This window comes from Phascolarctos cinereus, unplaced genomic scaffold (assembly GCF_003287225.1).
Source record: "Phascolarctos cinereus isolate Bilbo 61053 unplaced genomic scaffold, phaCin_HiC Scaffold_1;HRSCAF=81, whole genome shotgun sequence".
Lineage (NCBI taxonomy): Eukaryota > Metazoa > Chordata > Mammalia > Diprotodontia > Phascolarctidae > Phascolarctos > Phascolarctos cinereus.
This window is the reverse complement of record NW_027555514.1, coordinates 128,149,097-128,293,275: the sequence shown is the minus strand read 5'-3', so window position 1 is coordinate 128,293,275 and position 144,179 is coordinate 128,149,097. Positions and strand designations below refer to the sequence as shown.

Here is a 144,179-nt window from a genome sequence, read left to right as displayed (position 1 = left end):
GGGGGAAGGGGAGAAGATATTGAGCAAATAAGCATAATGGACCAGTGCAAAGGATTGTGAGTAGTTAAAAAACAAAGAGATGGCTGGCCTGGGCGACCTCCTTCCACGGAGATTTTTGGGAGGAGTTCACCTCTCCACCCTCCAATCAGAGGGGCAGAGGGCAAATACCAAGGCTAATGTAGTGCAGGATGATGAGGATTCAGAGGATAAAGTTCCTTGGGGAATAATGGTGAAGTCCAAATGAGTGTAGACATAAGTGCGCTATACAGTACAGGGGGAAAGAGGATCTAAGCAAGAGAAGAGGGATTGGAAACCTACCCAGGTATGGACCACTGAATATGCTGGCAGACAGAAGTCTCAGTGTTGGTTTGTTTTGCTTAATTACCGTATTTCACTGCATAATTGCTGCAGATTTTACGCCAAAGTTTTTGCAAAAATGTGGAGTGTGACCATGTAAAAGCTTCATATATGAAGCTTTTAAAAATTGTGCTGGTGTTACTTAAAAATCATTTATTACTAAACTGTCTTTGGTGCAAAATTAGGATGCACGGAATACTCGTGAACACATGTTAAAATTGGGAAGATGCAAGTCTTACCATGTCATGTGACTTACTCATGGCAGTTTCTCCTCCCCCTCCCCCACCCCCACTTTGCACTTACAGCTCTTCATTGGGTTAAGTGACAATACAAACCATGCAAGTTTTCTTTCAGAAATATACTGACAATGCGCATGTGCTGAGAATTCTAGCCTCAAGGCTAACAATGCATATCCATATGCCACTGGTGAATACATGGTTACTCTGTTTACCTTTAAAGCAGTGTGAGGAACAGAATTATACCATGTGACTATTATATGATGAAAGAACAGAAACCATTTTTGACTTTGGGCAAAAAAACAATCAGAGTACAATGATGATTATGCAGTGAAATACGATATTTTTCCTTTGCTTCAAGGGAATATGGAGGGGGAGAGAGTTTGGTGAGGAAAGATATTAAGAAATGACAGTGATATAAAATAAAAGAACCTCAATAAAGTATTTTCAAAAGAAAGAAAATATAACCATAGCATAAACTCGACAGAGAGTCAGAAATACCATCTATAAAATCAAGGGGGGGGGCAGGTAGGTGGCACAGTGGATAGAGCACCAGTCCTGGAGTCAGGAGGACCTAAGTTCAAATCTGACCTCAGACACATAACACTTACTAGCTGTGTGACTCTGGGCAAGTCACTTAACCCCAATTGCCTTGCAAATAAATAAATAAACAAACAAACAAGCAAACAAATAAATAAGTAGATAAGTCAATAAATAAATAAATAAAGGGACAGCATAGTATTACAATCAACTAATGCACCAACTTTCCCCTAATTTCTATTATCCATACCATCACAACCTGCATGCCTCTGCTGCTGTGATCCTTTTGCATCCAAGATGAATTCTATGGTTAAGAGTATCATAGAATACTAGGGCTGGAAGCAACCTTAAACATTATCTAGTCTGTAATCCTTTCATTTTGATAGGCAAGGCTAGCTTACCCAAGGTCATACTGGTAATTAGTGGCAGAAATGGTATGAAAACAGAGATCTGGGACTAAACTGGGTTATAATCCTGGCTCTGACACTACCTAATTGTGTGATCTTAGGCAAGTTACCTCAAGTTTTTATGCTTTCTCCTCCAGGAAAGAAGCTGTCTCGCTTTATTTTAGTCTTATATTGCTGTAAGTTTATATGCTTCCCTGCTCTCTTACAGAATTAAGACTATCATAACTATCATATATCTTCCTCATTGGGTGACATTGTTTTCTTGAGCAATTCTATGGTCGACTTCCTTTAGAGCTTATTCTGTTCCATTGCTATCTCTTTTTGGTCTGTTCCCATTTTTCACAGTTCAAATTGTTTGTTAAGTCACTGCTCTTATATCTGCCTCAATTTGTCCTCATTATCTGCAGGGACACAATAACTTCTAGACTTTTTCAAAAAAAAGACACAACCTGCAGAATTTCTCTCTCTCTCTCTCTCTCTCTCTCTCTCTCTCTCTCTCTCTCTCTCTCTCTCTCTCTTCTTTCTCTCTCTCTCTCTCTCTCTCATAAAGCTACACTCAACCATTCCAGGGACACCAAATAAGATGATTATTAAAACAGAGCTTTGAATCTAAAGTGGGAAATAGATTCCCATATACCCAAATGTATTATATTTTGTAGCTCAAACATCTATGTGACAAAACGAATTAATCACTTTTCATTGCATGTTATAGTGAGGAATGTATAGGGATTTCTTATAGGAAAGGAATTTTCAAGTGACTGTCTATGACAGAAAAATCTTTCTTTCTTTGAGCTAAGTATATTTAGACAGAAGTCCAAACTTCTTTCATAGTTTTAAATGAAAAGAGTTGGGAGAGGGTGTGGGAGTGTGCACAGGGGGAGGGCAGAACAACCAAAAAACCTCTGGCCATAGAATCACAGAGCTGGAAGAGAAATCCCAAGTTAATTTTCTCCAGCACTGTGTTTTCAGCCAAGTTAATATCTCAGCAATAAAGGTGAGATGGCTGTCTTCTGTCTTCTTGAATACTGATGGGAACAGAGATTTATCCATCTTTCTCAATGAGTTTTTCCAATGTTTTTTATTCCCCTGACCATCAAGAAGTCCTTCTGTATCAATCAATCAATTGATCAACAAGCATTGATTAAGTGCCTACTACACTAGGAACTATTGTAGGCCCTAGAGATACAAGTATAAAAATGAGTCAGTCCTCGTTCTCAGGCAGTTTACATTCTATCAAGAGGAAATAACATAAGTATAGTATATATACAAATAAATATATAGTCATTTGGGAATGAAGGGACTTACAAATTCAAACAAAATCAAGAACAGTCTCTTGAAAAAGGAGTCACTTGAGCTGATTCCTGAAAGGAACTAAGGGTTCCAAGAGTCAGAGTGAGGAGGGAGAGCATTCTAAGCATACAATGGCCAATGTAGGGAGAGTTGCAAAGGAAGCCAGTTTGGCTGGGGTGTAGAGTAAGTAAGGAGCAATATATAACCATCCATGCTTACGGGACATCCAATAGAGATGTCAAGCAGATGTGAAGCTTGAACTTGGGGAAAAACTAACATCTCATTTGCTTTAATTTAAAATCTTTTCCTTTTATTTAACCTGGTGGAGAGAGTAAGTAATCAACATTCTCTTCATTGGTTCTCTTTGTATAGAGTAATTACCACCCTTTTTTAGGTCAAAATAATCACAATAACTTTAACTCTTTTCAGACTTCAAACATCTACCATTCACATGATCATTTCTGGAATAACTTGTCTTCAAAGGTTGCTTGGAAATCACAAATGCATATTTAATGGGGGCTTGCTTTGCAAAGGCCTAAATTGTTTACAATTGAGTCACCATGATTCTCTGCTGTTCTTTTGCCATGTGGGTGGGAATAGCCTCTTTCAGATGGCTATTGACTGCATAGCCAAAACAGATTGCTTCTTTCTAACTGCCAGACTGGGACAGTCTGTGTGCTCTTTTTCCTGTGTGCTCTTTTCTGCTTCATCCAAACAGTCAAGATCACATACAGTTTGTTCAAGGCTCATGGTACCATAAGAAGGGAAGGGATATCTGCCCCATCTTCTCTCCTTTTAGGCCTTGTGGCTTGGGATGTTTCTGTTTCTGTTCTGTTTCATTTATCTTCTTCATTTCAGATTTAAGTGGTAATCCCACTGGAACCAAGAGATAGAGCTATGGCAACCCTGGATTGAGTATTCCAAGTGAGATGCTGCAAGCAGCCAGTCCCCACAGGGAAGACTTGACAAGCCAGGGTGCCTAGGACTCCAGAATCAGTGTTCATTCCACTGTACCAGGCTGACACAACAGCCTATATCACAATCAGGCTCTCTGGAAAAAAAAATCACACCTATCTACCATATGACTTTGTTCACAAAGATTTCCATTTTATTCCTTTTTACTGATAAAAATACTCAGGGAAATGGAGCCTAAGCTCTCCTTTCTTTCTTTCTTTTTTCCTCTACTTGTTTTCTGATTAGTCCTATCAAGGCTCTGCCATTTCCAGAAGGACCAAGCATTTCCACCAAGTCCTTGCCTTTTTCCTTCTATTCCCCCAAAGGCAAAAAGCCTCATACAATTTCTTCTGTAGGTCTCAAATCAATCAAACATCATTTACTGAGAATAAATGCACAGGGGAATAAAACATTTAAAAGATGAGCTAATATTTCTAAATAGCTTGGGCTAATATTTCTAAAAGAACCTGCCAAGCCTCAGCCTTGGATCACTCCCACCATCTACCATCTTAACTCCTACACACATGCTGCCGAATGAAGTTAGAGAAAACTCATACAACCACTCTAATTTGGTCCAGTACAAATTTAGGTTATACAATCTCAATTAGGATTTCACTGCTGCCAGGAAATCCTTTCAAACCTCCCTTATCAACTCTCTATCCCACTCTCCACAGGAGCTCTTCCAAACTTTCATCCTTCTTCAAACTTCCCTTTCTCCCTTTCCCCTCTTGGTTGAAAATCTTGCTCATATTTTACAGAGAAAATCATCTCATATCACTCTAATGCCTTCTGCCATTATCTCCTCCTTCACCCATCTCACCCAATGAAGTGGCCTTACTATTTACCAAGGCTATCCCCTCTACCTGTTGAAGTGATTCCATTCCAACCTGTGTTCTCCAAAAGATTTCCCCCTCTGCCATTCCTACTCTATCACTTATTTCTAATCTCTCCCTTTCTACTCATTCATTTCCTTCTGCCTATAAACCTGTTCATGTCTCTCCCATCCTGAAAAAACCTTCACTTTTATCCCTGCTATCATCCTGTATTTCTTTTGCCTTCTTGTGGCTAAATTTGAAAAAGTCATCTACAAAAAGTGCCTCAACTCTCTCTCCTCTAATTTTCTTCTTAATCCTTTTTACAAGATAGCTTCTGATATCATTATTCTACCAAAAACTGCTCTTTCCAAAGTTACCAATGATCTCTTAACTACCAAACTTGAGAGCCTTTTCTCAGGTCCTCATTTTCCACTACTTCTTTGCAACTTTAATACTATTGATCACTCTGTGATGTTCTTTTCTCTCTAAGTTTTCTGAACATGACCTTCCCCTGTTTCTCTTCCTACTTATTTGATTGCTCTTTCTCAATCTCCTTTCCTGGAGTCTCATTCAGATCAAATCCTCTCACCTGAGATGTCCCACAGAGTTCTGTCCTGGGCTCCTAATCTTTCCCTCTATACTACATTATTTGGTGAAGCTCCTGTGGATTTAATTACCACCTCTATGCTGATGAGTTTCAAATCTATCTAGCCTACCTTTACCTCTCTGCTGACCTCCAATCTCACATCTTCAACTATCTTTCAGACATCATGAACTGGATGTCTAATAGAGATCTTAAACTAAACACGTCCAAAAGAGAACTCATGATATTTCCCCCCTAAACCTTCCCTTCCTCCTAACTTCTCTGTTACTGTAGGGACTTCTAGTCCCTCAGGATCACAAGTTAGGTATCATCCTCACTCCTCATTATCTCTCATCCCTTAGATCTAATCTGTTGCCAAGACCTGATGATTTTACCTTTGTAGCATCTCTCAAATACATCCCCTTCTCTCCTCTGACGCTGTCACTACTCTAATGCAAGCCCTCATCAACTCAAGCCTTGAGTATTGCAGTAGCCTGCTATTGGGTCTGCCTGCTTAAAATTTTCCCATATCCAATCCATTCTCCATTCATCCACCAAATTGATTTTCCTCAAGTGCAGGTTCAACCATGTCACCTAGCTATTCAATAAACTCCAGTGGCTCCCTCTTGCCTCCAGGATCAAATACAAAATCCTTTGTTGGGTGTTCAAAGTCCTTCATAACCTAGCCCTCTCCTACCTTTCTAGACTACTTGTGCCTTATTACCTGCCATGTAATCTTTGATCCAGTGACACTGTCATCTTTGCTGTTTCACAAACAAGACACTCCAAGTCTCGGCTCCCAGCATTTTCCCTGGCTGTCCCCAATGCCTGGAATGCTCTCTCTCCTTATCTCTACTTTCTAGTTTCCTTTAAGTCCCATATTCTATAGCAAGATGTTCCCAACCTCTCTTAATTCAAGTGTCTTCCCTCTCAATTATTTCCTATTTATCCAGTCTATTGCTCACTTGTACATACTTCTTTGCTTGTTTCCCCTAATAAGACTGTGAACTACTTGAGGTGAAGATCTGCCTTATGCCTCTTTTTGTGTTCTCAGTGCTTTTAGCACAGTGCCTGGTACAGAGCAGTGCTTAATAAATATTTACTGACTGACCCTAACTCTTTTCTTAATTAAGTTATAACTTCCATTTAGAAGTAGCACACTCATTGGTTTTAAATGTTGTGCTCTTTTGAATTTGTACCTCAAAAATCCATACATGTGCTTCTCTATTGGTTTGACTAAATGGTTCCTGTATTCTTGATGGTGCTTTTAGACGGTGGGTGGGGATGGAAATGAGAGTTGGGGAGATGTATTATATGACTATATGGCAGCAAGACTGATGTTTAAAGAGAACTTATTTATCTAAATGCCTGTTGTCCTTTCATCTCAGTGCCTGCCACATAATGCGTACTTAAATGCTACCATTGCTCAAAACATTTTAGAACTTCTCTTTTGGAAACTTTATACCCTGAAGCTCATTCTTCAAAACATCCTTGGTTGTGGCAAGTCTTTGTACATTGTAGGCAGACTTGATTTTTGGAAACATCTCCAAATCACCTGGATCTGAGTCTTCTGAATAAGGTGGCTGATTAATCTAGGTAATACCAACTAGCTAAAAAACAAGGGGAGAAGATACTATAATAAAACTGATTTTCTGGTGATTCATAAACTGGTTTTGAAAGCAGTTTGGAAAAAAGAGCCCCCAAAATTTTGTGTGTGATCACAGGAACACTGGGATGGGAAAGCAGGGGCCTCTGAGAACAGATTTGTGCCCATAATTGGGAAATATACATGCCATGATCAGTCTTGGATTTTTTAAACTAACTTTTTCAGAGACACTAAAGGTGACAATTTAATATTACCTATCATTTCATCAAAGAAGACTAAATTAAGATGGAAATAAAAGGTGGGTGGAGAGAGAAGAATCAGGCTCACTATGAGTGAAATCTGCTGAGCCTTTGAGTTATATAAATAATCGTGCCAAATTTCAAGTTTTCTCTTATTTTTCCTCCATAAAAGTTGGGAGTTAATAGCAAGAATCCAGATGTCAAGATTAAGAAATATCTGAATTAGATTTTTGTTTGGTTTGTTTCCTTGACATTCTGATGATTAGTAGGGCTTAGATTCATGCATTTGGGGGTTTACATTTCTAGTTTAACTTTTCATATGTCTATCAACCCTCAGATGTGGAAACCTGTTCATTCAAAGATTGTCATACTCATTTTCAAGGGGACCGCATTTAAAGAGCAATTTAGGGTCACCCACATTTCACCAGTATTTTGAAAGATGACTGAGAATGAGGGTAATTTCTCATCTCTTATTTGAACTATTATTTGAAAGGGAACAAAAGTGTTAAAGAATTCATTAGGAAGTAATTTTAAGACATGTAAACTTTGAAAACTGCAATGATGACTTTGCAATGAACTTGAGCAGGGCCAATCAATATTTTGCTAATGAATACTCTGATGAAGAAGTGAAGTTTAAAATCTATTTTTCCTCCAGAAATCCTACCAGGTCTATGGTTTGTCTTTGGGGGTATTGATGGTCAGAGGGTGTTCTTTGACTGTTTATTTTTATCCTATCAGTCACAGAACTGCTTCTGCAAAACTGGATTTAACTCATCAGCAACTATAAAATTAAAAAAATATGCATTAGATTCATGAAGTTTTAGGAGCTGTCAAAAATGGAAAACAGCACTATAAAAATGACAGGCAAAAAAATTAGTATGGAATAAGAATAATCATATTCTGATGAAACTTTGGAGGTGATAAAAAGTTCAAAACTAGAAATGGACAATTCAGAGTATTAAATGTGTAGCTATAGGAATACTGAGAACAGAATGTCAGGACACCTACATACACCTGAGCTATTCTGACCCCATCAAACTCAGACTCCAATTTAAACAGGGTCAGGATACTAAGGGTCTTTTGAACTATCCCAAATTGTACTTTGATGTTTTTGTAGCTTATTGAAGGAAAGAGAACACATACCTTCTGAAATGAACTCTTTATTTCATAATCCAAACCCTAAATCATTGCTGAAGGAAATGAAAAGGGCTATAAAATCTTTATTTAACAGGAAAAGAAAAATTGGGAGTAGGGGAGAAGGAAAAAAGGAAGGAAGGAATTCCATTAACTTCGGCTCATGAACATAATACCTACCAGCCACTGGGGGAGAAAAGGAGCTAATCTACTAATTAGTTGTTTGCAAAAAGAAAAACCCAGTGACCAAGTGTTCCACTGACTTGACCAATTTACTTTTACAGAATTAACCAATTGCGTCCTTGTATAGATAGATACAGTTTTAATCATGTCTCTCTGAGCTAAATTTTCCTTTAGAATCATTGACAAAGATAGAGTTTCAATGAAACCTAAGTACTTCCCACCAGGTGGAGTTTTTGGTGTTTTTTTTTTAATGTTCTCTCCAGTCTCTGCATTTGTGCATGCTGCCTCCAGTGCCTAGACTGTACTTCCTCCCCATCTCTGGCCACTGAGATTTTTCTTTCCTTCAAGATCCAACTTAGGTGCTACCTCTTCCAGAAGTCTTCCCTAATCCTTCCAACCAGAAGTGATCATTCTTTTCTTCAATGTCATCTCTCTCTCTCACTAACCTCTCCCACAAACTTACCACAAATTACTTGTATATATTTCCTATCCTCCTCTTGGACTATAAGGTTCTTCAGGGCAAGGATGGTCTTGATTTTTTTCACTTTTGTAGCTCTAATGCCCTACACAAAATAGATGCTAAATATGTCTGGTAAGTTGAATTACATTATCTGATGCAGGTATGTGGCTAATAGGATGATTACATTCAATTCAATTTCACAAACATTAGCAGTCCAGTGGAAAGAGAACTGGATTTGGAGTCAGAGGAATCCTTGCTTCTGGTGCTTATTACCTATGTAATCTTGGACAACTCATTTAACTCCTCTGGGCTTCAATTTCCTTATCTATAAAATTAGGAGGTTGGATTAGCGAGACGCTAAGGTCCCTTTCATCTCTGAATCTGTGATTCTTTCATACTAAGATTCTAATTTGTGCGCTGGCAAGATGCCAGACAGAACGATGTTGGACTAAGTTCATGAGAGAAAACCACATATTAACATTATCTATATTTTATTGTATTTCTACTTATTTTATTAAATATTTCTCAATTACATTTTAATCTGGTTTGGGCCGTACTCAGGGGTGTTGAGGACTGCAGGCATGTTTTTGAAATTTCTCTACAACATTTTGGCTATAAAGCATCTTGTGAACCGGGAAAATAAGTTTTTTACTTTTCAAATTACTACTAGCTTTCATCTCCTTTGATCTTTTAGGTAATACTGTAAGATAGGTAAAGCAATTATCACTATTCCTATTTTAGAGATAAGGAAATTGAGATTCAATTAAGTGACTTGTCCAAAGCCCCACAGTAAGCTGCAAAGTCAAAGTCCCCCACACCAACTACATTGTTGTTTCTATTGTGCCACATATGCATTCAAGTCTCTGGCCCCAGAAAAATTAGATTACATATTTCTGAAGAAAATGATAGATGAATTTTCAGAGACACAGTTAACAGTCTTTAAGACAGTGGTTCTCAAACTTGCTGCAGTGACAGAATCCTACACTTAAACTTTCTTTTAACCTTTAGGGCAAAAACCATTTCATTGAATTTTTAAATTAAAGAAAAAAATTAAAAATATTAAAAATGTTTGACCGGCTCTCTAACCACCTTTTTGACTCAAAAATCCAGTATTTTAAGAGGCACCACTGTACCATTGTTCAGTGGAAAGAGGAATGTACTGGAAGTCATTATATTCTGCCCCTTCCTATCTGTGTGACTTTATTCTAGTCACTTAATCTTTCTGGGCCTCAGTTTATTTATTTTTAAATTATGGGGTTAGACAAGGACAAATAAGAAACTTTTCAGCTTTAAAAATATAATCCGAGGCAGCAAGGTAGCACAGTAGATAGAGCACTGGTCCTGGAGTCAGGAGGACCTGAGTTCAAATCTGACCTCAGACACATAATATCTCCTAGCTGTGTGACTCTGGGCAAGTCACTTAACCCCAACTGCCTCACTAATACATACATACATACATATACATATATATACATGTATACACACACACACTCACATACATACATACATATAAAATCCTAGGATTATATGTGCAGGAATTTTTAAAAATAACTGGATTTATCTTGTGTTCTCATGCCTTCTGTTCTTCTCTTATGAGAAAGCAATAAAACTCCTTTTTGCCCTTCTTAAGAAAAGTCTCTGACTGATTATTACAAGAGGGGCACAAACACCCCATACAGCGGAATAAATACAAAGGACAAGTCTAGGCAAAGTGGTGTGAGAAATTTGAGGAAAGATTCCTTTTATTTATTTACCTTAAAAAAAAAAGTAGAGATGACAACCTGGGATTATAAGGAATAGGTGCATACTCAGTGATGCTATTTGACAATGATAGGGCAAGTTAGAAGTTGAGATGGTTGAGATGGAAACTAGGAGATGAGAAGCTGGGTAAAGCCTTTATGAGTCTAATATCAACATAACTACACCAATTCAACTCAACAAAAATTTAAGCACTTGTTATGTACAATGCTATAATTAATGAGTTATCCTATGCTCATGAGAAAGGATGCATAGCCAATGCTAAATACAATTCTTGCTATTGCCTTGGAAGCAATAATGGATCAATTCTAGGTAATAGCTACAGAACACTTCATTCATATATTTAGAGGTAGAAGAGACAGAGTCCACATAGTCTAACCCTCTCATTTTACAGATGAGGAAACTGACATCAAAAGAGGTTAAGGAAACTTACTCAATGTCACACAAGTAGGAAGTTACAGAGATAAGATTTGAACTCAGGTCCCCTAATTTCAAAGTCAGCCCTGTTTCTACTGGGTAATACCTTTTAGGAAGAACTTTGACAAATTCAAGAGCAACCAAAAGATGAAGTTTGAGTCACCTAAAAAAGTAATTTGTAACAGGAATTTTCATGTAGCTGAGGATGAGGTGACAATAGTTAGAATCTAGAGATGGAGGGATGTCACTGTGTGCCTCTAGAGAAACTACCCAAGTTCTCCTGGCCCCTGATAAAGATGTTGGCTTTGAAGGCCTCTCCAGCTCTAAATCTGTGATCCTAAAGACGATGTTTCTAAGTCCGTATCTGCGTACGCAGAAACTGGTAAGGACAATAAGACATGTTTTTGGTGGGGGAACCAGATCTGTGATATCATTAGTGATTTCCCAGTGAGAAAACACCCTCTACCAATGCTGTCAGCAACTGTTCTGCTACCCTTTAACAGGGTGTAAGAAGTGCTCAGATCAAAATGAATGGAATTAGGGGACAGTTAGCCATTGGCTGGCCAAGAATCTGTCATTGGCCTGCTGGCCCTTTCAAAAGGTCACTGGCAAAGCAGGAGACTACTTGCAGGAGTATGACCTTTGGCAGAAGAAAAGAGAACCATTGGCTAGGTACTCTTTTTCGGGATGGTGGTGGTGAAGAACTTCTTTATACCTCCTAAGACAGTAAAAGAGGCAGGACGTTGCACTTCTGTTAATACCACAATGCCTTGTTATCTCTGTTATTGGATCCTAATTTTCTATGGTTTCTTTATCAGGGTTAGGGGAAATCAAATTGATCAGGACTTCTTTCTTTTTAATAAAACATTATTTCACACACACACACACACACACACACACACACACACACACACACACACCCCATGTCCCAAAAATCGTAGTGCAGTTTTAAACTATTAAAACTTTACATCACAGTAGGACTTTGGGGACACCCTATGTTATGGCAAATACTTTTACAATTGGAAAGATGGTGACAGCTTTATGGGTTTTTCAGTGGAGAGATTTTCTACATTTATGAACAAGGAGTCAGATTAAAAAAAATATAATGCCACCCAAAATTAACCTTGGACCCTTTGTGTTCTAAGTTCCCTGAGGGGAAAAAACATTATAACAAATTTCTTTCTTTAGTAATTCATCTGAGGATGTATCCTGGCACTATTAAGCTCTGGTGATTATCCAAGAATTAAAAGCAAACTTAAGTTCATAGACTTAGAATTGAAAGAGAACTTCTTCCCACCCAACTACCCCCACTTTGCAGAAAAGAAAACTGAGTCCCAGAGTGACTATGAGACTTGCCCAAGGTCACTCACCCAAGGTCACATAGGCAATGAGTGGCAAAACAGGGCCTTGAACACAGGTCTTCTAGCTATAAAATCCATGCTTTCTATGAGAATAGATGTGCTTTGGGGGAAAGTGGGAGCAAGTTGAAGAGGGAGTACTTATTAAGGAGGGGAAAGGGAGAATTGACCTAAATTTCTTTCTGAAATAAGAACTGTTATATTGCCTGCATTATCAGAATCAGCTGATGTCAAACCTCAGAATGACCAAAACAGTGGAAATCAATACATTTGGTTTGTGATTTAGTCCTTTGTATTATTTAGCCTTTTAGTCATCCATAATGGTGGAACTCGGGTGCATTACCTATTTCCAATTTCATTACCCACAAAGAAAAATGCACAGATGGTCAATTATTCCTGCAAATTCACTTCATGAAGTATAGATCAGATAGTCTGTTTAATACTGATATAAAAGTCAAGTGCAAGATTTGACATATATTAGAATATAAAAATAACCAACATTCACAATCTGTTCTTGGTTCACAAAATATTATAATTTGCTTTTGCAATATCTCCTGTTTACTGATTTATGAAGAGCATATGTACTTTAAACAAAGGCTTGTTCCTTTCCTGTCAATCTTTTCTCTTTAATTGATTGCGCAAGAAGCCAAAATGCTGATCTTGCCACCATCAGATTCAGGGTGTCAAATTGTGAGGTGTCAAACCCAGGATTAGAAATTCACGGCAGAATCAAACAGAAGGAGCAGCTGGGGGGGGGGGATAGATTTTGCTTCCAGAACAACTATCTGAGGTGGTACAGAAAGAACAAAGAAGGGGACAGGCCAAATAAAGAGCTCTGGGGACCAGTCTCCTCTTTTCAGTGTGTTCCAAACTGAAACTGTGGGAACAACTGCTGCTTTTTTCTTTAAAGCTAAATGAGAATAAAATGCAACTATCCACTTTAAGGACAGTTTGAATTCCTGTACACATATAATAATTCTTAGAAATCATTTTAGCAGACTAATTGGCTCAGATTATTGGGTACTGTCAATAAGAAAGATACCTGAGCATTCAGTTATAAAATCAAAGGATTTAGAGCTGAAAAGGACCTTAGAGGCCAACCCTCTCATTTGACAGTTGGGGAGACTAAGGCCTAGAAAAATGAAATGACTTATTCAGCATCACCTAAGTAGTAAGTGGTAAAATAAAACTTTAAACCCAGATTAAAAGCTCTCTCTACTCCATATATGTGCATGACTAAAATACTGGACAGTAGTATCTCTCTATCTTCTTTTACCCATGACATCTTCCCCCAAAACTCTCCCATGAAAACCTCTCAATTCCTAAGGATTGAAGAGAAGAGGAAAATTTCTATGTAACTTTACAATTCTTGATGTTCTTCATGATAATGGGGGTAGAAATCAAAGGAATATTACTCATTAGCACTTTGATCCAGGTAAATAGGAATGAACACATACAAAAGAATAACAGAAAACATATCACTAATTCCAAGTATAGTAATTCAGAATTTGGTAGAATTTCAGCTAGGATCAGGCTGAAGCAATCTTTATATCATCTATGGGATAGAGATTTGATGAGCAAATTAATGAAATAAACAAGATTATTGAACGTAGGCTTTTAGAGGCAGGAAAGTTTTATTCTGTCTTTCTAACTCCAGAACTGTTCCCGGTACAGGAACAGCAGACACTTAATAATAATAATGATCATAATGATAATACTAATAGGAAGCCTTTATATAGTGCTTTAAGGTTTGCAAGGTGCTTTACAAGTATCATCACATTTTAACCTTTGCAATGTAGGTACTTTATCCCCATTTTATAGATGAGGAAACTGAGGCAGACAGAAGTTGGGTTATTTGCCAAGCATCACACAGTCAGTAAGTGTTTGAAGCTGGATTTAAACTCAGGTCTTACTGACTTAGGGTCCACTTAGGGTATTCAATATACAACCCAGTTGCCCATTGTCGACTAAAAGAAGGAATTATTGGGGAATGGCTAAATAAGTTGTGGTATATGATAGTAATGGCATACTATTGTGCTATAAGAAATGATAAGCAGAAAAACCCTGGAAAGACTTACATGAATTGATGCTGAGTGAAGTGAGCAGAACCAGGGGAACATTATACATAGTAGCAGTAATGCTGTATAATGATCAACTATAAATGACTTAGCTATTCTCAGCAGTAAAATGATTTATGACAATTCCAAAGGCTTTATGATGAAAAATGCTATCCACCTCCAGCAGAAGAACTGATGGAGTCTGAATGCAGATTAAAGCATACTCTCTTTGACTTTTTTTTTGTGTTTTTTTTTTTCCCTTTTGGTCTGTTTCTTCTTTTACAACATGACTAATATGAAAACATGTTTTACATGATTGTACATATAAAACCTATATCAAATTACTTACCATTCTAGGGAGGGTGGGAAGGAGAAAATTTGCAACTCAAAACTTTAAAAAATGTTAATTGTCTTTACATGTAATTGTGAAAAAATAAAATATTATTTTAAAAAAGAAAATAAAAGAATGAATTGTAAAAAGAATATTTAAGCTATTTATTTTTTTAAATTTATTATCTTTGATCTTCCTATAGCTTTTTTTTACTTCTGTGGTTCAATTTGCACTATTAGAAGGAGAACCCATATCAATAAAATCATAGATGTGTTTGAATATTTGTCTATCCCCAAAACTGAGTGCAGCAATCTATACCAAGTAGGCACTCATTTATAATACATGTTTGTTAAGTTTGTTAAATTAAATCCACTCATTAAAACAGGTCTATGGTGTTCCAATAGGTAAAACATACTAGCAACACTTCATACATCAAAATGTATGAAATCAAAAGTGATAAAACTACATTTTTTAAAAAGAAGTTTCTAGTCTCTATTGCCTCTCCAGGATATGGTCCAAATCGGCAAGGTTGCATTATAGCTATGCTTATTTATGTACTGCTTAGCTAGAGTAAAAAGGACATCTTAGGAAGTCACTTAACTTCTGTTTGCCTTAGTTTCCTCATCTGTCAGATGTAGCAGTTGAATATTATCTCACTTGATCCCCACAACAATCCTGGGAGGTAGGTGCTTTTATTGTCCTTATTGTACAGTTGAGAAAAGTGAGGCAAATGGCAATTAAGTGATAAGTGTCTGAGGCCTGATTTGGACACAGTTTTCCTGACTGCAGGTCCAGTGCTCTATCCACTGCACCTAGTGAAATCAATGTCTAAATTAACTCCAAAGGAGCTATGAAGAAAGATACTATCTAAATTCCGAGAAAGAACTGATAAGCAGAAGTATGGATAAAATGATTTTACATACACACACACATACACACACACACACACGTATGTATATGTATATATATATTTGTATATATATGTATATATATATATACATATATGTAAAATCTAATGGTATCTATCTCCTGGGTTGAGGGGAGGGAAGAAAAAAAGGGGGGAAAAAGAAAGTTACATAATAACTTTCTTATATATTTAAAAGGAATAGCAAGTTGTAAATAACAGATCTGTAGTTTCACGTGCAGTCATCTTTTTCTAATTCTACTACGTTATTGAAATGCTTGTTTTATTTCATAAATTAAAAATAAAATAAATAAAATAATTTAAAAAGAAACATTGAAAACACTAAAAAAAAAAAAGAAGAAGAAATCCATGTCCACATAAACCCTGGTGGCACAATTTTAGCATAATATTTTATATTTGAAAAGGCCTAAAAAAGAGGCCATAGAAAGGTCACTACAAGATTGAACAGATCTTGTGTGAGTTAACTATGGAAATAAACTGTACAGGAGAACTAGAAAGTATGTATGACTTATGATCTGCATGGATGGAAGCAGCACACACCACTATGAGAACATGAATTTATTCAGGAATTAAAGTATTTTTACATCCTTTATATTATTATTATTATTTTTTTAAATAACTAGTCTCATTTTAAAAAATGAGTCTTTGAAATTTAAATTGGGCAGCTAGGTGGCACAGTAGATAGAGTATCAGGCCTGGATTCAGGGAGACTCATCTTCTTGAGTTCAAATCTGGCCTCAGACACTTACTAGATGTGTGACCCTGGGCAAGTCACTTAACCCTGTTTGCCTCAGCTACCTCATCTGTAAAATGAACTGGAGAAGGAAATGCCAAACCACTTCAGTATCTCTGCCAAGAAAATCCCAAAGGGGTCATGAAGAGTCAGACATGACTGAAAAAGACTAAACAAAAAAAATAAATAAATTAGCCTCAAGAGCCCTTACTGTTGTGGCAAAATAGGCACCAATCTTTGAATCTGGTGTCACTTAAAATAGGCCAGATTAGTTATATAACATGCGTGAAAACCAAAGTCACACCAGGCTAGTCTTTTCCTTTTGATTTTCTACTCAAGTCAGCAATGCCATAAGAAAGTATGGAGAGCTGCCATACTCCCCACATTTTCCTCTCCTGCTCTGTGTTAATTCTCTGAATCTGTGCCTGTGTGTTGCTAATGCAGATATTCATAAGAGTGACAGTAATGCACACTGAAATCAATCAGTGCTTATGGGATTCTAGCTGGCAGAGCAGAAAGTGAAGATTACACACTGACTGGGTAACAATTCCGATCTCCCACTGGTTCATCACTCAGTCAGAGGCAGAAAGCCAACAGCTTTCATTGCATTTTAGCCAGGTCTCCACAGCCAAAGCAAACCAGTCCTTTGGGGACAAATGCCACAATACTTTAGGTGAAAAATCTCCTCGCTTTGGCTGTGAAAACATGGCCTTAATCTGTTCAAAGTGTATATTGAAAGCTTTCCAAGTTAGAGTTGGGGGAACATAAAGAACCTTCAAGGACATCATTCTCATCTTTAGCCAATTCTTTGGAAGTGGAGAATAAATTTGAAACAACATAAAATAGAAAACCAAGAGACAATAGGGATTGTGCAGCTAAATTGCTGCTGGCACTAAAGTTTTATCATCGTTTTCCTGATCCTGACATTGTCTCCCCCTCCCTCTCTTATGATGTGAAAAAAAAATAAGGATTGAGAGGAGGGCTGAAAAAAATCTGTGTCTTGAACAATTTACAAACCTAATAAAAATGCAAATAAACACCCTCAGGCAAAATTTTGCAATTGGCCCAGCATTATTGCTGCAATCCTTAAAGAATCTATAATTTGTTCAGTGTAGATATTCCCTTTATCCATATAAACTGTTACCTTTGTATGGTCTTCATGGGTTGCCTTGGAAGAAAACATTAATCATTTGGTAAATTTCTGATAAGGCTCTCTAAACTGAGTAAGTCTGATCCTCAAACGACAATCACACCAACCACTGCCAGGCCTTCACTTGAAGTTTTTTCAGCCTGTTAGGGCTTGCCAAAGTTTGCCCTCTGCTGGCAAAATAGTTGAGAATTCAGGGTCATCTCTATGCTATGATGAGACCATGGAGGAGGTCTTTAGTGGAGACTGACTTAAATCACATCTCATATTCTGTTTAGTTACAGCATTGTATAAATTTTGTTGCAATTGAACAGGAAATTTGTAATGAACTGAAAATAGAATTTACTCATTAACTATAATATGTTCAGGGTCTTTTTAGAAGGAAATAAAAATTAGCAAAACAAACAAACAAAAAAACCCAACAACTACCTGTAAGGCCTTCTTTGTAGCAAAAATATTTTAACAGAATTACTCTTAGCATAAGCCTGTGCATTTTATTTTCTTTACTCCCGTTACATTCTGTTGAGAACTGAGCCTCTTATAGAGCTATGCTGGAGCCAGTTCTATGAACATTTGCCTTTTAGAAAGGGCTACATATCAGGACTTGATTTATTGCTTTTTTCATTGTCTGCCAGAGGTTCCCAAAGTGGGCAATACTGTCTCTTGGGGAGCACTGGAACAATTCAGTGGTAGTAGTCTGTGGTACAATTGGGGGAGGCATTGAATAAAAATAAGGGAGTGGTGGAAGCATAAGGAAAAAAGAAAGGATAAGAAAATTTTGAAAAGCCATTCATATATGTTTCATCTGTTGTGTAACAGAGTTAAAGTCATAGAGATTACATTATTTTCAAAATAAACACAGAAAATGCAAGTTATAACCAATCAGTGGTCAAGTCTGTTGACAGGTATTAACAAGCAAGTGTTGGCAGGCAAGCCCGTCCTGGACTATGAGGAAGTCCGGCATGCATTGGTAGGAATATGTGTGTATAATGACTTGTTTAGAGTACCATACTATATAGTTATATGATACAATATCACATCACCAAAATTTCAATGCAGGAAAAAATCACAAATTTATAATAAATTATTAAATTTAAGATGTGTCATTTAAAATACACACACACACACACACACACACACACACACATATATATATTTTAAATGACACAAATTTAAAAAAACCACTAACAGTTAAAGAAAGTACATTTCAGGGGAGGGTTGCTGACTAATTTTTTTTAAAGGGGGCAGTAGGCCAAATAAGTTTGGAAACCTCTGATCTACACTTAAGAAAGTGACAGAAAAAAATGTTAATAAAAGTGTGTTGTATATTTTTGGAGAGCCAGTTGTTAAGCATTTACCAGCATACTCCTGACTGCATGGCTCTATATTGGATTTTTTCTAGAGGTCAGAGCACTAGACTCCTGTTCTTACAAGGTTATTATCCTCAAACTAGTCATGCACTATTAGATTCCTAAGAAGGAACTTTGGAGATAATCTGGTCCAATTGTATCAAACTCAAATAGAAATGAGGGCCACTGAAAAGTCCATATAGGTTGCATATTTTTCTGTACATTGACATATTAACATTATCTATGTTTTTCATAGTTTTATTTATTTTGCTAAATATTGTTGTTATATTTCAATCACCTCTAATCTAGACTACCCATCTTATTTTATTATATTTACATTTTTATTGACACCTTTTTTTATACACTGATAATTTCCTCATATATCATCTCCTATTGAACTGAGCCTTAAAAAAGAAAAAAATGTCAAGCAAAACTGACCAAAAGACCATATCTGACAAAGTACACACCATGCTGTGCCCCTCATCCTCCACCAAAAGAAGGGAAATGTGTTTTTATCATAATGGCAGTTAGGTGGCACATTAGATAGAGAATAGGACCTAGAGTCAGGAAAAGCTGAGTTCAAATTTGGCCCAAGACACTTGCTTGCTACTTTGCGACCTTGGGCAATTCACTTAACCTCTGTATGCCTCAGTTTCCTTATCTGTACAATGGGGATAATAATAGTACCTACCTCCCAGGGTTATTGTGAGTACTGACCGATAATGATATTTGTAAAGCGCTCAGCCTGGCACATAGTAGTTACTAAATTGCTAGCTCTTATTATCCGCTCTCTGTGTCAAGATTGCTCATTGGACAATTTCCTTTTGATTTTCTACCCATGTCAGCAATGCCACGGGAAAGTATGTAGAGTTGTCATACTCCCCACATCTTCCTCTTTTGTTCTGTATACATCCTCTGAATCCATGTCTGTGGGTTGCTAATGCGGATATTCCTAAACTCAGCTGCCTTCCAGTGTTGTTTCTATTAACATCATGGCAGTCACTGCATATACTGTTATCCTAATTTTGCTTTCTTCACAATGTATCAGTTCAGGCAAGTCTTCCAATGTGTCTCTGAATTCTCATTTGTCGACTCATGGCACAATAATATTCCATTACATACATATTACCACGATTTTTTATTTGTTCTGTGATTTCCTAGTCAAGGGACAGCCACTTTGTTTCAGGTACTTTTTTTGGCCATAGTAAAAAGGCTCTGATGAAAATGATTTTTTTTTAACTGGGCCTGAGTTTAATTGATGGAAGGAGGTTTCAGTAAGGAACTTCCTTTACCACAGATCAGCACCTGCTCTGCAAGTTATTGTCTTAGAGAGTTGTCTGGGACACTGAGAGAATTAATCACTGCCCCAGGGTTACATACCAATATAAGTCAGACACAAATTGAACCCAAGTTATCTTAACTCTAAGACCAGCTCTACATTCACTATACTATGCTTCAATACATAACATGTAATTGCCTGTGGGTATGAGTCTATGTATTGGTGTGTATATATGTATATGTATGTGTGTATGGATACATATATACATATATGCATAGAAGTATACATATATGCATACACACACAAGTATATGTGTGCATGCATATATGTATGTATATATATTTGTTTTGACCACCTTTAAGAATATACCCTGTGAATAGATAATTGGTTCTAAGGGCGTAAACAGCTTAGTAAATTCTTTCACATCAATCCAAATTGTTCTCCAGAACAATCGGACTATTTTTATTTCCACTCACGATGTATTAGTGTACATGTCACAGGAGTGGGGAACCTGTTGTCTCCAGGCCACATGTGGCTTTCTAAGTCCTTGCATGTGGCCTTTTGACTGACTCCAACTTTTACAGAACAAATTCTTTTATTAAGGGGATTTGTTCTGTGAAGTTTGGATGCAATCAAAGGGCCACATTTGAGAACCTAAAGGACCCCATGCGATCTCAAGGCCGCAGGTTCCCCACTCCTGCTAGCCCCTCTAATACTGATTATTTCCATCTTTAATTATCCTTGTCAATTAGTTCTTTCCTTTATTTTATAAATATAGAGAAGTTAAGTAATTGTCCAATGTATAACAAATTGCACATAGCTGATATAGCAGAATTGGGAATCAAATTCAAGCCTTAGAGTACTTTGTTCAATCCTAGGCACCACAGTAGAGGGTTCAGAGGAGGCAAACGAGGATGGTAAAGGATCTTGAGCTCATTTCATATGAAGATTGGTTGAAAAAAACAGTACAGTTAGCCTGGAGAAGAGAAAACTCAAGGGACACATGAAAGCTATAATTATATTAGTATATATATATATATATATATATACGTACATATATATTTGTAAATTATATATATTATAAATCTAAATTGTAAATTATATATTATAAATCTAAATAATATAAACCTAAAATAATAATTATTTGAAGGGCTATTATGTGTAAGAAGGATTAGACTTATTTTGTTGGGGCCCAGAGGGCAGTACATTTAGGACCTTTATTTTGAAGTTGCAAAAATGGAAATTTTGTTTGCTGTCAGGGAAAATTTCCTAACAATTCTTAACAATTTCCTAACAAATTATCCAAAAATGAAATCCAAAAGCACTGCCTTAAGAGGTAGTGGAATTCCCCTTATTTTCAACTCTCAAATTCTGTGATTCTGTCCCCTGAAATCTAGTGCTCTTTTGACCACTCCAGGTTGCCTCAATAAAAGACACACACACACACACACACACACACACACACATACACACTCCTCACAAAACCATTCATTAATTCGGCATATGTACACAAGGAGTAGCAATCAGTTAATCTAGTTATTTGGGATCATGTAAATAAAACATTCAATTTACTGTTTGAATGTTTCATTTTTCAATCAGTTGCCCTTATAGTACATGGACAGTCCACATATTATTTGCTGTTCATTTTAAATTGATTTAAATCATCTCCAAGGTCAGCCTTACATGGTCACATATTTGTAGAGGGATATTATTATTCGAGGACTTGAATAATCTAGTTTGGCTACCTATACTGCCCAAATTTACTGGATAAATGCCAATTCATCCTTTCATTGAATTGTGTAGAAACAGCACCAGTGTATCAATTTCTTTCTTCTTTTCAAAATGGAGATAATAACATATGCAGGGTTCCTGGAATTTCCTGAATAACCCATAAGTGCCTGTGAAAAGATGGATAAAAGTCATGCTTTCTTTTAGGATCTCTGATTTCTTTGGTGTGGGTTCTTCTTCCATCAGTGTACACTACAACATCACTATGTCTTAATAGATTGTTTTCTTAAGTTGTTTTGGGAGAAATTTTTAAAAAATCAAATCACCTGGAAGCCAATGTCTCCAGTGTTTTTCAATGAGACTTGGATAGGGCAGTTATTGGACAGAGAGCATATTGACTATCATTGGGCCAGTATTTGAGATATTACCAATTTAGTAAGACCAACCAGAACTTGTATTCTGCTGGCAAAGCCTGTAAGAACCCACTGTCAACTCCACTTTGACATCAAGCATTGACAGAGATATTGGAGGAGGGAAAAGATATAAGGGTATTAAATTTCACCAAATGCTAAGTATCACTAGATTTGTAGTTGAGAAATACTAAGTTTGTTCCCATCAAAATATTTTGGTAATATTACTAATAGCAACTTAAGAGATGTCTACTTCACTACTTGTGCAAAACATGTAAGCACCATGTCAACTTTTGTAATAAGACAATGTCTCCACAGAGGCAGACCAACATTCAGTTTTGGATGGAACACTGTCAGCAATCCATAAGTAGTCATGTTGCTATACCTACATGTTTCAAGGGCCATTTAATAGGAATTTTTTTGAAAATTAAAAAAAAAAGCACCAACAACAGAAATTGTGTCTACTCACTCTAATGGATTTGGTTATTTTTTTTTTACTAGTTTAACCGGTCAAGACAATGCAGACAGTAAGAACAAATGAAATGAAGATTCATGAGGAATTCTTTTCTTCTGGAGATTAATAGCTAGCAGTCTTATGAAGATTACAGAGACTATCTGGTCACTACATAACAGAGAATGTACTTAATTTTAGTTAGATCATCATAACTAAACAGATTAGTTACACTTAAGGAATCTTTAGGAAATACATCTTTTGGACATCATGTTAAATAGTTTTATGAGCTATAGGAAAATTATTGACAACAAATAGCTTTTAAGTGATTTAGGACTTAGCATTTTAACTGTGATTGTAATCAGTGACAACACCAAATGAATTTTTGTATTACCTGCCCAACTGACATTACAGAACTTAATTTACTCACTTTACACTCTTTTATCATTTGATTTGGTCTACTCTCTCGTCTTCATCTCGCACTAAACCTCCACTAAATTTGATAAACTTTCTTGACTATATGTGTAGTACCTATCCAAGACAAGCATGAAAAATGATAGAAAGTGATAGGCTTTCCATGTACCATGTAACAATCCAGGAACAAACATATTTATTAATTTTGTGAGAATATGGGTCATAATGGAAAGGATATAGGACTCAACTATAGGTAATAGACAATGTGATCACAGGAAAATACTCTTTGTTAGAAGAAAGATAAAAATCAGTAGCACATTAAAGAATAAAAATGAGAAGATATTGAAGAACAATGTATCTGTTGTCCAACAACCAGACAAGCTAAATGCCTAGTATCTCCTGATTGGGTTGAATCAAGAATGATTTGGTCACAGAATCTCTGGTACTATGGAAAGATCACTAGATGTAAAGTCAGAGGACCCAGATTCAAATCTCTGTAACCTTGGGAAATCCACTTCACTTCTCAAGGCTTCAGGTTTTTTGCCTCTAAAATAAGGGCTTGGACTATATGACTTTGAGATCCCTTCTAACTTTAAGTTTATGACGGCCAAAAGCTACATTGGCATAGAAAAATGTTCCATTTGCAAATCCTTAAAGAGGAAGTTGGCAAAACATTATGAGCAACATTACCTTACAAAATGGTGGGAAGCAGTGGAGAGAAGACTGAGTTTATAGAACTCTTGGAAAGAAACTTTATTAAACCAGAGAATCCTGAGAACATTTAAAGGTAAAACTGGAAACAAGATAACAGACAAAAGAAGGGAAAAAATCTATCAAGATTTCTATAATAAACTATTTTTTCCAGTGATGACAGTGGAGGTACCACATTTGAATTTTAATATCATGTTTCCCAGTGAGCTTTCTGAGCAAAATAGAAATGACACTAAAGAAAAGAGAAGGTGAAATTTAGCTAAATTAAGTCAAGTATACTTTGACAAAAGCAGTCTGTGTTGGAGGCAATACAATTTTTGAGAATCTTCATGGATATATTCTTAAGATTTCTGGAAGTGGAGTAGTTACCAAATGATTAGAAAAAAATCATGGAAAATTTCACTTCTGAAAACATAATTGATATAATATTAATAATTGCTAATCTATATGTATACTTTTTCATTTCTATAAATTATTTGGGAAAATAATTTATAGATATATCAAGGGCATTCTTGATGAAGATAGAAGGAAACTCAAGGCATTCACAAATAATATTCTGCAGCAGACCCCATATTTAAAATCACTTAATTTACTGAAAGATGGAGAGAATACAAGATCTCACTGAGTTTATGATTCAGTATTTATGACAAAAAAATTGATTAATTAGAGTTAAATAACAACTTAAAAACTATACTCCTACAAGATTTTTCCCAAGAATACATTCAAATCATGTAAAATTTCTGGAAAGGTACAACAAAAGAGAGAATTGTGTTTAATGACCTCTCTGGTTATTAATATCACTTGAGGGAGATATATGCTTGCCAAAAGTGTTTGCCATTCTCAAGTAGCATATGCAGAGCAGAATCCAAATGAAAGAATTCTCTGTACAAATTGTGAAAATCCTCCAGATGCTTCTGTTTGTGGATGACATTGTACCTCTCACTGTAAGCTCTAAAACACTGCAAAGATTCCCATGGGACAGTTAGGCCTAACCACATGTTTTGGAAAACCAAAATATGTATCCGTGAATACTATCCAGACTATGACATGCAGTTGGATGAATAGCCCATAGAGCTTGTCCACCAGTATATAGGTCTTACCCTGAAATAACAGTTAGACAATAAACTAGATATAAGATAAACTATGAAGAAGAGAGTAGACAAGATTATATTTGGGAAATTGTACAGTGCTTTTAATGACCCTATCCTTTTCCCTGAAACAAACATCTATCTTTCAAACAATGTTTTTTTTCTGGTGAAGCTACATGGATATGAGTCAGGGAACACAAAGAATTAAAAAGTGAGGCAATGGAGAGATATATAATGGGAATAGACAGGCTGCAGCATATAATCAATAAAAAATTATGCACCAAAAGTAGAATGAAAGATATTATCAATGATATATATGGATGGACAAGGAGGTAGGCTGAATATAATGAGAGCGAGAGATAATAGATAGGCATACACTGAGTTCCATTCCCGCCCCCCACCCCATGTAATGGCAAGAGATACTGAGGAAAATCTCCAGGATGTTGAATGAACCTCTATGAGGAATTATGGGAGAATATGGAAAAGAATCACACAGGATAGGTTGTGGTCTGTACTGGTAGATCTACAAAGGCAGGTAGGTGGCAAGGTGTTAGACATGGAATTAAGAAGACCTGTGTTCAATCTGGTCTGACATTAGCTGAATGATGTGGGCAAGTCACTTAACCTCTGTCTGCCTTAGTTTCCTCATCTGTAAAATGCAGATGATAACAGCACCTACCTCCGAGGGTTGTTGTGAGCATTAAATGAGATAATATTTGTTAAGTGCTCTGCAAATTTATATTATTATTATTATTAATAAATACTAGCTATTTTTGTTGCTATTGGAGGGAATATCCACAATGTTTTGAGTACAGACCCATCAACATACTTAAGTAACTACCCCTTGACTCTAGCTAAAAGATGAAGAGATCGTTGATTAAAAAAAAAGATTTATAAGTAGAATAAAAGGAGATTTAAAGGTCTGTATTATCTCTGCAATACTAGATATAACTATACAGATTTTAAATCTTTTTAGATGCACTGAATAATGGAAAGGAGATGAGATCATAGCTTTACAATGACAAAATTTATCTCAATACTTGGACAATTTCCATGATGTCATCAATAATGGAGCTCCTTCTCCTGCTACAGATCTCAAACTCTTCTCATTCTATGTGATGCTGCTGTCAATGTCTTTCTGTAAATCCTCCAATATCTCAAAGATACTAAGTATTTTTTCCATTGTCCTTTGGCTTACTTGTTATCCAAGATACCCATATGTATGCATGCATGTATGTATGCATGTATACACACACATATATGTTCGAATAGGTTTTATTGTCTATAGTAGTAACTGTGTTCACACACAGCAAAATTGGGAGAATTTTGGTGTTAAAAAGGTATCAGTTTTTGTAACATCAAGCAGTTCATTGACAGCTATGGAGATCAGCTTAATCTTTTTCTTCCTTTCAATTTTAGGTCCAGCATATCCATCTACAGTACCTATCCAAGCCATCCATACATATCAGTGGAATAATTAAATGAATTGTCTATCCATTTTTATACAATATGGATTTCTTCTTTCACCGTTTTTTCCCCCTAAGGCACTGCTACATAATGGATAACTTGTTAAAATTGGAATTAGGAAGACCTGGGTTCAAACTCCGCTCTGACAATTTATTATTATTAGCTGAGTAATCATGATCATTATATAACCTCTCTGAGCGTTAAGCAACTCTCCAAGATTACAATTTATGAAAAGGCTATAATTACCCTGGTAGAGAGAATCTCCACACTAACTAACATAATGTTCTTCTAGTGTGGATAGTTAAGACCAGTCTTTTTTTTTTTTGTACTGCTGTGGATTTCATAGAGGAGAATTTTTTTTAATGTTCTGGGGCTGAAAAAAAACAAGTTGTACAGTGTCATCTATATAACAGGAGCATTTGCAGAGTTTTATCATCAATAGGTACTTCTTTTGTTTGGATTCAGCAAGATGTTATTTATGACACTGGTGAACACTTTAGATGGCAAAAATATTTGCCATAAATTTTAAAATATCTAGTCAGAACAATTACTTTCATAATTAAGAATCTTGAAATGCCTTAGAGTCATCATTCCAAACACTAATTTTCGTTCTACAATACAATAGCTATAGATGTGTTGGAGATTGGTCTGACTGTGTACTGACTATAGAACTCAGAGAAGTTTCTTTTTCCTTTTACTAAATTTGTGATAGCTTAATTTATGTCATTTGGTTCTTTCTTCTGAAAGTAGAGTACAGAAGAGAAAAAAAATCAATTGGCTAACTGAAGCTTCCTGTTAATTGAGGTTTTACTTGCATGTACCCAGTCTAATCTCTAACACACATACATGTGAGTATATGCAAATAAAGACTGAATTAACTAGAAACTACTTAGGTATATGTATTATATGGATGAATAGATAGATAGATGGATAGATAGATGACAGATGATAGACATTGTGCCTATAGATATATGCATGTAAGCATATGTTTTATGTATATATACATAGATTTGCATATATGCCAATATGGTTGGTTGTTGTCCTTCAATCTTGAAGAGGGCTAAAATGATATCACCACATCAGGGTCGAGGCATCACAACCAACTGTGGCTGATCAGACCAACATGAGCTCAGAAGATTCTACCACAGGTTAGGTACAAGTAGTCCGTATGCTATCAAATATATGTGTGTGTCTGTGTATGTATGTATGTATATGTATACATATGTAAAAATACATGCCACTCACGAATATTACCTGTACCCATAAAATGAGGTATATTTGCAAGGGAAAAAAGTATTAGTACACACTGAAAAATAACACCAATTGTAGGCTGCACCTAGTTTTTATGCAAGCTTTTAGAAACAAAAGTACGGGATATGTTCAGATGGATCAATGTAATGAGAACATATCTATCTATTAATCTATCAGTCTAATGGGGAAATATAGATGTTATTGATTCATGCTTTACAGTTTGAACAGTCTGTTCATGGGATCAACCAACATCATTGCAGGCACATTTGATTTGGATTTATGTCACATATCCACTGATGCTGGTAAGTGGCTCTTCATTGTATTTAGCCAGCTTGCCACACTTTCCATTCAGCTTTATTGAGGTAATGTATATAGCCCTGAAACCTAACCTATCATTTCTGAAAGGTAAAGCATGTTCCCAGAGCTTAGCAATGCAGGGAAGGAGGGCTGAGTACCAGTTCCCCACTGGTGCATGATTCTATTTGCCTATACTCCTTGAGAGGTGCTGGCTGAGAAGTATTTGTCTTATCAGGAAAAGCCTAATTACCTGGAGGGAAATTTTATAGTCTCCTGCGGTGACCTGGTAACCAAATTTTGAGCCTATATTACTTGGCATATTACATCTAAGACAATGTTGTTTAAGGTCAGCACATTAGAGAAAAGAGAGTGATGAGTATGATAGGAAGATATGTCAGAAGACACATGGACATGAGGGAAATGATACAAACCTTGAAGACAAGAGAAGAAATATGTGGTCAACTTGATCCAGCATATCCTGGCCAGTCAGTGGATAGATACAAGTAAGCTAATGTGGTCACAGTGGTAAGCAAATGAAGATTACCTTCACTGGGTCAATAGACATATGATTTTTTTAAAAAATCTGTCAGGGAAAAATTATATTCCACAGCATGTAGTAGACACTACTTGAATCTCCTTGCCAAAAACTTTCATCACCTGAGGTGACTTGTGGGTATGAGGCATCTGGATTAGATTCTTGGCATAACTCATCCAACCTTTCATGTTGTATTCATATTCCTTCCACCCCTCAACTCCCCTTCTCCTTATATTCCCATAGGCTTTGTCACAGAGAAGGCTCCCTTTCAAGTGAAAATGTAGCTGATGCCTCTTTAGAAAAGAGATGAGACTAATTGGTTAGCCTGGCAATTAATTAGTCCTGACTATAACAGGAGGGGATGATTATTGGCAGGAAAGAGAAGTAAGTGCTCAAACTCACAAGCTGCCAACTAGCAGATGCATGTTCAAACATGGGGGAAAGAACCTTCTGGAATAAAACTGAGAGTTCCATATATGTTGTCAATCTGCCTGTTTGTTTTTTGTTTTTGTTTTTTTGCCTGGGAGCAAAGGCTGGAGTTCATTTACCCTGAAACTCTTTGGGCTGTTCTGCCCACCCAGCTGCCCCAACCTCCAGTTTGGTGGTTTCTGAGAAAACTCCAGCATTGAAAGTGTGTCAGAGAAGCCCGTGGCTACAGATTCTAATTTCCATGTCCAGACATGCATGTGATTCTTTTGATGAAGAAGATTTCATTTGACAACATCAGATGCTTCCCGCCTGGAGAAACGATAATTGATTCAATTCAATTCAACAAGCATTTATTAAATCTCTCTTACATACAAGTTACTGGAATAAAAAAGCATTTGTTAAGTGTCTGCTATATGGAAAACACTGCATTAGGACCTAAAGATATAAATATGATAGTGAGTCCCAGTTAATGGCACGATAGCTACAGTACTAGACTTGGAGTCAGAAAGATTTAAGTTCAAAGCTTTCTTCATACACTTACTAGCTGTGTGACTTGGAAAGTTACTTAAACCTCATTCAACCTCAGTATCCTCATTTGTTAAGTATTCAGCCTCCATATCCATTGCAGCTCTAAGTCTATGATCCCATCCTAATTTAAAGCGAAAATACACATAGAAGAGTAGTAGCCATTGAAGGGAGTTTTAGTTTGAGGAGCCACAGGGACGATGAGTAGACCCATGGACCAGTCAATTATCATGTCTTTTCCAGTAACAATGGTAATAGGTAATATTGATTTGATTATTATTTCTAGAGCAAGAGAGGGAAAGAGAAAGTACACAGAGTGCATCAGGGCAGGTGGCAAGATGCATAGCTAGGACCCAGTTTCCTAGTTCCCTGGCAAATATCTGTATGGAATGTGAAACATCATCTAGGAACATATATATTATGTTATGTTATGTTATGTCATTTCATGTCATGTTACATTATATTAGATTGTATTGTATTATGTTATATCCCATAGTATATTAATTTTTATGTGCATATATGTGTGTGTATATATGTCTATGTGTATATTTGTATGTATACATACATACACATGCATACATACAGACACACATATATGAGCATGTGTTTCTGAACACACACATTCCCCCACCAATCAAGATAGCTCAAACCCTGGATGAAATTCCAAACTTGAGCAGATTAATTCTCCCACAGAAGGGGAGGGCATAGTCACTGGAGGTCCAGCTCAAAAGGTCCAAGTAGGAATAAGGGGGCCAAGCAGCAAAGTAAATAGCAAGATTCCCGAATAGAGCCTGGTTTCCTGGTGGATGAGATATTGTTCCAGGTGTTGGAGATATAAAAAGATAGACCCTTCTCTTAAGGAGAAGACACGGTACCCCAAGTGGGGAAAATGACATACACAAAAATAACTGTGTTAAGGTAGTATATAATAAGCACAAAGAAAAATTAGAAGTGAAGTACTATGAGAAATTTGAAGAGAGAGATCTCTTTCATCTGGGAAGGTGGGACAAGAGGGATAAAGGAAGTCATCTTTATGAAATAGCATCCAAATGGATCACTGAAAAAGAAGAGAGGCAGTAATTTCAAGTTCTGACTCTAACATACACTGGCTGTATGACTCTTGGCAAGTCAATTAATCTCTCAGTACCCATGGAAATTCTTGAAGACTATAAATTATATAGCTAGATATAGATAAAGTTGCATTATCTTTCATCTCACTGGCTATATTAGTGCACTTGCCTAAACACCTAAATGCTAGGCAAATTTTCTGGAGCAATACTGTCATGGATGTACCTCTGGCCCAGAACTTTAGAGTATAAATTGTGGATAAAGATAAATCCAAGAAACTGAAGGGCAACATTTTGAACAATGACATGAAGAGAAATGAAGGGGGAGGGGAGGAAATCAACATTTATATAGTACCTGCTATGTATTAGGCACTGTGCTAAGCACTTCATAAATATTATCTCATTCTAACCTTACAACAATCCAATGTAGTCGATGCTATTATTACCCCATTTTACAGTTGAGGAAACAGAAGCAGAGGTTAAGTGCATAGAGCAAGTACATGTTTGAAGTTGGATTTGAACTCAGGTCCTCCTTAATCCAAGCCCAGCATTCCATCCACTGCACCACCCCCTGCCTCTAACATTAAAATGCCAGTGTTATCAATAATTAGAGTACATAACTATTAGTCAAGTTGGGGGCATAGTCTATAATTGAGAACTTTTTCTTTTGCTTCTCAGACTATATCAAAGAGAAACCAAGGCTTTGGTCTTATGTCATCACAGGGATCCCTCTAATAGAATTCCTCAGGCCTCAGAGAAAGAGAGAAAACATATTCTGCCTCTTAGAGAAAGATTCATTCATTCACTAGTGTTCATTCATTTATTTATTCAATACGCATTTAATAAAGACATATCATGTGTTAGCTATTGAAGTAAGCTAGGTAGCTCAGTGAATAGGCACTGGGCCTGGAGTTAGGAAGACCTGAGTTCAAATCTGGCTCAAGTATGTACAAACTGTATGACCCTGGACAAGTTACTTAACCTCTGTTTGCCAATCCACTGGAGAAGGAAATGACAAAACCACTCTAGTATCTCTGCCAAGAAAATCTCATGGACAGTGTGGTCCAAGGGGTCTTGAAGAGTTGGACATAACTGAACAACAACAATTACACGCCAGGCACTGTGTTAGGCCCTGGGGATAGTAAGACAAAAAAAGGAAAACAGCCTTTGCCTTCAAGGACATTGCAGTCTATTGGAAAAAAACAACATGGACTCACCTTCCATGGCTTAAAACTACACTTTGGGGATGCCCAAACAGCTTGTACAGAGGCGCAAAGATGGGAGATAGAATGTCAAATTCTGGAAATAGGCCAGTCTGCTGGATTCAGGTCAGGATGGGCTTGAAAGGTTAAGCTAACATTTTATCCTATAGGCAAGAGGGATCCACTGAAACTTATGGAGCAGGAGAATGATGTAGGCAGAATCTTACTTGAGAGAGATTATTTTAGCACTTTGTGGATGATGAATTGGAGAAGAAAGAGACTTAACGCAGGGAGACTAATTAGGAGGCTATAACAATAGTCCAGAGGGGAGGTGACAAGCTCCTGAAATGAAGGGGTGCTGATGTGAATGGAGAGAAGAAGAAATATGTAAGGGATATCTTAGAAGGAGAACTGACAAAATTTGGCAATCTGTTTCCCGTAAGGAATGAAAGAGAGAATTGATTGACTCCAAGATTTCAAATTTGATTAACTGGAAAAAGAGTAGAACCCTTAACAGAAATAGCAAAGTTGGAGGAAGGGAAGGTTTGGTAAGGAAAGAAATTAGTTCTTTTTAGGTATTAGATTTAATTAATTAAATAGTAATTTAGGTATTAGATTTAATTAATTAAATAACAATTATAATTATTCTATATAATATAATAAATATAATTAATAATAAATGTAATTTATTTCATTAATATTAATTAATAGTTTAGGTATTAATTCTAGATACTTATAAGACATGTATATGCAATGTTATCAAGGAAGTAGTGATGCTAGACCTAAGTTAAGTATGGAGATCAGTGTTAGCCATATAGGTTTAGGATTCAACTGCAAATATATATGCTAACTGATCCATGGGAGCTAATTAAATCACCAAGGGAAAGGAGGGATGAAGAGAAGGAAGGGAAAGAGAAGGAGGGAAAGAGGGAGAGAGACAGACAGACAGAGTCAAGGACCAGGAAGGCTTTTGAGGACACATATCATTGGTGTGATATAGGTGATAATCCATCAAAGAAGACTGAGAAAAGGTAATATGATAAGTAAGAGGAAAACCAGGAAAAAACTGTCATGGAAATTGTAGAAGGAAAGAATACCTAGGAGGATGGAGTGGTCAACAACATCACAAGCTACAGAAAAGTAAAGGATGATGATTAAATAAAGCTATTGGAACCTTGGAGCAGGTAATCTCAGAGAAGGGAGATTCAGATTAGTAGTAGAGGGAAAGCACTGTGTGAAACTCTGGGGATACAAAGATGAATTCAACTCAGGCTTTGGCTTGAAGGGGTTTATAGTCTATTTGGGTAGAAAAGACATGTACTCAAGTATTACAGCAGACTAATGTAACCAGGGTGGAGGAGGTCTCTAAATAAAAGGACAAAAGATGAGTAGGAAGAATTTCTGGCCCCACTGAAACTGTCCTCTATTTAATCATAGTTAACCATCTTATTTCTAAAATCCAAGAGACTTTTTGTTTTTGAGGATTTACTTTGCCTGATGTCTGTAGCTTTTTATACTATTAACCATTCTTTTCTTTGATATTCTAATTCCTGGGCTTCAGGTTTGGGTTGTGGGTTTGGTTTTGGTTGTTTTTTGTTTGTTTGTTTGCATTATTTTTATTTAATATTTCTTCCAATTACATGTAAAAACAATTTTAACATTATTTTTTCAAATTTTTAGTTCCAAATTCTCTCCCTCTGCTCCAAGAAAAATGAAGAAAGTAAAGAAAAAGTAACTTTGATCTGCATTCAGGCTCCACCAGTTCTTTCTCTGGAGATGGACAGTACCTTTTATCATAAATCCTTTAGAAATGTCTTACTTCATCGTATTTCTGAGAATAGCTAAGTTATTCATAGCAAATCATCATACAACACTGCTGCGACTGTGTACAGTGTTCTTCTGGTCCTGCTCATTTCACTTTCATCAGTTCATGTAAGTCCTTCCGGGTTTTTATGAAAGCATCATGCTCATCATTTCTTTTTTTCATTCATTCATTCATTCATTCATTCATTCATTTTTTAGTTTTCAACATTCACTTCCACAAGATTTTGAGTTCTAAAGTTTCTCCCTGTCTCTCCCCTCTGCCCTCCCTAAGACAGAGTGCAATCTGATACAGCCTCTACAGATACATTCATATTAAACATATTTCCACATTAGTCATGTTGTAAGGAAGAATTAGAACCAATAGGAGAAACCATGAGAAAGAAGAAACAACAACAAAAAAAGAGATCAAATAGTATGCTTCTATCTGCATTCAGACTCTATAGCTCTTTTTCTGGATGTGGACAGCATTTTCCATCATGAGTCTTTGGAGTCATCTTAGATGCTTGCATTGCTGAGAAACTGCTCATCATTTCCTATAGCACGACAGTATTCCATCACAATCATATACAACAACTCGTTCAGTCATTCCCCAACTGATGGACATCCCCTCAATTTCTAATTCTTTGCCACCACTAAAAGAGCTGCTATAAATATTTTTGTATATAGACCCTTTTCCTTTTTTGTTTTTTATGTTGCTTGGTCAAAGGGTATGCATAGTTTTATAGCCCTTTGGTCAAAGTTCCAAAATGCTAGCCAGAATGGCTGAATTGGTATATACAACTCCACAAACAGTGCATTAGTGTTTTAATTTTCCCACATCCCCTCCAACATTTGTCATTTTCCTTTTCTGTTATATTAGTCAATCTGACAGGTGTGTGACGGTAGCTCAGACTTCTTTTAATTAGCATTTCTGTAATCAATAGTGATTTAGAGCATTTTTTCATTATCACCACAGATAGTTTTGCTTACCTTGTCTGTAAACTTCCTCTTCATATCCTTTGACCATTTATAAACTGAAGAATGGCTCTTATTTCTATAAATTTGACCAGTTTTCTATATATTTGAGAAATGAGGTCTTAACCAGAGAAACCTGCTATAAAATTTTTTTTTCACATCCTATTCACCCCTGCTCTCTCTCTTTTCTCCCTGTCCATTCTCAAAAGTGTTTTGCTTCTTCTGACTTTTACCTCCCCCAATCTGCCCTATCTTCTATCAGCTACACCCCTCTTCTTTTATCCCTTTCCTCTCCTACTTTTCTGTATGGTAAGATAGATTTCTACACTCAACTGAGTGTGTATGCTATTCTCTCTTTAAGCCAGTTCTGATGAGAGCACTACAATCTTTTAATTCTCTTCTCTAACAGCTACTTTGTCTCCATTTCTGGTGTTTGATCTTCTCAGCTTCTTAATGTGGGCAATCAATCGGTTAATCCATAGGCATTTATTAAGTACCTACTACGGGTACTTGTCTAGGAACTGAATATACAAAGACAAATATAAAATGCCCTGAAACAGCACATGCATATATAAGTCTGTACAAAACAAATATATGTGAAATAGTTCAGGAAGGGGGCACTAGTACCTGGTAAAGGGCAGGAACTCAGGAAAGGCTCCATTTAAAGAGTAGCATGTGAGCAGAGCTTCAAAGGAAACTAAGAATTCTTATCCCCTGAGGGTCTGTCCTTGGCCCTTTTCTCTTTCTGCTTTCCACTTTCTTTTGGCAAATCTTAGTAATTCCCACAGTTTCAGATACCATCTCTATATAGGTGACTGCTAAATCTGTCTGTCCCCCTAGTCAAGTCTCTTTTCTCAGCCACAAATCCAACTGCTTTCAGGACATTTGTTCAGTTGGTTTTGAGGCCTGTTGGACTCTTTGTGACCCCATTTGGGGTTTTTTTGCCAAAGATATTGGAGTAGCTTGCCATTTCCTTCTCTAGATCATTCTACCAATGAGGAAACTGAGGCAAACAAGGTTAAGTGACTTGCCGAGGGTCACACAGCTATTAAGTATCTGAGGCCAGATTCAAACTGAGGAAGATGAGTCTCTCTGACTCTAACCCGGCATTCTATTTACTTCACCAGCTGAATATCCCACTGGCATTTTAAACTCACTATGTTTAACATCAAGCCCATTCTCCTTCTGCCTAAATGTGCTCTTTTTTTTTCTGACTTCACTGTTTTTCTGTGGAACTATCATTCAATTGGTCTCCAGTGTTTGTAACCTTGGCATTGTCTTGGATTCTTTCCTTCCTTTCAGCTATTGCTACTGCCCATACACTTTAAGGGACACAGTCTGATTCAGTGGGAAGAACCTAGCTTTGTAAGCACAGGTCATGGATTCAAATCCCAACTCTAAAACTAGAAGACTGGAAAGATAGGAGGGGGCTAGGTCATGAATGGCTTTGAATGGTAAACAGTATTTTCTATTTGATTCCAGAGAAGACAGGGAGACACTGGAGTTTACTGAGTAGGGAAATATCATGGTCAGACCTGAACTTTAGGAAGATCACTTTCGTGGCTGAATGGAGCTTTTGGCACACAGTCAGCATTTATTAAATGTTTGTTGAATGACTAATTAGTAAGAGCTCTTTACTCAGGTAGACTGTAGATTCTATTGAAAAAAAAATGGAAACAGGTCAAACATTAAAGGGTTGATTGAAAAGTGGTTTTAGTCACTTGGGAGCCAATGGCTTCCTTTCCTCACTCCCTGCCTCCTCTCCACCTGCCTTTTAACGAATATTTTTTAGTCAGCCAAATGCTGAAGAGAACAACCGTGTCTCCACAAAAGGAGGAAGCTGTGCCTTCAGTTTACTGTACTATGAGATATTTATATCACATTTAAAGAAGACTTTTTGACAATAGCAAAATAGGGTTCTTTGAGAAGTAGTTATTTAAACCCTCCACTGAATGTATCCTGACAAAAATTAGAGAGTTTTATTAATTAGCTCGCCTGAGGAGAGAATTGAGCCCTAAGTCACCACTATGTGCTAAAATAAGTTTAAATCTTCAGACTTGGCCTTCTTCATCTAATGTCCTTTTAATTAGAGAATCCTTCTTGAGACAGCCAGCCAGTCACTACAAATGAAAAGGAAATTCTCTTATGGCATGAGAAGTCTATACAAATAATCACAGGGGGAAACTATTGCCCCCTAGTGTAATTCTCCCTCAGTTAAATCTCCAAGGCCTCAGGAAACTAATCAGAACTAACAGTTTTGAAAAACATGGATCTCTGACACAAATTTCTTGGTAGCTCCACTGAAGGATTCTTGCTACCACTGGATGTTGGGCAAAGGAAACCAAGTGCAACGGAACCACCCTTTCCAGAAGGGTAAAAAGTGTGGGACAAAGGATGGATGGGATATTCCCCCAAGCTCCTCCAGATGACATTCCTGCCCAGAAAGCATACCACAGCCCTGATGTATTTCATGACTGCAACGCACTTTAATTTCCTTTGAAATAAAAGATATCTGATCCTGTCACATATAAATTGAGTGCTCTGACATTTGAGATACATAAGATATTTTTCATTCCATTTGCATTTTAAAGGTCTGAGTAATTTTCCTCCCTGCTGCAGCTTAGCCCACATTTTCTTCATGCCCCACACACATACACATCCGAAACTTTGCAATCCTCATCAAAATTCCCTCTTAAGCTGTGACTTTCATGTGTCTTTTAGATGGCTCCACTTCCCCGAAGCTCCTGCCCTGCCTGTTTTCCCCAGAGCTCTCCTCCCACTTGGCAAGATGAAAGTCTTCTCCCCTCCAATAAGAATCCACCTCTGCTTTCATGCTAATGAAAAATAACTTAAGGACAGAAAAATGATTTTGTATCAAAACTTGTTCTTGGGCTGACACAATGCCCTTTCATCCATAACTTTTTTAGTTATCCAAGGAACTTCACTCTCATTTTTAAAAAGTCTATAGTTCATTTCTTTCATCAGTATTAGTCTTTCCATAAGTGTAGCTTCCACCAGTCAAAAATCCGATACACCCATTCTTTATGGCAGTATCGTCAATCCATATTTTTCCCTCCTCAGCTAGATAACAATGTTCTTCAGGGCAAGGGCAGGATCTTATATTTCTTTTATATCTTCCCTCCTTCTCAGGCATACAATTAAGCTTCAAAAAATGCTTGGCCATGGAAAGATGCTGTGAACTCTGCTATATCCAATTAGCATTTACCCAATTAGAGACAGAAAAACTTCACACTATATTGAAACTCTAAATAGAAATGAGGCATCCATTTCTTTACTGCTTAGGTTTACAAAGTATACAGAATATTGGTTATAGTGGTGGATTTCCAATGACAAGCAAGGATTGAATTATTTAAACAAGAAGCAAAAAAAGGGATTTAAATCATTCCCATGGGTGGGTGGGGGGAAGGAGGAAGGGTATGGCATTAATATCAACACTAAATGCCAATGGAGCTCCCATTACCAGCCACTGTGTTAGGCTTTGAGCCCACAAAAAACCCATAAGAGTGGGTCCATACCCTCAAAGCATTTTCAATGTGGTAGGAACTAGAGGACAGTTCCTACTACTTAGACAGATATGTGATCCTACTGATTTGAGCTCTCCCTCTAACAGTTTAGACTATAATCCATCCATACTTGCCCATGGCAACACAATATTACAAGATTACAGAGTCATAGAACTTAAACTAGAGGAACCTGAGAGGTCATGTAATCCAATTCAGTCATTTTTTACAGACAGGGAAATTGAGGCCAAGCATATTTAAGTGGCTTCCCCAAGGCTACACAGCATCAAGACAGGGATTTTAACCTAGGTTGTCTAGTTTCAGTCAATGCCCTTTTACTAAAACAGTACATAAAAATTGTTAAAACAGTGTATATTAAGCACAATCGATACATAGGATGATGTAATAATAGATCTAGGTTTACAGAATCTTAAGATTATAGGTCTTAGACATCAAAATCCATCTAGTCTAATCCTCTCATTTACAGATAAGGAAACTGAAGCTAAATGAGGTTAAGTGATTTACCCAAGGTCATACAAACCAGAGGCGGCATTTGAATCTAGGTCTTCTAACTCTGGAGACACGTCTTTCCCAGAAAGAAGACTTAAACAGCAATATATGGTAATATGTATGAAGTACAAGTGGTAAATGCTACCAATGTTCAGATTAAAGAGATGTCTGAAACCTGGGGCAGTTCAGGAAGCAATTTTTTTTTCTGTTCTGAAATTATTTATAAGTTCTCATTTCTTACAGCAGAATATTTTAAACAATTTAAACAATTTTGGGTTGCAAATGAAAGGAGGGAAATGGAATAACTTGTACTAGGGTGCCCCATTTTAAACTTATTCCCTTCAGGAATTAATTTCTTCAATATTTTAAAAATCTCTAACTTGATTGGTATAGATATTCTCTTCACCAATACAGTTTGCAATCTTTCTACAATTTCATAGATGGCCTTTGAGAATGGTTGTGGCCAAAAATATTCATCACCTTGTGGTCAACCTGAAGATAAGCCTCTCAGAACTTAGCTAGCTTGCTTCTTAGATCATAGTCCATCACTTAGTCACGTCACTCCAAGCCTTTCAACCTAGTAGGACCTAAGTTTGTGCTTGCTGACATAACCTTTTAGAACCTTGAGTCACCTCCATACCACAATAAGGTATTGGATTAAGACTTCAGGGCCCTGGAGTCAGGAATCACAACATTCACTAAATAACTGCCATTTGGTCATTATAACCTAGGATTCCAGTTCCACATATATTTTTTCAGCCATGTCCTACAATGGTTTTACCTTGTCACTGATTGTCTGGTGAATACAAGTTATATCTCTTACTTTTCACATAGTACCATTTGACCACAGAAAGAATATTAGCTTTAGAGTGGGAGGACCTGAGTTCAAATGCTGACTCTTCCTTTACTGTCTCTGAGATCTTAGGCAAGTCATTTCACTTCTTGGAGTCTCAGTTTCCTAATTTGTAAAATAAAGAGATTGGATCAGATAACCTCCAAAATCTCTTATAGCATTCAATCTCGTGATCCTGGTTTTATCTGGTTATTCAAAGGAAGGAATGGCAAGGATAAGAAAATGAAAGCCAAGAAATTCTGTACTGTGCCATACTAGTAGTCTATTGAATATAACTTTCAGTCTATAAGCACACCAAGGAAGATTTTGTGAGGGATGTTGCTCTTGTAGAGGAAGGCTCTCCAGCCACCGTACCACATTGCAGCTCACTATCCTAGCTAAACTGTCCCCCTACACACCCGCAATTTTGGTAAAATTAGCATTTGTTCCCAGAACATTTTTCTTTTGTTTCTTCAACTCACAGGCCATAACAAAATGATCAGAAGTCTTAACCCATTCCATTTTTCAGACATGGGCCAATTTGCCTCTCCTTGGGTAGACTGGACATTCTACTCTCAGGGGTTTACCATAATGGTGTTGGACTTACTGAGGACACCCAATTGGCTTTAGCCCTACCATAGCTCAGAATTGATGAACCTGGATTTAATCCAAGTTTTCAGATTTTCCTCACTCTAAATCTTATATTTTTACACTATTCCATGCTACCTCTCATGAAGTGAGAATCACAAATGAGGCTAGATTTTAAGAGGCAGAATTGAGAAGGAAGGGATTTCTAGACATACAGGGCAGCCTGTGCACAAGTATTGAAGACAGGAAGTGGAATTCAGTCTGAGGAAAAGCAAATATGCCAATTGAGTTGTTTCTGAAATACAAAAAGTAGTGATCTCTCATAATCCTATATATCATTAAGTGAAAATAGACACCACTGCCTCACTGTCACATGGACCTTATTGTTCTCTCATCTTTTTTTCTTTGGGGGAGGCAGTATAGAGCAAGGGATGCAAGGATACCAAATGCCAAATGAAAACACAGCTATCCCTTCCACATTGAGACTTTCCCCATCACAGTTTTGATATATCATAGGTCAGCATAAAAAATTAAATGGGAATTTTGGGGGAGTTTTGGGAAACTGCAGATGACATAGAAGTGTACAAACTCAGAAATACATAATACATATATACATATATGTATATAAACATATATACATACACACACAGCTAGAGAATACTGTATAACACCAATATGTTTCATCTTTTAATACCATAATAATTCAAACTTCTCTTGTATTAAGGGAGGGCAAACAATTTTAAGCAGATTTTCCAGATTGGGGGGGTGTTCTCCTAATGCCCTATAGTAGACTGTATTCTATTCTTAGAGCAACTGATTAAGGAGCTCCTATCTAGAGAACAGCTTGTGGAGTTCCTATATAGAGGTTGACATTGCCCTTCCCACCTAAACAAAAGAAAATTTGGTAGATGTATGTGTTGCCGTGGGCTACCTGGCTTCTTCTTAGTATCTATGCATGCTCAACTGACTTCTGGTTTCATTGCCTGCAGGGAGCTTTCCATTAATACCTTATCTCCCATTGTATGGCAGGAGGATAAATAAGCCATTCAGTTATTCTGATATGATGGAAAGACTATTGACTAGAAGTCATGAATCCTGAGCTCTAGCCCTGATTCTACCACTAAATTTCTGTTCTTGGACATACCCTCTTTGAACTTCAATTTTATTATCTTTAAAATAAGGGGCTTGAATTAGGTGATATATAAGATGCTCAGATACGTAGCATTTTTTCTTGCATGTTCTTAGGGGTTTTTAAATTGTTCCTCCCACCCCTACTCTACTCATTGTGAAGATTGGATCAAGTGAGATGATATATGTAAAGTGCTTTGCAAGCCTTAAAGTGTTATTAAAATAATAGTTATTATTTTCATTATGATTATTTGTAGTCAGAAGGGCTAGGTTTCCAATCCTAGTTCTTCTCTTTTTTTTTTTTTGTGAGGCAATTGGGGTTAAGTGACTTGCCCAGGGTCACACAGCTAGTGAGTATCATGGGTCTGAGGCCAGATTTGAACTAAGGTCCTACCGACTCCAAGGCCAGTGCTCTATTCACTGCACCACCTTGCTGCCCCAATCTTAGTTCTTCTAATTACTACTTGGATGACCCTGGACAAGTCACTTAACCTCTGCATAGAGTTTCCTTCTGTATATAAAGTGAGGGGTTTGGAAATGACTTTCAGCTCTAAATCTGTGATGGCTATATGATTATATAGATGGATAATATCTAAGGTCTTTTCCAGATCTAATTTCCATATTTCATTTATGGAGATTCCTCTTTGGCACACTAGCAATTTGACTGGTTAATTGAACAAAGGGATCATTTAAGGCTGTTTATTAAAAGTTTGCAATTGGCTTTAAGGAATAAAAGTGTCAAAGAAACAAGCTAAAACTCCATGTAATCAAAGATCCCTTATGGTAAAAACCTCTGAGAATTTAAAAGTCTGTGAGTGTATGTGTGTGTGTGTGTGTGTGTGTGTGTGTGTGTGTGTGTGTGTAAGAGAGAGAGAGAGAGAGAGAGAGAGAGAGAGAGAGAGAGAGAGAGAGAGGAGAGGAGGGAGGGAGGGAGAGGGAGGGAGGGAGAGAGGAGAGGGAGGGAGAGGAGGGAGGAGAGAGAGAGAGAGAGAGAGAGAGAGAGAGAGAGAGAGAGGAGAGAGAGAGAGAGAGAGAGAGAGAGAAGAGAGAGAGGAGAGAGAGGAGAGAGAGAGAGAGAGAGAGAGAGAGAGAGAGAGAGAAGAGAGAGAGAGAGAAAGAGAGAGAGAGGAGAGGAGAGAGAGAGAGAGAGAGAGAGAGAGAGAGAAAAGAGAGAGAGAGAGAGAGAGAGAGAGAGAGAGAGAGAGAGAGAGAAGAGAGAGAGAGAGAGAGAGAGAGAGAGGAGAGGGGAGAGAGAGAGAGAGAGAGAGAAAGAGGAGAGAGAGAGAGAGAGGAGAGGGAGAGGAGAGAAAGAGAGAGAGAGAGAGAAGAGAGAGAGAGAGAGAGAGAGAAGAGAGAGAGAGAGAGCGCGAGAGAGATTCTGTGTGTATGTGTGCGTTTTAGATAGTCTCCAGTAAGCAGCATCCAGGCAGTTATGGCCAAAAGCTATTGTTTGTACTTAGCCTTGTGCAGCTGGCTGATAAAACTTTTACATCGTTTCCTGGGTCTGTGAGTCCCAAAAGGCCAAAATGTTCCTTGGGCTTGGGATGATCTGGGGTAAGCACACCAGAAGGGGATGTGACAACAACAAAAATTATTCTAACAACCTGACATGAAGTACCAATGAGTTACGCCTCTGGACTAAATATTATAATCTCGTATCTTTCCAAAAGACTTATACACTTGCATCTGTTAGGCTGCTTTCCCTGACTTTTTTCTTTTTTCTCCAAACTATTATAGTAACTTTGAAAATTAAAGTCCAAGACTGAAAACGAGTGGGTTTTTTTTTTTCATTTTGGCACAGACAGTCCCCACATAAATAATGTGCTTTTGTTCAAATATTCATTTTTAAGTCAGTTATTTGGAAGTTATTTTCTCTTTGAAGAGATGTTAAGTACTGTGATCAAGTTCACAGGCTAGTCCACAAAATCCCATTTTGCTCATGATGTCACTGTGGACAACCAAACAACTGTGTATGACACAAGGGAAAACCAGTTCTAAGTTCCACCTTGGTATCTAGGTCCATAAGATATATAGCTTGAAGGGTTCTTAGAGATAACCTAGACAAATGTCTCCAATTTCTTTCCTTTCTTAAAAAAACCCATTTTTAATGCCACTATCATTTTCTGATCTACTATCCCTCCCCACAATGAACCCTCCTGAAGCAAAGTAAGCAAAACATACCAAACAAATTACTGCGTCCCGTGCAGCATTTTCTATGTTCTGTATCTTTGCAATTAATCTGAATTGGACTTTTAGAGTTGTTTTCATTTCCATTATTGTAATTACTGTGTACTGTTTTCCTTCCTTTGCTCTAGATGAGTTCCTATAAACCTCCCCATTTGTTTTTATAATTCATTGTTTCCTGTACCACTTTGCTATTCTGTTACATTCATATGCCATGTTGTTCTAACCATTTCTCAGTTAATGGGCATCTACTTGGTTTCCAGGTGGCTGTTGTTGTCACCATTATTGTTATTGTTTGTTTTGAAGTTTTAAAATCTTTTGCTACCACAAAAAGTTCTTCTATGAATATGCTGGTACTTATGGGGCCTTTTATTCTGTATTTGACCTTGTTGGGGTATGGGCCCAATAACAGGATCAAAGGGTATGAATGGCTTAGTGATTTTTCTCACATAGTTCCAAATTGTTTTCCAGAAGAACCCTGTCATTTTATAGATGGAAACTAAACTTTAGAGAGGCTAACTGACTTTTACAAGGTCATACTGATAGAAAGTAGCAGAGTCAGGATTCAAACCCAGCATGTCTTACTTAAGTGCTCTTTCCCCTCTCTTACACCCTGTCTCCCCATTTTCCCTACTTTCTGCATTGGAAATGGGAACTACATTCACTCCATCAATAATCAACACTAAATACTAAGTGCCTGCTATCTACCAGGCACTGTGCTGAGTGCTGGGGATATACAGAAAAAAGCCAGGCCTCAAAGAGCTTACATTCTAATGGGGGAAACAACACACATGCCTGTGATGTTGGGCATGCACATGTGTGCACACACAGTCCCATACATCCACACCCACAATTCATGCAAAACAAATACAAAATAACCTTCATGAGAAATACACTAGCAACTTGAGTGAGATGAGGAAAGACTGTGAAAAAAAGTGGTACTTAAGCTGGGCTTGAAGGAAATCAGGAATCATAAAAGGGGTATATGAGGAGAGAGTATATTTCAGGCATTGGGGCAAGATACTAAAAAGAGATGGTTAAGAGAGAGTCAAGTGTGAGGAACAGCAAGAAGATGAGATTAGCTGGATAGTAGAGAGCATTGACTGAAATTGTATGAACTAATAATGTAGAAAACGTAGGATGGGGCCAGTTTAATTAACAAACAGCAGAGTTTATATTTGGTCTAAGAGGTAATATGGAGCCCCAGGAATTTACTGACTTGATCAAGCCATGCTTTAGGAAAATCATTTTACCATCTGAGACATGGCAAAGTCTCTAACAAGTAGTAGCTTAAGGTAGGATCAGAACCAAGTGTTTGAAGGAGAGGTCTCAGTTTTGCGTGTTGGAATTCCAGTAGTGGCAGATTTTGTAGGGGTCACTCAAGTAGTTGGGGGAATAGTTCCAATGAAGGAGGAGCTTTAAGGGCAGAGAATTCCATGGGGGCTCTAGTGGGGAGTGGAAGCTTCACTAGGACAAGACAAAGAGGGTAGGGCTCTGTGAGCTCCCTGAGAGTAGAAATTGTCTTGCTTTTTCTGTTTGTATTTCCAGCACTTTGCACTGTGCTCAGCACATAGTAAGCACTTTTTTTCATTCATTATATACATGGCAGTTATTATTATTAAGAGAAATCAGTCTAGAGTAGTACTCAGCAATAAAACTAAGGTAGGAATACAACAGGACTATCATGAGTGTTTCAATAAAAAAAATTTTTTGATGCTATGTTACCAACTCAAGTCAATTTGTATCCTTATAGATTTGTCTAGCTATGTTAGCAAAAAGACAGAAATACAGTATTCAGTAACCTGAGGTGCAGGTGGTTTTTCTACTAACAATAAATATAAAACACATTTAGGTTATAGTGACTTGTTCTCCTCAGAATGTTTTCCTCCATATAGCAACATTAATTCTGGTAACAATTGACACAGGTTGTTTTTCTGTTCCTTGTCATACACTGCCCAGAATAAATCAAGTTGATCTACCAGTCATTGACCTTGGTAAACAAGCAAAGCAACCACTTCCTCACTTACACACCATCCATTTGAACAGTCTTCAGTATTAGGCCCATGGGGTCAGTAATGTTTAAGGCAGGGATAGTGAACCTGCGGCCTCAAGGCCACATGGGGCCCTCTAGGTTCTCAGGTGCAGCCCTTTGACTGAATCCAAACTTCACAGAACAAATCCTTTTATTAAGTGGATTTTTAAGGGAATATTAAGAGGCCACAAGTTCTCCACCCCTGAAGGTATAAATTCATAAATGTGACATAATTAAAAGTAACCACAATTTGTAAATTATTATTAGAAACATATTTTAAACAGACTGAGTAGATTTATGGAGTCACTGCTGTGAACAATGACATTATAATTGCCAAGTCTTCAAGTACAAGTGATTATGGTTTAATCCAGCAGGGAAATCTGTGGTCTTGAGGTCATACATAGCCTTTTAGGTCCTCAAGTGCAGCCCTTTGACTGAATCCAAACTTCACAGAACAAATCCCTTTAATAAAAGGATTTGTTGGGTAAAACTTGGACTCAGTCAAAAGGCTGCATCCAAGGACCTAAAAGGCCACATGTGGCCTCAAGGCCATAGGTTTCCCACCCCTCTTCACTGTGCACTTGGGCAAGTCACTTTATCTCTTGAATTTCCTAAGTCTTAGTTACGTTATCTGCAAAATAGAAATAATAATACTATGGGGGGTTTATGGAAATAAATGAACAAGAATTAGACTCAGTGAAGAAGCTTCAAGGGATTAGGGTCCTCACCAGAAGAGAAAGTACTCACATTAATAACATTCATGTAAGCACTGAAGTTATAGATACTTATGCCATTAATCTAACTTTGCTGTTTGTGAGATAGTGCATGAACCTTATAATTGAAAAGTACTTACATAAATGTTACTGTTAGTATTGTTTCCAAATAGCATGATGAGTTTTGAGTCATAATGGACAGAGATTTGCCCTCAGAGCCAGTGAAATTTGGGTTCAAGCCCTGCCTCTGACACACACTGACTTTCGGGAAATAACTTGACTTTTCAGTGGCCTAGACTCTAAGTTTTGTGGGGGTTTTACCCTCTCAGACTATAAATTTCAGAGAAGGTGCTGACCTGCATTGGTAGAAAGATAGTCCTCATCTGGGAATTCCCTATGTTAATGAAATCAGAAGTCTAAAATTAGTTTGTACTGACCTATTCGAGCTCTTTTACTCTGTCTCTCTTATGACACACACTTTACATTCGCTAAATGGCAATGCAATATTAGGGATATAGTGTGGTCTCAATCATGCAAAAAAAAAAGAAATGTATGTGTGTGTGTGTGTGTGTGTGTATACACACACTTTTTTTTGCAATCCCCATACAGTGCATATATATACATACAGATATGTATATATACGCATACATATGCATACATGCTCTATGGGGATTAAATCCTTGACTTTGGTTTAATTAATACTATGTTCTAACTCACCAAAGTAATAAGACACATACTATTTGAAAAAGTAAATAATGTGGGGAAAACAGTGACCGCTTTTGCTTTCAGTCCAGTTTAGAGATACAGCCTGGTACGGTGAAAAGAACCAGAGAGCCTAGGTTCATTCCCATCCAGTTCCCCTAGTCAGTAGCTGTGTGACAATGAATAAGGTATCTAAACTCTCAGAGCCTCAGTTTCCTGAGGGGTAATGATACTCACACTATCCACTTCATAGGACTGTTGTGGGAAAAGTATTTTGTAACCATAAAGTACCTAATAAATAATATGATTAAGTAAAGCCTTGATATTTCTCTCTCATGCTCCCTCTCCCTCAAAATGGAATATTTTAATATTGTGTGTGTTATCTTTCACTCCTGCCTACCATGGAGGTCAGAATGTTTCTTGTTTTAATCCTTTTTTGTTCCTTTTCTTAGCAGACTTTGAATTTTTATAGGAAGAAACTTGGTTTGTTTTTCTCTCTTTTGGCTCACACCATCAATGCACACACAGCACTTGTTCCCTTCACCTCCCTCCCACCCACTCCTCACTTGTGATTTCAGGAAGCCTGCTGCTGTCTTTATGTAAATTCAATCAAACCTTATTGAATTATTCCTAACTGCCCAGACAACAATAAGTAGTGAAATGCTTACTATCCAGGCCCTCAGAATCAATGGGCTCATTCTTCCAATCGAAATCTGCCTCTCAGCACATGTGGAGGTAGGCTCCGACTTTAAAGAGAGAGATGTGCAGAGATAAGGGAGAGAGTACAGTTCACTGAAGAAATACAAAGATGCAGGAGAGCAATTGGACCCATAGAAATGAAAATTATACCAACTTGTATAGGCTTAGCCTGTATTTCTTTAACAAGGATGGAATCTTGAAGGATCTCATATTCCTTTTTTTTTTTTAATCAAATGGCCCAGTTGTTTTGCTTAAAAAAAAAAGATGAAAGGAGGAGTAGGAGAAAAACAATGTGAGAAAGATTAAGAAAGCTGAAATGGAGACAGGGAAGCACAATTTCACATTGTGGTTATACTGAACCACCATAGTGTCCTAGGAATCATGAAACCTGGACTGTAGGCGCTGCTCAGCTATTATTTGGCTATTTGAATTTGGCCATGTCTTTCTGGGAATTGTGTAAAATGAGAGGGATGAATGAGAATGATAGATTCAAAGTTAAAAGTAATCTTCCCTAACCTATTGCTATCATTTTACAGATGAGGAAACTGAAGCCTAGAAAGATGAATGTACTTTGCCCGAGATCAGATAGCTCAAAAGTGTTAGAAGTAGAATTTTAATCTAGGACTTCTTACTCCAAATCCAGTGCTCCTTCTACTGTACCTCTCAACCAGACAGATGATCTCTCAGGTCCCTTTCAACTCTTGTAGTTTATAACTTTGCGCAGAGCCAATCTTGGCTAAAATTGCGAAATAGGTGAATTTTGTCTTCATCACCCCTGAATTCCCTTTTCTGCAGCCAGAGGGATACATGCTCACTCACTAGAAACTCCATTCCATGCTCTCTCTCTCTCCTCTGACAAAGTCAGATTCAGGAAAGGCTGTAATAAACTAATGTGGAGGTTTCTCTCTCTCTCTCTTCTCTCTCTCTCTCTCTCTCTCTCTCCCCTTTGAGGAGTTTCTCTGATTTCTGTTTGACTATAGAACTGGATAAATGGGAAATGGTATCTGGTGGGAGAAAAAAATCAACCTTGGGATATAAAGCTTGGGGTTCTGCTTCCCCCATCAATGAAATAGTGATTACAAGTTAATTTAAACCTGAAAACTACATATGCTAGACTAACAATATTTAGAGGATGAGATAGATATAATTATCTATCAGATAATTATCAGATGTATAGAGGAGACCCATGCTCAAACCAACACAATTTTGAGGATCTCAAGGGATGGATTCTCAGATTATCTACAAGAGAGAAAAGTAACAAAGGCATGGGGGAAAAAATCAGAATTTACAGAGGCAGCTAGGTTGTGCAGTTTATAGAATGACTGGAGTCAGGAAGACCTGAGTTCAAATCCAACCTCAGATGCTTACAAGTCACATAATCTCTTTCTCAATTTCCTCAACTATAAAAGGGGATAATAATAGCACCTACTTCCCAGAACTGTGAGAATCAAATGAGATATTTGTAAAGTGCTTACCACAGTGCCTGGCACATAGTAGGGTGCTTAATAAATGTTTGTTTCCTTCCTTCTTTCTTATTAATATCACTATAGACTCTACTACATTTTTACCATCATTCATTTGACTGAAATATATATAATATAGGATCTAGGATCTACTGTTTGTTGATAAGAAAAAAAAAGAAACATTTAATTGGGTAGAACAAAACACCACCTAAAGACTCTTCAACAAGATCTCTTCCATGTTTGTCAAAATTATACAAGGTATCTTGAAAGACATAAGAAAGTGAGGATGGCCCCTTGCATGTTAAGTGGACCCCTTATGGTAAGTTAAAGGGAGGCCATGGACAAGAGTCATGCAGGATGGACGGACTCCCTTATCACTGAAGAGAATACACATATGAGTGAGATCAGAGATCTGTGTGAGTATAAGTTACTCATACTCATCTTGTACCTTACAAAGTGTTTTGTGCCTGATAGCCTGATGGAGTAGGTACCATGAGTATTATGAAGTTCATTTTAGAAGCCAGGAAACTGACATTGAGAGAGTTAAAGAGGCTAGTCCAAGGTTATAATAAGTGTCAGAACTAGGACTCCTCAGAAGTGTCAGAACCAGAACTCTTGAGATTTCTGTTCTTTTCAGAATGGCACAGAAAACTTTCAAAGAAGAAATAATAGTGCTAACTTTGTCCTGCTCTGTACTAATCAGTTTTCAAGGATATGGTTTCATAATAATTTTATCAAACGCAGTTTCATGTACAAAATTGCAAGTGAATATCTTAACTGCATAATTTACTGAGTTTTTCTTTGCATAGATATTTACTTAAAATTAAAGTTTAAATCTGGTTTTCAATAATAAAAGCACTGGACATTTCCCTCCTTCCCCTGCTTTATTAACCACTTTGTCATCTTGATTTTTTTTTTGCCTTACAGGGAATATTTCTTTCACTGATTTCTAGTTGAAAGGAAAAATTGAAATAAACTATTTTCTCCCTTGTGGTTAATCTCACTTCTAGTTTCATCTATTGAGTATTTGTTGTTCTTGCTTATCCCTACCTTTGATGATTCTGGTGAGAAGGAAAGGGCATAGAAAAGCAACTTAGTGTTACCAATGGCCTCCTAACTTATATTATACATAGCTGCTCCCAGGGACATCTGACTCATAGGCAGGAGTCAGAGAGAACAGGTATTCAGAGAATAGCCTCAAAAGCAATGACAGGAAGAATAAGGGATGAAGTGGAGGGGCAAATTGCTATGAAAGCCCTCTTGAATTTCATAAGTCCTGGATTTGACACTTTTGCCAGAACTAGAAGTACTGACAGATTCATAAGTATCAATACTCTGATATTCACATTTTATATCCCAGCTTTCTCCTCCCCAAATAAGGCCATCCTCTAATAAGAGCTGTCACTGACCTTTTACTATTTTGGTGTGACATCTATAAGCAGGCATGTGTTATGATTGTCAAGACAACTAATTTTGTTTCATTATAAGTTGCATAGAACTTCAAAGTTGTTTGAAAGTTCAAAGATGTGCTGTCAGAAAGCAAATTACTGCTCCTTTTTTACTCTCTTGATCATTCATTAAATTAGGTTATAATCTTCAATAAGTACCAACACATGAGTCCAATTTTTTTATCTTTACAAAATCTATTTGAGAATGATTTGTGTATATGTCAAGAATATCATTAATGAAATTATTAGAAAAGAAGAGACAGACTTTTGCAAACAATGTTGTAGAGCAGAGCACATCTTTAACAGTTAAATACATTGTGATTTCTGCCAATGAAAAGAATGCCCACATAAATGAGGCCACACTGAAGTAATAAAACAATTGTCTCATAATTATAAATGCAACATCTCAACAATTATAAATCTAGATTGTAAAATCCAGAGCTCCTTTAGTGTGATTAATTGTCAAGAATGTTTTCTCCCTAAATATAGGAATCTAATTTTTATCACTGCATTAGTTGCCTGTGCTTAACTTAGTGTTTCAGTATCCACCATGGTCATACTACCTTTAAGAAAGTGGAAAATGTTGTTTCTCACTGTTCCCCCACTCCCAGTCTTCTTCTTTGTGAGCATCCTTAAGGATTCCAAACAAACATAGATGCCACTTTGTTCAGGCTTGCCTTGAGTGAAAGCTCTGTTGACTCACCCGGGCCCTAATAGGTAAACTGGAATGTAGGGGATTTGGAATTTGAGTTGACATAATGACATTAGCTCCATTTTTTGAAAAATATGATCATTAACCTAAAATCAGTGATATGAGTAGAGCACTCAATCATAGAGCATGAAGGATAATATCAATAAAATTTGGATTCTATTTTTGGCTCCTTCACTCACACTTCAAACAATATGAGCTAAATTTCCAATGGTGTGATCATTGTACCCTTCTCTAAAATGGGAATAATCATAGATTTATAGACTACAAAAGGTTAAAAGTACCTTAAAATCATCTATTCCAACCCATACCTGAGTAGCAATCCATTCTATGACATCTCTGTCAAATGGATGAATGAATAAAGCATTTATTAAAGGCTTACTTTGTATAAATCACTGTGATAATCACTGGGGCTACAAACAGAAAAGTAAGACAGTCTCTGCTCCCAAGGAGCTCACATTTTAACAAAGAGACAACACATATGGAAGGTTTCATCCGTGAGTCAGAAAGAAAGGTCCCATTGTCCTTAGGGTATAGCAACAATGCAGATGGTAATCCCTCTTCTTTAGTGCCATGTCAAGTGATAAAACCTCATCCATTTCTGATGATGAACCATTTGACAGTGTCAAAGACTCTGGTGTTAAGAACTTTCTTTTCTGGGTGTTTAGTAGCTGTGGCTATAACATCTGCAGGAGCAACTGCCACACTGAATCTCCACAGGAGTGACTTCCAAGAATGATGCTTGTGGGCAGTAGCCTGGAAGTTTTGCTATTCCAGAGCTCTTGGGTTCAAGGTCCTGAGCTGTCTCCATCAAGGTCTGAAGGAAAATGGTTAAAGTGGTGGTGGTTTGACTTCTCTGGCATATTCTGCCCCCTGGTGGCTAGTTGGCAATTGGTGGGGATGGATGATGCCTTCTCCACAGAAGTTGCTCCCTGAGATGATGGTTGTGAGGGTTGGGCTGGAGGCAGGACTACTGGTATGTGAGGTGCTGCCACTTTCTGGGTCCTTGTTCTTATCTGAGCTATTGGTGGGAGTTGGTCCACAGCTGTCCAGGAGGATTTCTCCTTTCAATGCTGGGTGTGGGAGCTAGATTAGAAACAGATCTAACCGTTTGGGAGAAGGGCATTGCTATTCCCAAAGCTCTTGGGTTCAAGTTCAAAGTCCTGGTATGTCTCCATTGGGTGTGAAGGGAAATTGTGGTCATTTAGCCTTGGCCTAAAGACCTCCAATGACAAGGAACTCATTACTTCTTAAGGAAGCCCAGTCCATGAAAGAGAAACTCTTCTTGTAAGGAAGTTCATCCTTATACTAAGCCAAAATTTTTCTCTCTGCAATTTATATTCAGTCTTTCTATTTTTCTCTTCTGAGGACAGATCAAATCCCTTTCCCATATGACAGAATTTAAATCTCTTGAAGAATGGTATCATGTTCCCATTAAATCTTCTGTTCTTTAAGCTAAACATTCCCAATTCATTCGAATATGCTACAGTTTCTGCTTTCCTCACCACCATCTCCTTTACATACTTCAGCTTGTCATTCATCTGTAGCTCTTCAATCAGTAAATCAAGAAACATTTAATAAATATCTTTTAGGTGTCAAATATTGTGCTGCATGCTGAAGAAAGACAAAATGAAACTGTTTTAGATCTCAGGAGCTTATATTATATTGGGGGAAGTAGCGCAAATACAAAATATCTATGAAATAAATGCAAAGTAATTTTGGTGGCTAATTTATGCAGTGAATAGAGTACTGGATGTGGAATCAGGAGGTCTTGAGTTAAAATTCAACTTCAGACACTTATCTCCTGGATGACCCTGGTCAAGTCACTTAACCTTGTTTGCTTCAGTTTCTTTATCTGTAAAAGGGAGAAAATTATAGCACCTTTCCCAGGGTGAGAACAAAATAAACTAATACTTGTATAAAGTGTTTTGCAAACTTTAAAGTGCTATATAAATGATAGCTATTATTGTTGTTGTTGCTGCTGCTATTATTGTTGTAGTAGTAACTGCATACGAGGGAACATTAGCAACTGGTAGAATCAGAAAAGGCCTCTAGCAAGAGGTGGCTCTTAAGCTGAACTTTGAAGATTACTAGCACTTCTCAGAGACAGAAGTGATAAGGGAGTACATTCTAAACATGGGAGATGGGAGGTGGAATGTCTTGCATGAGGAACGACAAGAAGGCTAATTTAGTTGGAATATAAGTGAAGGAGAATAATGAGTAATAAGATTAGAAAGGAAGGTTGGAGTCAGCTTGTGACGGGCTTCAAATTCTAAAGGAGTTTGTGTTTCATCCTAAAGGAATAATAGGCACTCATTGGAGCTTTTTGATCATAGGAGTGATGTGATGAGACAAGAAAGAAGTGATGAGTTTTTGCATTTTTATGGACAAGGCCCAATAGAGAGGCAACAGTGCTCAGAAAGGACACAATGGCTGGTGATATCTCGAAAGGAGCTCTGGTAACTCCAAGTAACTGTGTCAGGAATAAGCAGTTCAGGTTCATATCAATAGAGAGAGGTCAGGAACACAGGGATCTATGAAGGAGTGTAAGGGTAGCATGACTGATCAGACAAATCTTTAGTAAGATAAGAAGCCTATCAAAACTAAGTTGTGCTTAGCTGAAGCTGTTGCACCTAGAAATTACTGTTGATATACCAGGAATGCTTAATTAAAAAAAAGAGGGAACACACGAAGTTAAAGGAAAGCAAGCCCCTGTTCTGTTGGTAGGTATTTTGGTAGGTACAAAAATACCTTGCTAGGTATTTTCCCTCTCTTGAAATCCAAAATTGATTGGGTTAGGGAGAAATTTCTCTGTTACGCTGAGAATCCATTGACAAAGTCCTTTTATGTTCTTTTCTTTCTCTTTTTCCATTGGACTAACTTGGATATTTATAGAATCATAAAATTTGAATTGGAAGGAATTTCAGAGGTCATCTAGTCCATACCACAGTAAAGCAGGAACCACCTCAAAGACATTGCCCAACAAATAATCATGAAGCCTCCACTAGAAAACATCAGTGTTGGTGAACTCATGGACTTAAAAGAAGACAGAAATCTAATTTCATTTTATTTTATTTTTTAAATAACATTTTATTTCTCCCCCAATTACACATAAATTTTTTTTTAAAATTCGTCTTTTTTTAAGTTTTGAGTGCCAAATTCTATCCCTTTCTTCCTGTCCTCCCCCTCTCCCTGAAACCATAAGCAATCTGATACAGGTTATATATGTGCAATCATGTCATTTTTTGGAAGAAAGAAGAAAAAAAAAAGAAAGAAGAAAGAAAGAAAGAAAGAAAGAAAGAAAGAAAGAAAGAAAGAAAGAAAGAAAGAAAGAAAGAAAGAAAGAAAGAAAGAAAGAGAAAGAAAGAAAGAAAGAAAGAAAGAAAGAAGAAAGGAAGGAAGGAAGGAAGGAAGGAAGGAAGGAAGGAAGGAAGGAAGGAAGGAAGGAAGGAAGAGAGGAAGGAAGGAAGAGAGGAAGGAAGGAAGAGAGGAAAGAAAGAAAGAAAGAAAGAGAGAAAGGGAGAGAGAAAGGAAGAGAGAAAGAAAGAAAGAAAGAAAGAGAGAGAGAGAGAGAAAGAGAGAAAGAAAGAAAGAGAGAAAGAAAGAGAGAAAGAGAGAAAGAGAGAGAGAAAGAAAGAAAGAGAGAGAGAAAAAGAAAAGGAAGGAAGGAAGGAAGGAAAGAGAAAGAAGTGAGGAAGGAAGGAAAGAAGGAAGAAAAACAGTGTGTTTCAGTATGTATTCAGATGCCTTCTCTGGAAGCCAATAACATTTTTCATCATGAATCCTTTGGCATTGTCTTGAATCATCCACAGTTGTTCATTTTACAATATTGCTGTTACTGTGTACAACATTCTCCTGGTTCTATTCACTTCACTCTGTATCAGTTCATGTTAAGTTTTTCCAGGTTTTTTCTGAAAGCATCCTGCTTGTCATTTCATATAGCAAAATAATATTCCATTACATTCATATACCACAACTTGTTCATCCATTCCCTAATTGATGGGCATTCCTTCAATTTCCAATTCTTCACCACAAAAAGAGCTACTATACATATTTTTTGTACAAATAAGTTCTCCTCCCCATCCCTTTTTTATTTCTTTGGGATACAGAAATCTAATTTTAAAGTTTTCATTAACACTGAGCTAAAATCTGCTACTCTATACCTTTCTGCCCATTCTTCCTAGTTCTGTTCCTGTAGACACAATGAAGCAAATATAATGCCACCTTAAATACTTGAAAAAAGTTATCATGTCCTTCCTAAGTGTTCTCTTTTCTATGCTAAACATATCCAGCTCTTCCAACCAATTACAGCATAAAATATTTTCCCTTTAATCCAGCTGCCTCCTGGACATCTCCATTTAGATTTTCAGCAGGTAACTCAAACTTAATATAGGAACAAAGGTAGAACTGGCATGCTTATCAAACTTATAGATAATAAAAATCTGGAAAGAATAACTGAAACAAAGAATGGCAGAGTCTAAAAAGATCTACAGAGGTTTAGAACTAGGGGCCACATCTTTTATGATGAAAGTTAGCAGAGATAAACTTGAAGTCCTTCCTGGATTTAAAAAAAAAGCCAACATAAGTTTCATGAGTATAAGATGCATTGGTTATATTAGACAGCAGTGGCAAAAGATTATAGACTACAAGTTCAACATATGCCAATGAGGCAACATGAGAACCAAAAAACTACTACAGTCAATCATCAACTTTGGGGGAATGGGAGTGTAACATTTCTAGAAAACGGCATGAAAGTAAATGAACACAAATGCTGATACATTGAACCTATGAGAAATAGGAGGTTAGGTTCCTGTGAACACCCAAAACTGTAATATTTTGCTAAAGACTGCTGGAAACATACTTTTCTACATACAGTTCTTTATAACAAAACATTAATTCTGATGGTATGCTCTTTTCTAACAAAGCAATCATGAATAACCCATACTATGAAATACACAAAATAAAGTTGGTAACGTTTTTTAGAATTATGTGACCTTTTGCGCTAACATCTCAATAAAAAATCAATAGATTATTGATTTCAGACAATATTCACTTTTCATAACACATGCAATCTACAGTACCATAAATACCGTACAGCAAATAAATTCTTAAAACTAAAACTTTTTTAACTTTCCACTGTGGCAAATGGTGGTATGAAGGCATTGTATTGAATGTTGTACTATTGTAAACCTCTCTACCTTGGCTACCCTCTGAAAACTAAGGGAGAGGTTGCTGTGACTTTAGTCACTGCTGCTGGAAGACCCCAAGACTGGTAAAGTCTCAACATCACTTTAGAGCCCCAAGGCATTGCACTATGCTTTGGGCATAATTGTAACACAAAACTTGAGTTTTAAAGGCAACCATTGAAAATATGCAATGAATGTGTGGGGAGCTCTTTACAACAATAACGTGAACAAGATCAGTGAAGCACCTAGTAGGATACCAGCTGCTCCACAAACTTGCACCCAGCACACTTTTCACTTTTTTCTCTACTGTTTATTGCTGGGAACATGTGCACTTACCAACACAAAAGTGAAAATGAGGTTTTCATGAGAATATTTGAAAGTGTGAAAGTTAAACCCAGGAACGTTGAGGAATGACCATATCTGCATTTGTTTCAATTAGCAAACATTTATTTTCTGTCCTTTTCATCTGCCTATCCCATCCCTGAACATAAAGAAAAACAAAGCTATTATAAACAAATGTTTATGGTCAAGGGAAATAAATTCCTACATTGCCCATGTAAAAAAAAAAGTGCATTTCATTCTGCTAATTACCTCCATTACCTCTCCATCATGATGTGGGTAGCCTTCTTCATCATAAGTACCCCGGAATCATGGTTGATCATTGTGTTGATTAGAGTTCATATGTATTTCACTTAGAAATACACTTAGTTTTGGGTTTTGGTTTTTTTTTTACAATGTCGTTACAGTATGAATCATTTTTCTAAATCTGCTCACTTTCATTCTGCATCAGTTCATTGCCTTCCTAGGTTTCTCTGAAACTATCCACTTCATCATTTCTTTTAGCACAATATATGATATTACATTCAGGTATCATAATTTGCTCTACTATTCTCTAACTGATGGGTTCTCCCTTAGTTTCTAGTTCCATGCCATTTCACAAAGTGCAGTTATAAATATTTTTAAAAATATAGAGCCTTTTCCTCTTTCTGCTTAGTAGTGAAGTTCCTGGGCCAAAAGTTATACACAGTTTATTAACTTTGGGGGGCATAGATCCAAAATGCTTTCTAGAATGGTTGTAACAATTCATAGCAACAATAGTATATAGATATATATGCCTATTTTCCTGCAGAACCATCTAACATTTGTCATTTTTTTCCAATTTTACCAATCTAATAAGTATGAGGTGGAATCTTGGAATTGTTTTATTTTGAATTTCTCTAATTATTAGTGATTTTGACCATTTTTTCACCTAGTTCTAGGCAGCTTGTATTTTTTCCCCTGAGAACTGCCTATTCTATTGACCATTTATCAATTGGGTAATAGCTTTTATTCTTATAATTTTGAATTAATTCTTTTATATCTTGGAAATGCAACCCTCAACAAGACATCTTGCTGCAAAGGTTTTTCCCATTTATTTTTTAGAATATTTTGTCCAATTGCACGTAAAAATAATTTTTAACATTCAACTTTTTAAACTTTTGAGTCTCAAAATCTTTCTCACCTTCCCTTCCCCCCTTCATGATTTTTCCCCATTTAACTGTTTCCCTTCTAATATTAGCTGCACTAGATCTGTTTGTGCAAAAACTTTTCCCCAAAAAATTATATAAGCAAAATTGTCCATTTTATCTTCTGTGATTCTCTCCAACTCTTATTTGATCATGAACTGTTACCCTGTTCAAATTTCAAAGGCAATTTCTTTGTTGCTTCTTTAATATAACATGTATCCACTTAGAGCTTATTTTGGCATATGGTATGAAGTGTTGATCAATACTTAGCTTTTTTGTCAGACTTTTTTCCCACTTTTCCCAGCAGTTTTTATCAAATAGTAAGAGCTTACTCCAATAACTATGATCTTTGGGCTTTCTGAACAGTAGGCTACTAATTTAATTTGCTTCTGTTTGTTTATATATGTGTATGTGCTGGTATGTGCGTGTGTGTATACATATATATGTGCATGTATACACACACAGAAGATATATATCTATATCTATCTATATCTATCTATATCTATATAGATAGATATAGATATCTATATAGATATAGATAGATATAGATATATATATACACACACACAGAGAAGGATAATGTGTAATCTGTTCCACTGATAGACCGATTTCTATGCCAATCAGCACAAAATTCATTTTGATTGTAGTACAGTTTGAAATCTGATACTAGTAAACCTCCTTTTCATTATTTCCCTCGAGATTCTTGGCCTTTTGTTCCTCCAGATGAATTTTTAAATTTCTCTAGTTCTATATAGTAATCCTACAATTTGATTGGTATGGCCTTGAATTAGGCAGTCATCATTTTATTATACTGAATAAGCTTATTCATGAACAATTAATATTTTAAAAATCATATTTGTCTCTATTACCATAATTGTTGTTTTGTAGTTGTATTCATATACTTCCTCTGAGTAGCTTGGTAGGTGGTATCCCAAATATTTTACATATTTTAGAGTTATTTTAAATTGAATTTCTCTTTGAGTCTCTTCTTATTAGGTTTTGCTGGTAACATAGAAATGAAGATGATTTATGTAGATTTATTTTATATCCTGCAACATTGCTAAAGTTATTGCTTACATTATGATGTCATCTGCAAAAAAGATAATGTTGCTTCCTCTTCGCCTATGCTTACTCTTTAATTTTTTCTTATCTTATTGCTATAGCTAACATTTTTAGAACTATATTAAATAGCAGTGTTTACAATGTACTCTCATCCTTTACCCTAGATCTTACAGGAAAGAATTAACGTATATCCCCATTACATATAATACTGGCTCTTAGTTTAAACTGGTTTGGCTGTATCCTAGAATTTTTGGTATGTTGTCTTACTATTGTCATCATCTTTAAGGAAATTATCTATTGTTTCCATTTCTTCCTTGATCCATTAATTCTTTAGAATTCAGTTATTTAGTTTGCAGTAAATTTTTAATAATTTCCTTGGTAGACATTTAGTGAATAGAATTTTTACTGCATTGTAGTCAATAAAGGATATACTTCATATTTCTGCTTTTCTGTATTTGTTTGTGAGGTTTCCATGTCCTAATATATGACCAATTTTTGTAATGCTGCCATGCACAGCATGCTATTTCCATTCAATAATTACCAGTGAGCTATCATTTCTAATTTTCCTAAAATTCTATACTGGCTCTTAACTTACATCATTTATGTTTTAGTTAAATTTGTCTCTCTCTGAAAGGGATACATGTGGCATTCCACTTCTTGCAGTTTTACTATCTATTTCTCCTTATAACTCATTTAGCTTTTCCTTTAAGTGTCTGGATGCTATGCCATTTGGTGTACATATGTAAAACATTGAATTAATTCATTTCCAGTGGTAACTTTCAGCAAAATGTAGTTTCCTTGTTTATCTCTTGTCTATTTTTGCCGTTGCTTTGGCTGAGATCATGATTACTATATATAGTTCAATGTCTGAGGGACAAAAAAACCCTCTAACAATTAGAACTGTAAAAATAAAAATTGCTGCCTTTGGAATTAGTAGCTTAGCCACGCCTGGAAATCTACTAGCTAGACTTGTATGGATATTTGAAAAGGTTGCCATAGAGAGGTTAGATTAGATGATATTTGGTAACTCTGTGATTAGGTTATTTATTTATTTATTTATTAAATCCTTTCTAGATCTTACATTCTATGATTTGAGCAAGGAAAAAAAATTAGAATGGGAAAGACATGAGAATGTTTGTAGTCGAAGGGAAGGAGCCAATAGATAGAGGGAAATAAAGATGGGGGGGAATAATAATCAATGGATCACCTTCCTGTTTGTTTGTTTTGTTTTTTTGGCTAGGCAACGGGGTTAAGTAATGGATCACCTTCTTAAAGAAGATGGCAAGAGATGGTCACCTAATTTTCTAGACTGGAAGGAGGGAGTAGAGGGTATAATGCTATAAAAACTTTTGGAAAAGGCAGATAAGAGAGTTCATGACTGATGGTTTCAATCTCCTTAGTTAATGAAAATTATAAGATCATCTGAAGGGAGGGGGTTCAGGGATAGGTAGAAGACTGGAGAGAGGAAAATTTTGGAACAGCCACTATAGGAACAGTGAGAGTGAGACAATCAATGATCATTGTGCATTAGTGAGGGCTCACTCAGGTTAAATAGAACAAATTTGTAGTAGACTCAATGACTACTGTTTTGTGACTTCTTCCAGCACCACTTGGATGACTAAGATAGACCAGCTAAAGGAGCTTAACAATTTCTCCAGTATTCAGTGTCTCGTGCTGATTACCATTTCATAGAAAAACAGAAAAAAAGAATTGGAAAGGAGCCAATAAGTAATCTAATCCAAAAGATCAGAGATCCTTTCTATAATATCCCCACAAGAGGCCATCCAAACTTAATTTGAAGGACTTAGTGAAGGGGAATCCCTAAATACCAAGGTAGCCCATTCCACTTTTTAAAATAGTTCTAATCGTCAGGAAGATATTTTAACTAAGTGTTATTGGCCAGTGTGTAGTGGATAGGGAGGTAGTACATGAGAGCTCCTTAACTGTGTTCAATTTCTATTTTTCCCTCTGGTTCTAAAAGATCAGGGCAGTTTCCTTGATAATTTCTTGAAAGATGATGCCCTAGGCTCTTTTTTTGATTGTGGCTTTAAGATAGCCCGATAATTTTTAAATTCTCTCTCCTGGATCTATTTTCCAGGTCACTTGTTTTTCCAATGAGATATTTCACATTGTTTTCTATTTTTTCATTCTTTTGGATTTGTTTTACAGTGTCTTGATTTCTCATAAAGTCACTAGCTTCCAATTGCTCTATTCTAATTTTTAAGGAAATATTTTCTTCAGTAAGCTTTTGGACTTCCTTTTCCATTTGGCCAATTTTGCCTTTCAAGGCATTCTTCTACTCGTTGGTTTTTTGGACCTCTTTTGCCATTTGGGTTAGGCTATTTTTTAAGGTGTTATTTTCTTCAGTATTTTTTGGGGTCTCCTTTAGCAAGCTGTTGACTTGTTTTTCATGATGTTCTTGCATCACTCTCATTTCTCTTCCCAGTTTTTCCTCTGCTTCTCTTACTTGCTTCTCAAAATCGTTTTTGAGCTGTTCCATGGCCTGGGACCAATTCATATTTTTCTTGGAGGCTTTGGATGTAGGAGCTTTGACTTTGTTGTCTTCTTCTGGTTGTATGTTTTGATCTTCTCTGTCACCAAAGTAAGATTCTACTGTCTGATTTTTTTGGCAAGGTTTTGGTCATGATCCCAGCCAGTTACTTGAATTATAAACTCTTTGTGAAGGTAGGCTCTGCTTCCAGTGTGGAGAATGTACTGTTCCAAGATCCAGGGGTTTTGTGCAGTTATTTTCAGATACTTCTAGGGACTTGTAAATTTTCAGTTATTCCGAGGTGGTATGATAACAGGTGAGGTGTTTACTCCTTTCCTGGCCTGTGCTCTGGTCTAGGAGTGACCACAAGCACTCTTTTCTGCCTTGGAACTGTGAGGAGGATTTTCTCTATACCACCACTACAAACTCCACCACACCAGCGCTCCTCCTTGCCCCAGGACAGCCAACCAGAACTGTGACCCAGATCCAAGCATGGGCAAAGCAAGAGAATCTTTCCTCAGCCCCAGAAAAGAGATCCCTGCAATCCCCTCTTTCATCAGCCACTCAATTCCCCCTCAGTCTGTGGGTCAGAAGCTCCAGAAGTAGCCGCCGCCCCAGGGCTGTGCTTGGGGACTGGTGCTGGGACCAAGTTTCTCTCTCTCATGACAGTCACAGACTTTTCCCACTGACTTCTAAGTTGTCTTTGGAGTTTGTGGGTTAAGAAGTCTGGAAACTGCCACAGCTGCCCATGATTCAGTCCTCCGAAGCCTGCTCTAGGTTCACTGAAGCCTGGTTTGCCTGCATGCCCACTCCAAACTGTGCTCCTCTACCTGACTAGCACAATATACATTTCTGATCAACCATCCAGGTTGTCTTGGGCTGGAACTTTGTTTCACTCTGTCTTTTTGTGGGTTCTGCTGCTTCAGAATTTGTTTAGAGCCATTTTTAACAGGTATTTGGAGGGGTTTGGCGAGCTCCTTAAGTTTGGAAGACCTGGTTTCAATCCTACCTCTCATACATACTGGCTGTGTGGCCCAGGAAAAGTTATTTAATTTTCAGGTCTCTTAGCAACTAATATTATAGGTTGCAAAGAACCAATCTGCCTTGGCTTAGGGAATTTCCTCAGGGGGGAGTTCCGTATAACAATGAAATCACAGGTCCAACACCTATATTTGCTGTAAAACATTTTAAGTCACATCTACAACAGTTTCAAAGAAGATTTCAGTGTTACCATCCATGAAAATAATTTATTTCATATGGCCTCTTATTCTTGACAAATGAGTATGCCTGATTTGCTAACAACTGGAATGCTAACTGCTAATACTCTTCCACTAGACTTCTTGAGTGATAGTCATCAAAGCTGACCACATAGCTAGAAGAGAGACTTCAGAACAATTGAGTGAATATTTTTTTCATCTATTCATTTAAAATAAATGAATAAACTGCCTATTAAGATTCTTCCTCGGGGTGGAGCCAAGATGACAGAGGAAAGGCAAGGACTCTCCTGAGTTGTACCCAAACCCCTCCAAATACCTTTAAAAATTACTCTAAACAAATTCTAGAGCAGCAAAACCCACAAAAAGACAGAGTGAAACAAATTTCGAGCCACGATAACCAGGAAGGTCGACAAGAAAGGTCTGTTGCACCAGGCTGAGAGAGAGCGCAGTCCAGCGCAGGCTGTGCTAGTGTAGACTGAGACCCAGTAAACCCAGAGCAGGCCTCAGGGAACTGAATCACTGGCAGCAGTGGTGGTTTCCAAACTTCTCAGTCCACAGACACCAAAGACAATTTAGAAGGTTAGCAGGAAATGTTTGTCAGACCTGAGCGAGAGAGGAGCATAGTCCAGCACAGGCTGCACCAACACAGCCCTAGCCCCAGCAAACCAGCAGCAGGCCTTGGGAGTGACTGAATCAGCAGTGGTAATGGCTGCTTCTGGAGCTTTCAGCCCACAGATGTTAAGGGGATGGAACAACCGATCAGAAGGAGATTAAAGGGGTCTCTGTGCTAGCATTGAGGCAGGGCTCTGTTACTTTACCCATACTTGGATCTGGGTCTCAGTCCTGGGTGGCAGTCCTGGGGTAAGGAGGAGCACTAGCCTAGCAGAGCTTGTGGCAGCAGTGGACAGGGGACTCTCTTCACAGTTCCAGGGCAAAAAAGAGTGCTTGTGGTCATTCACAGAACAGAGCACAGGTCTGGAGAGGAGTAAACACCTCTCCTTAGATCATACCATCTTGGAAGAATTGAAAACTTACAGGTCCCTAGAAGTATCTCTGAAAACAGCTACACAAAACTCTGAAGCTTGGGATAGTTCACACTCCACACTGGAAACAGAGCCCTTATCTTAACAAAGAATTAAAAGTCAAGTAATTGGCTGGAAAAATAAGTAACCAATGGAAAAAACTCAAGACTACAGAGACTTACTTTGGTAACAAGGAAGATCAAAACACACACTCAGAAGAAGACAACAAAGTCAAAGCTCCTACATCCAAAGCCTCCAAGGAAAATATGAATTGGTCTCAATCAAGCCATGGAAGAGCTCAAAACGGATTTTGAAAATCAAGCAAGACAAGTAGAGGAAAAACTGGGAAGAAAAATGAGAGTGATAAGAGAAAATCATGAAAAATGAGTCAACAGCTTGGTAAAGGAGACCCCCCAAAATACTGAAGTATTACCTCTTAAAAAAATAGACTAGACCACATAGCAAAAGAGGTCCAAAAAGCCAATGAGAAGAATGTCTTAAAAAGCAGAACTGGCCAAATGGAAAAGGAAGTCCAAAACTTCACTAAAGAAAATAATTCCTTAAAAATTAGAATGGAGCAAATGGAAGCTAATGACTCTATAAGAAATCAAGAAATTATAAAACAAAACCAAAAGAATGGAAAAAAAAATGAAATGTGAAATATCTCATTGGAAAAAACAAGAGACCTGGAAAATAGATCCAGGAGAGATAATTTTAAAATTACTGGACTATCTGAAAGCCATGATCAAAAAAAGATCCTAGACATCATCTTTCAAGAAATTATCAAGGAATACTGCTCTAATATTCTAGAACCAGAGGGTAAAATAGAAATTGAATTACTTCCTAAAAGAGATACCAAAATGAAAACTGCCAGGAATATTATAGCCAAAATCTGGAGCTCCCAGGTCAAGGAGAAAATATTGCAAGCAGCCAGAAAGAAACAATTCAAGTATTGTGGAACCACAATCAAACTAGCACAAGATATAGCAGCTTCTACATTAAAGGATCAGAGGGCTTGGAATATGATATTCTGGAGCTAGGATTAAAATCAAGAATTACCTACCCAGTAAGAGTGAATTTAATCCATGAGGAGGGAAAATGCATTCATTGAGGTAGAGGAATTTAAAGCATCCTTGAGGAAAGACCAGAGCTAAATAGAAAATTTGATTTTCAAATACAAGACTCAAGAGTAGCATTAAAAGGTAAACAGAAAAGAGAAATAATGAGGACTTATTAAAGTTAAACTATTTATATTCCTACATGTAAAGATGATATTTGTAACTCATAAGACCTTTCTCATTATCAGGGTAGCTAGAAGGAGTATATATAAATAGAGGGCACAAGTGTGAATTGAATATGAAGGGATGCTATAAAGAAGCAAGAAAAAGTTTTCACAATGGAGGAGAAGAGGGGGGAGTTGAGAGGGAATGAGTGAACCTTACTCTCATCAGAATTGGCTTAAAGAGCGAATAACATACACACTTAATTGGGTATAGAAATCTTTTTTACCCTACAGGACAGTAGGGGGAAAGGGGTTGACAGAAGGGAAGGCAGATAGGGGGAAGAGGTAATCATAAGCAAACTCTTTTGAGGAGGCACAAGGTGAAAGGAGAGAATAGAATAAATAGGGAGTAGGATAGGATAGAGGGAAATACAGTTAATCTTTCATAACATGACTATTATGGAAATGTTTTGCTTGACTGCAGATGTATATAGCCTATGTCGAATTGCTTGCCATCTCAATGAGGAGGGGTAGGGAGGGAGGAAGAGAGAGATTTGGAACTCAGTTTTTAAAAATGAATGTTAAAAATTGTTTTTTACATGTAACTGGGGAAAAAAATATCAAATTTAAAAAATACAAAAAAAAAGAGTCTTCCTCATGAAAGCACTGTATTATGTGTGTACCTTGTTTAAGAGTCAAGTTAGGTATGCCTAGGAGGCATTATAACATTATGTAACATGAATACCAGTAACAATTTCTCTTTAAATGAAAAGGAAATATTTGGTTGTGGTTAGCCACTGTTAATATAATGCAAAGTAAGTTTCTTGAAACTAATGATGACTATAAGTATACTACTTGTATAAAATGATAGTGGTTTTTACATACCTATTAAAGGAATTTGCAGAATGTAAGAAAGTAAGAGAATGAACAGGGAGTAATAATGGAAACAACAAGCATTACAGTTACTGAGTTGTAGTGTAAAAATTGAAATCCTAACAATAGATTATGTCTAATGTTCTATTATTGTAGAAGTCAATGGGACATGAGAATCCTATGATAAGTGGAACCTTATTAGTGGAGTTAGGGGTACTGTCAGATAATATAGCAAACTTCCTAAGAAGCTTTAGAGTTGCTGTGAAGAAATAACTTTGTAATCTTTAATGCATTATATAAATTTGTGATATAGTAGAAAAAATGCTGGATATGGAGTCAAAAGGATTAATTAATTCAGGGAGTGGCAGGGAGATATATTCTCAGAAACATTGTTTACCACTATCATGTAGCAGTGAGAATTCTAGTGTACAGACCAAATGGTTAAGAGATTCCCTATAAATGTTCGAGCACTCCAGATGTTCTTTTTTATAGATACCATTGTGTTGATTGCATCAAGCTTCTAAACACAACAAAACCTCCTAAATGTGATCCACCACCAATACTTTGATTCAATGATTCTACAAAGGAAAAATCAAAAGAATAAAGAATGGCTATTATCCAGATCATACAGATTAGATGTGTGGTCAGATAGACAATTAATAGAGCTAGTTCATCAAGTACATGTATTTTGAACAGACAATATGAGTAAATAATAAACTGGGACCAAAATTGAAAAGAAGAGAAGTAGGATGGATTGCCACTGGGAATTTATTCAATTGCTTTTAATGGCTCTTGAAACAAAGGTCTACCTTTTGAACAATAATAAATAATAATAATATACATTTGGAAGTCATGAAATGCCAGTTTCCAAAGAATTGAGCTGAGATTCACTCAAGAGGCTATGGAGCGATTCAAGGTAAGTGTGAATAGGGTACACTACATTAATAATGGAGAATTACTTGGAAGAAGTGTCATGAAAGATGTTATCAGAAATGTATAAACCAAAAAAGAAAGCACATGTAGACTATGTAGCAGGGGTTTTGGAACCAAAATGATTCATGGAGGCTTTCCACCAACATCCACACAACATCGAGAAAACTAGAAGGCCTAACACATGTAGGATAGATCCTCATGTAGGTGATTTATGAGAAATATGAATAAGAGTTACATAGAATCAAAAGGCCTATATGGGTTGCAATTTGTACTGGTGGAAGGTTACCTAAGTTGATGCCTGGCACATAGTATTTAATAAAGACTTATTGATTGATTGATGAGATTAGAGATCCATTTAAGCATCAACATTTACATTATTGGTAAGTAATCTAGACATATTTGGGATTTAGAAAATATATCAAACTGACTTTCAACTAGTGAGGGTACAATAAAATCCCAGTATTTTTCTTGGCCAATGTCATCATCCTTAATTTTCAGCCATATGTGTTTTGAGGTATTATGGCATAGCAACTAAAGTACTGGATTTGGATTCAGCATAACTTGGATCCAGATCCCACCTCTGACGTTTGCTAGCCATATAACCCTAGACAAGTCACTTAACTTCTTTGGGTCTCAGTTTCCCTCATTTATTAAATAAAGGGGCTAGACTGTAGACCTCTAATGTTCTTTCCATTCTAAATCTATGATCCTATGATCTTATGTGGGAAATACAGTTCATGGTTTTCTAATTAATTTATACTTAAGTCAGGACAAAGCTATTTTACATCCAAAAACTTTGCTTATTGTAAGTGCATCTTAATGACAAGAAGCTGAGTTTGGCCAGTTACAAATGAATATTAGTCTCAGAAAATACAAATTTATCAAAATTCAGGAATGTAGCAGGTTTTAAACTTGTCAAAGACAGTTTCCTAGTCCTGATAGATATGATGGGTTTTCTGTAATTTTCCACTTTAAGACATTAATCTGATTGCAAAGCTCATCAAGCTTACCTAACTATAATTAAAGTTGTTGGAATTTTATTCAATTTTCTCACTTACTCAACCAAAATAGATAATGGATGTAGGTTTTAATAACATTATAGGAACTGGGATGAAGAAAAACAACAACACTGAATAAAAGCTGCCCAATTTCCTTTTAGATTTCAAGATTAACATATCAGCTTTTTGACACCAAATAGCCATAGTTACTCTTATAATGTTTCATTTATAACTTCTTTGCAATACAGTTTAAAAGCACTACTGTTTACAAAGAAAATTTTTGTGTTATTGCAGATTGCTTCTTTCTCCAGAAAGTAATAATTTAAAGAACTAAATGCCTCAAAGATAGGGTAGGGATATTTTACCCCTTTCAAACTGGATATATTTTATTAGTGAGTAAATATTGTTTCTATCTTATTTCATACAGTACATACTCACCACCCCCAAAACCTTCTCTCTAGCCTTATACCACACAAGATCAACTCTGGACAAAGGCAAACATAAGACAAAATTCTAATGATGAGTAACAGGTTTCCGCAAAGAACCCAAGTGAGGTTCACTTTACATCTGAGAAGAAACTCCAGACTGTCTGTCTCAGTCTGTGTCATCTTGTTTCAGAAAGGAAAGTCATTTTAGGTCATATCTTCACTATTTAAAGGTAGTTGCACTTTTTAAACTAAGCATCATAGTCCAAGGCAAACTCTGAGAAGGCCAAATGGAATTTAAGTCTGTGATCCCTAGAGTTTCAAACTAAATAAAAACATAAGACAGAAGGAAAAGGGATTCATTTATAAGAAGGCTCATTAGAAATCCAATGCAGAGTAAAGGCTAATCTACATACTCAAACAGTTTCAGTGCAAGGCTATAAATACAAGTTTAGGTGAAAATGTATGTCAATATAAACTTTAACACCTAGAATCCTCAATTCTGAATACTTTCTCAAACACAACACACTTATGGTCTTTCCTTCTTTATGGTACAGGTTTTTTTTTTTTTAATCTAAGGCTAGAAAAACTGAAAATAAAATTTCCTGAACCAGGGCAAAGTTTTTTTGTTTTGGATTTTTTAGTCCAAAGAGTCAAAGGCAGAGAGAGAGGTGGTGGGGGGGGAGGGTGTGGGGCCACATGAGCCACCTAATATATGAGTCCATCCTTTTTTCCACGACAAATCATTATTATCACCATTATCACCTTGTGTAAGTTTTTAAATAGCCATAATAATTTCTTATTTATCAGAAATCAAAATATGCACTGACAAATGTGGTTATAAAAAGATACAGAAATTTTCCTGTAAAGATGGTGGAATGAGAGATTTTAAGGGAGAAAAACTCCCATACCCCTTATATTAAAAAAATAGAAACACCAAAAGAAGAAAAACAACTAAAAAACATATAAGATAACACACATCTACTGAAAAAGATACTAAAAATGATTGGGAGGAAATAATTGGGGGAAAAGATCATATGGAATATAAAATTTTAAACCTGGGGGAAAATAATAGAAATAACTAGTAACAAAAAATGAAATTGGAAAGAAAAAGTAGATGCAGTCAAAAATAGTCTTGAAAATACTTCAACTATTAAAAAAATGGAAAATATACAGGCATAAGAGATAGACCTAAAAGATAAGTCAAAATACTATAACCTCAAGATTAGTAACACTCCCAAAATTTTAGAAAAACAAAAGGATGTGAGCATTATTGTAGATCACTGTTCAATAAACTTCCAGTTTATTCTAATAAACTTATTAAAAACAAAGAAATGACATATACAAAGAAGGAATTTATAAGATCTTAGAAGCAATAACTCAAAATTCAATTCTCTTACACCTGCATTAGTTTAATTGTTGTTGTTGTTGTTTGTGCTTCATTCTGGAAGAGGACCAATGACATCATGAGGGTGATGTCTTGACCTGAGAGTGAATTGGATTGAAGTGAGGCAGAGCTGTGCAAAGTCAACAGCCTCACTCTCTCCTCCAGTGTCATTGGAATCCAGTGGCAAGACATAAATCAAAACGACTGGTGATGGCCCAGGATGTAATGGAAGACCTTGGTATTTTTAAGCTAAAGTCTTTCACAGGTCTCAATCTGTCTGAGACAATGCCCATTGTCTCAGTTAAATAATTAACATACATCAAAAGGAAATATTCCTATAAATTGAGAGAAGATGGAAATAGCATACCAAAGAATAAGTATCAGAAATCACTGTAAATTACTTAAGGAAGGTTTGAAGTGATCAAATAAATTAGAAGTTATAAATGCAAAATCTAGAACCATAGCTATGGGATTCAGAATTGTCTATTTAACAAAGTTTGGCATGCTATAAGAAGGCAAAAGACAAATGTTTAAGAAGCATGAGAACTTTTAAGAGTTTGTAGAGAGACATGCATTTTGAGGAAGTTAGTGAGCAATAAGCATCCATACTGCGTGCTTTTCAAATCAAGACAAACCAGCTAGGAACTTAACATGAGAAGTCTCAATATTCTATTCATCTAACCACCAAATATTCTAGAAAGCCGCTTCAGAAAGATTGGGAGGAGGGAGCATCAAAAAGACAGCTAATCCTGAAGTTTATCATGTACAAAGAGACAGTTTAGAATTACAGAAAGGCATATTTTTCCTTTGCAGAATTATTAAATCAAAGTTTTGGTAGTGGATCACATTTAGGAGGTTTTGTTGTGTTTAGAAGCTTGATGCAATCAACACAATGGTATCTGTAAAAAAGAACATCTGGAGCCCTTGACCATTTACAGGGAATCTCTTAACTATTTGATCTGTACACTAGAATTCTCACTGTTACATGACAGTGGTAAGCAATGTATCTGAGTTAGGTATAGAAATCTAACTTGCCCTGTAGGCAGTAGGAGGGAAAAGGGGAAAGAAAGGGGAGGGGGGATAGAAGAGAGGGAAGAAGCAGTAAGGGTAAAGGGGAAGAAAAAGGAAAGGGATAATAGAAGGGAGGAGAGACTGAAGGAGGCAGTGGTCAAAAGCAAAACACTAGTGGGAGGGAAAGGAGAAAGAAAAGCATAAATGGGGGGAAAAGGATGGAGAAAAAGACACAGATAGTAATCATAACTATGAATGTGAATGGGATGAACTCTCCCATAAAAAGGAAGCTGTTTCTCGGGAGTGTTTTCTGAGGGATCTTTTGCCCATGAAACTTGGATGTCAAAGGAGAGAGATGTCAACATATAAGCCAACTAGGGTGGCAAGCAAGAGAAACCTGGGCTCAGGGCCTGGTTCAGCTACTTACTGGCTCTGTACTTGGCCATGTCCCTGCCCTCCTCTTGACCTCACTTACCCTTTCTCAAAAATGAAGAGGTTAGACCAGATGACCCCCTAAGGTCTCCTTTAGCCCTCCATCTCACAAAAACATCCAAGTCCATTCAGAGCTACTCCTCCATCCCAACCTCCCTCCTCAATCACCCATTCCATCAGAAAACAAAAACAAAAACAAAAAAACCCAACATGCTAGTTCAATGCTTTCCCTCAAGGCAACTCCCAAGCAGGATGTTTGGCTTGCCAGCCAGCGATCTGACTTTAAAGCCTGGAATGAAGCCCCTGGGTCTGTCTGCAGCTTCCTCCAGGCAGAGGTGTTCTCCACTACAGCCGACTGGCTGCCCTCAGAACCCAAAGGGGTGAAAAGCAAAGGTCAGATAAGTACCACTTGGGGACCATTACCCTATATCTGAAGTAACTTCCAGGTCTTGAGGCAGGTGCAGTGTGGGCCCTAGCGTCCCCGAGCCTCAGGTGAGAGTTCAGCTGCTCTCCTGCAATCTCACACCCTGCCAGATTTGAACGCTAGGCCCCCAGAGATACTCAGGAAACCAGGGGCGGAGCAGAGCTGATGGTCGGTGACACCAGCAAGCACCTTTGTGAGGCACAGGGCCTACCTTCCCACCTAGCAATGCGGCCCAAACCCTCTCCACACCGGTCCCCACCGGGACTCACGCACCACACTCATCATCTGCCCATCAGTTGGTTCGGCTATCCGTGGTCCCCTCGGCCACGGGTGCTCCTGGATTCATTTTAGCTGCCCCACCCCACAATAGAATGCCAGCCAAGAGAACCTGACTGTTCTCCTGTACTACAGGTGGGTTATCTGACTGAAACCATTGCAGGTACCCCACAGGCAGAGAAGAAGACATGGCAGTGGACAAGTGTCCATGGCACAGTTTGTCCATGTCTTTGTCCATCCCTTGTATCCCTGATAAAAACCCACTTGTTTGTATGTTCATATCCCCAATTCTTTCTATATTTTTTCATTATGTTCATAATGTTGAAGAACTCACATATTCTCTTTCTATATTCATACAGAGAAATACTCATGTATTCTCTCTATATTCATATTAAGGACTACTTGTAGAGCCTCTGATATGGGTACACATATAATGTCTCGGTGGTTAGTGGATAGAGTGTCTGGTCTGGGGTCAGCAAGACCTGAATTAAAATGCAGTTTCAGATGTCACCCTGGGCTATGTGACCCTGGGCAAGTCACTTCACCCTGTTTGCCTCAGTTTTCTTCTCTGTAAACTGAGCTGGAGGGGGAAATAACAAACCACTCCAGAATCTCTGCCCTGAAAGCCTCAAAATGGGCCACAAAGTGTCAGAAATGACTGAAAAAACGACTGAATGATGTTTCTCTATTTTTTTCTTCATTCATGTGTGAGCCCTTTTTCTCTCCCTCTATATATAAACAAGTATACCACTGTTTCCCTGTGGGAGAAGATGTGGATTCATATATGAAGAGAAAGAATATGATGATTCCTATAACAACATATACATATATAGAGAGAAAATGAGTACTCATATATATATAAATAGAAAGAATATGTGAGTACTCATTTATGTGAATATAGAGAATATATGCATACTTATATGTCAATAAATGGAGAAAGATGTATGAATAATCATACATAATACTGAGAGATAGAGAAGTACATATGTATGAATATATCTTCTCTATATATGATTGCTCACATATATGAATAGAGAATAGAGGATTATATATGTGTGTGTACTGAAATAAATTATTTTAATCTTAACTCTGCCTGTGATACCTTATGATGCTGATTAAGTCACTTAACGGGTATGGGAAAGGAGAGGAATATATTTAGAAGTGAAGGTAATATAAAAACAATAAATATAAATTAAAATCAGATAAAAATTTTAATAGTATAAGGAAGAATTTAGTTTAGAAGTCTTCTTTAATATATTAAAAAATAAGTATCTTAAACAGTGAGTTAATGACAAATACAATGGAGAAACAGTAGTACTATCACTGAAAACGGGTAAATCAGAGCTACTCACACTGGTCACTTCTCTTTGACATAGGCCTAAGGCATTGTTAAAATTTTGAATAACCACATGATAAGATGTTCAAATTTCCTGATAATCAAAGAAATACACAGAGCAATCATTAAATACTACCCTTTACTCACTAAATTGTCAGAAAAAAAGGAAAAAAATGATAGCATTTGAGGTAGGTAGAGAGATGGGTGCTCTTGTTGGTAGGACTATAAAATGGTGCTCACCTTTGGAAGGACAATTTGGAAATACTCAACAAGGTTTATAAAACTGATCATACCATTTGTACCAATGATCCCACTACTAGGATTTAACTTAAAGATATCAAAAGATCCTATCTTCATGCAAAAATTATTAGCTACCTTATTTATAATAGCAAAAGTAAATAAATAAATTAACAGGAAATGATTGGACAATTGTCCTCTTCCTACCTCTCTGACTACTCTTTCTCAGTCATGTGCGTGTTCCTCAAGGCTCTGTCCTAGACACCTTTTCTCTGTATACTGTTGCTTGAGGATCTTATCATCTTCTTTGGATTAAATGATCATCTCTATGCTAATGATGCTCAGATATTTTCATCTAGCCCTGACCTATCTTTGACCTCCAGTATAAAATATCCAGTTGGCTATTGGACATCTCAAACTATCAAAATAATCTTTGTAAAGTGTAGATCTGATCATATCATCCTACCTGTTCAATAAACTAGTAGCTTTCTATTACTTCCAGGATCAAATATATCTGTTGGGCTTTTAAAGTCCAAATATGTGTTGGGCTTTTAAAGCATTTCATTACCTTCCCCACCATTCTTTTCCAGTCTTTTCATATCTTACACACCCTTCTCCCTCCCCTTCCCTGTGAATTCTGTGATCCAATGACACAATGGCTTCTTGCTATTATACAACACTCCATTTCCCAACTCTGTGTATTATCAATAACTGTCCCCTGTGCCTGGACTTCTCTCCCTCATCTCTACCTCCTGACTTCACTGGCTTCTTTCAAGTCCCAAATAAAATCCTATCTTCTTTGAGAAGTCTTTTCCTGGTCTCCCTTAATGCTAATGCCTTCCATCTGAAATTATCTATAATTTATCTTGCATAAATCTTACTTGTACATAGTTTTTGTATGTTGTCTCACCTATTAGATCATAAGCTCCTTGAGAGTAGATCCTGTTTTTGTCTTTCCTTGCATCCTTAGTGCTTAGTACACACAGAAGATGCTTGGTAAATACTTGTTGATTTGGCATTAATGACTCTACAATAGAGGAAGCAACAACATAAGGAAGTGTTCCAGAGGGAAACCTTACAAGCATGAGTTTCCTGGTTACATGTTAGCAATTTAGGTGTATTCCCTAAACTTTATCCCTCTATCATGTGCCCTAGACATGTGTATTTCCAGCCTGTGACCTTCACTAATAGGAGAGTGTAACTCTGTACGGATGGGGTATGGTTTTGAGTAGATGCTCACCCATTCTTACGTAGCTTTTAGAAAACCCGTATGTATGGAGGCCCCTAAGTGATACAAATCTATCATTGAATTTAAAGTATCAGGAAAGTCAGAAGAAGACCTTTAAGAAAAATAATATCAACTTGAAGTAGAAATCTAATTCTTCTTTAATTCCTCAGCTATAGGAAAAAAATTTTCTAGATCAGCTATTCTTTACCTGAGATCCATAAATTTAAAAAATACCTTGATAATTACATTTCATTATAATTGATTTCTTTCATAATTTTATATGTTTTATTTTATGCATTTAGAAATGTTAATTTGAGAAGGCGTCTATAGGGCTTCAACAAACTGCCAGAAGGGCCCATGACAAAAAAAAAAAAGGTTAAGAACCTCTGCTCTAGATTAGAAGTGTCAAATGTGAGGCCAGACTGGAATCCAACTAGCCTAAAGTGTAATTGGGAACTATTTAACAAAATAAATACAATACAATAAATCACAGATAATGTTAAGTTGCTTTTGAAGTCAATAGCAGCCTGCAGGGGTCCATTTCTATTTGAGATTGACACCACTATCAAAATTTGGTTCTTTGCAATTTATCATCCTCTTCCTTTCCCTCTCTCCAGCTTCCAGCTTTTCTGGAAGTAGGTAGGAGCTTCTTTCTGGAATCTAGTTGACTTCTGATGGTAGCTAGAAAACCTAATTTGAGTCAAAAACTGCAAAGAACCAAACAGTGAAACCCAAACCTGTATGGACCAACTATGGCAGTCTGGTCACCTAAGGGTCACTTTCTCAAGCTGTCAGAACTAAAAGCCCTTAATATAATTTTACTCTATACCAGGTAAATAAACCAAAGAGGAAGAAAGTAAAATAAAAATACACACAAAATTATACTGTTGTTGTTTAGTTGTTACAGACTTGTCTGACTCTTTGTGACCCCTTTTGAGTGTTTTATTTTGGGGCAAGTATTGGAGTGGTTTGCCATTTCCTTCTCTAGCTCACTTTACAGATGAGGAAACTGAGGCAAATGGGATTAACTGACTTGCCTGGAGTCACACAGCTAGTAAGTATCTGAGGACGGATTTGAACTCAGGAAGATGAGTCTTCCTTACTCCAGGCTCTGCACTGTATCTACTGTGCCATCTAGCCACCCAAAATTATACTAGCATAAGCTAAAAAAAAATTGAACAGAAACAAAACAGCCTCCAAATTAACAAATCAACAAATTCAATCCTCCTTCCCAGTATCTAAGCATCTCAATAGTGTCCAGATGCAGGAATGGACAGTCATTCTAAGACCAGGTCTAGAGTACTATGTTCAATTCTGGGAGGGACATTTTGATAAACTAGTTAACATCCAAAGGAAGGTGACCAGAATGGTAAATGACCACAAGTTAGTGCCATAAGATGACTGTTTGAATGAACTGGAAATGGTTAGCCAGGAAGAGTAGTTTTAGGTCATCTTCCTGCCTAAGAACTGCCCTTAAGTATTGGAAGCTATCTCAGTGGAAAGAAGGATTAACGCTGCTTTGTTAGACCATAGAGTTTAGAAGGAGGAAAGGTGGGTGGAGCTTAAAGAGAGGCAGATTTTGGTTTGATATAAAGGGAAAAAAAACACCAAACCTAATATAGCTAGTAGAGGTATTTTAGCAAAAGCTAGGTGAACATAGGGTAATGGAAAGATGTGGTTTAAAATAAAAGGCTTAGCTTCTGCCACTTACTATCTATGTGACTAGGGGCAAATCATTTAACCTCCCTGGGTCTCTGTTTTCTTATCCGTAAAATAAGGGGGTTGGATGAGATTGGCTTTAAGGTCTTACCCGGTTCTCTAATCCTGTGACCCTGTAATCAATAACCAGGTCTGTTGCAGATGGGATTTCTACTCAAGTACAGGTTGGACTAACCAGCCTTTGAGGTCCGGCTGAGCTTCTGTGTTTGAATTTGATTTAATTTATAGCAAAAATTGAGAACCTTTGATTCCAGAGGCAGTTGCTGATGGTTCTCTAAGGCACCATACTTTACCTGATGCAACTCTTCCACTTCAAATTCTTTATCCTCTTGTGCTTACTTTAAATCGTCTCTTTCTCTTCCACAGCTCTCCTACTCCCTCTCTTTTCCCTTTCTTTCCTACCTCCCCATCCTGTTTTGACAGCCCATGCTTTAGGCCTAATAGTGGAAAGAGACTTTGTTCCAGTTCTCCGCTAGGACTAAAGAGGTTCCTAATTCTAGAAAAATTCTGTCTATGGAGAATTTTGAGACTTATGCTATAAAGGTCAAAGGAAGCTTCTGTTCTCTCATTTTCCAGGAAGAAGGAAAAACCTTGAATGAAAGATTAATAATGTCATCTCCTAGATTCATTTAAATAAAAATTAGACATGCTACGGGCAGCTAGGTGGCTCAGCAGATAGAGTTCTGCACCTGGAGTCAGGAGGACCCGAATTCAGATCCAGCCTCAGTCTTAGAGCTGTGTGAGCCCGGGAAAGTGTTTACCTCAGTTTCCTCCCCTGTGAAATGAACTGAAGAAGTAAACAGTTTTCCACTCCAATATCTTTGCCAAGAAAACCCCAACTGAACAACAACAGGCTAGATTCATTTAAAAAAATTAGACATGGATTGCTTTTTCCCCTTCTTTTTCTTTTTTTCTTCTTTCTCTTTTTCCTCCTCATCTTATTTTCCTCCTATTCCCCCCTCCTTCCTTTTTCTCTTCCAACTCTTTCTTTGCTTTTTACCAAAATGTTGACATTCTGAGATTTTCAGTGGAATAGAATAAAATTCCTTTCCTAATACTGTTTTACACTACAGCACTTGGTCAACAAAATGGAATCATAAAATCATTGTTTTATTTGAGTATCATGTTTTTCCCTCCTCTTTTAAAGGAAAATATGGATATTAAAAGGAAAGATATAAACATGAAAGAATTCTATAAGCCTCAAAGGGGAAAATCTTTGAAACGTGCTTTTTATTGTAGTTGCCACTAGGTGCCCATAGAAAACATCAGATGATATTAAATTGTATGTATTAAGCACCCACAGCTCTTCATTGGGGCTTGACCACGGTGCAAAAGAAGCTAAAGAACCATGGTCTCTGCCTTTCAAGGGCTTACCTTTTAAAGCATCTTTATGACAGTATTAAAAAACCAATTCGTTTAAGAATTCAAACACAAGTGGTTACTTTAGTTAAATTTTATACTAGGAAAAGGCACTAATATTTTTTCTAACAAAAATCAATTGTTACAAAAATGAAGAAGCATTGTAATTAATTTAAAAGAATTACACTCTAATACTTAGCTATTTAAGGAATGAAAGGCTGTTAAAGTCCCCTAAGGTTAAATACAGCATTCTGTGTGCAAAAGGAGTTGCTATGGTGACACCACTTAGTATTTGCATCAGTAGCTTCTATATTACAGGTTTATAGTCCCATAGTTTCTAATTCCCATTGAACTTTAAAAAAAAAAAACTGCTGTTGATTATCTGATATAAGGCACACAGGCATCTTCTTGCATCACCTCCTCAGGAGATTGCCACCAATCAAAAGCAGTGAAAATAAATCTTCAATGCCTTTTGGAGCAGAAACCAGAAAGCTCTCAGCCCCCATCAACTCCTACTTACCATCTGGATCCTCCTGCAATGATAGGAGTTGCAGTGGCTTATGCATAAGGAGTGCCTCCCTCTAGTACATTGGCTTCTGTTCTGCTTTTACCAAATTCCAGAAAAGGGGAATCTTTTGCAATTCCACCTTAAGCTCCATCCCAGAACCTTTCAAAAGTGTATTTCTTCTCCAGTTTTTCTTTTGCTGTCATAGAAGAAACAGATAAATTACCCTTCCAAAGCTAAAATTCCATGATTTTGATTCTAACCAAAAAGAAATATAATTAGTAAACTGAAAAGATGGAAACTTAGACAAAAATTGAAGGTTTAGAGTTTGAAATACCAAAGAAAGTGAATGGTCATATGCATATCCTAGGATTTAAGAAAATAAACCTCAAAGAATTCAGATAAAATCTAGGAATGATCCCATAACCAGAGATTCTAAATGGGAAGACTGATGGGAGTCAGTGATGGGAGTACTCAAAATAATATTCTAACTTCACAAGAACAAATGATCTTAGGAAGCTTTGAGGAAGAGGGCTGGACATCTAGGGAAAGGAAATTCTATGGTAATCTTTTGAAGAACATAGTACAAACTCTATAAGGAAACTCTATAGTGAGCTTTTGAAGGACATGGTACAAAAGATGGAAGAGGGTACATATATCCAAAGATACTTACAAAACAGAGTCAGTGTCTTGGACTCTATTTTTCAGCAGCAGCTCTGCTTGGCTTCTATTCCATGCACAATATGCCCTCCCCACCTACAATAAGCTGATCACCTGAAATGTCTTCACCAGGAAGAATGACCCAGGTCTAGATACCCTAGACCCTTTCTACTCACCCTCAGTTTCCTCTCCTCTCATATTGGAGGACCAGAGGGTGGTGCACTAAATTCCTCCCAAAACCTTTCTTTGATTTGTGGAACAACCTACATCCCCTCCTTTTCACCCTCCTTTTGTGTGTTTTCTTCCCTCTTTAGATGGTAAACTGCTTGAGGGTAGGGACTAAAGTATCTCTTTTTCTTACTTGTATACTCAGTACCTAGCATCCTTCCAGGAACCTAGTAGGTGCATAACAAATGTGAGTTAAATTGAACTGAACTTATAATTTATCAGAAAAGCTAAAGTCCAGAATAAGTTGAGGTCTGTTAAAAAAAAAAAAGGTAAGAAAAATAAAATTTCATTTTTAAAAAGCATGTCATAGCAAGAAGAAATGAATAAGTTCACTGATTGATGTTGTAGTGTCAATTTATAGAAAAAATAATGAACTAAACTCCTACTTGCTTTCATATTATCTATCAAGGAGAATGGGCCTCAAATTGACACAGTTTTAACCAATCTGACTACAAGGTAAGTGGGCTGAAGGTAGGTGAGTTGATAGAAGTGAGCACTAGCTGCTCTAAATGAGTTCAAGCCTCAAGGTGCAGGCAAATTATGGCCCTGAGTACTGAGAGAACTTAACAAAAGTGATTGAGGAACTGATGTCAGTATTTCTGAAGTCTCAAGGAGGATGATACCAAAAGAATGGAGAAAAAATTTTCAGAAAGAGGAAAAAATAAATTCCAGACCTAGGGACCAGTGAATTTGATGGTGAACCTCATAAATATTCTAGTTTGTATTATTAATCATATGATTTTTGTAAAGAAGATGAAAGCAAGACCAGGTAACAGAAGATAAATATAAGAGTGTATTATGGTCTCATGAAAAATAGTGTCATGAGTTTTAAAGGCCAGAATGATCTGAAGCTGGTGAAGAAGACTAGGATAACAAAAGATTTTTTTAAAGATAGAAGAAGAAGAAGAAGAAGAAGAAGAAGAAGAAGAAGAAGAAGAAGAAGAAGAAGAAGAAGAAGAAGAAGAAGAAGAAGAAGAACTTATATAGCACCTACTGTGTACCAGGCACTGTGTTAAGCACTTTGCAAATATTATTTCATTTGATTCTCACCACATCCATGTGAGGTAGGCTATTTTTTTAATAAATTTTTTTCCATTTTACAGAATAGGAAACTAGTGGGAAAAGGTGGATCAAAGAAAGAACAGAACCTTTGTTTCAATTGAAAGGGATAACAGTAATTGACCTCAGAAAGAAGTTAGCCCTGATCAATTATTATTTTGCTTCTTTTTTCTGCCAAAGAGAATGACTTACATAGTCAAAAACACAGAACAAAAATGACTAAGAGGGAGCCCATGCTCAAGACAAGTAAGAATATACTAAGAAAGAACCTAGTTGCCCTTGACGAATTCAAATAATCTGGCACAGATGAGTTACTGAAAGAACTGGCAGATGTGACTGCTAAGCCGTTGTCAGTAATATCTGAAAAATCATGGAAAATCAGATATGGACATATGACTGCTGCCCATAATATTCTAAGGAAAGTGTCCCAACTTCCAGAAACAGGGAAAAATACAAAATCTTCAAACTACTAGCCAGTGAGCTTTACTACTGGGAAAATTCTAGAATGTATTATTAAAAAGATGGCTGGTGAACATCTGGAAAAGGAAGTAGTGATTATAAAAACCCACCATGGCTTTATCAAGGACAGGTATACCAGACTAACCTCATTTCCTTCTTTGACATAATGACAACTAGTAGATGGTAGGAATGATGTGGAGATACTTCACCTAGAGTTTAGCAAAATTTCTGACAAATCTCATACTATTGGTGTGGAAAAGAGAAAGATGTGGACTATAATACCATTAGATGCACTCAAAACGGGTTGCATAGGTGGACTCCAAGAGTAATACTAGCAACGAGTAATAATAGCTTACATTTTATGTGTTATAAGGTTTTCAAAGTGCTTTACATCTCACTTGAGCCTCCCAAAGTGCAGAATCCGAGATTAAGGGAGGCTAAGGGCCTTGCTTGTACTGTCTGAGGGGAGTTTGAGCTTGGCTCTTCCTAACTCCAAGACCACCCCCTGCCTAGTGATGGTTCAATGCCAATATAACAACAGGGCTCTGGTAGATGACCTCATGGACATATGCTTGGCCCTGAGCTATTTAACATTTCTATAAATGACTTGAATAAAGGCATATATGACATACTCATTACACTTTTTAGACGACACAAAGGTGGTTGGGATAGCTAACAAACAGGATCTAGAAAGATCTTGATAGGCTGTAGTTTAGAATCTAATAAAATGAAATTCAATAGGGATAAATATAAAGCCTTGCACTTGGATACCAAAAAACAAACTTTACAAGTATAAGATGGGGGAGAATGATTAGAAAGAAGTATACAACAGCAAACAAAAAAGCTAGTGAAATCTTGGGCTACATAAGGAGAGACCGAGCTTCCAAGTATAAGTTGGTGCTAGTTCCATTATGCTGTGCTCTTATTTGGCCTCACTGGGATTGCTGTGTTCATTTCTAGGTGCCATAGTTTAAAGATATAGATAAGCCACAGAATATCCAAAGGAAGGGAGCCAGGATTGTGAATGGTTGACCAGGATGCTCTCAAGTTCATGTCATGTGAAGAATGGCTAAAACAACTGGACATATGTAGCTTACAGAAGACAAGACTCAAGAAGATGTTGTATCTGTATTTTAATATTAGAGGGGATATCATGTAGAGAAGATGTTAAACTTATTCTATTTGGCCCAAAATGGCAGAACCAGAAACAACGGATAGAAGCTAGAAGAGGCAAAGTTAGTCTTGACACATGGGAAAACTTTCCAACAATAGATCTGTCCAAAAGTCAAATGGGCTGCCTTGAGAGATAATAAGTTCCTCCTCTTTGGGCATCTTAAAGAAAAGGATACATGATCATATCTTGCCAGATATGTAACAACGAGGCTTACTTCCATGAGAGGATTTGACTAAAGGCTGCTGTGGCCCCTTCCAACATTCTGATTCTGTGAGTCTGATCATTTAAAAGGAAAGCAAAAAGCCTACGTAGGGTCAATAAAAACAAGACATGCCAAGCTCAATCAGTAACAACAAGGGACCACTGTGCACAGAACAAATGTGCACAGTATTTATTTCTGCTATCTTTGTGCAGAAGAAGGGAAAATATGTTCTGAATGGTATTACAGTTAGGTGAATTTGTAGGTTGTTGAAAACTGAATTTTGATACTCATAACAAAGAATATTTGGATATCATCCTGGAGGGAAGTATCTAGTGATATGTCATATATCACTTTCTTTAGTACTATACTGTTCAATATAGCTGTCAACAACTTATATAAAGATACAGAACACATCTTTATGAAATTTGTGAATGATAGAACCAGAATTCAAAAAAATCTCAATGAGGTGAAAGGATGATCCCAAACTAATAAGATAAAATTTTATAAGAAAAAATGTAATGGTCTATATTTAGGTCAAACACAACTATCATCAAAAGTAAGACAGAGAGGCATTGTAACAGTATTTCATATGAAAAAGACAGAAAGATATTAGTTTACCACAAGCTCAATATGAATCAATGGTATGAGATGCCTATCAAGAGAGCTAATGCAACCTCTGATAGTACTAATGGTATTCAGGACAAAAAAGATTATTGATCTCTTTTTTTGGCACTGATGTAACCATACTTGGTATATTGTGTTCCATTCTGGGTGCTTCAATTTAAGATAAGATGTTCATTGAAAACTGGAATTGGTCCAGAGGAAAGTGTTACCTCTCATCACTCTGCCACCCCATTTCTGTAGCTGTGGCTTCAGAAGACACAGAGCAACTTGACTGATTTATCATATGAGTCTCTTATACAGTTTTACTCACAACTAAGTAAAGGACTAATAAAAGGAAATGGTCAGTGCTTATCCTAAAACCTAATTCAACAACAACAGTAATTAGTAGTTATATAGCAACTAATACATGCCAAGCACTGTACTAAATGCTTTATAATGTTATCTTTATTTGACCCTCACAACAACCCTGGGAGATAGGTGTTATTATCTCCATTTTTACAGTTGAGGAAACTGAGGCAAAGTTTAAGTGACTTACCCAAGATCACACAGTCAGTGAGTATCTGAGCTGGATATGAACTCAGGTTTTCCTGACTCTAGGCCCAGTATTCTTTGCATTGATATGAGTAAATAAACAGGTCTACCACAAATGTCTATGAGAAATAAACCTAGTTCAATAAAATTCAATTTATAGTAGAGTAAGAGAACATGCATAGGAATAAGTACTGGGTGCACCTAGCTGAAAGGAAGAAGATTAAGAATAGTTCAGTTGTGACTGTCCACCATCAGTCATAGCATTCTTTACCTTTTTGACCATTCCCTTCATCTTGTCTTCCCTTCCCCAACACTTAGGAAGAAAAAGATCATTGCAGGCTGTTCTCTCTGTTATAACTACCATAACCTGGTACTGTGTGGCCACTCCAAACACCAGCTCCAAGCCCTCAACCAAGAAGTTATCTCCCTCTTTTTACTTTGTTTGGAACATCGTGGCTAGGGAGATGAGACAAAATTGTAAACCTTAGCATGCTTAGAAATATCTAACCACATAGCCCCGCCCAAGTCTTTGGCTTTCAAAAGCTTGGGGGAAGGGAAGAAGACCATCAAAACAGCTGTTACATCCTCTAGCTAAAATGATCACTGCTTAATCGTTTATGGGTAATTAAGGGGCTGATAGATAATACTAAAAGGGAGATCCCTTCTAGAAGAATTTGCATTTTTTTCCAGCGAAAGACAAGGTTTATTAGAACATCCATCATATTGGGCAGACTCGTAAGGAGTCTGAACATTAGTAAGCTATTGGATAGATTTTAAGAATCTGAGCAGTGGCTAGATTATAAAAATCCCAGCATCTTAATGGAGACAAGATGGACCTTATATACAGAAAGCCTGTGGGAGGGATCTAGGAGTGGCCAAGTAGTTTGGGGTGATGGGAGGAGGGGCCTAAGGAGATACAGATGGGAGTGGCCAGTAAGCTGGGGTGTACAGAACTTCTGGGACCTGGACAATGGAGCCTAGCTAGGATTAAGCGTGAGAAATGGCCAGGGGCTACAGGGAGATAAGACAATGGAGGGGAGATTGGGTGTAGCCACAACGGAAGGCCAGTTGATGGGATTACAGCCTCAGGCAAGCCACAGAGATTTGGCCAAGTGGGAAAGTCTAGAGTTTTTCCTTTCTGGACCCCAGATCCCAACCCCATCATTCCCCCCTCAAACAAATGGGACCCCATTCTTTTCGAGTAAGGGGCGAAAGTCTCAGCTTCTGAAACTGCTTCCTGCTGGCAAGGGGTTTAGAGCTGCCTCCAGGCGGTCCCAAAGAGGAGGTTGACTGGAACTGAGCACAGGCTGCATCCAGAGAACAATGTGGGGACATTGGCTGGTACTCGCTGTTTGCTACCAACTGTAGGTGAATGGTCCAACGTCTAGAAGACACAAATCTGTAGGGCCCAGATATAAAGCAGGAACTAGATATAGGGCCTAACTTTGAGAGGATAAAACATCCTTAGCTCTGTTTGGATTCAGATAATTCAGTTTTCCAACCATGCAGTATCATAGCCACCTCATAGCCAGACTCAGGAATAGCCAGGTGGGTAACATTCCCTTTCAAAAGAACATAATGGGGAAACTGAGCCAGGAGGATCCCATCTTAGACTGAGGCTAAAATTGTCCTCTCAGCTTTTCCCAGTGCTGATTTCCCACCAGTATCACCATCTCTGAGTAGCTTGTGGCATTTCTCTCAGATGGTGGATTATTGATTATCAATGGATTATGACCCATCAGACAACTCAAAATAAAATCCTATGAGCTTTTACCTCAAACAGAAAGTTTTACTAATCATGGCTTAGGAAAAACTTTTCCAGGATTTACATCTCAAACTTAAATTTGTCCTGGTGTAAAAAGCCAATCATTAGAGATTTCTATACACTTGCAAATTCTCAGCAAGCCATACATAACCCAAACAAACTTTTTGGCTAGTTTACACATTAAAACAATAACCAATAATAGCCAAATTATTTTAGGAGTAACCAAATTATGAAAAGTTGCTTGATATAACTGATACAGAAAGTTCATCAATTTGAAACTTGAAACAAACCCATTACCAATCAGGTGACTTCAGTTTTGTTAAATGCACTTCCAAATTACTTTACACAGAGAATCAACATCTCATCATTAACAGTTAAAACTACAAATTTAAAAGAGCGTGGTTACCCAAGTTTGGAGGCTAGCTTTGTTACCTTGAGCAGGATGTGCTGAACTTGGGTGATGTTTCCAGGCAAAGGTTGCCCTAGAGGCCAAGGCCGTTGCCAGGGAGGCCCACGCAATAGCTGCTGTCCCTCCCCACTCCTCTCTTTCCCAAGTGGGGGAGGGCAAAATCAAACATGAGGGGTAAAGGGTGAAACTCTCTTCTCCTATGAGAGGGGTTAACAGATACCCTCTTGACTCAAGGGAAGGGAGTGGGAGAAAGGAGTGACCAGAGTTCTAAGGAGGAGTTTCAAAACTCCTTAATGATCAATCACAAAACCTCCAAAATCTTCCATGATATTTTTAGCTGTTCTAACTTTCCCCTGTAACCTCCATGAAGGAGGATTCAGAGGTGTAAAGGGAAGGGAGAAAGTAAGCCTCAGGGAACTAAAAGGCAACTGCAGTTTTCCCCAATTCCCTAGCCCTGAGGGAATTAACAGAATTGAGCATACACTTCCAGATAGGGCATCTGTCTTTGTCCTCTATGCTGTGGAAGGTGTACCCAGGTCCATGGCCTTGAACTGAACCAGTGGACCAAGAGCCCGAGAGCGTCAGGCCTAGTGTGAGACAGCCTGTAACTGTCTGCCCAAAAAGCACCTCTAAGCCTTGATGCTTGGAGAGCAATCCTAACTGCAGAGCAAGAAAGGAGGGAGCAGAAGCTTACATATCTTCCAGTCTTGGCTGGAGAAGAACTTGGAGTTAAGCAGTTTCACCCTATAGATCACCAAAATGATGCAGTTTAGGGGTGCTGGGACCCCAAAATCATGACATGTGGGTCCTGTCCGAGAGAATTTGACCAAAGCCTTCTTTCAGCCCAAAACAAGGTTTATTGAAGATTCGCCATATTAGCTAGACTTTTAAGGAATCTGAGCATCTGTGGGCTATTGGCTAGATTGTGAAAATCTGCGCAGTGGCTAGATTTTAAGAATCTAAGCAGTGGTTAAATTATAAGAATCCCAGCCAAGAATTTGCATTTTGAAATAGGATTCTTCAGTGCCTGGGTTGTAGAGAGACGTGGTATAAGTCTTATGTCTGGGGTAAGGGCCTATCAAGATATTCTTTCTCTCTTTTTGACACTGTCTTCTCTAAGATTCAGGGTCTTCCTCCCCTGGGTTGACCCTCCAACTATTGATGGACTCAGCAGAGCTGCCTTAGAATCTATGGCTTTTAGGAAGTGTGGATACAGATGACTTGCACTTCACTAATATACCTATGCACAAAACAGTGTCTCATTGATGATAACAACTCACATTTTATAGTTCTCATGTAATCTTCACAATGGTTTTATAAACATAGGAAAAGTTTACCAAATGTCTGTTGAATTTAATTCAATCCCTACTTTATACATGAGGAAACCAAGATTCAAAAACAGTAAGTGACTAAAATCTTTGGGTCACAGATCTAGATTTGGAAGGGCCGTCAGAGGCCACCCAGGAAACTGGGGACCAGGGATGTTAAGGGATTTATCTAAAGTTATATAGCTAATAAATGACAGAATTCAGACTAGAGCACAGGTATTCTGAATCTTTCCAGTGTTCTTTCCATAGCACCATAGGCTGAAACAGGTACAAGTACATATACTCTAGGAATAAGAGAGAAAGGAAGGATAGATTCTGAATAATGGTAATTGGCCACTACATTCAAACCCATCAAAATTTTTGGTAATTGGACTACTGGACCCCCTTACTAGACTATATGCTCCCTGAGGACAGGAACCAGGTCTTATCATCTCCCTATCATGGTGTTCTTCATAGTTGTCCAGTTGCTAATAACATCCTTGTTCAAACAATAACAATAGGATCCTATAGGTGGGTATAGATAAGGGTCTGCATTTTAAATTTCAAGTCAAAAGTTATGTATTGTCAAGTGGCATAGAAGTTAAAACAGGTAATCTTAAAACAGACTAAGGAAAGTGAGAAAAGTTCTTAATTTTGGGTATGCTGAGCCAGTGGTTAGATGACAGCCCTTTTGCTGCCTGCTAATTAAGTGTCTCAGACATATAATTTAGATGGAATGGGGCTGTCATGCATGCTAGATAAAGAATAATTACTTAACATCATGTTTGTAGGATTAACATCTAAACAAGCATGCACTTATTATATAACTACTAAAGAGCAATAAACATGCTTTATAAAATTAATTGGAATCTATGGATTTAAGGGAAAATCTGCTAACTCTGGCCTCACTTAATGAATGACAGTTGACTGTTCCTATGAAGGAAGTAAATTATATATGGATTTTAGAGGGGTGAATTTGCTTCAAACCACATTTGCCTTGGGATCCCTGGATGAGCTAGGAAGATCCCCATATGAACTACTATTAACAACTTGTTTCATGTCTCTAAGATGCATTGTCCAAATAATAATTCCACTGATCAAAAACAGATTCCCAGTGTTTTCTTTCCTGAGACTACTGTAAGGGTATTGGAAGTAAATGAAATTCTTCTCTGATCACCTGAGTGTTTGGCTTTCTTTTGTACCCATTATCTTTTGCTTTCTTAGGCTCAAAGCAAGAGACACAAAAAACAGGCAATTGGTGGTTCTCCATTGTAATGGTAGCAATGAATGATTTAAAGAGAAGTCTTGGAGAACCTTCATAGCCACAGGGAACAAACATCAGAGCAATCAACCACAGCTGTTTCCTCATGGGATTTCTGGGTCAGATAAAGTTATTTACAGCATGTAGTCTGTGTTTGTTACAGTAGGTCAGGAATTTGTTGGGCGATGGAGACCTTACTTTCTAGGGGCTTGCTGTGAAATTTAAAGAGGTTGTATTGCAAGTCAAGCTAAATGTTTTTGCTTGGTGGGAAAAGTGACAAGGAAGCTTGTGAGTATGGTTTTCCCCTGTTCTTTTGTGTTATTATTACCATAGGACTTGATGGGCTTAAGAATACATTATGTGTCAAACTAACTGTATGATGTATTTGTTAAGATCATGCTTATGTGATATTGCTAAACTCATGCTATACTGCACTGCAAAAGGCAGTGTACTCCAACAGACAGTCAAAGAATATGAATAGGCAGTTTTCAAAAGAAGAAACTCAAGCTATCAATAATCATATAAAATAATCTAAATCACTAATAATTAGAGAAATGCAAATTAAATAACTTTAAGATTGCAGCTATCAAACCGGCAATGATAATAAAAGAAGAAAATAACAAATGTTGGAGGGTCTATGAAAAAAATACACGAGTGCACTGTTAGTGGATCTATGAATTGGTCCAGCCATTCTGGAAAGCAATTTGGAATAGTACCCTAGAAAGTTACCAATCTGCATACCCTTTAAGCCAGCTATACCATTACTAGACCTATATCCCAAACAGATTTTTAAAAAAGAGGAAGGGGATCTACATCTATAAAAATATTCACAGCAGCTCTTTTTTGTAGAGGTAAAGAACTGAAAACTAAAGGGCTGTTTCAATGAAGAATGGCTGAACAAATGTGGACAGTCGTTTTTAGTCATCTCCAACTCTTTGTGATCCCTTTTGGCCTTTTTGCTAAATGGAAATACTTGTTACTGTCAAATCCACACTGTCCAAATAACATATTTTAATTGCTAAAGGTGGTCCTGATCACTTCATTCCCCACATCCCATCATCGCCACCAGGGCATGATTTTAGTCCTTCAGTTTCTGAGGTTTATGGGAGATCCTCTGTTTTCTCCAAGGTTGGATTCTATTCAGAAGCTGTCATAGGATTCCAGCTTTAAAGTCTGAAGCAACCTCAGAGGTCATGTAGTTCTACTTCTTAATTTTTTAGATAAGAAAATTAAGGTTCAAGTAGAACAAGTGACTTTCCCAAGGTCAAACAGATAGTAACTGGCATTAAAATTCAGACTTTCTGACTACAAACTCATTGCGGTTTTCACTATACTAATTGCCCCATAGCCCACAGGCACACATTTTAACACTTCCCCTTCCCTAAGGCCAGTCTTTGCCCTGAGGCAACAATAAGAATCAGCTCAGAGTCACCATAATTAGATGATCAATGAGGCTTCCCTTTGCCAGACTCTTCTTCCCCACTTCTCAGGATAGCATGCTTGTACAGTGAGTTATATAGATGAGAACCTGAAGTTAGTGTCCCCTTATCTGAGCTACCATGCTCTTCTATACTTTATTGTGATAATTAGTGGTATGTCTCCTGTAAATGAGAATGAGGAAGAAGAGCAGAAGGATATAAATGATAATAATAGCAATAATGAAAGAAGGAAGATGTGGAAAATTTCTGGCTGTCTATATGGTTTTTGACAAGTCTAATGCAACAAAAATGTGAGTTAGATTACAACACGGAAACAGCTGGTGGTGCAGCAGATAAAGCACTGGGCCTGAAATCAGGAAGATATGACATTAAATCTAGGCTCATACACTTACTAGCTATATCATCCTAGACAAGTCAGTTAACTTTTTTTTTAACTCAGAGAAATCATTTGTAATTGGGAGGTGAAGAAAGGGTGCTCTAAAGTGTTTGCCCAACATTTGACTTACTTTCTAAGGAGAGAGATGGGATAGCCATGGGCAAAACAGGCTTTGAACATAAACTCATTTGTCAAATCTCATGGAAAAAGTGGGTGAAAAATGGGGACTTTTCTTATGGATGAGTATGCATATTCTCTCAGTGTTGACACATATGAGTACTCACCTATTCTCTATAGTCATATATATTCGTACTGATATTCTCTCTATATATTCATGCATATGAATACTCCAGTATTATCTGTGTCTCTTCATACAGCAATACTCATATATCTTTAGGTCCATACACACACATATGTACTCCTCTGTTCTCTATTCATATATGTGAGCAATCATATATAGAGAAGATATATTCATATATATGTACTTCTCTCTCAGTATTATATATGATTATTCATACATCTTTTCTCCATTTATTGACATATAAGTATGCATATATTCTCTATATTCACAGAAATGAGTACTCACATATTCTTTCCATTATATACATATACATATTATATATAATATATACATATATATAAGTACTCATTTCTCTCTCTCTATATATATATATATATGTTATAGGAATCATCATATTCTTTCTCATCAGATATGAATCCACATCTTCTCCCACAGGGAAACAGTGGTATACTTGTTTATATATATATATAGAGAGAGAAAAACGGCTCACACATGAATGAAGAAAAAAATAGAGAAGCATCATTCAGTCGTTTTTTCAGTCATTTCTGACACTTTGTGGCCCATTTTGAGGCTTTCAGGGCAGAGATTCTGGAGTGGTTTGCCATTTCCCCCTCCAGCTCATTTTACTGAGAAGAAAACTGAGGCAAACAGGGTGAAGTGACTTGCCCAGGGTCACATAGCCCAGGGTGACATCTGAAACTGCATTTTAATTCAGGTCTTGCTGACCCCAGACCAGACACTCTATCCACTAACCACCGAGACATTATATGTGTACCCATATCAGAGGCTCTACAAGTAGTCCTTAATATGAATATAGAGAGAATACATGAGTATTTCTCTGTATGAATATAGAAAGAGAATATGTGAGTTCTTCAACATTATGAACATAATGAAAAAATATAGAAAGAATTGGGGATATGAACATACAAACAAGTGGGTTTTTATCAGGGATACAAGGGATGGACAAAGACATGGACAAACTGTGCCATGGACACTTGTCCACTGCCATGTCTTCCTCTCTGCCTGTGGGGTACCTGCAATGGTTTCAGTCAGATAACCCACCTGTAGTGCAGGAGAATAGTCAGGTTCTCTTGGCTGGGATTATATTGTGGGGTGGGGCAGCTAAAATGAATCCAGGAGCGCCCGTGGCCGAGGGGACGGATAGCCAAACCAACTGATGGGCAGTTGGTGAGTGTGATGCATGAGTCCCAGCGGTGTGCCAGTGTGGAGAGGGTTTGGGCCACGTTGCTAGGTGGGAAGGTAGGCTCTGTGCCTCACAAAGGCACTCGTGACATCACCGACCATCAGCTCTGCTCCGCCCCTGGTTTCCTGAGTATCTCTGGGGGCCTAGAGTTCAAATCTGGCAGGGTGTGAGACTGCAGGAGAGCATGGATTTTTTTTCTGCTGGAATGGGTGATTGAGGAGGGAGGTTGGGATGGAGGAGTAGCTCTGAATGGACTTGGAGAGTTTTGTGGGATGGAGGGCTAAAGGAGACCTTAGGGGGTCATCTGGTCTAACCTCCTCATTTTTGAGAAAGGGTAAGTGAGGTCAAGAGGAGGGCAGGGACATGGCCAAGGTTACAGAACCAGTAAGTAGTTGAACCAGGCCTTGGGCCCAGGTTCTCTTGCTTGCCACCCTAGTTGGCTTATATGTTGACATCTCTCTCCTTTGACATCCAAGCTTCATGGGCAGAAGATCCCTCAGAAAACAATCCCCAGAAAAAGCTTCCTTTTTATGGGAGAGTTCATCCCATTCATATTCACAGTTATGATTACTATCTGTGTCTTTTTCTCCATCCTTTTTGTCCCCTCTTTATGCTTTTCTTTCTCCTTTCCCCCCCACTAGTGTTTTGCTTTTGACGACTGCCTCCTTCAGTCTCTCCTCCCTTTTATTATCCCTTTCCTTTTTCTTCCCCTTTACCCTTACTGCTTCTTCCCTCCCTTCTATCCCCCCTCCCTTTTCTTTCCCTTTTTCCATTCTACTGCCTACAGGGCAAGTTAGATTTCTATACCTAACTGATTATGTTATTCCCTTCTTGAGCCAAATCTGATGAGAGTAAGGTTCAAACAATGCTCACCTCCCTCCCTCCTTTCCCTCTGCTGTAATAGGATTTTCTGTCTTTTCCTGTAATGTAATTTACCCTTGTCTGCCTCCTCCTTTCTCAGTACATTTTCTAAGATCAGACTAATGTACTTACTTGGATCCATTTAACCCACTTTTTTTTTATCATTACATGAAAGTCAACTAATATCCACCCCCTTTATGTATACTTCTTTAACATGGTGTAATAACAATACAGTTGTCAAGAGTTGCAAGTGTCATCTTCCCTTGTAGGGATGTAAACAGTTTGCCCTTATTAACAACATATTGTATCTTTCTGTCCCATTTACCTTTTTATGTCTCTCTTGAATCTTGTACTTGAAGATCAAATTTTTTGTTAATCTCTGGTCTTTTTATCAGGAAGGTTTGGAAGTCCCTATTTCATTGAATATCCATCTCCTCCCTTGAAAAATCATGTTCATTTTTGCAGGGTAGTTGATCCTTGCCTGCAATCCAAGCTGCTTTGCCTTCTGGAATATCATATTCCATGCCCTGCTGTCTTTTAATGTAGAAGCTGCAAGGTCCTGTGTAATCCTGACTGTGGTTTCATGATATTTAAATTGTTTCTTTCTGGCTGCTTGCAGCACCTTCTCTTTCATCTGGTAATTTTGGAATTTTGCTATTCCTTGGCGTTGTCAATTTGGAATCTCTTTCAGGTGGTGAGCTGTGTATTCTTCTTCAGGTTCTAGGACTTCAGGGCAGTTTTCCTTTATGATTTCCTGAAAGATACTGTCCAGGCTCTTTTTCTCATCATGATTTTTAGGTAGTCCAATAATTTTTAAATTGTTTCTCCTGGATCGATTTTCCAGGTTGGTTGTTTTACCGATGAGGTATTTTACGTTTTTATCTATTTTTTCATTTTTTTGTTTCTGTTTCACTGATTCTTGCTCTCTCACAGAGTCATTAGTTTCCATTTGTCCAATTCTAGCTTTTAACAAATTGCTTTGTTCTGTTAGTTTTTGTACTTCCTTCTCCAATTGGCCAATTGTATTTTTAAGGGATTTGTTTTCTTCAGTGTACTTTTTTTCCATTGGCCAATTGTATTTTTTAAGGACTCTTCTACATCTCTCATTAGACTTTTACAATCCTTCTTGAGCTCTTCTAAGAAGGCTTTTTGGGCTTCAGACCAGTTCATATTCCCTTTTGATGTTACAGATGTGGGTTTGTTGACACTGTTATCCTCTTTAGAATTTCTGTCTTGCTCTTCACTCTTCTCATAATATGAATCTATGGTACATTTCTTTTTACTCATGGTTTCTTTATTCCCTGGCCTTTAAAGAGATTGAGCTCTCCTGCTGGGGAACAGAGGGCACTGATCCAAGCTTCTTGTGTTGGGAGCCTAGGTCTTGATCACTGGCTGGGGCCTCTTATGTTGGCAATTGGAGGCTGTAGGATTCTGACAGCTTCCCTTGTGTTGGGCTGGAATCAGAAAGGCTGGGACTTTAGGAAGACTGGGTTGCCTGCTTTTCCTTTCCTTTAGCTTTCTTCAGCTCCTTTTAGATGAATGCTGCAAGATGCTTATCTGCCTGGGGCCCTTTGTTGTGCTGCTTCCCTTATTTTTGCTGAGGAGACCTGTTTGCTGGGCTGCTGTACTGCTGTTCCCCATCTTTCTTCTAGTTCAGCTGTTCCAGGGTTTTTTTTTTCTGGGGTTATATTTTCTGGGTTTTCAGAGGTTGATAGGGGAGGGTGAGAGCAACTACCTTTTTAAAACTCCGCTATCTTGGCTACCAGAAGCAGAAGACTTCAAGTGAGTTAACTTGTTTGCCTCAGTTTCCTTAACTGTAAAATAGAGACAATAATAAAACCTATCTCCTAGAATTGTTGAGAAATTCTAATTAGATAATATTAGGGTGGGGGAGGGGAGAAGCTCTTAACACAGTGTTTGGTACATGCTATATAAATCCTTATTTCCTTCCCTTCCCTTCCCCCAAAACACCAGTTAAATCAAGAGAAGTGACTTAAAACTCTAGTTTCTCTGCAAAGGCACAGAATCATATAACATCTGTATTTATTCATTTAAGTCCTTCATGAAGGCACATAAATTACTAACAAAACACTTTACCAGCTTCCTCTTAAACACAAGCCTGATCCTATCTTAACAAAAAGCATCATATATCTATTACCAAAAGATGAATATACCAGTGACCCCTCCAATATTACCCATCTCACAGAAAACATTTATAAATACCTACAAATGACATGATAGTTGAAAAGTAAAAAGAATATATACAAAAGTCTCAAAGAGCAACTTAACAGTGAATTAGTAATTACTGAATAAACCACCAGAAAGTACCATAAAATGTATTTTGCCTTTATTACAAAGCCTTCAACTTCCACACTTATGGCTTGCTTGTTCACGTACTATAAATATTCAAAATAGACTCAAGTGTAACAATAATCCTAACACATTTAATGTCCACATGGAAAATGATTCTCTATCTAAAGTATACCACCAACATAATAATTTCAAAAAGAGTTGTTATAAAACATGGCATTTTTCATGGATACTGTTTAATTCCATGATGTTTCTTCTCAGGCTTAAATCCATTTTCATTTTCACTAAACAGAAATAAGTATGGCTTCTAAGTCAAAGAGGGAGTCAAAATTAAACATCTTATTAGTCATGGATGGCATCAAGCTATATAACTCCACTGAAAAACAATAAATAGCTCCTCCATCTCATGGAATCCTTCTCTAATAATATGAAAATGTCATTTGGACTCAGAAAGTATAATAATTTTATGCATGCCAAGAAAAGTTAGACACTGAATTTAAACTTCAACCTTGAATCTGCAGGTCAAATTGAGCCAAAGGAAGGTGATACTTACAAATATAGTACCTTCTCCTCCAGGCATGCTGCACTGAACACAAGGTGATTCAGCTGTGGCTGAAAACATCAAGAGACTTATTGGTATTCCAAAGTTCAATAGGAAGAATGTATTTGAACAATTAATAGCTACATATTGCCAATCTTAATGTATACTTCAGAATTTTTAAACGAAACATAAAATTTGAAAAACATCCTATTAAACATACTCTATTATCCTAATGTGCCTATAGAAAGATGAATACTTCTTCACCGAAAATAAGAAAAAGAATTGATACTCTCAGAACCTGTGTTAAGTAAAAAATAAACAAAAATACTTTTGGAACAAGCAAATATCACTTCGTTGAACAACAGCGAAGGTTGATAACTGGTACACATAACTGGCTCTGTCAACTTTAAGCAAAAGTGATTAACCTTCAGATAGAACCTATGAAATGCCTAAGATACATCAGAAGAATTAAAAAGCTGTCCATCAGTAACATCCACATAACTCAGCCATCAATATATTAAAAAAGAAGCACTTTTCAAACATGTAACTCATGTAGATTTGTTTGCGAAAAAGAGGTTTTTATGATAACAATTCTGGATCAGGTGATAACAACCAGAAATTAAAGAAGAATTATCCTTAAGGCCTACAGACTTAGTAATCAGTATAGATCATGAAAAGAATTGGTAGGAACCATGTAACATATCACTGTAGGTCACAAAAATATTTAGCACCTATTGAATACCTAACAAGATATGACCTGGAAGCTAAAATAATCCAACACTATTGGACTGACAGATTACAAATTCCTATACTACAAATACAGACTTCAGAATATCCATGAGAACTTAATCAATAAACAATATTGGAATTAAAGCTCTATCATGGATCAAACTGTTGCCTCTAATTAGCAGAATATAACATTGATTCATAAAAATTTAATAATATTTTAATAGATATCATCATACAAAAAAGTTTAGATAAGACAGTCCCCACTTTGATGGAGATTAACAGTTTATAGACTCCATGAATTTCATGCAAAGCTCTCAAAAGCAGAAACTCAAGCTGATTGTTCCATTTCTTTTTACCCTGGAGACATAAATAAGTCAGTGTCACTCAGTTAGGTGGTGATAAAATCAATGTTTTAAGAGAGTGCTTGAATTCAGGTTTTTATTTTATCCATTGAGCTACATATCCCTTATTGTTCTCAGCTGATTTGTAAATAATATTATGTGGCTCTGAGCTTATTTCTGCAATTGCAGAAAATCTATTTTTTCCCATGTCATTATGATCAGGTAAATGAGAATTGTATATGTACATGGGAATTCAAAATATGTATTCCTTCTGCCACTAACATTACTCTCTCTTTTAGAGGAGCCTGCTGTTAATGTGGAGAGGTAACTGTGTACTTGCTTTTATTACCTCTACTGTCAAATCTCTAAGAAATAAACAAATCACATGGCTCACTTCTAAGAGTTTCTTTTAGTTACTGTTGCTTTGGAAACTAGTTCTTTAGTATCCATATGTCTCAACAGGAATTCTGCTATCATTTTTAAAATAGCAAAAATAATTGGAATTTGTAGGAATTTGTTCTTTGATTTTAATATGTTGGAGTTCAGGTACTGATAGAGTTTGGGGCCTCACTTGCTAACTCTTTTTAGCTGGTAGATGAAGACATAGACATGGAAATTTACCCAACAATAGCGTCCTATATCATGTTATACAGATTTAAGGAAGATTGCACATAAGTATTTGTATTTATTCATAAACAGGTTTATATTCTAAGCCATTCTTTCTTTGTGGCTTGAGAAGCAAAGCAGTTACTCAGTCTCAGTTCCTAATAACAAGGAAGTGACCATATGCCTCTCTGAAGGGCTAATGTTCATGAAATTCAATTAAAATATTGGTGACAATGTGTAAGACAGGTATTTTATCCTCAGGAAAATAACACATTCATTAATTTTGTTGTTGTTCAGTCATTCCAGTTGTGTCTGACCCTTAGTAACTCCATTTGGGATTTTCTTGGTAAAGATAATAGAGTGGTTTACTATTTCCTTCTCCAGCTCGTTTTACAGATGAGAAAACTAAAGAAAACAGGATTAAGTGACTTACCTAGGGTCATACTGCTAGCATGTTTGAGGCCAGATTTGAACACAGGTCTTTCTGACTCTAGGCCTGGTGCTCAATTGACTGTGCTGCCTAGCCACCCTACATTAATCAACATCTAAAATATAACATTCTCTCTTTTTTTTTGAGCCTTATCCTATTTGCTTGTGTAATGGATTTTTAAGCATACATAAACAAAGGGTGTTAAATATTATTCTGGAGGTTTCAACCCAATGTTAGAGCCAGCATTATACAGTGGGAAAAAGCACTAGATTTAGCATGAATGGGTTTGGGTTCAAATCCCAGCTTTGCCATCTAATATCTTGGTGATCTTAAGTCTCTTGACCTAAGAGTCACAGTTTCCTCACCTGCAAAATGAGGGGATTGGATTTAAAGACCCGTAAAGTGTCTTTCACATCTATATGATCCCATGGAGATGGAAGGTATTGAATCCTGATTCTTTCATTTATGCTAATAATTTTTTCCTACTAATTTTGTGGTATCTATAGACTGAGTAAGCATTCCTTATAGATCTTTGCTGAGGGCACTGACATAAAATGTTGAACATGGGCCAATCCTTTCAGGTCAATCTAGAGATGTTAATTCAATTTTTCTGGCATGGTTGTTCAAATAACTGTAATCCAAAAAAGAGTCCATATTTCACCATCTACCCATAAGGATACGATGAAAACTTTGGCAAATTCTTTGCCAAAACAAAACTGACTGTGTTTATGGCATCCCTCCGGCCAACCCCATAAACATGTAAAAATTGGAAATTAAGTTATAATACAGGAACAAATTGGAGCTGGAATGAACCTTAGAAATCATATAAACCAACCCCTGCATTTTGCAAGTGCAGAGAAGTCCAACAATTTGTTCAAGGTCATACAGGTAGCTGAAGGTAAACAGCAGAGCTATGATTTGCATCCTGGTCTTCTGACTCCAGATCTGACATCCTTCTATTATACTGCACTACACTGTCAGTTTGTGAATCAATCAATCAATCAACATTTATTAAGCACCTACCATGTGCCAGGTTTGTCAGGACTTAATCTATGTTAGCTCCCAGTAATCAACACTTCATTTTCTAAATGTACACACACACACACACACACACACACACACACAAACACACACACAATATTTAATGACCTGTTCTACAATTTTTTTAGGTAATAATATCAGTCTATCTACTGTGAAGTTCAAAATCTACTCTTTTCCTCTTTGTGAAAATTGGGATAATATTTGCATATTAACTTAGCTACTATACTAAAGAAAGGAAAGAATTAACAGAAATAATAGTGATGTGTCACATGATTTTTAAATGGGAAGAGCACAGGAAAGTGTTGAATTTATGATTTTGTCTATGCAAAGGAACTGCTTGTGTGAAAACTTCTTTCACCACTAATTTATAATCCCAGGGAGTTTCCTGGAGCACTAAGAGATTAAGTGATTTGACAGAGTCACATAGACATATGTGTCAGAGGTAAGACTTGAATCCAGGTCTTCCTGATTTCAAAGACAGTGTTCTATCTAGTATTTTATGCTTTCTTTCCAGATCAAGATTTATGTGAGGAAATTAATTAGATTAGATTTAACACAAGGATAAAATTCCCAACAATGAGAAGTAGAATGGGTCTCCCTCAGTGGAAGTCTTTAACAAAAGGTTAAATAATTGGCTATCAGGTATGTTGTTGCAGGTTTGGGTTTTTTTTTTTTCAAATAAGATTAGATTAGATTGGTGATGTCAAACATGAGGCCCACTGGGGCTCACAACACTCCTAAGGAGTGTGATTCTATCAGATTAAATTGAGAAATATTTAACAAAATATTAATAATAATATTATTATAATAATATAAATGTTAATTTGGGCTTTTCTCACTTGGTATGAGGTACCAAACATCCTTGTTTATAGTTTAGTAGCCCCATTTCTATTTGGGTTTAACATGACTAGACTAGATGACCACTGAGATCTCTTGCAATTACAAGAGTTTATGATTCAATGGGAATAGACTGGGTTGGAGACAGGAATCATAGACTTGGATCATCTCCTAGGTTTCCAGTAGTAAACATATTCTTTGTTTCATGTTTACTTAGTGTGATCAAGGTAAACACAATACAATCTTTCCCTTAAAAAAAAAAAAGCAAGGTACAACAACAACTGGGAGCTTTCACAGCCCAGAGACAGTAAGAGGATTGGATGCCTGGTGAGAAAGAAATTACAAGAGAGTTGTGAGTTGTGAGTACTAGCTACAGAACCAAGCACCATTTCACATCTCCACTGCCCACTACCCAGGTTAGAGTTGCAATTCTGGGGAGAAGAGGAGTGCTTACAGTCGTAAGGGAGCAGGGCCCCAGGTTCTAGTTCCTAGTTGCAGTTTCAGGGCAGAGAGGACTGCTAGTGCTTGGGGGTCACAAGGGAGAAAAGGCCCTTCCAAGGTAAAAACCAGAATGCAGGTCAGGAGTGTAGTGACCACACCTCTCCCCAGATTATACCACCTTGGAAGCACCAAAAATTTACAAACCCCCAGAATTAGCTGTGTACACAAAAGGGCAAAAAATCCTGAAGCTTAGGATAGTGATATACTCCCTCTTCCAAAGATAAGAAGAGCCAACTCTAACATAAAATTTAAAGTCAAGAAAAAGGCTGGGAAAATGAGCAAACAACAACAACAACAACAAAAAAAAGAACCTGACCATAAAATCTACTAAAGTGACAGGAAAGCTCAAGATACAAACTCAGAGGAAGACAACTACATGTAAACATCTACAAGCAAAGCCTTAAAGAAAAATGCAGATTGAACACAAGACCAACAAGAATTCCTAGAAGAGCTAAAAAAAGGGACAAAACAAGAACAACAAGAAAAAGATTTTAAAAATCAAATAAGAGCAGTAAAGGAGAAATAAGGAAAAGAAATAAGAGGAATGCAAGAAAAGTATGAGCAGAGAATTAATAGCTGGGTAAAAGAGGCACAAAAATATACTGAAGGAAATAATACCTTAAAAAACAAAATTTTCCAAATGAAAAAAGAGGTACAAAACTTTACAAATGAAAATAACTCTTTAAAAAGCAGACTTAGCCAAATGGAAAAAGAGATACAAAAGCTCAGTGAAGAAAATAATTCCTTAAAAATTAGAACTGAGCAAGTGGAAGCTAAGGACTCCATGAGACATCAAGAAACTATAAAACAATGCTAAAAGAATGAAAAAGTAGAAGAAAATGTATGAGATATCACATTTGGAAAAACAAGTGATCTGGAAAATAGATTGAGGAAAGATAATTTAAGAATTATTGAAATACCTAAAATTCTAGGTTTAAATTTTTTTCAAGGAAAACTGCCCAGATATCTCAGAACCAGTGGAAAAATGGAAATTGAAAGAATGCATAGATCGCCTCTTGAACGAGATCCCAAAATGAAAATTCCCAGGGATATTATAGTCAAATTACAGAGCTCACAGGTCAAGGAGAAACTATTAAAATATCCAGAAAGGAACAATTCAAATGCTGTGGAGGGACAGTCAGGATCACAAAAAACCTAGTATTTACTATGATAAAGGAGTACAGGGCTTTGAATATGATATTTTAGAAGACAAAGGAGCTAGAATTACAACCAAAATAACTTACCCAGAAAAAAAGTACAATCTACAGAGGAAATATATGGACATTAAGATAAAATAGGTTTCTAGGCATTCCTGATGTAAAGACCAGAGAGGAATAGAAAATTTAACATTCAAGATTAAAAACTTACAAAACAGTCAACATGAATGAGAAATCATGAGATATTAAGTATCTCATGTTTATTTGCCAAACAGAGAATTCTGTATTTAATCCTAGAAGTGATAGGAAGCCACCAGATTTTATGGAGTAGGGGTTAACATGATCAGACCTACATTTTAGGAAAATCACTTTAGTGGCTAAATGGAGGATGGATTGAATTGGGGAGAGACCTGACGCAGGCAGTCCCATCAGCAAAGCATTTTAATTCTGTCACTACAACGATTAGGAGGGGTTTATTCAAGAGTTGTTGGAAAACTAAAATTGAGAGACCTTAGCAAAAGATTGGATATGAGGATTAAGAGATTGTGAGGAATCTAGGATAACTCCTAGGTTTCGAGTTTGGGGGGATGGTGTTGCCCTCTACAAGTATTTAAGGGGAAAAGCTAATAAGTTCCATTCTGGACACACTGAGTTTAAGATGTCTGCTGCACATCCATTTTGAGATGTCTGAAAGGCAGTTGGAGATGCAAGACCAGAGATTAAAAAAGAAATTTGGGCAGATAGGTAGATTTAAAAATCATCAACATAGAGATGGCAATTAAATTTATAGGAGCTGATGAGATCACCAATTAAAGTAGTATAGAGGGAGAAGAGAAGGGGGCCCAGGGTCACATACAGTCAGAGGGAGTGATCTGGAAGAGGATCTAGCAAAGGAGACAGGGAGAGAGCAGTCAGATAGCTAGATGGAGAACCAGAAGAGAAGAGGGCATCAAAGAGGAGAGAGTAATCAACAATGTCAAAGGCTGCAGAGAGGTCAAGGAGAATGAGTATTGAGAAAAGGCTATTGAATCTGACAACTATGAGATCATCAGTAATTTTGGAGAAAGTAATTTCCATAAAATGATAAAACCTGGAAGCAGATTATAAGGGGTTAAGAAGACAGTGAGAAGAGAGAAAGCAGAGGCACCTATTGTAAGTCTTTTCAAGGAGTTTATCTACAAAAGGCAGAAGAGATAAAGACTTACAGTTAGTGGAGGTAGAAGGATTAATGAGGATTTTTTATTAATTTTAAAGTATTTCATATGCACTCTCTGCCCACTCCACCCAGTTCTTAAACACTCACCAACACTTCCTTGAATGCACCACATCTTCACCATCTCATGATTAACAGAAGATGTAGAGATTATAAGATTTCATTGTGCTTATTTTTTATGGCTTATAAAAAAAACTGATTCAATAGAATAAAAGAACACTTTTACAGGTTCTTTTATAACAGGATGTCTTCTGTTCATACAACAAAATCATTTAAGACTTCTAGGAAAATAAAATAAGAGAAATGCTGGTTCTCTGATAATAAGAAATAAAATAGTTCTCTGATAATAAGCATCAGGTGAGGTTACAACATTAGGGAGAGGTGTGTTCACCAAAGGTCTTATAAACATATAATAAACTCATGTTTATATAATTTTTTTTCACAATTGCCCTAAGTACTATCCATATCATGGCCATACTCATAAATAACTTCCTAAATGATCTCTGACAACTCACTCCCAATTCTGGTCTCATTCCAAGTCCCAGGTACACAGAGGCAAAGGAAGCCTCACCTTTTCATTTTCCTGAGACATAGATAATGCTGATTGGTTAACTGTCATAGGAAGAAACCTTAGAGAGCCACACTAAATTCACATAAAAGATAATGGAAAGGGTATTGCAGGAGAAGTGAAAGTTACAATGGTCATTCAGTCCTCATGTAGTTTCTGGTCCAATAAATAAGAAGTCAAGAGATCTGAGTTCAAAACTTGGTTCTGCCACTAGTTTGTGACCTTGAGTAAGCCTTTATTTTTTGGGTCAGCTTCTTTATCCATAAAATGAGGCAAGTGGACTAGATAATGCCTAAAGTTCTTTCCAGCTCTAAATCCTACGATTCTATGCTATTTATGATCTTTCTCCTTCCTATTCCCACTAACACAACCCTAATCAGGCCCTCATCATCCTGGACTATTACAATAGCTTCCTAATCAGTCTCCCTGTGTCTATCCTGTCTCTTTTCCAATTCATCCAACTGTTAAACTGATATTCCTAAAGCACAGGTATTACCATGTCATCCCCCTAGACAAGAAGCTTTAATGGTTCCCAATTATAGCTAAAATAAAATACTGTCTTTGTTTGGTACTACGAGCTTTTTTTAAAAATTAAAATAAAATGTTCTTTATTAGAATACATAGAAGCCATGATATGAAAAGTCAAGAAATCCAAAGATGGAGGCTTTTAATGACCTATTTTGATTTTAGAGAATCATATAATTTTATAACTTATTGAGATTATCCAGTCCTATCCTATAACCTTTCTCTCCATATCATCTACTGCTCCATTTTTTTCTTTTTTTCCTTAAATTTATTTACTTTTAGCTTTCAACATTTACTTCTACAAGATTCTGAATTTCAAATTTTCATCTCACCCCTCCCCTACCCCAAGATGGCATGCATTCTGAATATCCTTTCCTAGTCTGCCCTCCCTTCTATCTTTCGCCCCTGCTCTTATCCCCTTCCCCTTCTACTTTCCTGTAGGCCAGGATAGATTTCTGTACCCCATTTCCTGTATTTCTTATTTCCCAGTTGCATGTGAAAACATTTTTTTAAAACATGTGGTTTTGAAACTTTGGGTTCCAAATTTTCTCCCTTCCTCCCTCCCCACCCACCCTCATTGAAAAAGCAAGCAACTCAATATAGGTTATACATGTGCAGTTATGCAAAACACTTCCACAGTAGTCATGTTGTGAAAAACTAACTCTATTTCCTTTAATCCTATCCCACCCCCTTTATTCTATTCTTTCTTTTGACCCTGTCCCTCCTCAGAAGTGTTTGCTTCTGATTATCCCCTTTCCCAACCTGTTCTCCTCCTTTTTATCATTCCTTTGCTCTCTTGTTCCCTTCTCCCCCTGTTTTCCTGTAGGGTAAGACAGATTTCCATAACCAATTGAGTGTGTATGTTATTCGCTCCTTAAGTCACATCCTATGACAATAAGATTCACTCATTCCCTCTCACCTTCCCCTGTTTCCCCTCCATTGTAAAAGGCTTTTCTGTTTTTTGTGAGATAATTTACCCTGTTCTACTTTTCCCTTTCTCCTTCTCCCAGTATAATCCTCTCTCACCCCTTAATTTTATTCTCCAGGTATGACTCATTCATCTTCAACTCACCCTCTGCCATCTGTCTATCTATCTATCTATTTATCTATCTATCTATCTATCTATCTATCTATCTATCTATCTATCTACTATCTATCTATCTATCTACCTATCTATCAATCTATCTGTCTGTCTATCTATACATATGCTTTTTTTTCCTCCAACTACCCTAATACTGACAAAGTTCTCATGAGTTACAAATATCATCTTTCCATGCAGGAATGTAAACAGTTCAACCTTAATAAGTGTTTTATGATTTCTCTTTCCTGTTTACCTCTTCATGTTCCACTTGAGTCTTCTATTTGAAAGTCAAATTTTCTATTCAGTTCTGGCCTTTTCATCAAGAATTCTTGAAAGTACTCTGTTTCACTGAATGTCCATTTCCCTCCCTGAAGGATTATACTCAGTTTTGCTGAGTAGGTGATTCTTGGTTGTAATCCTACCCCCTTTGCCCCCTGGAATATTATCTTCCATGCTGTCTGGTCCCTTAATGTAGAAGATGCTAAATCTTGTGTTATCCTGATTGTGTTTCCACAATACTTGAATGGTTTCTTTCTGGCTGCTGGGTATAATTTTCTCCTTGACCTGGGAACTCTGGAATTTGGCTACAATATTCCTAGGAGTTTTCCTTTGGGGATCTCTTTCAGGAGGTGATTGGTAGATTCTTTCAATTTCTATTTTGCCCTCTGGCTCTAAATGTCAGGGCAGTTTTCCTTGATAATTTCTTGAAAGATGATGTCTAGGCTCTTTTTTTGATCATGGCTTTCAGATAGTCCAATAATTTTTAAATTCTTTCTCCTGGATCTATTTTCCAGGTCAGTTGTTTTTCCAATGAGATATTTCACATTGTTTTCTTTTTTTTATTCTTTTGGATATGTTTTACAGTGTCTTGATTTCTCATAAAGTCACTAGCTTCCAATTGTTCTATTTTAATTTTTAAGGAAGTATTTTCTTCAGTAAACTTTTGGACTTCCTTTTCCATTTGGCCAATTTTGCCTTTTAGGACATTTTTCTCCTCATTGGCCTTTTGGACCTCTTTTGCCATTTGGGTTAGGCTATTTTTTTAAGGTGCTATTTTCTTCAGTATTTTTTTGGGTCTCCTTTAGCAAGCTGTTGACTTGTTTTTCATGATTTCCTTGCATCACTCTCATTTCTCTTCCCAGTTTTTCCTCTCTACTTCTCTTACTTGCTTCTCAAAATCCTTTTTGAGCTCTTCCAAGGCCCAGGACTGATTCACATTTTTCTTGGAGTCTTTAGATGTAGGAACTTTGACTTTGTTGTCTTCTTCTGGTTGTGTGTTTTGATCTTCTTTGTCACCAAAAAGAGATTCTATGGTCTGACACTTCTTGCGAGGTTTGCTCATGATCACAGCCAATTACTTGAGTTATAAACTCTTTATTAAGGTAGATGTCTGCTTCCAATGTGGAGAATGTACTGTCCCAAGCTTCAGGGGTTTGTACAGCTGTTTTTAGAGATACTTCTAGGGACCTGTAACTTTTCAGTTCTTCCAGGATGGTATGATAAGGGGTGAGGTGTTTACTCCTTTCCTGGCCTGTGCTCTGGTCTGTGAGTGACCTAAAGCGCTCTTTTCTGTCTTGGAACTGTGAGGAAGATTTGCTCTTCACAGCCACTACAAGCTCCACCATGCCAGTGCTCCTCCTTGCCCCAGGACCGCCACCCAGAACTATGACCCAGATCCAAGCATGGGCAAAGCAAGAGATTCCTGTCTCAGCACTGGCAAAGAGATCCCTGCAAGTCCCCTCTGATCAGTCACCGATTCCCCCTCAGTCTGTGGGCCAGAAGTTCTGGAGGCAGCCACCACCCCAGGGACACCCTTGCTCCAGAACTGGAGCTGAGACCACCTTGTTTCTGTCTCACCTCAGAAACAGACTTTTCCCATTGACCTTCTAAGCTGTCTTTGGTGTTTGTAGGTTGAGAAGTCTGGAAACAGCCACAGCTGCCTGTGATTCAGTCGTCTGAGGCCTGCTCCAGGTTTGCTGTGGCCTGCGCATCCATGCTGAACTGTGTTCCCCTCCTAGCCCAGTGCGATATACCTTTCTGATCAACCATCCAGGTTGTCTTGGGCTGGAAATTTGTTTCACTCTGCCTTTTTGTGGATTCTGCTGCTTTAGAATTTGTTTAGAGACATTTTTTTATAGGTATTTGGAGGGGTTTGGGGGAGAGCTCGAGCAAGTCACTGCTTTCACTCCACCTTCTTGGCTCTGCTGAGCTTTTCACAGGCTTAACTCCAAACTATCCCGCCAGGCTGGTTACACATCACTTCAAGTCACACACTCGGCCCTCCAGACAAGCACACCAATAGGATTTCTGCTTCCTGAACATGACATCCTGGCTGTCATTGTCATTCTTTTGCACAGGGTGGTCCCCATTCTTGGAATGGTCTCCCTTCTCACTTGAGCTTCTTGAAACCCCTTGATGCCTTTGAGGTTCTTTTACCTCAAGAGGCTCCCTACAAAAGGCCCTTTTATTTGTTCTTCTTTGCCTCCTCACCCCGACAAATAACTTTGTAGTACTTTGTATGGATTTTGTGAGTTTTCCTGTTTGTTTTTAAATGAAACTAAGGAGATATTTTTATACAACTATTATAACAGCAATTATATAAAACAACTCACTTGTAGAAAAAGTTAAATTTAAATCATGAGTTAAAAAGCCTTGTTGTAATTGCCCTTTTTGTACCATGTATGTACATTTTTACATAAGCTTAGTATATATTTTTTATAACTCATAGATATAGAGTTCATTTTTGTGTGTACTCCATTATTATGTTGTTCTAATAATGTCACTGTAACAGAAAACTAGATAATTTAATTATTTTATTTTTGTATTATTTTTCTTTATTTTAATTAACAGAAATCTATTTTTTTCTCTCTCCCACTCCGCTCCACTGAAAAAGGCAAACAATTCCTTATAATAAATGTGTGTGGTCAAGCAAAATAAATTCCCTCACTGAGCTTTTCCAAAAAAATATATCTCATTCTGTGCACGGAATCCATCACCTCTCTATCATTTGTCTTCTGGAATCATGGAGGATCATTTTGTTTATCGGAATTCTAAAAGCTTTTAAAGTTGTTTGGTTTTATAGTGTTGTTATTGTATAAATTTTTCTCCTGCTATTTTACTCTCAATCATTTTATACAAATCATCAAAATTGTTCATTTTTATAATATTAATGTTGTTCTATTTCTGCTCACTTTACCCAATATCAGTCTTTCCATATCTTCTTGAAATTATTTGTTTTGTAATTTCTTATAGCACAATACTATTACATTCATATGCCACAATTTGTTTAGCCATTTCCTAATGGATGTGCTTTCCCTTAAATTCCAGGGTTTGTTTGCAACCACAAAGTGTTATGAATATTTTTCTACATATAAGAAATTTTCTTCTTTCCTTGACTTCTTTTGTGCATAAGATTAGCAGTGGTTTAGTTGGGTCAGAAAGCATGCACTGTTTAGGGACATTTTATGCGTCATTTAGAATTGCTTTCTAGAAGGCTGTAGCTATTCACAGATTCACCAACAGTGCAGCAGTGTGTCTGTTTTCCTACAGCCCCTCAATGGAGTACCAAATTTAAACTATATAACAAAGCAGTAATTCTCAAAACAACTCAGTACTCATAAAAAAAAAAATATAGAGATAGATCAGTGGAACAAATAGCATCAAAAGAACCTAGTAGTTTAAGGTTTGATAAAATCAAAGATCTAGTTATTGGGGAAAAAACTCCGAATTTGATAAAAACTACTGGGAAAATAAGACAGCATTATGGAAGAAATCAGATTTAGATCAACACCTTATACAAATATAGCGCCAAATGAATATGTGACCCATTATAAAAGATCAATATAAACAAAATGGAGTAACAAGGTGAGGGAAATGACCTATCAATGGATAAAAGAAAAGATTATGACCAAAGAAGGGATAGAATGGATCAAAGAAGAGAAAAATCAATAATTTTTATTATGTAACATTAAAAAAGGTTTTCTTCCTCAAACAAATCCAATGAAACTAAGATCAAGGGAAATAATTAACTGGGGGAAAATATTTGCAGCAAGTTTCTCTGATAAAGGTCTCATTTTCAAGACATATAAATAACTAATTCAAATTTAGAAGAATAAGATACATTCCTCAATTAATAAATGATCTAAGGATATGAAGGGGCAGTTAACAATGTAAGAAACTCAACTCTCTATAGCCATATTAAAAATATTTCAAATAATTAATAGGGAAATGTAAATTAAAGTAATTCAAAGGTTCCCACCACCACTTATCAGAGTAGCAAAGATGACTGAAAAAAAGGGAATATTTTGTATTCACTTATCTGAGAATGTGTTGTTTTTCACCATTAGAATATACTGTTTGAGTATATAGTATTTTTGAGTATTTTCTTTTTGTCTATGTAATCCCCAACAACTAGCACAGAGTCTAGCATATAGTAGGTACTTAATAAATGCTTGTTGAATTGAATAAATGTATACCAATGGTGCCTACATTAGTCCTGGCTCTCCCTAATTATGAGAAAGTTTCCAAATTATCATGAAATCTTGTTGATACGTTTCCCCTGGAGTATGATCACCAGAAGCTGAATGCCATCTGATAGCATGTATTTGCTAGAGTTTAGCATAGTGCCATGCACAGAGTAGGCACTCAATACATTTTTGTTCAATAGAATTGTACCAGCTTGTTGCTTACAAAGGGCCATGAGGATTCCAGAAGAATAGCAGCTCTACAAACATACAGAGAGTTAACAACCCTCATAATATATACACTATGGTTATATAGACTATATAATATCCAAATGAAGTTCTTAATCATCAAAATCTTAGAAATGGGAGAATCCTTACAGTTCTACTAACCTAGTCCTCACCCGACACCTGAATTTAAAATGTAAACAAGAGATCCTCCAAATTCCACTTATAACACCTATTATTAACAACTATTTCACTTCTGGATAACTCTAATCTTTTAAAAATTAAATTAAAAACTGTTAATTATCAAGCATTGATTTTCCTTCCTCTCACCCACTTCCCCTTGCTCACTATGGAAATAAATACAAAGAACTTGTAACCAATAGTTATAGTCAAGCAAAGAAAATTCTAACATTGGCCATGTCAAAAAATATGTATCTCATTCTGCGTATTAGGCCATCACCTCTTTGTCATTAGATGGGCAGCATTCTTGATCACTAGTCCTCTGAAATCATGACGGATTATTGAGTTGATCAGAATTCTTAAGTCTTTCAGAATTGTGTATTTTTATAATATTTACATTAATAGAATGAATTGTTCTCCTGGTTCTGCTTGCTTTACTTTACATTAGTTTATGCAAATCTTCACAAGTTTCTTTAAAATTATCTCTCTTTAAAAATTAATTTTTAACATTAATTTTTTATCTTGAGCTTCAAATTTTCTACCTCCTTCTAGCCTTTCCCCCACCTATTGAGAAGGCAATCAATATGATATCCATTATATATATGAAGTCATATAAAACATATTTCCATATTAGCCATGTTGCAAAAAAAAGCAAGAAAAACTAAAAAACTGAAAACAATGCTTCAATTTATGTTCAGTCTCTGGAAGTGTATCACATTTTTCAGGACGAGTCCTTTAGAACTGTCATACATCTTTGTTTTGATCAGAATAGCTAAGTCTTTCACAATTCATTATTGTTACCATATTGCTGTAACTCTACACAATGTTCTCCTGGTTTTACTCACTTCACTTGCCTCAGTTTATATAAGTCTTTCCAGGTTTTCCTGAAACCATCTTCTCCATCATTTCTTATACCACAATAGAACTCCATCACAATCATATAACATACTTTGTTCAGCCATTTTCTAATTGTGGGACACCCCCTCAATTTCTACTTTTCTGCTACCACAAAAAAACTACTAAAATATTTTGTACACATAGATCTTTTTCTTTTTTCTTTGATCTCTTTGGGATACAGACCTAGTACTGGTAGTGCTGGCTCAAAGAACATGCAGTTTTATAGCCCTTTGGACATAGTTCCAAACAGTGCATTAGTGTCCCTATTTTCCCACATCCCTTCAAGCATTTGTCATTTTCCTTTCCTGTCACGTTAGCCAATCTGATAGGTGTAAGGTGGTACCCCAGAGCTGTTTTAATCTGCATTTCTCTAATCAGCATGATTTAGAGAATTTTTAATATGACTGTGGAAAGCTTTGATTTCTTCTGAAAACTGCCTCTTCATATCCTTTGACCATTTATTGATTGGGTAATGACTTATTTTTATAAATGTCTCAGTTCCCTATATACTTGAGAAATGAAGTCTTTATCAGAGGAACTTGCTGTAAATTTTTTTCCCAGTTTCATGCTTTCTTTATAATTTTGGCTTCACTAGTTTTGTTTGTGCAAAAACTTTAAAACTTTGTGTAATCAAAATTATCCATTTTATCTTGTATAATCCTTGATTATAAACTCTTCCCTTATCCAAAGATCTGACAGGTAATTTTCCCACATTCCCCTAATTTGCTTATGGTATCATCATTTACATTTAAAGCATGTACCTATTTTGACCTTATCTTGGTAGACGAGTGGAATTTTGGTGTATATTTAGTCTCTGCCAGACTGCCTTCCAGTTTTCCCAGCAGTTTTTGTTTGTCTGTGTATAATGAGTTCTTGCCCCAAAAGCATAGAGATTTGAGTTTAGCAGACTCCTATTATGATATATAATCAGGAATTTTTTTCATCTAGGGAAATTAGTAAAGCATAGACTGGAAGGGACTATCACAGGTCCTTTCCCCAGCAAGGGTTGGGGCCTAAGGATAAGCATCATGTTGACAGATTCTGGAAGAGATACTTGCACCCATGTTGAGGCTTTGGCAATGAGACTGTAGGGATGGTAACAAGGAAAGCTGATGTACAATGGCCACAGGGTAAAAATGTGTTATTCTGGAGAGGAAGAAAACCTCAGAGAAAGGTTGTCTCACTCTCACCCTGACCTTGGCATCTTCAAACACAAACTCAATGTCCTCATGCTAATTAAGACTCAGTTCATATTGAGTTTGCACTTTATTCAAATTTCTAAATCTTTTCCCCTCATGAACTGTTATTCAATTATTTCACCTGTGCTAGTACTGATGGTTTTCTGAAACTAAATGCAGGACTTTTATAACCACCCCATTTTACAGCTTAGAATATAACAAATTTCCATTTGGATTCTAGATTTTCCAAACCTAGTTCCTTTGAAATGCACAGAGAAAGAGAAGGTTATCAAAGTTATAATCTGGCATGTCTATTTTAGGGCCATTTAGTTAGAATGAAGCAAAATTATGGTGTCCTGAGTACAGTTAAAAATTCCAAAAGCCCTGAAATAAACAAAATAAATATGTTTTAAAAAGCAGTCCCCATATCTGACAGGGATAATTAATATAACACATTGGTGCATTATAATCATTTTTTCCTAGGAAAATATGTAAAACAAGGAACTAAAATAGCATGTAGGTTTCTGAAAACCTTTAAGTAAAACTATAGTTTACTTGCAACTGTAAGTTAGATTATAAGAAATCCCTTTACCTCACTTAATAATTAAATATCAAATGTTGAAACAATAAACATGAAATATTCTCTTTTTCTTTATTCAAGTATCAGTAACACCTTGTTAAAATAAGATCTGTTTATTTGACTGCTATTCTGAGCTTAATTTAAAAATTAAAAAGAAAACAGAAAATGGCTCATTCTGTATTTATAGAGCAAGAATATTTAATCCTATACATTTTCCCACCTCTGGAATACATCCAGTAAGTATAAATATAATAGAAGGTATTTGAAATGAATACTAATATATAATATACAATACAAATCATTGTAATTACCAGCCCAGCCATTTCACTTTTAGGTAAGTAGGTGCTTGCTATTTGCAAGGCTGATTGGTACCTTTGAATATCTGGAACCTATAGAGTAAGAAATGTAAGAGTCTCTCATAAATATTTCTTGCTAAGTCCCAAATTGGAACAAAGGTTGAACTTTTTAACAGTCTGTTCTGGGCAGTCAAGAGACTACTGTTGCAGTATATTCAAGGGAGCAAGCCTCCTTTCAATAACACCAAGTGATCACTTCCTACCACGTCCGGAGTCTGTAAGGCAATGAAAACACTACTGTAATGATCAATCTTGGCCTTGAAGAAAAAGAACATGTACCTTCCTCTATTCTTTGCAGAGGTGGACAATCATGAATGTAGAACATTGCATAAACTGCCAGGAATGATTAAGGCAATAGGTTGGTCAATTTCATTGAATTTATTTTTCCTCTCCTTTTTATTATTTGCTACAAGAAATGGCTATATGGGGATGGGAAAGATATATCTGGAAATAAAAGTGATATGACTGATTAGTACTAAAAGTTGGTTTTGGTTTTTAAACAAAAAACTGCACTCTCCTCAACAGTGGCTTCACTTTTTTTTTGTAATAACCAGAAAGTCCACAACTGGTCAGTCCTGATTAAGTGAGATGTGGCTGATCATGGCACCTTGATTTAGGCTTGTCCAGGTCCCCTAGGGGCATAAAAAGGATGAAGTATTACTGTGCAGAACATACACCACAGACACTAGCTGGGTGTCAGTGGTTTTACAACCAAGTGCTCTCCCTTCCCCTTCTCATCCATTACTTTCCCCTCCACTTCATAATCTATGCCTTGAGGACTTCGAGCCTTACAATTGGTTGTGATAAAGTTATCTATACCTTCCTACACACACTCCTGCCCTAAGGCCTTGGGGTTTCGTGGCATCATGATTGATTTAGAACAGGAGTTCTTAACCATGTTTGTGTCATAGACACCTTTAGCAGTCTAGTGAAGCCTACTGACCACTTCTCATATTAATATTTGTTACCTACATTCATAATTAAAAGAGTTAAATTTCAGTTTGAGGTTAATGAAAATAAAGATGTATTTTTTCCTATCCAAGTTCATGGACCATCTAAGATCTATCCTTTGGGTGTCCATGGGCCCCAGGTTAATAATACCTGATCTGGGAGGTATAAAGAGGGGGCAGTCCTGGGACTCACCTGAAAAATTGTTATACATAGCATGTACATGGGGGTGGGAGTTACAGTTCAATTTTAGACAGTTTCAAAGACATACATTATTTTGTATATTCAAATCTCCATAGCAGGGGTTCTTAATCTGAGGTACATGACCTTGTTTTTAACATATTTTGATAACTGTGTTTCAATACAACTGATTTCCTTTATAATCCTTTATGTATCTTTTTATGTATTTAAAAACATTATCCTGAAAAGGGGTGTATAGGCTTTACCAGACTGACAGAGGGGACTCTGACACACAAAAAAATATTAGAATCCTGAACCTCTGGAGTAGGAGTTCTATCCAGTGAGGACCCCTTACAACTCATGAACATAACATACAAGCAACAGTGCTCTTAACTCAAAATCTGGAAGGCGCCTCAGTAGCCTGGTTCCACTTTTATTTTTTTTTTTCTGGCTCCATTTTTATGATGAGGCAGCAAGGGCTGTTCACTTAAGCCTTTCTGATGCTATTTTGGGAGTTTTCTTCTTCTTTCACGTAGATTCTAAGAGAAGGACCTAGATTTGAGGAAGCCAAAAAATTGGAAGGATTTTTTTTTGTCCCCTCAGCAGTCAAGAACAAATAAGAGGGGAAAAAAGACCAGTAGAGGTACACACTCCACCTAGCTCTCACTGGGTACTGAAGGCTCTGGGAGTTTTGGGGGGGGGTGATTGACAATAGTACTCACTTCCATTTTAAGGAGAGCCTATTGCTAGGACTGTTGCTTTGTATCAGAATCCATAAGGGAAGTTCATTGGCAGTCTGACTCCCAATTGTCTTCAAATTGTTTTGTCTCTAGAAGGCTGTTACACTTGGCTGTGACAATCATTTGTGTTACAGAGGAATGTCTTCTCAGAAATGGAAAATGAGTTAATGACACAGCTGGAAGGAAGTGAATTTCAATATATGCATGCCAGTTATATTCATGCTATGGTATCAGGGTCTAGTTTTCTCTCTCCTAATATATGGGTGATGGCACTCTCACTACTGCCAACTAGTGGGAATGCTATGGAAGGATAGCTGCTTAACATCTGGTGCAGCTAATTTACTATGGGAGATATGAAAGGGTCCTTTAAGCCTATGTATAACCTTGTCTCTAAACTAGTGCAAATGCATGGTTGACAGAAGAGAAGCCAAATCAGCAGGGGCACACTCCCACCTATCCTCAGTCCTGAAAAAAAGTATTCTGCTATTTTTGAAATTTTTTTCCATTCCTTCCCTTTTTTTCTCCCCTACAACCAATTAAGAAAAGTGGGTTTATTGGAAAAGATTAAAGTAGCCTTGAACCCTGCCCCAAGAATCATTAATGCATGTCTCCTTTTTTTGACCAAAATCACTTCAATTTTCAGGAATTTTCTATACCTGGAACCTCCATGAAATTATTTCCCATGCATATGCAACCTTTCTAACTGGCAACTCCTTAACCATGCCTTCAGAGGTGCACCTGAACAAAAAATGCAAAATATGCATATCTCTCTCAAGATCTCTATCTCTCTTTCTCTCTATATATATATGCACACATCTGTATATAATGTATATATACACATATGTATACATACATTTATCTATATATCTCTGTGTATGTGTGGGGAGGGGAAGAGAAGAGAGGAAGAGAGAGAAAGAGAGAGAGATGCATTTTTACTTTTACTTTAACATAAAGGAAAGACAGCGGAAATCTTCAGAAGAAAAGGAAAATATTGCAACATCTAGATCCTCTGGAACAGAGAATAAACTTATCATAAGAATCTCTAGAATGGGTTAAAAACTCATTAAGTGATATAAATGAAAATCTGGAACCTAGGATAGGATGATAGATAAAATATCTTTCAAAGATGAATTTTAAAAGATAAAAATGAGAAATGACAGCTTAAAATAGTTATGAAAATCCTAATAAAGCAAAGAATTGTTAAAAGAGAACAGTGGCACTGGTAGAAGACAAAAATGCAAGGATGGCAGAACAAATAACTAAGTAAAACTTAAAAAAACCCAATAGCAACTCAACTGGGATATATAAATCTCTATAAACCAAAGGAATAAAGCTAGAGGACCACTTGATGAAACAATCTTGAAATTATTGGTTGCCAAGAAAAATTCGAAGATATAATGAGTTTGAGTATCAGGATGGTCTAACATAAGAAAAACTAGAAAATAAACAATATCAATATGCAAATACATAAGTATTACAGTAGATTTTTTAAAAAGCTATCAACAAATATAGGACTTTTATGTGTTAAGAAAAACAAACCACTAACAAGCATAGGAATGTAAGGACATTATCCCTGTGTTTTCAAAAACATTTATGTAAAATCAAGATTTGGCATTAATTTAATGGCAAAACACTAGAACCTAGAAGATTGAAGCAAGGGTACCCATTATCACTCTTATTATTTATTGTAGTGCTCAAATGTTGGCTATAACAATTACAAGAAAGGCAAATTAAAGGAATAAACTAACAAGACAAGATAATCCCTCTTTGCAAATATTAAACCCAGTCTCTCACACAATGATTTACTTAGAATACGCTAGAGAATTTACAATTTTAAGTCATTTCAGCAGAATAGTAGTCCTAATAACGAATCCAGAAAATGTCATCATGTCTGTATATTATTAGCAAAACATAGGAAGAAAACACAGATTACATTTAAAAATCTAGGAGTTAACATACCAAGTAAGGTGTAGGATTTATATAAAACTACAAAACATTTTTTAGAGATGCATTTTACTTTATAAGTGCAGATAACTTGACCTTAATATTTTCAACTTCAAAAATTCTTTTGGACTTCTCACTTGTCCTATTTATTTTGTCTATTCATAGTCCTATTTACTTTTTCCAGGCACTCAAGAGAAGTTTCTAAATTGGAAACCTATGCAGAAAAATATCTATTTTTTACTGGCTGTCTCACCTTATATTATTAATAAAGAACTCTACAGTGTGACTTCCACAAGAAAAAGCAGGTGACTAATTCCTGCCACAAGGTTTCATGGTGCAAAGGCAAATGATAAGTTCCTGTGCTTTGAATTTAATTCCCCAGTTAATTTTGACTACTCAGAATAAATTCTGTACTGAAGACCTGTCTTCCCAAAAGCTGCAGCGTAGGACAGTGGAAAGAACATTGACTTCAGAATCATAGGTCCCGCTCACTACCTGGGTGACCTCTGGCAATTCACTTCCTGTCCCCAGGCCTCAGCTCCCTATGTATAAAATAAGATGACATACATGGCCTCTGAGCTTCTGTCCAGCTCTAGATCCAAGACTTCATTCCAGACAACAATTTCTTGACCCATGACCGAAAAGCAGGAAATTCTTTAATACTCAAAACAACCCACCAAAATTATACTCTTTTTTAGCTATCTTTGCCCTATTAAAGGGCCATCTAAACACTCTTTGAATAGTTCTACAGTTGGTTTCTTCTTAATAAAGCCCCACAATTTTATAAAAATAATCAGTTGGGGTTTTTTGGTGAGGCAATTGGAGTTAAGTGACTTGTCCAGATTCACACAGCTAGGGAGAGTTATGTGTCTGAGGTCAAATTTGAACTCAGGTCCTTCTGACTTCAGGGCTGGTGCTCTATCCACTGCACCACCTAGCTGCCCCAAAAATAATCAGTTCTCAGGGATAAGCACCTAATTTGGCAATAGCATTGATCTTCCTGTAATCCTTTTCTATCTGTCTTGGAAACTAAAATCATAAGTTGGATTATGATCTGGGAAACCCTGAGATTTCAATAAACTATCTACTTATCTTTGTAATGGCTTTGCTATTGTAAGTGGATTAAAATAGATGCCAGCCTTTCCCATTCTTTGCCCTCTCTTACAGTCTGATTGGCAGCTAGATGGCACAGTGGATAGCGTGCCAGGCCTGGGGTCAGGAAGACTAAACTTCCTGAGTTCAAATTTGACCTCAGACACTTATTAGCTTTGTATCACTTAACCCTGTTTGCCTCAGTTTCCTCATCTGTAAAATGAGCTGGAGAAGGAAATGGCAAATCACTCCAGTATCTTTGCCAAGAAAACCCCAAATGGGGACACAAAGAGTCAGACGTGACTGAATTACAACAAAGGGACTGCTTAATTTGGTCCAAGTAATTTTCTTTCTTTGCCTCTTAAATCATATCTAATTCCACACTGTTGTCTTCCTCTCCTAGAAAGAATATTACTGAATAGAAAACTTTCTCCTATCAACAACAGGACCTTCCATTCACCTTTACTGTAAGATTTAGGGGATGACAGCAATTTATTGTTGTACCTGTACCCTAGTTTGGGGCTCATTCCTACCTATTCAATACTAGGTGCTGAGAATTAAAAATAATGTATAGTGACCACTCTTAAAGAGAAGGGAGTATTTTGTTCAAAATATTTTCTCTTTTAAAGAAAAGAAAGAGAAATATAGAATGACTACTGGTTTTTGTTTTGTTTTGCTTTTTAAGGCAAAGAAAATCAGAAATATATCCTGGGAGCTATGAGGAATAATAAATGAATGAATACATTCTGCAAGGAGCAGCAACAGAAAAGGGTAAATGCTAGGAATTGATGAAAATGGAGAAGAAACCCAGAGAGTGGGAAGATAGAGTTAGTGACATTGGCTGGGGGCAAGAGAATGAGAGGCAAGGAATTCATGGGTAAAGTGCACCACAGATAAAAGACCCAGTTATACAGGGGGAAACCAGCACCTGATAAGAAGGATCTTTGAGGCAGTCTGAGGAATGAAAAGAAAAGGGAGTTCTGCAGGGAACATGAGCATTTGCTTGCCTATGCATATGTGTTACACAGATCATGTTTTTCTTTCTCCCTCTTTTTTTTAATCGTGTCTAATCCCACCTTCTTGCCCTCATCTTCTTCTAGGCAGAATATTACTGAAACAGAAAGCTTTCTTGATTATCTCCTTACTTAGGGTTGGGGAGGATTTGGGAAGGACAAGAAAGCTAGCAATGGTATTCAGAGGAGGAGGAGAAGGAAGTCATTTAAGCATTTTTTTTTAATGAACAGAAAGAAATTCAGAGGGAAACAGACCATTAAGACAACTTTGAAAAGTAACATGGAGAATTTGTTTTATACTTTTCTTATAAGCAAGCTATACATAATAGAGATTTGTTTTCATCTGTAATCCTTTTCTGTTCTTTTTTGTACATAGTGACCTCTTTTTTTGTGTTCATGAAATTCTTAATAAAAAAGAAAATATGAGAAAGAAAAATACAATTACAAGAAGTAGTAATTAAATTGGAGAAGAGAAGGAATGTTTGGAGATTTTTTTAAAGAAGTTAAACAGTAAATCAAATATGAGACTCTGATCAGTGAGTTGTAGGGGAAGTAGAAAACAGAGAGCAGATTATTTTTTTTAAATGATAAATGGCAAGCTGTTGTGGAAAATGCAAACAGCAAAATGATTTTCAAAAATGATTGGTGTGACAAGTATTCATCAGTGATGGCTGGCTATGCAAAATGCTATTTATGAGAAATAGAAATACTTGTAACTCACATGTCCAATATTAATGTAAATTAATTAAGAAGGAAAGCATGACTGATTTTAATCCTGTAAGGGACCACACAAGAGAGCTGTTCTGTCCTTGGTCTATATCTATGGCTCCCTTCCTCACTGTCAAAGTGTCTGCAGCTCATCACCCTTCATCACCACATGTAATGTCTGTCAGCACTTCTGTTATTGCCATCACCATGACTTCCAAACTCTGTACTCCGTTCCTAGTTTTTTCCTTTGACTTTCTTTTCTTCTTCTCTTTTCTTTTCTTTCCTTTCTTTCTTTCTTTCTTTTTTTTTTGTTGCTTCTCCCATGGTCCTTGGTTTTTGTGTCAAAAGGTTGGCTTTTCGTGGATCTCGAACCTCAGAGTCTTCTTCTTCCTGCTTGGTGAGCCAGCCTATTACATAATGTGTTATCTCCAGGTCTTCTTATTTAAAAAACACAACACAACACAACACAAACAGATTAGAGACAGAGGATACATCAGAACACAGAGTGTCATGTTTTGGAATAATAGTCTCTAGTTATTTTTTGATGCTGTTGGTTTCTCAGGAACTATTCCTTCATTGTTGAAAGTATTTTTTTCAGCTTCTTTCTATTTTCAGAATAATTGCAGATACTTGAAGATGGCAGAAGGCTGACTACAAATAACTAAGCTTTTACTGTATATGAAACTAATTAATCAATAAATGCTTAGAAGCTAAATACCTAACAGGAAGGGGAAAGCCCTGTTCTACCTTTGAAAAAGGAAAATTACTCTTTTCTAGTTGGACCGAAGGACCATCAAAGGGACACTTGCCACTAACATGAACACGGATGTACAGAAAATGTGCTGCCTAACTTTTTGGCTTTTGGCAACCATGTGAAGCAATGAGCCAGTGTCTTCATTTCAAAGAGAACAAGAGAAACTGAGTACTTAGTTAATGAGAGTTGGATACCAGCTAACAGTGAAAAAACCTAAGGCCCTTAAACCTTTTTGCAGAACAAAGATTTTTCAAACCTGGCAGAACTGACTATTGTATTGATCCTGGTATTACAAACAAGCCTCACACAAACCAAGAAAGATTTAAAGTAAATACATTTGGGACTGAAGGAAGGCTCATAGAATTAGAATTAGAAGAGACTTCTGCAGTCACCAAGTCCTGTTCACTCCTGTTACAGATGAAGAAACTAAGTCTTATAGAACTTTAAGGACTTGCCCAAGGTCTGACTGAAACATGCAGTCTCTCAATTAAATTTATGAAGTAATTGCTAAAGGTTATCATTAGAACTGCGAGGATCATCACTGAGTTCTGTTACAAACACTAGAATCCATAATACTCTGTCTTGCTCTAGGAAACAGCATATACTTTCTAACCCTTATTTGAATACAATAGAATGGCAAAAAACAAAACAAAACAAAACCAGTTGTGCTATTGTGTGAACCTACTTCATTAATCTCAGTCCTGGGACATTACTCCCATTCTCCTACTCTGAGCTCCATTTTCTGTTTGTTTCCTCATGTCCAAATGGATACTCGAACTGTGACCCATGCCCGTGCAATCATATTCTATCCCTGTCTCTACCATTCAGGCTGGTTTGGACTTCGAGCAAATATACTTTGCCCTTACCTCTATCTTAGCCCCACTGCTTCTCTGTAACTTTGGGAGTCAGCCAAACATTCAACGCCAGCCTACTTAATTCCACTCAGAAACTTGCTTGTGCTTTCCAGTTTAGTCAGAGTCCATAAACTCTGCCTTTGATTTTACTGGTAACCACCTGGCCCTCTTTTGTGGAAAGGAGATTAGAATAAAGGAATACTATCACTGGTTCTGTTGAATAAAAACAATGGTGAGAAGGCAGAGCTAACTATTCAACCCTTATCCTGTTTTTATTTTTTCTCTAGAAAGAATAAAATTTAGACTAGAATGTAGGAACAAAAATAATTAAGAGAGAATTGAAACATAAGATAAATTAGAAGATAGCAAAAAAGCACTCGAATGAAGTCAAGCCTCCAGGCCCAAATAAATTGTGTTTGAAGGTACTGAGGCAATTATCAGGTACGACTGCTAAACTATCTCTGTGATCTTGGGGAAAGAAAAAAAAACTATAGAAAAATTCTAGAATGTATGAGTAAAGGAATGGCTGTCATTACCTAGAAAGGGAAGCAGTGATTATCACAATATCTTCAGTAAGAACAAATACAGACTAAGCCTATTTCATTCTTTGACAGATTTCCTAGGTTGGTAGATTAATGGAAAACTATAGCCACACATATACCTAAAACATATACTTGGATTTCAGTCAAGTTATTTTATAGTTTCTTGTGATCCCCTTTGTGGACAAGATGAAGCAATGTAGTCTAGATAATGACACAGTTAGGTAGACTTGGAACTGAATGAACGAATGGAACTAAAGTGTGGATTAATGGAACAATGTCAACCTGGAGAGAGTTCTATTAGTAAACTGCCACAGGGATCTGTCCTTGTACTTTTTAACATTTCAATTTATTTCTTTTATCATGATTTAGATGGAGGCAGCATGGCACAAAAGAGAGCACTATCTCTGGAATCAGAAAACCTAGGTGAAATCTTACTTCTGGTGCTTACTACCTGTGTGTCTTGATTAAATAATCTCCTTGGGTCTCTCAATCTTGATCTGTAAAGTGAAAACGGAGAAGGAAATGTTTCCCTTTGAAAACTAGGATATATGTAATTGGCTTTTAAACATTTTCAAGGAATAAAGGAATATGTTTAAAGGACTCATAATAATTGTAATTATATTAATAACCTTAGAACTTCTGCCATTGTGCCGGTGAAAAGCAATGGAAAAGGCCAAGCAAAGATGATAATACTAAATGATATATTTTAAGTGTCATTCATGTCCCATTTGAATATTCATATATATATATATATATATATACATATATATATATATATATATATATATATATATACAGATGCCTAAATACACATGCGTTGGATAAATTTTAATAATAGGCTTTGGATATGTTTTAGTAACTGTCTTTGGATATGCATTACTAATTGTTGCTAAGGTCTCAAGCTGAAATGAAGCTTTCACATATGAAAATGTTTTAGTCATTAAGAAACTTTTAAACTACTATTCCTGGGGGTATATACAGTATATGTACATACATTTGGAAAAAAAGAAGGAAAATACTTGTGTTTCTCAAGATGATCAGAAATCTGGCCCCTTGTCAAACCACACAATAGATATTTACAGTTGTTGTTCAGTCATTCAGTTGTGGCCAACTCCTTGTGACCCCATGGACCATAGCACACCAGGGCCCTTCTATCCTCCACTATCTCTCAATATCTGTCCAAGACCATATTCATTATTTCCATGGTATTATATATCCATCTCATCCCCTGCCATCTCCTTTTCCTTTTGCCTTCGATCTTTCCCAACATCTGGGTCTTTTCCAATGAGTCCCATCTTCTTATTATGTGGCCAAAGTTTTTAAGCTTCAGCTTCAGTATTTGACCTTCCAGTGAATAGCCTGAATTAATTTCTTTAAGTATTTTCTTATTTCATCTCCTTGCTGTCCAAGGGACTCTCAAAAGTCTTGTCTAGCACCACAATTAGAAAATCTTAAAGAACTTAGCTCTAAGAAAAATTTTGTTTCAATTTGTTTAAGCTCATACATTAAATGGATTGGTTGTCAACAGCATTTCAGTATGTGCAAAATAGTTAAATGGATGTGAAGGGGACAAAAGTCTGCAGTGTGTTCTAATTGCTTGGTTAAAAAGCCAATTTTTAAATTAGGACGATACTGGAGAAGAACTACTACTAAATAACAGGGTTTAATATTGTAACTAAATTTTTATTAAAGCTTCAAATAATTTTAAAAAGAACCATTTTTACCTTATTTTATGAGCTTTTCTAAAATAGAATTATTTTGTCTCTAAGAATTTTTTTCCCTTTCTTTTCCTTTCTTTCTTTCTTTCTTTCTTTCTTTCTTTCTTTCTTTCTTTCTTTCTTTCTTTCTTTCTTTCTTCTCTCTCTTTCTCTCCTCTCTTTCTCTCTTTCTCTCTTTCTTTCTTATTCTTCCTCTACCCTATCTATAGAAATATCCATATCACGTACAGGATTCAGATAAAGATAAACAGAACAAGTGGTGAAATGATCTAAACTTTCACGTGAGGTATAGGTAGCCTAATTTGATGTTCTTCCTATAGTTCTGATGTTTATAAGTTTAACCATAAGATTTGAATTGGTTTTCATCACATGAACTAATTACTAGAAGGCCAATGTGATTATGTTTTGTCAGGCCCTAATAAATAATACTAAGTCTTATTACTTGCAGGTTTTAATAGCATTACCTAGGTAACCTCCATAAGTGACTGGAGCCTAGAAAGTCGATCTGTCTCTCCAAAATCTTCCTGGGAAGAAGGCCCATTCTAGGTATTGGGGTTTTTTGTTTTTTGGGTTTTTTTTTTAGGCAATTGGGGTTAAGTGACTTGCCCAGGGTCACACAGCTAGTAAGTGCCAAGTGTTTGGTCTGAGGCTGGATTTGAACTCAGGTCCTCCTGACTTCAGGGCTGGTGCTCTATCCACTGCGCCACCTAGCTGCCCCCATTCTAGGTACTGTTAACAACTAACACCCCAGTTAAAGACACCAAGATGTTGATTTGTTTCTGAGTTTTAGTGGATCAAACTTGACACTTTGTAGACGGTAGTCAAGGACAGACCCCCTTTGACACAGAATTTCAAACAGAAAATGATTCCTGGAAGCAGACAACTTCACGAGATAGATAGCTAAATCCAAGACAACAGAATAAAAAAAAATCTGCTGTTTAAATGGATGTTAACTGAATGTTACACATATGTGTTTGCTCAGCACCTGAATTACACTGGGAAGTTGGGAAGGATCTGGTGGAGATTAAAAATGAAGGGACATGTGGGTGGCACACCTGGGGTTTGTTGCATGTAATACTACTAATAGTTATTGTATTTCTTTTGCTTTGCTGTTGTATTCAGTGTTTCCTAATACTTCCTAATTCCTAATCTACCTGTAGATGAATCTACTTGTCAGAAAACTTATATTAAGGCATTCAGAGAGAAGATCAGTGAGATGTACAAGAATATTAGGCAATCTACTTCCAAAAGCAAGGACAGTGAGAAGAGAATTTCTAGCTTAACTTTCTTACTTCCCATTAGTTAAAACGAGCAGGTCTCATAACCTGATTCTGCAGAATCAAGCTGAGACATCAAACTGTAGCTCTGGTGTCAAGTGATTAGCTTGCAAATTCCAGCTGTACCCCCAGTATTTACTGTCTAGTATCTTCTTTTGCTTGATACAGATCTTCCCTTCTGCCACGTGTTCTTTGGTATGTAAATCATTAACTTCCCCTTCTACTTTCTGTAAATTACCCTATGCCCTTCCTTCTATGTAACTGAAATTTACATAAGGTTGCCGAAATTATTGCTCAGAAGTCACTGATTTTTTAATTTAATTTATGTTTTAAGTACAATAAAATTATTTTTATCACATCTCAACATTGTTAATGGTTATAATTGTCAGCAGTATCTATCAATGGATTCTTAGATGTTTTCTGTTGCAATAGCAATACATTTAAAAACTTAACAATTGAAGTTTTTAGTGTATCATTTGTACAAGTACAGAAAGGGGAAGGCAACACCAGGTAACAGTTCCTGTGAAAAAGACCAAGCCATCACAAATTCCACATGAGTAGGTTTTATGACATGACCTTAGAAAAACTAATGTAATTGTGGACTTCATTCCTCTATGTTTATATCCAGAGTGAAGGAAGGTATAGTTTAGCTCGATTCTGCCCTGACCTCACCACATCTAGAATGTTGTACTGAGTTCTGGGAAACACATTTGAGGTATGACATTGAAAACCTGTTGAGTGTTCTGGGAAATGTAGCCAGGTTGGTGAAGCACCTTGAGACCAGAGGAGATAAAAGACAATTAAAGAAATTAGAAATGTGTAACCTGAAAAACAGAAGTGAAAGCTGTCTTCAAGGATTTAAAGTGCTTTTTTGTGGAAAGGGGAATAAACTTGTTTTGTGTGGTGATAATCATTTAAGATCAATTGAGTCCCAATGAGGGCCCAAAACCTGAATTAATCTTTTCTCTCTCAGTGAACTAAAAATACCCCTTCCTGTGTCAGCAAATTTCAGGACCAGATGGAGCTGACCAACATTCTTCCTGTTCGTCATCACTGAGCCCAGGATGTCTGGGACCAGACACTCTCTTCATTAATGAGACTTTTCCTTCTTTTGTATCATATAGACATATGTTATGCATATCCTGGATCTATAATTTTGATTGATACTTTGACGTTCTTCTATTGTATTTACAATCTGCCCAATTAAGTAACTTCCTTTTTTTAAATTCTGTATGTTAAGAAACATATAGAGGCTATACCTTTTTTTTGTAACACAGACATCCTGAGTCTGATCACTCTAAACTGTATAAAACCCCTCTCATTTTGCTTAATCACTGAATCAGAATCACATTCTGGCTCCCATGTGTACATGATTTGCTAGCTAAAAGGGAATAAACTTATATAATCACGTATCACCTAATTTGTTGCCTTCTTTAACCAAACTTTCAGATTGACAATGGCTATAGAGAACAAAACCAAAAGCAAAGGAAAGACGCCGAAGAAAAGTAGATTTTAATTTATATATTTTTAAAACTTTATAATAATTAGAATTAAGATTGGAATAGGATACTTTAAAATGTGATGAATTCCTCATCACTAAAAATCTTTAAGTAGAGGGCAGAGGACTACCTCTTGTGGATTCAATTCAAAAAACTTTGAGTAAGCACTTACTGTTTGAAAAATATTGTCCTAGAAATTAGGAGAGATACAGAATTTTAGATGCTTCTGCCCTCATGAATTGTATTGTTTCTGTCTTTGTATTCTTAGCACCTAGTACTCTGTATTGCACATATTCAGTACTCAGTAAATGCTTGATGAATTAAATTGAATGAAGATAGGTTCTATGTTTCATTTAAACTTTTGATCTATACAAGCACCTAGGTAACACAAGGCCTTACACATAATAGGTGCTTAATAAATGTTTGGAGAATTAAACTACAGAAATTGGCCTCCTGTACATAATTTTAGTCTCCAGCCTATGTAACACTCCAAACATTCCAAACATAATTTCTAACCTATTTGGCCATTCTAGGTATTTTACTAGCCAGCCTTCTGATCCTTCCTGATCTATCCTACTGGTATATAATAATTAATATATAGTTATGTGTATTTCTTTAAACATTGCTTCACATTGTCACCCGTTGTGTGTGTCCCTACAAATTTAAATAAATTATTCTCATTCAAAAATCTATTGATTCTGAATAACAAAACTCTAGACTCTAATTCCTATGGTTTCTTAGAAAGGTTTAAGTTGAATAAAACAATCACTACAACAAGGTATCAAAATAGCCTAGAAATTGCCTAAATAAATTTGGCATTCCATGCCAAGCAGTGAGACATGAAAGCCAAGAACAATACCAATTTCATATCCCCAGTGCTTAGCACAGTGCCTAGCAGTAGGTATTTTAAAAAAATGCTCATTAACTGACTTTGAAAACAAGCTAATTTGCAAAACATTACAGAGGAGGAGAATGAATGTTAAAAGAATATCACATTAAAAAATAGTGAAAAGCAGTTAAAGGGAAAATGAGCCTACCAAAAGTTTCGCGTAAGTCCCAAATAAGCCAGATAGATCATCCTGGGAATATTTATATAAAAAACTGTAAGGAGCATAACAAATAAATGCAGAATGGCACAGATTTGCCAATCCTGTGCCAATCTATGTTCAGCATGAGCATGAAATGGTATGGAAAGACTATGGAATCAGCACATTTAGGCAATCTTATAAACCTAAGTACCCAATTTGTCCAGCAAGGAAATGGAAATGGAAATAAAGAAAACAAAATTGGGATGGGGAATTGGTCCTGAATAAATCCCAATAGACAAAATCTATATTAGAAATAACACAGTTGTAAAAGCACATGAGGGTCAATTTTCAAGTTCTCTAAAAGAAAGATTACAAAAGAATGAAAAAGACATGGGTGACATTATCCACAAAGACAATAGGAAAACACCAGGAACTACATAACCATATTCCTACATTCTCATCTCTATAAAATCTTTTAGAATGATTTTTGCATGTATTTAGAGTCTTCTTCATGAAAATATGAGAAATACATGGACTTTTGCAAACAATTTTCTATAACAGACCTTATCTTCACTGGCATACAAATGACTAAGAGGCATAAAAAATACAAGACTTTGCTAATTATCTTAAAAACCAACTCAGAATAAAATACCACTTTTAAAGTTTTTTTCCTTTAAGTTGTAGAAAGCTACTTGTGCATATGTTAAGATCCTGTAAGAACCTGTGATAAATGCAACCCCAGAAATAACTTTAATCTGCCATAATTTATCAAATCTAATGCCATTTTATTATGTATTTATAGAAAAAGCGAAAGTGTGTAAGAAAGCCTGATATATTCCCACTCTTAAATAACTTTACCTATGGGATGACTAACCTTTTGAATTAGGAAGCAGTAGCATCCACGTGAAGGCAGAGGCATCTACCTGGAATGCAGAAGGAAATAAGTTTCTAGCTTTGCAAACACAAATCTATAAGGTCATATCAAATCTCATAATCAGTGAAACCTTTTTTCCTATAGGCTTCTCAATAATTAACTTACATACATGAATATTTTTCAACTACTAAAATATTCCATAAGAAACTTTGTTTTTAAATAACTCAGACTGCTCTTCCCTCAAATAAGTCCAAATTTCTAAGAGTAAACACATTGTGACTTTTGAAAATCAGATATGAGTTTGTAATATATGTGTATACAGATAGATATATGTATGTATATTTACACATGTGTACACATATGCATGTACATATGTGTATGCACACATCTGTATATATGTGTGTATATACACATCTGTATATATGTGTGTATACATATATACATATATATGTATACACACACACACATAATCTCCAAGTCTTTAAAATTTGGCACTTTTCTTCCCTGTCTGGGAAACATTCTGGGGACAAAAGAGAAAGCAGAAGCAGCTGTATGTGGGAGATTTCAGAGGGAAGCAGGTACTTGTTACTTTCAAAGCCTAAGAGCATCAGAGAGTGGCTTGGTATGATCACAGTGTAGAATGAGAATGGCCTGGAGATGGTGAAGGGAGAAGCATGGACTGAGAAGTAGCATCTGTGTTCAGAGGGACTTCCCTGAACTGGAAGGATAGTAGTTCCTTAAAGAACCAAAGTAGGTGAGATTATCAGGCCCAGAAGGAGTTATCATAAGTTATTCACTTCTGCAGTCTGCTTTCCACCTCATTCTTGCTGCCTGTCCTGACTCACACCTCTGGCTTACTATTTTTCATCATCTCCTATTCTCTAAGATTTCTTGACCTCTTATCCTTCAGCCAGAAGATCTCAGGGTCACTATCTTTCTTCCTGGTTCCAAACAGCTTCCTCAAGTCAATCTTCTGCTTCCTTCTGCAATAATTGCTGGCAAGTTGCTGGATTCTTCAAAACTTGACCTGCGGACTCTCCAGCTTCACATTATAATTGGTTCTTCAGGTGGACAGAACTAGATCTGTATTATCTTCTACTAGCACCTTGAGGTTCTAATTCTCTTGGTTAGCTCTTTCAACCTTGTCTTCCCTGGAGCTCTGCTTGGCATTATAACATCTGGGTTCCTCAAGGAAGAGGGAAAATCCCTTCTGAAGAAATCTTCCAAAAAGAGTCAAGAATAGGCTTCAGAAGTGCTCAGTACTTAGTAGTGTTGACTGATTAGATTGTTCTAATTAGAAAGATTTGGCAATATTGGTTAAATGGACAGTTTTTAGTTTAAATTTATTTCTTTTTTCAACATTCACTTCGATAAGATTTTGAGTTCTAAATTTTCTCCCCCTCATTTTCCTCCCCAAAATGGGGTGGAATCTGATATAGGCTCTACATATACATTCATATTAAACATAATTTCACATTAGTAAATGGGACAGTTATTAACCAGTGAGCAATTAGTTAAGTAACAAGTTTGATGGAGTTGACTGGTCATTCAGCCAAGCTGGCTAGCAAATGGTTAATTAATTAATAGCCAAATCAGTTTGTGTATATAGAAACAGCTTGCCTGTACCCCCTAAACAGCTCATCTTCCTGACTGTCTCCAATATCATTATCATTGTTTCATCAAATTATTATTTTACTGCTTCAGAATGCAGTATCTCCATGTGTACACTTTGCGGAAAGGGGAAAGGAAGAGAGTAGGCAGGGAGAACCAATTTCCATTTACATTTTTAGTCATTATTTGAAAGACCACACTATTTGTTACCAGTCCATATTTACATGTAACAAAATGTTCTCGTTAGTAGGACAGCACAGCTGAATGTCTCCAATACACATTGACTTGTTCAGACACTTTTATGTGGGGTTTGAACATTATTAATACACTTGCAGCCAAATGTACCAGATGTCTAAACTCTCAGAATTTTTTCCTTTTTCCTAACAATCTCTTGTTTCATGAACTAATTTGCAAGATATGTAGATATTTATAACACTTAGGAAAAACTTAATGATAAGAACTCATTAATAAACCTAAGACTTCTAGAACTAGAAGGACCCTTAGAAATCTAATTCAATTAATGCTTTCATTTTGTAGATGGGGAAACTAAGGTTCAGAGTTGTGAGGTGAAAGCTACACCTTCAATACCACACATCTAACTGGAGATATAAGTAGAAGTGCAATACAAACTTCCTGACTCTTAGACCAGTGTTCTTTCCATTACTCCAAACTGGTTCCTCCAAAACCTCATTAAATGTTTAACAATTCCTTACATGCTAAGAAGTCCTCTATGCCCCATATAAATTTGATCCAATTAATAAACCTCTTATACTGGACATTCAGTAGATTAAGTTAAATATTTTTAAAAGTAGTGAAAACAAATGTATTCTGTTCTTCTAAGGGGATAACTTCGCAGAAACCATGTCCACACAGCAAATCAGGGTGGCTATTATGGAAGGTGAATTAACTTCTCACCAACAGGTGAGTAGGCTGACAAGCTAGTTAATCAGATTGCCTGTTCAACCAATCAGTTTAATAAAGTGGCTATTGACAAATTAATGATCCACATTAATTTGGTTTGGTACTTGTACAAAGACAACTAGTACAAAATAAAACATGATCCCAAATTCTGCATTCAAGAATAACATGGGCTAGCGTGGTGAGGGGGAACCCACCAGACACATGTATTCTAATTCAAAGGAAAACTGGAAATGTTAAATGAAATTCACCCACATTTTTTTCCTCAGTGCAATAACATAATAAGATGTTCTTATTCTTTCATAGCCAGGGCTCAGGCAGCAGCAAGATGGACAGATCAAAAGAAGATCAGAATTTTAAGTCCATACAGATATGCATGTCAATAAAAATAGCTCCTATTTGCATAACACTTTAAGGTTAAATAAGTGGGTATTATAAACCTTAAAGTGTTGTGCAAATAGAAGCTATTATTATTGACATATCTGATAATAAATGGACAAAGCTAAGGCCAAAACTTCCTCTGTCACAAGTACTTGTACATAGATAAATGTGACAGCTTCCCTTCCCAGCTTTCAAAATACAATGTACTATTTTGTGTTTTCTCAGGCCAAGTTTAAAATAGTCAACTACATTACATTCTGTTACTGTGACAATGTATTACTTTGTGATAACTGTAGTGCTGCTCTGTTGAACAAGCCTTAATGTGGGTATCCAACCCCTTAAAAAAATTTTCAAGAAGTCTGTAGAAAACAAGATAAAATAAAACACCATAATATACTTGCATGGAAAGTGGCTGAGGAAACTTTCCTAAAGAATGAGGACTGTATCTCACGGCCACTTGATTATATATTTCATGAAATTCTAGAAAAGAATTTTCAGTGTACTTGAAGCACTATCATTAAACCATTTATTGCTAAGTGGGTGGTGAGTTTTAAAACACTTTTTGAAACCTAAAATAATACCATCCTTTTGGAAATTAAAAAAAAATTATTTAGAACAGCATATTCCATATAAGCTGCCCTACAAAATGTGCTAAGAAGTTTAAGAGGTAATTATGAATTTAATCAACACTCTAAAAAATAAATATTGTATTCTTGAATTTAAACACCAGAACCTGACCTTAGGAAAACACAACACCTGTACATCCCATACATCATAAAGGGTCTGGATCTATGATTTCACTGCTGTAGAAAACACCGTCTTCCTATGCAGATTCGCACTTTCTCCACAACTTTGAATCTTAAGATCGTTGTCTAGATATCTGAGAAGTTGTTTGACTTGCCCATGGTCAGACAGCCAGTGTGTTTCAGAGGGAGGACTTTTATTTATAGTTTCCTTGCTCTGAGGTCAGCTGTCTATCCACTGCTCCATCCTGCCATTCAACATGTTCCCTAATATCCTTTCCAAAATGATCTTTCTTATATTTTACTTAAGAAAAACACCAAAAGGGTTAACAAAATCTAAAGAAAATGCGATTTTTAATATTAAGTGAGGCCTATCAAAATTATCATATAACTAATTTAAAGGGAGAAGAAACTGCTTTTGGTTGAGTTGCTCATATTTTTAAGGGGAAACATCATTTCCATTACTTTGATAAAAGCAGCATGGCATAGTAGAGAGCTGACCTTGTAGCCTGGAAGACTTGATTTTAAATCCTACCTTTGACACTTACTGACTATGTGATCCTAAGCAGTCATTTAACCTTTTAGTGCTCTAACCTTTCAGCTCTCTAAGTCTGTAAATTGTAGATAAGGTACTGACCTACACTGATAGAGAAAGTTCTCATCTAGGAATTCCCTAAACCAATGAAATCACAGGTCCTACAGCTATGAAATGGTTTGCCTCCTTTCCTTTGCCTGTGTTTTTTTCCTTGGACTACCAGACTGATGAGGGAGGCAAATGGGGAGAGGATTTCTTTTTTATCCTTCCATCACCTGACTTAGAAGTTTGAAAAGGGAGGGACCCGTACTTTCTTAAGTCAGTTTGAGAAGTGAGTTTTTTTGACCTCCAACTTCTGGCTTTCTTCTATCTTACTCTTCTACTTTCTAAGCACAGGTAAAAGACCAGCAATCCTGAAAATGGGGGTTATAGCATTTGAGAGTCTAACACGAATTTCCTAAGAGAGTTTCAGTCATTGAATGGTTGACTTTGGGCCTGTTTACATGGCCTCAATGGGCTATGGCTCTCATGCCTTTGACTAGGCTCTTAGAAACTTTCCCAGAGCTCAGGTAGTCTAGAGCTGATGAGGGACTTAGTAAAGGGCAAAATAAAGAGCAAGAGTGCCAAAACATGTTAATTTTGTGAAGTTTTTATTCATCTCAATTCACTTGATTCAGTCTCCAGATTCTCTCTCTCTCTTTTTTTTTTTTTGGCTACACTATGGGGTTATGTGACGTGCCCAGGGTCACACAGCTAGTAAGTGTCAAGTGTCTGAGACCAGATTTGAACTCAGGTCCTCCTCACTCCAGAGCTGGTGCTGTATCTAGTGCACCACCTAGTTGCCCCCAGTCTCTATATTCTAAAGCAAGTACAGTAAACAGGTTAATATTCACTAAAGACTTTTTGTTTAATACTTAATGTGTTGGAATGTCTTGAACCATGAAACGGGCGATTGCTTGGGACCTAGAATTGGCCCTAACACCATAGCTAAATTCCATATTCATTCCTTTTGATTATGTATTTCCAGCCTCTAAACATACCAGGTAGAATTATCTCTGATAATGGAATCCATCACTTTCTTCTTATTAATTCTGTATAAACGCACACAAAATGAGGCCTCTTTACCTGACATAAAGCTGTGAGCTCAAGGCCACAGATAACAAGATTAAATATGGCTAGAACATTATTAAGCAAAGCCTATGTCATTTTTCATTGTGTTTATCAGAAACATTTATTCAGTGACTATTAACATCCAGTACTGTGCTAGACACTAGAAAAGGTAGTTTACAATTCAAAATGAATGCAAGAAGGGAAAAGAACAAGCAAACATTTATTAAGAACACACCATGTGCCAGGCATTGTCCTGAGACCTTTATAAATATCTCATTTGACCTTCGTAACAACCCTGGGAGGTAGGTGCTGTTATTACCCCCATTTTAGAGTTGAATACAATGAGGGAGTTAGAGGTTAAGTAACTTGTCCAGGATCATACAGCTGCTTAGTATTTGCAGCAAAATTTGAACTCAGGTTTTCCTGATTCCAGGCACTGTACCACCTCATTGCCTCACATAGATAAAATACATTGGAATCCATTCTCTCTCCTCCCTTCCTTCCTCCAAATCACTCTGGCCCTCATGGATTGACCAACAATTTGGTCCCAGGCCAAACCCTACTTGCTCATTGTGTTGACCCAGACTGATTCAGAGTGAATGTAAATAGGAATTATTTCTATTTTGGCCAGAAACCCTAAGGGTCTTCCCCTCCCAGTTTGATTTTTTTTTCTGGACTAGGTTAATAAAAAGGCCATTCTTTGCCTCATTTTTCACCTAGCCTTAATCACTAAATGGGCATTGCCTTAGTCAAATTGAGTCAAATTGCTAAAGACCTTAGCTTTAAAAGGCCAAGGTCTTCCACAGAATCTGGAGCCATCTCCAGTCTTCCTGATGTGTATATGGCCACTGGACCCAAATGGCTCTGGAGGAGAAAGTGAGGCTGGAGACTCTGCACAGCTCTCCCTCACTTAAATCCAATTCACTAGCATGCCATGGTATCACCTCCATGATGTCATGGTCCTCTTCAAAAATGGACAAACAACAACAATCCTCTCTCCCCTCCACCCTGCTACCTGCTAATCAGATACAGACTTGGAGATCTGGACTCAAATGCAAGATTGGAAAAAAGCTAAGAAATTGTTGCAGGCATTTTGTGCAAATTGAGTGATAAAATTACAGAAGTGGCCATAAAACAGGCCAGGGCTCCTTTATACTGGTGAAAAAGGGTTGTTATGGTAAGAAGTCATAAGATGTTATGGCCTGTCATGATCTAAGGGATGGAAAGATAAAAATGACTTTGATAACTGCTGAGAAGTAATTATAAAATGAGAGAATAAAGAACAGTTTGCAAAAATCTAGCCCAATAGATTGGCAATTTTGTGAGGGCGGATCAGATGCATGAACAAAATTTCTATCTATAACAAAGACTAGTTCAAATCTGGAAGGCAGGTCAGGCTTCCAGATCATTTAACATTAAATCTAGGTCTAGAATTCAAGCCTCCCAGTTCCCAAATCTCTACCATACAATACTGCTCCAAAAGAATTAGAGTATTTCTGGGTATAACTATAGTCTATTCTGTCACATATACGGGGAGAGGGGGAAGAGTAGAAGGGGGAGGGGAGAAAGCATTGAGATCAGTACTGTCTTACATTCTTATTTCCCAAAAGTTCCAATAGAAAATGGCTAGAACATTTCAAATTCTTTCAGGCATGTCTCTAGTGAGATGGTCAGAGCTGTCTTAGAGAACCTTGTTCAGGCATGCAGCATATACCTGAACCTGAATTAAAGTTTCATCATATGCTTAAATCTTTTAGTAAGTTAAACACCTCTACTCCAGAGCAAGTACCAATCATTAGACACACCCCAACTCTTCCCTGCTCCCAACCTCTGTTCCCAGGAGCTCTATACGTGGTTAGAACATGCACCAAATGAGAGGGAAAGGTCATTCAATTCTAGACACATTTCCCACAGTTTTACTAGAGTCTGTCTCCCTGTTGCAGCCAGCTCATACACACTGGTAATGGTAATTATCCATACCCCCCTTATTTCAGATAAATGGCACCCCTATATATTGTAAATGGTGGCACAAACACCATTAGGAATATGTAAAATACATTTTAATGATACAAGAAAGTATTTTTTTTAAAATCACATATTATGTGGAAAACAAGCTCTTGTTATTAAAGTTCAATGAAATTAGCTAACATCTTTTGAATGACTAATTTTATTTCTAATTTGGCATCACAAGACTACATGTTCTAAATCCAGATATATCCTAGAATTTATTTTTTTTAACATACTGCATTTATAATTAAGCAAAGCTTGTCCTTGACTATAACTTAGATTGGTAAACTGGGGAAGGATGGATATTAAGATACCTGATATGGTGTTGCTACAGTAACATAAAATCTCTTATTTTACTTTAAAATAGTGATATGATTTGAGCAGGAAAGGAAAAGGAGGATTTATCTTAAATATGTGACACACGTGCAAGAAAAAATTCAAAAGAGAATTACCACACCTCCCATTTCTTGCACATTTAAGTTTTTATCTTGAAAATATTTCTACCTTTAAAGTTAGGCAAGAAATCACCTAATGTAGCAAACTGCACATACTCTCAGAGAAATAAGTGGATAGATATGGGTTCAGGTTCCAAGCTGCTACTTCACTTAACTCAGAGCATGTTCTTTTAGGTAGTTCTGCACTACAGGGTCTAGAATTCTGTTTGTTTTTAAATTGGTGTGCATACTGTGGCAACATAAAGACTAACCACTGAGACCTATAATGGTTTATATTCCATTATTAGCATTGTTTTGTTTTTCAACTGTAGTCTAAAGGACCTTGGAAGTAATATGTGAAATGTATTCCTTTGCTTCCTACAATAATTATGACTTTCACCTTCTGGCTTCTTAGGGTACAGTAAAAACATAATGAAGAGTTTTGGGCTGCTAGGGGACCCAATGGATGGAATGTTAAGACTGGAGTCAGGAAGACTCATCTTCCTGAGTTCAAATTTGTCCTCAGACACTTACTAGCTGTTTGACCCTGGGCAAATTGCTTAACTCTGCCTCAGTTTCTTCATCTGTTAAATGAGCTAGAGAAGGAAACAGCAGACCATTCTAAGATCTTTGCCAAGAAAACTACAAATGGGGTCATGAAAAGTTGGACATGACTAAATGATTGAATAACAGTTGTTCTCTGTCTACTGTCTATGATTTCCTGACTGAACAGTGACAGATGCTCAGGATTTCTGGGTAGCCACTAGAAACCCATACTCAAAAAGTATAATAATGGATCACCTGAATAAATTCAATCTCATAAACATTTATTACATACCAATAGAGTACAACAATATTTCACAAAGTACTTTGGTCAGGGGCCCTTTGGGGTCCCCAAGACCCTTTCTAAGAGTCCATGAGATCAAAATTATTTTCATAATAATACTAAGATGTTTTACTTACAAATATGGTAAATATTCATAAGCATAACTCACAGAAACAAAAACTCACTGGGATACAAGCCTTCTGAGGAAGCTTTCCTGCTGGTCCAAGGGATGGGGTTCCTGAACTTCCAAAACAAAATATAGCAGTACACTGCCCAAGGATTTTAGTTGAGTCAAAAATTGGAGACAATAGAAACTGTGACCAAGCAATGTCCAACAGAGAACCCTCCCCCACTTAAGAGTAAAGACTGCAAAGAGATTACTTGCTAGAGATGACATATCATGAACATGTCACTGAAAGACATCAAGCACCCTGTAGCATTAGAGGTATAAGTTGACCCCTCATGAACAATGTTTATATTCGTAAGATCTATATCCCCACTGATAGTTTGCAGATATTTGTGGGAGAATATGGCCTAGGATTACATATAGAATATTCTATTATAAATCTCAGCATTTGATTTCAATAAATGCCTCTACTTTGTATTAAATGTGTCCTCTGGCAGACAGGAGGAAAAGGAGACTCATTAATGGGGGCTCATGATCTATTGTTTTGAGTGGATGTGGATACAGAGAACTTTTAACTTGAGGTAGTCATCCTCAAGGGGACCTCTCCTATAAGTCAGGAATGCCCTGGGTACTACATGTAAAATGAAAAGTTTAGGATAGACATTGCCTATGGTCCTTTTTAGCTCTAAATCCTATGATCCAATGATGTGGGAGTCATTCCCAAATAAGCTATCTGTGTGTAGGCAGATCATCAACTAGTCAGAATGAGAGTCAAAACTGATAACAAATCAGAAGGAAAAAGCAAAAGTAAGAAAAGTAAGAAAACTTGCATGCTATTAAAACAGCACAACCTATCCTGCTGTCATGATGTCATGTGGAGACACATGATGGCCAATGACAAAATGGCTTAATATATAAATTTATCTGAGCATTATCTCTATACAAACCAGGAAGAAGGCCATAGAGGGGAAGTGAGCAAATTAATAGACTTAGTGGAAACTATTTCATTCTTAATATTTTTGGCTTACATTTTTGGCACTTTATCAATATTACTCCAAAGGAGGAAGCTCAAGAGAAAAGGTTATTTTGCATTTTTCTTTGTTTCATAGATTGCCATGGGTCAAAGATTTTATCATCAAGTGATAGAAGCTAGTGGTAATGGACCATTCTGTGTTTGGATAGTTTTATGTAATTGACAAGCATTCCTACAGTGGAATCTCACATCCTCTGTTGTATGACCACGAACATGCTTCTGTTATAGAAAAGCACCTGCTAACGTCTTCCTGTTCACTTCATTTTCATCAGTCTTCAATACACATGGAAATGGATCTCAAAGCTTTTTATAGAGACAGGAAAGTAGGTATGTGGGTCAGTATAATTAATGATATGCCCTGGATTGCCTTTGTTAAGCACTAAGGTCCATTATTTTTTCCAAGCACTTTCCTGTCTCCATAAAATATTTAAGAATAATCTACACACATATTGAGGGTATCCCTAATGAAAAGTCTGAGGAGGGACTAGTTAGGCTTTTGCAAATGACAGTTGAAAGCAGACCATATCTTTAGTCAAACAGTTTCTCTGAAAGGTAAAGAGCATATAAGACCTCACTGAGCTTATTGTTTGACTATTTTTAAAAAGTTTTTGTTTTAGAGCCAAGTGTCATCTAAAAGCTGTCCTCCAACATGGTATCTCCCATGCATATGTTAAAAGCACGGGATTAAATTAGAATGATATATAAGCAAAAAAGGAGGGGCCTTTCACACATTCTATTTTGATATCCAAACAATGTCAAGAAGTCTAAAGGAATGACCTCAGCATGTTGGATGGACCCCCTGTGGAAATTTATGGGAAAATAGGTTAAGAGGTACACAGTATGAGAAGGTAGAGGCAAGCTGTAACCTGTATTGTTGAAGGGGAGGACCTACATTTATAAACTCAGAGATTTGCTCAATTATGTAATCTATGGATTACATAAAAGCACATCATTTATATAGAGCACAAGCAGTCTTTGGTTTTTAGATAAAGAAAATAAAGGTTCCTTGATGGCTACAAACACAGAAAACTGTTCAGTGATTATTTTATTATCAGTATCAGGCGAAATACAAATATTTTGTGACAGTCCTCTGACATAAGAGAGACTGTCCTAAGAAAATGCAGGGTTTCCCCTATTGACCCTCACTTTCTTCATCTAGGCTCACAGTACCATATTTCCCCTATGTAGGTGTGGCTATCAAAAGGCTAAGTCCTTTTCGGGGGATCCAGTTTGTGTCTAAGGGAAGGCCTGTGCATCAGCCAGAGACATTAGGGAAAACATACCCTTACTAAGTTTAGATAATCAGAATAATGTGTAAAACAATAGGAACAAATTCAATGTAAAACTTTATTGCAAATAACAGGCAGGGAAGAGAAAAAAAGGGACCTGATATACAAGTCAGACACACACACAGAATATAACTTACAAGAGGTCAGTGCTGTGTTGGGGAGAAGAGAGACATGGATCCAGTCAGCAGGGAGGGCATGCTTCAGCAGGAAGGTGTGCTCCCGCTAGCATGGAAGGTATGCTCCGAAGTGCCCTTCTGAGAGTGAAGTTCTTACACTCTGATTTTGGAGGGCTCCCCTGGAGCTGTCGATTATTTGCATATATTTGCATATCAAGGGTCAAGGCAAAATATTATTTTGGAAGTTTATTATCGGAATGAAAAACAAGCTGGTGGTAGACAAAATATTATTTCAGGCACATAGCTGCACGTAGCTTTGAAAAATACTATTGTCACTATTTTCCCATGAGTATGGTCTATAAGCTAATAGCCTCACTTAAGGGGACATTGTCACTGTGGTCTCAAGGCCACCAGGGCCAATCTTATAACATAGAGGTTCTCCACTATCATGGAAAGTGTCCCAGGCAAATCCTAAATGGGTGAGAGTCCCTATAAACAGAGAAGTCTTTTAGATGTTCATGTTTGTGGATGTCAGTGTAGTAATCACACTAAGTCCCTGAATACTAATAGGGCCTCCTCAATGAGATCCATGACCACTCATAGACATTCCTATGCAAGGAACCCAGACCACGACATATTCCTACAAACATACCACTGTTATTCCACCAGTACCACAAGCAGGATCTGTACTGCAGGTGAACAATAAACTAGGTTCAGAACTGAATAAAAGGAAGAGAATAGGATGGATTACATTAAATTAAGAACATAGTACTTTCAACTATCCCAAATTCTCTGATATAGAATCATATTTCTAACTTTTAAGTTCTTCCCAATAATGATTTATGCCTGTGAAAATCATTAAACAAGAACTGGTAAACAAGAAGTATTGAAGGTTCATGTTTTCCCGGTCACTATTTCTATATCATATGGCTTTGCTAGGAAAAAAAAAGTTTTTAAAGTAAAATCAGGTATGAATAGGGAAATATATGGGAAGAGATAGAATTCTTAAATGTAGCAAAAGTTGTTTTAAAGGAAACAAATCTACATAAGTAGATCAAAGCATATTGCTTATAACAATGTAACAAAAGTAGCATAAAAGGTATTATCCAAGAATTGTATAAAAATGTGATAGACTGCTCAGATAGTGAGAGCAGGGGATAGTCATTAATCCAAGTTCTACATTGATGGATTTAGAAAATGACAAGTACTAAAAAAACTTTCAATATATTAGTTAAGATCAAATATGGAGGATTTACCAAAGGACATGAATAAAGAATGATACATGAATGAGAAAGTCTGGACAGTTTGTAATCTACCCTGTTGAAAACAGTACTGAAAACAGAAATGAGATCAAAGATTCATTAAAGTATTAGAATATCTCCTTTAATAAAATCTCTTTTCATAAGAAATATGAAGCCTGAAGTATTCTTCTGAACACACTCTTAAGTAGACCACTGCTACCACTTGTACCTTTATACTTAGTATAAAGTACTTTTGAGTTAACATCCACTCCATTTCAGAATGCTGTTTTGTGAAAACCAAATCTTATTCTACAAAATTGCTTTTGATTCCAACATTACTTTGCATGAGATGTATTGATTTAATGAAACTCACTGCCAAGAATGTCTTTTTATCTACTTCATTTTTATGACAGATCTGTGATTTCTTATTTAACATTCTAGTAGTGCTAAAGTTATAATGCAAATCATCCTCTCCTTTTGTGTCATGTTACCCTCATGAAAATCTCATTAAATGAGTTATGTGAAAAAATAAAAATTATCTAGGAGGTTGAATAATTTAAGACACTAATCTTATTTTGTAACAATATAACATGATGGCTTGAAAATTTCTCCTTTAAGCTCTTGGATTTTAAATACAACCAAAAATTGAGGCATCTTCTAAAATTTAATTGAGATATGAATACAGATTTAGAAATTTAATGCTGTGCAGTCTTGCCACCACCAGGATGCCCTTTCCCCTTATCTCCTCTTTTTTCTCCAAGTCTGTCTTAGACCTTATCAGGGTTGGCTGGGCAGAGGAAAGACCCACCACTACCATGGTCACTGTTAACCATTTTCTTTTCATCTCTTGATCCCTCTCTTGGGAGGGATTGCCTAGAATTCATAAAGGTTCTCTCCCTGTTCACATGGCTTAGATGAGATGGGCGTTGTCAATACTATTACTTCCAGTGAAATAGAGGACCACCAGGAAATACCATCTATCATGTGATTGCCTTTAATGGTCCTCTAGACTAGAGGTGTCAAACTTGTACCCTGCAAAACTCCCAGTGTTTGCAGTTTTCTAAGTCAATATGCCACAGGTATCCATTTGTATTTGAATTTGATGCTATTGCTCTAAGCCTTACCACCTACCCTACTTCTATATCCTGCAAATCCCCAGAACTTGTTGCTTGATGAGCCCTAACCCTGCTATTAACAACCCTAACCCTATCCCTGGCCCTTGCCATCTGCCCCCCGCTGAATCTTTAGTATTTCCAGGCCTTCCCATTTGCCTTGAAGCTGTACCTTTTTTATGTACTGTCTCCCTTAAACAAAGTTTGAGCTCTTTGAGAACTCAGAGTATCTTGCTTTTCCCCCAACACTTAGCACAGTACTTGACACACAGTAATAAATCCTCGTTCATTCTTTCTTTTTCTTTCTTTCTTTCTTTTTTCTTTCTTTCTTTCTTTCTTTCTTTCTTTCTTTCTTTCTTTCTTTCTTTCTTTCTTTCTTTCTTTCTTTCTTTCCTTCCTTCCTTCTTTCATACACATATCATTGCTCAAGAGAGGTAGTAAGGACTAGTCTTCCACCACTTTAGTCGCGATAATTTTGTTTGATTTTTCAGACATTGCCTTTTATTGGAATTCAGTCCCTTCTGGGAGACACCTTGTTGGCCAGATCTATGGATGACTACATGTTTGTTTGTTTTTTAAATTTTTGACAGACTTCCCCAATAAAAATCCAAATTCCTTAAAATACATCTCCTCACCAGAGTTAAATGAATTCTGACAGAAAAGAGGAATATGTCCTTTAATCTTGAACATAAAGCACCAGAATTGACCAGAATTTTGCGCCTTTCCATATCAAATTTGTTGTAATAACTATGTATATTCTTCTAGTTTTGCTTTCTTTATTATGCATCATTTCATATAAATTCTCTTATATTTCTAGGAATTCTAAATATTTATAATTTCTTATGGCATGGTTATATAATTTATTACATAATTTCTTCAGCCATTCCTTAACTTCTGAGTAAATATTTTCTTTTCAGTTATTTGTTATTACAAATTATCATGCTATGAATGGCTGAATAAATTATGATATCAATATATAGTTATCTGTTCCATATCAGGCTTTTCCCATCATGGTTTTGATATATCTGAGGCTGGCATCAGAAATCAAATGGGAATTTTGGGGGAATTTTGCAGAAGCCACAGACAACATACAAAGGCCAGCCGATAATGCAGAAAAAGTTTAGAAACTCAGAAATGCATAAAATATATGTACATTATTGTATAATATTAATGTGCTTATCTTTTAATACTATAATAATTCGAACTTCTCTGGTATGAAGTGAGGGCCAAATAATTTTATATAGATTTTCCAGATCATGGGGGCACTGCACTCCTAAATCCCATGATAACTGTAATAGAATATTAACTATACTATAAGAAACACACACACACACACACACACACATACAAGCATATATGTGTCCTTTCTTCCCATCAATATACTTTTGAGATATATCCTAAAATCCCTGCATCTATGGTTACAAACAACTTCAACTTTTTTTGCATAACTTCAAATTGTTTTCCAAACGCTAATACATTGTTGGTGGAGTTGTGAAATGATCCAACCATTTTGGAGAACAATTTGGAACTATGCCCAAAGGGATACAAAAATGTGCATACCCTTTGATCCAGCAATAGCACTTCTAGGGCTATATCCCAAAGAGATCAAACAAATGGGAAAAGGACCCACATGTACAAAAATATTCATAGCAGCTCTTTTTGTGGTGGCAAAGAATTGGAAATTGAGAGGATGCCCATCAACTGGGGAATGGCTGAGCAAGTTGTGGTATATGAATGTAATGGAATACTATTGTTCTATAAGAAATGATGAACAGGCTGACTTCAGAAAAACCTGGGAAGACTTATATGGTCTGATGCTGAGTGAAGTGAGCAGAACCAAGAGGACTTTGTATACAATAGCAGCCATGTTATGCAGTGACTAAGAATGTTAAACTGAACCCTTCTCAGCATTACGAGGATCTAAGACATCTCCCAGAGGCCTCGGGATGGAAAATGCTGTCCACATCCAAAGAAAGAACTATGGAAGTCGAATCGCTCTCACTTATTTTACCTTAAGTTGAGTTTTGTTTCATCTTTCTGATGGTTCCTCCTATTGGTTTTAATTTTTACTTACAACTTCACTAATGTGAAAATATGTTTAATGGGTATGTAAATGTAAAGCCTATGTCAGATTGTGCGCCATCTTGGGGAGGGTGGGGGGAGAGAAAAAGGGAGAAAAAATTTTCAACTCAAAAGCATGTGGGAAAAAAAAATTAAAAAATAAAATTACAAACAAAACAAAAAAAAACCAAATTGTTTTCCAAAATGTCTGGACCAATTCATAGTTTCACCAACTAAATTAGTATGCCTGTGTTTCCATAGTTCTATCAACAATGAGTTTTCCCATATTTCAGCATCTTTCTTAGTTGTATATGAGGAGATCCCTCAGAGTTGTTTAATTTGCATTTATCTACTTATTTAGAGATTTTAAAATTGACTTGGTTTTTTTCCATTTTATTTTTTTTTATTTTTAACATGTGTTTTTAAAACTTTGGGTTACAAATTTTTTACCTTCCCCTTCCCCACCCACCCTCATTGAAAAGGCAAGCATCTCAATACAGGTTACAGATGTGTAGTCATGCAAAATGCTTCCATAGTAGTCATGTTGCGAAAAACTAAGTACTTTATCCTATCCTACTCCCCATTTATTCTATTCTCTCTTTTGACTCTGTCCCTCCTCAGAAGTGTTTGCTCCTGATTATCCCCTCCCCCAATCTGCCCTCCTCTCTATCAACCCCCTGCTCTCTTGTCCCCTTCCTCCTTTATTTTCCTGTAGGGTAATATAGATTTCCATACCACATTGTGTATGTTATTCCCTCCTTCAGTCAAATCCTATGAGAATAAGATTCACTCATTCCCTCTCACCTTTCCCCATTTCCCCTCCACTGTAAAAGCCTTTTCTTATCTGTTTCATGTGAGATAATTTACCCCATTCTACTTCTCCCTTTCTCCTTCTCCCAGTATAATCCTCTCTCACCCCTTAATTTTATTTTCCAGATATGACCCTTCATCTTCAACTCACCCCTGTGCACTCTCTCTCTCTCTCTCTCTCTCACTCTCCATACACATAATTTTTTCCCTTCCACTACCTAATTCTGACAAAGGACTCATGAGTTACAAATATCATCTTTTCATGCAGGAATGTAAACAGTTCAATCTTAATAAATCTCTTATGATTTCTCTTTTCTGTTTACTTCTTCCATGTTTCACTTGAGTCTTGTATCTGAAAGTCAAATTTTCTATTCAGCTCTGGTCTTTTCCTCAGGAATGCTTGAAGTCCCCTATTTCATTGAATGACCATTTTTTACCCTGAAGGATTATACTCAGTTTTGCTGGGTAAGTGATTCTTGGTTGTAATCCTATCTCCTTTGCCTTCTGGAATCATACTCCATGTTCTCTGGTCCCTTAATGAAGAAGCTGCTAAATCTTGTGTTATTCTGATTATGTCTCCACAATACTTGAATTGTTTCTTTCTGGCTGCCTGCAATATTTTCTCCTTGACCTGGGAATTATGGAATTTGGTTACAATATTCCTAGGAGTTTTCCTTTGGGGATCTCTTTCAGGAGGTGATTGGTGGATTCTTTCCATTTCTATTTTGCCCTCTGGTTCTAAAATATCAGGACAGTTTTCCTTGATAATTTCTTGAAAGATAATGTCTAGGCTCTTTTTTTTGATCATGGCTTTCAGATAGTTCAATAATTCTTAAGTTCTCTCTCCTGGATCTATTTTCCAGGTCACTTGTTTTGCCAATAAGATATTTCACATTTTCTTCTATTTTTTTTTCACTCTTTTGGATTAGTTTTACAGTGCCTTGATTTCTCATATAGTTACTAGCTTCAAATTGCTCCATTCTACTTTTTAAGGAAGTATTTTCTTCAGTAAGCTTTTGAACTTCCTTTTCCATTTGGCCAATTTTGCTTTTTAGGACATTCTTCTCCTCACTGGCTTTTTGGACCTCTTTTGCCATTTGGGTTAGGCTTTTGTTTGTTTGTTTGTTTTTTGCTTTTTGGTAAGGCA

The 144,179-nt window shown here is 36.8% G+C and overlaps 2 long non-coding RNA genes across 2 annotated transcripts; one reads left to right on the top strand and one right to left on the bottom strand.

Moving 5' to 3' along the window:
• Positions 1-51,423: 51,423 nt before the first annotated feature.
• On the bottom strand, positions 51,424-90,902 carry LOC110200662 (uncharacterized). The gene is made up of 3 exons (XR_002322290.1): positions 90,746-90,902; positions 77,904-78,087; positions 51,424-52,654 (listed from the first exon to the last, which is right to left on the bottom strand). It is a non-coding gene; the product is annotated as an uncharacterized LOC110200662 (long non-coding RNA).
• Positions 90,903-116,812: 25,910 nt separating this feature from the next.
• On the top strand, positions 116,813-119,142 carry LOC110200651 (uncharacterized). The gene is made up of 3 exons (XR_002322279.2): positions 116,813-116,878; positions 117,097-117,182; positions 118,910-119,142. It is a non-coding gene; the product is annotated as an uncharacterized LOC110200651 (long non-coding RNA).
• Positions 119,143-144,179: the final 25,037 nt, after the last annotated feature.